The following is a 144,179-nucleotide window of genomic DNA, read 5'->3' as shown; positions in this document are numbered from 1 at the left end:
TACTCCTGCTTCTGGGAGGAGATGGCCGGCTCATAACATGATTCTGGATGGTCTGTTGCTGAGCTCTCCTCTGATTGGTTCCCCAGGATCCTGTGCTCTTCACTGACACCATGAGGAAGAACCTGGACCCTTTCAACCAGCACTCTGATGAAGAGCTCTGGAACTCTCTGCAGGAGGTCAGTAGCCCTTCTACCCCTCCTCACAACCTTGGAACAAATGTTGTCCCCATACCAGTTACATTATATACACACACACTGAAGGAAGTGTTTATGTGTTCTGTAGGAAGTGGTTCTATGTGTTGAGGGAATGGGTTCCGTGTGTTGAAGTAAGTGGTTCCGTGTGTTGGTTCTCTGTTTTCCCCGGGTGCAGGTTCAGCTGAAGTCTCTGGTGGAGGAGCTTCCCGCCAAGATGGAGACGCTACTGGCCGAGTCGGGCTCCAACTTCAGCGTGGGCCAGAGGCAGCTGGTATGTCTGGCCAGAGCCATCCTGAGGAAGAACCGCATTCTCATCATTGATGAGGCCACGGCCAACGTCGACCCCAGGTACAAGTCTGCGCTTGTAGCAGAGTGTGTTTGACCACCGGGGGTGCTGCTGTTGCTCCACCTTAGTTTCTGTTGCTCTTCAAGTCTGAGTTTTGTATTTCGCCGTCCATAGGACGGACGAGCTGATCCAGAGGACGATCCGGGAAAAGTTCAGAGATTGCACGGTGCTCACCATCGCTCACAGGCTCAACACCATCATAGACAGCGACCGCATCATGGTGAGTGACCCTCTTCTCCTCAAGTAACAACACCGTTCTACCCCTCCTCCCTGCCACCTGGAGCCTTTACTAACTCCTACCCTCGCCTTCTCCTCTCCCTCAAAACACTGCTCCTCCTTCCTTCCTAACTCTGCCACCTTCCTCCCAACTGTATCTTTCAATTCCCTGTCCTCCTAGTTCCTCCTCACTTTCTTCACCCCTCCTCCAGCCTCTCCCTACACCTTCTCGTTCCTAACTACTCTTCCCAACCTAAGTCTACTGTGCTCCCAACCTAAGTCTGCTGAGCACCCATGCTGGCTCTTGACCAGTTACCATTAGTACTAACCGTGCGGTATGGTTGGAGCTTGCAATCCTGAGGACTTTTGATTGGTGAACCGCAAACTTCTTTGGAAATCTGTTGATCAGAGATAACCTAACTCAAGAATGCCTTGTGTCAAAAGTCTGAGCTGGGTCAACAGGAGGACAAAAAATAATGGCAGCTCTGCTGTGTTCCTTACTTGTCGTTACGGAGCATCTTTTGACCTGAGAGGCCACTGTGTGTCCAGGTGCTCGACGCGGGGGAGATCCAGGCCTACGACGCGCCCTACACCCTCCTGCAAGACCCAGAGGGCATCTTCTATAAGATGGTGCAGCAGACCGGCCAGCAGGAGGCAGAGGACCTCTTGGCCTCCGCAAAGCAGGTGAGTGCTGCTGGTCCTCATTGAGACACTTATCAGACACTTCATCTCAAGACACCTGCAACTTAGGAAAATCCAAGCACACAATATAAAAAGTGCAATAACTTACCATATGTAAAGACAAATTACCAACTTTATGAAAAAATGAACAAAGTAATGCCCTGAATACTAACTCTTTCGGACATACAAGATCTCTGCTCAACAGTAAGGATTGGACTTTAATGTATTTTTGCTAAGTTATAGTTGCCAAAGTGCTATATGCAGGACACACTGAGTGACATCTTGATCGGGCTTCATTGGGAATTTTGAGGTTGAGCTTTTTAGTTAAAAGACCAAAAAAAGGACTCAGCTCTGTGCCTCACGAGTCTTCCTTCAATGTTATAATTGGTCTGGTAAATGCTACCGTAACAGTTAAAGGAAGGTGCTCCACACACTGACGGCTAACGTCATTCTTTGCCCATAAATTGTTCAAATGTTTTCATTGTACAAAGGAACATTTCAACATAAGGGCCAGTCAACGTGGCACTAGTAAAATTCAAATAACTTAATTTTTCCGTTAGGAATTATGTTCGCATGGTGCGAACTACCGCGCATTAGGGCACTGAAACCGAGAAAGACAACGTACAAGACAACAAACAAGCACACGTAAAAAGCAGCCTGTAGTGTCAAAATCTGATCTATAATATTATACAAGGTCTACTAAGAGGTTAAAAACCGACAAAAATAACTGCAGAGTTGAGTGCTCTGATTGGGTTTGGTCACACATATTGATGACAACAAGGGATTCCTTTTTACACCAGAGTGTAAAAGAAAGTAACGCTTGCATTTAAAAATCTTCCCCCCTCTTGCTCCCAGGCCTACGAGAACAAGAGTCAGCCCAGCAGCAAGCACGGCAGCACCTCCAACGTCAACCTGGTGATCCACGAGACGCCCATGTAAAACCACTCAGCCAATCTCTGCCTTCATACAAGAGTGGCGGTGCTACACTATAACAGTGCTTGCGGTAATGACGGAAGAGTTGGGCTTTGAGAACATGCAGCTTTTCTAAGCCACAAGTGGAACCAGGATGTTCTCGGGTATGGGAGTTATTTCAAACCAAGTGTTAATAGACACTGGTGTAAAAAATGAAACAAAAACCAACTACACAACCTCAAATTATTATTTACCTCATCAAGGTGTTGTTGTTACGCGAAATGGCTTCATAGCTGGCTGCTGCTTTGTTAAGTGCCTTTACCACGTTTCAAGATCAGTGAAAACTTTACTTTTCACTTAAATCTTTTCAAGGACAATTGTGCGTTTTCAGTGCCTTGCTATGGTTCTGATCTCAATCTCAGGTGAGGAAAATCTTTCATAATTTTTGGTTCAGGTTCCTAAAATAATCCTGATGAATGTATTAAATGCTAAGCCATGTCACGGTCAACTAGAACAAGCTGTACCTACCCATAAATTGGGTGTAAATGCAAGTTTAACAGCACCTCCTGTTGGCCATGATGTTGCCTGCATGTCCTTAGAGTTGGTGAAGCCTGTGTTGTCTTATTCTAAAAGCCTTTAAGCAAGCACAGCCAAAAAGTGAGATTTTCCAAGACACAATTATCGTCCTACATGCATTTCTGCAATTTGAGTGTCTGTTTGGATTGTAATTGTTATTGTACTTTTAACAAAGAGATTGAGCGAGAGAAAGTTACCCTTGAATTCTCAACAATCTATCTGTAAATGTTTTTCAGTAGCATTTTATTGTGATGTTGAGTTTCTTGAGAACTAAAATCACTAATATTTAGTTCTTATTCTTGCATCAGGGAAAAAAAAATATTCTTAAGTTTATGTAAATCGAAGTATGCTGAGACAAATGTTGAATGTAATTGAGTAATGCTCTGTTCACAACTGGTTGCAGTGTTGCCTTTCAAAACATTTATTTCAATGGAAGATGGATGACTGACAGTAACGGATCCATTGGAAATCGGCGGATATGTTTGAAAATGTCAATACTATATTTGTGGTTGGGACTGAAATCAACCATAAAAGTCATCTAACACAATTTGTTGCTTGTTTTCCTTTACTAAATTATGGATTTTTACTTCTTGATGAATTAAGCCTCAAACCTGGACTATTATGACTGTAGCTATTTATTTAAGTATCGGACCTAGAAAGTTTCTGAAGAGAAAAAAGACGTCCATCTGAGTCAATCCATCCAGGGTATTTTAAATCTTATAAATACTGTTCCACTTCTGCAGGCAAAAGCAACTGTCAGGCCACTAGAGGCTACCTAATGAAAAAATGTACTCCCTAGTGAACAAACTACCATTGGCAAACGTTTATATAAGATCAAAATGTGTCCATCTCATGACAAAAATGACAAGGATTTAATTCTTATCAGCTATATATTTTTATAGATATGAAATTATATAAATATTAAATAGGTGAAGGCTGCGTGAAGCGCTAGTTATTCGTAATTTAAACAGATTTTCTGTGTAATTTTATTTTGTTCTTTTTACCCTCTTAGTATAGGCCTACTTAGAGTTGGTCTCCTTGACTTCCTCTGGGCCCTGGGTGAAGATGTGACCCGCCAAAGGTGATGTCATCATCACAAAAGCTAGATATTTCGGACCTCGCGGAGGAATACAAAGTAAAAATATTAGCCTAGAAACCTAATGTAAAACCTAAACTGTTCTGGTATTTCTTGTTTGACCTAAATAACAAATACAATTGGAAACATGCTGGTTGAGCATCGGTTGTTTGTGTGGTTAGGAGAGTTCGCTATGGAGACTCACATTTGTTGACACAACGGTCTGTCCTATTAGAACGTTTTTAAAATTGAGAATAGACTCACTTAATGGAAAGGACACGCACGATTTGACATACAAAGGTGTCTCCTTCTACTGACTCATCTTGTCCAACTTACCCAACTCTCAGTGAATCTTTTTGAGAACGAGTAGTCTGGTTTGAGGCTCCTGCATGCAGTGTTGACAGATTGGGCGGGACCGCCTAATTGGGCTACTTTTGATCATGTTAGGCAGGAAGAATGTGGGCGAGAACATACAATTTTGGCAGATTTTGAATTATTACAATTATTTTTTACAAACAACAATCAATACCAATGGACAAGAGGTTGAGTTGACGTTTGGAGTCAACACAATAACATTAGTATTAAGGGGTGGGGGACGGGCGCCTGTCCAACAGTAATTAGGGGCGAGGGAGGGCCAGCATGCTTGTCAATCAAACCTCCGTCCCAGGTGTCGGGAGATTTGATTCATGACGTATAAGTGGACTGTACATAGTTCTTCTCAGGTTGATATACTTTAAGTTCTTGAAAGTTTTACCTGAGTGTAAGCTAAAACTCATGTATCAAAAATTGTGTGCGTGTGTGCGAGCGAATGGGTGAATGTGAGGCACTAATTGTAAAGTTCTTTGAGCAGTCGCAGGTAAGAAATGCATACAGTCTAAATACACTCTAGCATTTACTATTTCCTAGAAGTAAATACCCCAGGATATACAAAATGTGGTTTACTCAAACTATTTGTTTTGCACTGAAACTACTAGTCATCAAATATTGTAATTTGGACGACTTTAAAAAACACACACACTTGCAGTCCCAAACCTTCATCATAGCGATTGTCACTGCATAATCTATTTTCCTAAACAAACCAACAAACCAAAACCAAAAAATATAGAAAAATCTGATTGTTGTTTGATGTATCCATAAATAGAGGTGGCAGTTATGCATCCCGCCCCCCTTCTGAAGTCAAAATTGATTGAAATGCATTGAATTTCAATGTTCTTCTCTGTAGCTCGAAAAAGTCAGAGAAATGCTCCAATTCCAAATGCATGGGTTTATGGGTCCGTAGTGCTCTGTGTGCAAAAAAGCATACCTTCAACCAACTGTCAACAATACCAACATATGTGGCTGTGGAATTCACTCATGAAACAGGCAATGTTTTAACTTTGACTGTGACATTAACTATATCCTTAACATATAAGGGAGTATAGAGACTGAAGGGGATTTTGTGGCTGTCATAAAGCAGGGGTGAGCAAGATAAAGAGAGTTTCCCAGATTTAGGTGTCGACTTAGTTAGTCGACCCCTTAGTTAGTTAAGCAAAAGAAGATAATCTCAGTGCACAGAAGATGTAGATGAGTAGTACGTGTGGATGTCACTCAGAATGTAGTCCATACTTATTTCATTCATGTAGGAAAGATAATGCTTTTACTTCCTTTAAACCAGGGGTTCTCAAAGTTTTGACAGCTGAGGGCCAATTTAGGAACCCAAATTTGACTGGGGGCCGCCAAAGAAAAAATAAAACAGAAAAAAATTCAATTTGTAATAATTTTAATGACCAGGTTGCTCTCTCTACAAATCTACAATTACAAATAATTATACAATTATGTATTGGTCTGCATCCAGTCTAAACACATTTTAAATAACAAATTAGGCAAAACATGGCACTACTTCAGAAAACCTTAAGAAACATTGTAACTAACACACAATCCCTGGGGTTCTCTTCGAATTTGGGATAACAGTCCTGTGTGCATTTCAGAAACTTATTTAGAACAGTCAGTCTCATTGTGCCTTCCTTTCTTGTCAGCATGGAGCTCCTTATTCAGGAGCAATTCCAGCTACCAAATCACCACAGGGACGCACACACACACACACACACACACACACACACACACACACACACACACACACACACACACACACACACACACACACACACACACACACACACACACACACACACACACACACACACACACACACACACACACACCATCACTAATATCTACGACGGAGTATTAGGGCCACACGTGAAGAAAAAACAAGTTTTTTTGCCGGGACGAGATTAAAATCGACACGCCGACTTTGAAGTCAACATGTCGACATTGAACTTGAAATGTCGAGAATAAAGTGGAAATATCATGTCGACTTTAATCTCGACGCGTCGACTTTAAACTCGAAATGTCGAGAATAAAGTTGAAACATCATATGAACTTTAATCTCGACGTGTCCATTTTCCGTTCCTCTTTCAGCACGCAGATGCTCTGGGCATCCTCCCAAGCGTGCAGCGGATGACACAAAGTAGTCATCCGCTGTAGTAGTACGGCATTGCCATCAGTGGTTGCATTGACGGTTTTAGTCGCTATATTGTTTGGATGGAGGCCTACACCACAAACAATGACCCCAGGGTTATTGCCGACTATTTTGTGTCATCCGCTGCACGCTTGGGAGGATGCCCGGAGCGTCTGCGTGCTGACAGAAGAACGGAAAATGGACACGTCGAGATTAAAGTCGATATGATGTTTAGTTTCAACTTTATTCTCGACATTTCGATTTTAAAGTCGACGTGTCGATTTTAATCTCGTCATCGCAAAAATATTTGTGTTCTTCACGTGTGGCCCAAATGGAGTATGAATACTCCGTCGTAAATATCTCATTGCCTGTCATCAATAAGCTTGTCATTAAATCACACATTATTTGTTACTAGGTCAACATACCTTTTTTTATTGGCGTGGGATTTGTGGTGCTGTTTTCGGTTGGCCACGATTCCTCTGATGTCCGGCTCCATCTCCGTTGTTGCAATACGAAGGACATCGTGTAGATGGCCATCTGTAAGCCTGGATCTCAGCTTGGATTTGTTGATGGCCATGGTGGAGAAGGTCTTCTCACAAAGATATGTGCTCCCGAATAAAGAGACCATTCTGATGGCATGCTGGAGCAGTGCAGGGTATGTCGCTGGGGAAAGTGCTTTGTAGAACTCAATGAGATTCCTGTCACGATATGCTGCTCTGGCCTCGGAGCTCTCCTGTAGGTCGATGAGCTCAAACTGCATTTCTGTAGGCTCTTCCGCAGGGACACACGAGAAAGTATTTTGGAAGAGGTTGATTGACTTCTCGTGGTTTCTGAAGTCGGAGAAGCGGTGTTCGAATTCCTCGCTCAATTTTTTTAAGAGGTTTTGGTTGTGGTCTGAACGCAGGTGACGCAGAACGTGGCGACCATCTGTGTCTGTTTCATCTACGAGCGCATGCAGGCGGGTAAATGGGTTAGAACTCCCTGTTTGAGCTGTCCCTGCAGCAGTTCAATTTTTCTCTGGAAAGCTTTGATGTTGTCAAATAGTGTGTAAATAAGCTTCCCATGGCCCTGCAGCTTCAAATTGAGATCGCTGAGACAAGTGTTCACATCAACAAGGAGCGCTAGGTCACAGAGCCATTTAGTGCCACTTAGCTGTGTCAAATCCTGTCCTTTTGACTCCATGAACTCTCTTATTTCCTTCCTCAAGTTAAAAAAACACTTCAATGTGGCACCTCTGCTCAGCCACCTGACAGCAGAGAAGTATATGACGTCACCAAAATCTGCCTCCGATTGCTCCAAAAAAGTCTTGAATTGGCGGTGATTCAGACCTCTGGACTTAAGGAAATTAACTGTCTTCACAACAATCTCCTTGACATGTTTAATTTCAAGCGTTTGAGCTGCGAGGGCTTCTTGGTGTATTATGCAGTGATATTTGATTAGTTTCTCCCCTCCGCTGTTGGCCACTTTCTCAGAGAGCAGAGACATGGCACCTGCCTTTCTTCCGACCATTGCCGGTGCTCCATCTGTTGTGACACCGACCATAGACGGCAGCTTCACATTGTATGCTTCGAGACTACGACACACAGCATCACAAATGTTGACTCTCCTTGTTCTGTCTTTGATACTCTCCAAACTAAGCAGCTCCTCGCCTATTTCAAAGTTCTCCGTGACCGTTCGGATGAAAATCAGGCTCCAGAGCAGATCTACTGGAGGGGCATGGGTCGCCAGCGGGGGGGCACTGCCGTTTGTGAAATATTTTAACGCAGTTTATGAACCTCCAAAAAAACATTAAGTAGGCCTGGCACTGTTTATAAACCTTAGAGAACAGCCTCCACAATAATCAAAAACACCCCTGACAACATGTAACAGAACAGGACCGCTGACAGAAGGCACGCATTGTGGCAGAAAGTAGCCTATTGAACAAGCCACGCACCAGGCAGAAATGACACAATGCCATACGTATACAAGCATATTAAACACCAATAGATAGACAAAGCAAACAGTAATCAAAATTGACCTGCTTAGTAGGCCTTATAGAAATAGTCGGCCAAAGACGTTGCTAAGCAACCGAAGACTCTGGGGTTGACAAGTTACGTTGACAAAGTATCGGAAATGTCTGTGCTTTCATCCAGTGCGATGGAAAAAAAACTACCTTTCTTAGTCCCTCCATACGTTGTCCCAGTTGCTCTTGAGATTGTTTGCCAGATCTTCGATTCGTCGTGCAACTGTGTCATTCGACACAGAGAGCTTTGCTTTTTGCTCGGGGCATACAATGTCGGCCACTTTCAACATGCAGTCTCGCACAAATTCTCCGTCACTGAAGGGCTTGCTCCGGCACGCTATTTCTTGAGCTAAAACGTAACTAGCCTGTGTTACAGCTTCACCGGATTTGGTTAGATTTGTGAAAACTGACTGCTGTGCAGCGTAGCCTCTTTCAAGTTGTTCAAGCTTACCGGTGCGGTCCTCGCCGGTACATTTTTTGTAGGTTTTATGATTGGTATCATAATGGCGTTTTATGTTGAAGTCCTTCAGCACTGCATTAACCTGCTTGCAGATCAGGCACATGACTTTATCCGACCCGTGAGGTACGGCAAAGTAAGCGTGTGTCCACTTATCTTGAAACCGCCTTTTCTCATTGCCAAAATTACGTTTCTTTCTCGAGGGGCCCGGCTCCCGCTCCGACTCCCGCTCCGACTCCATTATCACAGCTGCAGTCAAGGTGTGACTGAGGCGGGAAACTCCGTAAGCATCGCAGTGGTGAAAAAAAACATTGCACCGTGGTCGTGGACCTCTGGGAGTGAGGTGAAGTGAGGTCTAAATCACGAAACTGCGGTTCATCCTTTCAAAGTAATGTACGGATTAAAACTAACAAATGTAAAAGGATTTAATTGAAAGCTAGAGAGTCGACTTTTCTCCTTATATTTATTTATTTTTGTTTAAATTAATATTGATATAATAAAAAAAATATATATAATAATTTATTTTTTACTTTTTATTTTATTTACTTATATCTGTATGTCATTGCGGGCTGCCAGGAATGATTCCGCAGGCCGCCATTGGCCCGCGGGCCGCACTTTGAGAACCCCTTGTCTATAGCATATAACTGCGTTGTCTGATTAGGCCCTATGTTTAATTCATTCAGGAGTGTCTGGATTTACTTTGGCATATTAACAATCGCCTTCCCTTGACATAAACACTAAGGCCTAGTAGGCCATAGTCCATGAGCCACAGACCCCAAAAGGGGCCAAAGCAACCCCAGTGGTGCGATGACCACCTGTAGCTCGACTTGAGATACTTGGTTTAGGTTTAACAAGCATATTATACGACTACTTGTCTGTGATATACCGTCTTTCTATTTTAGGGTTATAAAATCATCGAGGGAGAAAGCATCAGGCTAGTCATTGTTGGGGATCCTGCATATCCACTCCTTCTGTGGCTGGTTAAAGGACATCTAAGCTCAGGCTACCCCATGATTTGCTAACTCCAGAGCAGGAATCTTTCAATGTTTATCTAAGTTCGCTCCGGGTTGGGGTGGAAAATACATTTGGAATTCTAAAGGCAAGGTGGAGTGTTCTGTTAAAACGTAGTGACTTTCACTTCACATTCACACCGACTGTCATACCTGCTGTGCTTTGCACAATTTTTGCCAGCTTCAGAGGGAACATGTAAACTGGTTGGAAGAAGCTGCAACTCTAGACGGAATCTATCCTCAGCCTGCCCAGCCAGCAGATGTTAAAGAACATGGTAACCATGAAAGGGCCGTGGTTACAGGATATATGGCCACTCATTTTCCCCTTCGCAGGGGTCATCTCTATTAATTTAAACACGTATGGGGAACATACGTGTAAGGGAACATAATGGTGGAATAAATAACAATAAATAACAATATTTTCACATCAATATCTGTTCATCTTATTAATTTATTTATTCATTGATGGGGAACTTTAAGATTTTTTGTTTTTTTATGTACCCCATATCAAATTGTGTACATATATAAAAATAGATATAGATTGTATTAAATTTATAAATTTGTAAACATACTACCAAACTAGATATATAGATTGTATAGGCCTACATGTATAAATTACAAAAAAATAAATAATAATAATATATAGTCTATTAAATGGTATTTGTATCAATTGAATAGATATATAATTCTAAATATAGTATAGCAAATTGTATATCGATAGATTGTAACGTAACATATTTAAGAATTAATTTCAACATGTTCATTGTTTTTCGTTCTTTTCATGTTCCTTTGTATTTTTGCTTTGTTTGATTTTTGAAATAAATGTAATCAATCACTTTGCACATCAACAACTTGTTCTTTTACTTATATTATTAGTTCCCAGTTAATTTAGAATGCTAGCCTAGGTCATGAAGACCGTAATCTGAATCATGTGTGGCACTTTCATTTGATCTAGGCCTATCCAGTGGGTAGTTGTAGGTGTGTGGATAAGACTGGTGGGCAGAAAATGGGCTGAATTTTGGAGCCTGGTGAGTTGGTTGGGGAAGCAAAGACCTTAGGCCCTCAAATAGCTGCCCTACCCAACGCTCAGTCGAACGAGCACTTTCTTCCAAAAATGTAGACATGACCCTCTCCTCATGCTCTTCATTCAGTCTCTGTGTTCGCTCCATTCTGTCCATTGCAGCTTTTTGTTCATCAGTCCAGCTTTGGAGAAATCTGCCATAACCAGATTCCTGTTTTCCTACAAAAAGAGTGAAATAAGGTTTTGTAAATTATTATTATTGTTTTCTTTTAAATATAGGCTACCCCATGATTTGTCTATAAACAATACAGGTCTATATCAGGCATGATGTGGAAGACAATGGGACAAAGCAAGCTAATTAAAACACATAAACTATACCTTTTCTAAAAGACTTTACCCTCTACATACAGGTAGTGCATCCCAAATCTTCAATGTTAACATTCAAATTCATGTTCGGCATCACCAGACCTTTTTTAAGCGGGCCTTAATGCAAAACATGAGGACGTCCTCTCCAATGTTCGTGTGTGAGAGGATAGAGTGGGACACAGAGTGGTTTGCAAAGGGTAGCAGTGCCAGTTTGCCCTGCAGGCTTAAGCATTTTGCACATTATGTTTTGAGTCTTGGGCGGGCTATATTCTCGCCTTTCTCCTTTGTAAAACGCATTGCCTTTGGGCCGATATGAAGCTAACTATGCCTATTCCTTGATTCGGGCACTCCAAACAATACATTTTCTTCCAATGTTCGGAAGAAAATGCACCCCCAATCCACTCCATTAGCGGTCCTACATTGAGTTCAAAACCAAACATCATTGCAAAGTGTATGTGGTATACTTACGCAAGCACCACATACACACAAGTAGAGAACAGACTGCCTTCATTCAAAGACAATTTTCTAATATGGCAACCTGTGGGACAAATAAAGCTTTAGATCTATAGCCCGCCCAAGACCCAAAACATAATGTGCAAAATGCTTAAGCCTGCAGGGCAAACTGGCACTGCTACCCACTGCTACCCTTTGCAATGACGCATAATGTTTGTATAAAAAAAAAAAAGAACTTTATTTTGCTTGTAGATCCAAATAAAATAATTTAAACGTGTGTGTGTGTTTGTGAGATTGTTGGGAGGTGTGTGATTGTTGGGAGGTGTGTGTGTATGGGGTGAGATGGGACTAGGCTCGTAGCCTACTTCACACCGTTAACTTTATCGAAACCCCACATTTAACAAGCTTATTAGTTTTCTACCGAAGCAGTGGCTTACTTTTTTTTGAAGCAGGAAGGGCAACTTTGGAGGTCTCCTCTGCTATTGACTCCTGAGCGTTGCCAACAGTGTCATTGCCGTCACTATCATCATCTACCACAATACATAGGCCTACGTATTAAGAACTAACATGGAATGTATGTGATACTTGAAATAACATTAAGTAGGCTACTCTCATGTATTATCAGCCAACCTCAAACCATCGCTAAAAAGCAAGCAATAAGTCATCATGGGTACCCATGAATTTATCCTAAACCTTATAACAACGGTGACAACTTACCAGAGGATGTTACATTCACGTCCTCGTCCGTTCTAAAACCAACATCAATTCCACTTTCCTCCACATTGAATATTGGCCGTCCTCCGATGAAACTGTTAATTTTTTCATAGAATGGGAAATTGGTTGGAGCCGCACCACTCCAGTCAACTGCTTGTTAGATGCCTTCAATACCTTCCAACGGTTATTCATCTGCTCAATTGAGCGACTATAGCCCGTAAATTTTAATGCACATCTTTTAAATGGTCGCTATGTCGTACCTTTCTCTGGTCCATCCAAGACTTTCCAAGAGGACATTTGCCTCCTCGAAGGTCCAATTGCGAACTAATGGAGCTGCCATCCCTCTAAATTAAGAATTATTTTAACGGTCAGCCTGCAATAGTACTAGTAGTTAATAAACTACTACTACTACATTAATAAACCCGTTCCGCATAGAAATCTATGCGGAACAGATGTGTCCATGTTAACGTGGCTACTATATCAAACAGGCGCATATGAAGAGAGCACAGGTCCACACATGAATCTGTCAGCTTTGATTTGACATCCTGCGGTACTCTATTTGGATCTCGACGGACGAAACTTGTCAAGGTGTTTGTGTAGGTTTGGGGTTGGCAGCGCCTGGGTCACACCACCGAGCTAAAGGAACTAAAAGACCTGGTGAACGGAGTGGACTTCTCTGCAGAGAAAGATGTTACTTTCTGTGAAGGATGTGTGGAAGGCAAGCTGACTAAAAAGCCATACAAGTCGATTGGAGGAATCCGTACCAAACACAAGATGCAGCTGATTCATTGTGACGTCTGTGGTCCCATGCAGACTCTAGGTGGAGCAAAATATTTTGTGACTTTCATCGATGACTACTTCAGATGCTGCAAGGTATACTTTCTGAAACAGAAGAATGAGGTGCTAAACAAATTCAAGGAATTTGAAAAAACATTCTCAAATGAGTGTGGGCAGAGCGTCACAAGGCTGAGATCAGATAATGGTGGTGAGTACACATCAAAGGAGTTTGAAGAATATTTGAAGGCTGAAGGCATCCACCATGAAATGACTGTACCTCACTCACCACAGCAAAATGGTGTTGCAGAAAGAAAAAACAGGACATTGGATGAAGCAGCTAGAAGCATGTTGTCACATGCTAAGTTGCCAACGATGTACTGGGCAGAGGCTGTAGCCACCGCAGCTTACATACAGAACAGGCTGCCAACATCTCTTCTCAAGCAAGAGACACCCTACGAGAGATAGATTGGAAAGAAACCTGACATGAGTCACATGATGGTGTTTGGCTGTGTTGCTTATGCACATATCCGAGAGGAAGAGAGGAGAAAACTGGAAAAAAAGGCTGTGAAGCTCCGTTTCGTGGGATATGCAAACAATGCAAAGGGCTATTTGCATTGTACATGCCTGTATGATGAAGAGAAAAGGAGGATTTTAACTCGTCGTGATGTCATCTTCAATGAATCAATCTTCAACTGGAAACAGGAAGCGGAAGTACTCACCTCAGAGAGTGAGAAAACCATGAACACTGAAGAAAGTGAAACACAAGATGAAGAGGTTCCTGTCAATACCACAGTCAGAACAAGCAACAGAATCAGAAGGACTCCAAGGAGATTTGGATATGATGAGTATGCTGTTACAGTGACTGTTGATCATCATGCCAATATGTGTTGTGTGACAGAGCCAATAACACTGAAAGAAGCAATGGTGAGTCCTAATGCAAAGGAATGGCAGGAGGCGGCTGATGTGGAATATGAGTCGCTGCTGGAAAATGAGACGTGGGACTTAGTGGATTTACCAAGAGGAAGATAGGCAGTAGGATCAAGATGGGTGTTCAAAGTCAAGCATCATAGTGATGGACAAGTGGAGAGATTCAAGTGCAGACTCGTCGCCAAGGGCAACTCACAGATGTATGGTGCTGTCTATGATGAAACGTTTTCACCAGTGGTACGATTCAGCTCTATTCGTACACTACTGTCCTTTGCTATCAAAAACAATCTACATGTGCACCAAATGGACGTCGTAACTGCATTCCTTAATGGACACCAGGAAGAAGAGATCTACATGGAGCAACCAGAGGGATACATCAAACCAGAGCAGGAACACCTGGTGTGCAAACGGGAGAAGTCAATCTACGGACTGAAGCAGTCTCCTCGCTGCTGAAGCAAGGCTTTCACAGGGTCTTTGACAGAAATTGGATTCAAACAGAGCACATCAGACCCCTGTGTGTTTGTGAGAATAAGACATGAGCTTGAGATACTCGCTGTTTACGTAGATGATCTCATTCTGATAACAGAGTCGACTGAGAGCATGAACAAGCTGAAAAGAGCTCTCAGGGAGCGCTACAAGATGAAAGACATGGGTGAGCTGTCCCATATCTTGGGCTTCACTGTGGTCCAAGACAAAGAAAATAACTGTGTCTTTCTTCATCAGAAGATTCAGAAATATGGAATGGATAATGCAAATCCTGTAGCAACTCCTGCTGATGCCAACGTCAAATTGAGGAAAAGTGATGGTGTCAGTAAGCCAGTGCACCGACCTACTTATCAGTCAATGGTTGGAAGTCTGCTTTATGCTGCAATGGTCACAAGACCAGAGCTCAAGCAGTGAGTGCTGTGTCAAAGTTCAATGCAAATCCAAATGTTGCACATCTGACTGCTGTGAAGAGGATATTTCGATACTTGAAAGGGACAGTGAACCTTGCTCTAAAGTATGAGGAGTCAGACTCTGGAGCTTTGATTGGATACGCAGACGCTGACTGGGCTGGAGATCAGGATGACCGCTGCTCGACAACAGGCAACATATTCCTACAGAGTGGAGGAGCAGTGAGCTGGCTCAGTAAGCAACAGGCAACAGTTGCACTTTCAACAGGAGAACCTGAGTATGTCGCGCTTAGCCAACCCGTCCAAGAAGGTATTTGGCTGGGACGATTACTGAGTGATCTCGGAATGGAGGCTATATCCACAGTGATCCTGGAAGACAACCAAGGAGCCATCGCAATTGTGAAGAATCCTGCGGACCACTCCAGGACTAAACAAACAGACATTCGCTGCGCATCGGTGAATGGGTGCGGGATGGACAAATAGAACTACAATACTGTCCAACAAAATACATGAAAGCGGACATCTTGACCAAGCCACTGACTAAACAGAAGTTTGAATATCTCAGGGGAGAGATTGGACTTTTGGCTGTCTAAGAGTAGACTTATGAAGTGGTGTTTATGCTTGACAGGTGAACGCCGAACACTGCCTGGTCAAAGCAAGTCTGAAAACATGTAAAAAAAGAGTTTGAGAAAATGACTCCTACCAAACGTTTCAAAGACAAATTGAGCAAGAAGTCAAGTATTAAGCAAGAAAAAAGAGGAAGTCTATTGTTGTTGCTTAAAGATTTATTATTTTCTTGACATTTTGTGATAGGGTGCACAGCTCTGTAATATTATTTAAAGTGTTTTAATGCCATTGTAAAATTAAGTGGGAGTGTTGTTATACAGTAATTTTACCAATACATGGCACTGTTGCTCTTTACTACCTATGCTTGTCAAGAGAGAAGTTGCCAATAAAGCTGTGGCTATGTTGTTAACGCTGAATACGAAAGCACGCTGGATAAAAGTAGCACCCAAAGGTGGGGCAATTGTAAAAATTCATGAATTAGGCTTATTCCTCACCAGATTTACCTGGACTCAAAATTCTTTCAGAATATTAATCTCTAGAATCAGATGCATTTATAAAACCCAGGGTCTTATGCCCTAACATTTTTCACTTTTCCCATAATTTCATATTAATTCTAAAGATGATAAAAGGTTTCACAGGCTACAAAAATGATAAAAAATTCACCAAAATCACCACAAAAAAACCTTAAGACCAAGCCTAACAAAAATCATCGAACAGATTTTGTTTTTATTTAGTTCCATTTGAGAAATATTGGCCAATAAAGTCGGAGCAGTTAGCCAATTTTTCTTATATGACCCTTTTGTTATTGTATAAAAAAACATATGACTATTATTAGGTGGATACCAATACCCCCCACTACCCATAAACCCAAATTGTGGTACTGCACCCAAAGGTCCAGCTATTTAAAAAAAAAAAATGAACTAGCCTTATTTTTCCGTACCAGATTGACCTGGATTAAAAATTCTTTCATCATGTTAATCTCTAAAATCCGATGCATCTTTTTCACCCTGGTCTTCCTCTCTAGAAATGATTACTTTTCCCACAATTTCATAGAAAAGTCAAACGTCCACAGACTCAACCCCTTTTGTCTATATGACCATTTTGTTATTGTAAAACTACCACACGGCTATTATTAGGTGGATACCATTATCAGTGCAAATTTTGAGATCAGTGCTCTTTTATGAAAGCCCTTAATTCTCTTGTGAAATGTGTGCTTGGAGTTTTCTTGATGTGTGCATATCAAAATACATTTTCACCATGTGAATGAGGCTTCATGCAGTTCAGGAATGTCAGTGTCTCAACAGGATAATACCTTGTACTGGTGACCTTTTGGTTGAGAGTTCGAATCCTGAATAGAGCATTATGAATAAGCTGAACATGACATTCTGTCATTGCCACTCATTTAAGAAACACAATATTGAACAGCACCTGAAATTCATCAGGCAAACAACATTGTGACTCATTTGTTTCCAATAATCTGACTGCCAAGACAGAGTATGGCATTAGGGGAGCTTCTTCGTCAACCATTTTTCCTTCATAATTAACTCTGTCATATTTATATTTCTTCAGTTAGCGTTCTTGACTACAAAGGTTTAATTTCCCCAGAATTTCAAAGATTTTTCAAGTATATGCTTTTAAGAAAGCCCTTAATTCACTTGAGAAATTTGTGCTTGGAGCTTTCTGGATGTTGTATGCATATCAATAAACATTTTGACCATGTGAATGAGGCTGCAGTTTAGGTTTATCAGTGGCTCTATGCCTTGTACAGGTGATCCATTGGTTGAGAGCACAAGCTGAACATGACATTCGGCCATTGCTTTGCAGCTCACCTGAAAGCCGAGCCACAATATTGCATTAAGTGGAACATCTTCATCAACATCTTTCCTTCATTATTATTTGTCATATTTATAGATCTTCCATTCGTTTTTTCTTGACTTTTAATTTTGCCCAGACCCGTTAATCACCGCTTGCGGTTATATTTGTTCTTGTTTTTGCCTCTTTTTTTGCCTTTTTGGAGATAACGTGATTGCTTTTGCTGTGCATGTGCAGTTTTAAAATACTCTTTTTATTCCATGCTTATTTTGTTTGGGGTTGGAATTTTCTTTCTTGTTTCTAACAATGATTAGGCAATGGTCTAATTTATAGGCCAATTTCCCTCTGCAGTCTCTTTGATGAAAGCGTAGTTGCTAAATGCCCAAAAATAAGACTTGAGAGAACAACATGAGAACAACTTATCTCAGACCCATACAACTTTATATGTTGTTTTGTTGACCACTCTGTGTAGAAGCAGAAACTCGACAGAACTGTTGTTAGCATAGGCCTATGTTGTGCTGATGTTACCTTTAACATCGTGTGGTCTAATAAGGCAGAGACCCAAATTATTAATAATCAGGCGGGGATAAAAAATTGGTTGAATCTGTGTCATATCTGACTTCCACAACCTTTGTCAAAATTGGTGATGGTCCTAAATCCTGTCTATGGTTTAAGTAATCCAAGACTTGTCTATATGTCTATGGTCTATTTAGTTCCTGTATGTTTACACCCCTAAATATGAAGTGGTTATATGCTCGGTTTCCATTTCAATCTTTTTTGACTTACCTGAAGAAAAGCTTTGAGAACCAATTCGCCGTCACCACTGGGTGGGTCTTCTCTGCTTTCCTTTTGACTTTTTCCATGGTTGTAACTCATTTGGGACGCCAGACATTAATATCAATATGATTTTTTTCTGTTTCCCTTTGGAGCCACCGCAAGTTCGCTCGGGATGCCGGACTGTATATATACACATCACACACTCAAACAGAGACCACCGACCGGTGCATGTCACGTACACACCAGAAGTAACCTGATTGGGTTAAAGCAATGAGGGCAAGATTGCTATTGGCTTCTCCACATGGACGTCCCTTTTATTGGCTTACGTGAGTTAGCACAACGGCCTATCCCAGGCTGAGACATATTTGTATCCAAGGAGCCAGATAAGGACACATGCATGTGTTTATGAAAGTTTGGCTGTTAATGTAATAGGTTTAAATAGTTCCAAAATCGAATCGGAAAAACACCTAAAGGCGTGTGAACATGTCAATATTGGAAAATAACATTATCACAAAAAAATCTTTTTTGTGGAATAACTAGTCATTAGTCATTAGCCTGGATGACTAATAGCTGTCGTGTTGACCTTTCCTATGGAAGGCCATAAGTAAAATGAACGTCTTAGAATTGCACGTTTACACAAAATCGAATGAGATCTTGGAGAACCATAACACTAACCCTAAGGTAAAAAGAAAAAACTGAGCAATGTTATATGATGCAATATTACTTTATTGTACAAAGTATATCAATGTTCACCCACGTTTTTAATTAATTTAGAATAGCAGGAAATTAAATGAATGAGTAAGTGAATGTAAGTATTTGGCACTTGTTCTATGAGCATCCTTACCATACCAACAGCGATATTATATTGTTGTTTCTCTTTCTTCTGACAAACGCACCTATTGTAAATCACTTTGGAAAAAAGCGTCAGCTAAATGCCCTAAATGTAAATGAGTAGCCCTACAGGGAGTGACTTACAAAGCCTAAGCAAATGCTCCATCTCATGGCGCCTCAGCAAGCGGCTCGCTTGTAAGATTTTGAGCTGAAATTACTCCCAGGCCTACCAATTAGAGCTATCCCAAATGATTATTTTTCAAACGATTAATCTTGCGATTATTATTTCAACTAATCAACCAATCTAACTTGGATTTATATAGCGCCTTTCACAGTACTCAAGGTCGCCTAACAAAAAGGGCAGAGGGAAAAGGGGGGGAGGGCGGGGGTAGGGGTCAAAGGAATTTTTGAACATGGACAGGGATGGGGCAGAGCGGATGTGGAGTGGTAGGCTGTCCCAGAGTGTGGGAGCGTTGGCAGAGAATGCCCTGTCCCCAACGGTCCTTAATCTGGTGTGGGGGATGGCCAGCAGGTCCTTGTCAGAGGATTGCAGGGAGCGTAACTGAGTGTAGGGGTGGACGTGATCTGTGAGGTATTGGGGTGAGAGTCCTGGGAGAGATTTGTAGGTGAACAGGAGAATTTTGTAGGTGACGCGTGATTTGACTGGTAACCAGTGGTGCTGTTGGAGGATGGGACTGATATGCTGCCAGGCAAGGGCGTAACTTTGGTTTGAGAAGTGGAAGGGACACAATAATCCAGGGGTCTGGGGGTAATCTGGGATATAATTAAGTTGGTCAACATGATCAATTCTGCCAGAATAAATATGCCAAATCAAAATGAATCAAACTTTTAATATAATGAACATTTCTTTATTCATTCATGTATGGACAGAGGTCAGTGAACAAAAGCTACTGAGATAATAATTTTCCTCCTTTAAAGGTGATCTAACATTATCAGGCCCTGAACAGAGGGACACAATTGGTATAATTGAGTATCTCAAAACAAAAACATCTAAAAGAAAAAAAATTGTCAACAAAATACAGAATCAGCGACCATGAACTGTAAATAGAATGACCACTTTTTAAAACTGTGGAATCCAAGAGAGGAACGCCAAGTACCAAAATACAACCTAGGCCTACATATCACGTTCAAGATGAATATTGGAGAGCAAAGTGACAAAAGAGAGGGAGAGAGAGAGAGAGAGAGAGGTATAAAACTCTTTATATGTAGGCCTATTCGGCATATTGAACCGTCGGCCTTATGCGCCTCCTTTTTGAAAAGTTGGACAAACGGCCCTTCGGACCAATGGGTTCCGTTTTCGTAACATTGAACCGTCGGCATAGTTTCATTTCGATCTAATGGGAAATATTTCGGACCATTGAGACTTCGGGACAATGAGGTGTCGGAATTACGGGCAGGCCCCGATGGACCACTGCATCCGAGACCCGTCCCCGAGGAGGCCGACGGGCCACGGACAGAGCGCCGCATCCTACGAACGGGAACGCGTGAGAGAGACGGAGAGAGGACCGGTGTTTCAGTTCAAGTCGTGACCGTGTTAACTGGTGACCATCAGCCGAATGCGTCGCTTGTTGTCCTGGCTACGCCAGCTGTTGGAAATCGGGTCCAGACACGTAGCTATCCTTGCGAATGCCTCTTTGATTTGTTTTTCAATAAAATGTCACAAATATTCCCATCTCATTCGTATTTGGAGTCTAATTGGAGGAAACTTGTTGTCACTTAGAACTGTTTTAAGCTAAAATAAATGGAAAATGAATGTTTAAAATATGATACATTACGGGATTCAAACTCATACCATTGTGTGGGGAAAATGTAACAAGTTCGGATTCCATTCGGTTGTGCGGTGCCGTTGACCCACTGGGAATTATTCCGCCGTAGTAGTAAAAATCACAAATTCTCCTTAAAAACAGGAAAGGCAGCCAGATCAACTTGTGACCCTACTACCCAAGTACTTGCATGCATTGGTCGCTTTTCCAAAAATAAGACGCCTTTACATCCAGTTATTCAAAACCTAATGTTTCCCCCCCACTGCTTGGAACTAGCCAAAAACACTGTTATGCGCTCATTCTATCATTTCGGTCGCCTGATGTGGTGTATTGTTGTCCCCTTTCACTGGATGTCTCTGTAAGCAAAGCAGCGACTTTGGAAATCAATGCGTTTACATGGGACAGCTAGATCGGATTAAGCAATGCAATTGCTTGATCTTAATTGCATTAAGCAACGCAATGTGACGCAAGGCGGTATCACTTTGAGGCGTAAAGTTTATTCAGATCAACAAAGCATACATTACGGGATTCAAACTCATACCATTTTGGGGGAAAAACATTTCAAGTTGAGATTCCATTCCATTGTGCCGTAAAGCCACAGAGACTTCATCAGCTGTAGTACTAAAAACTCCAACTAGTCTTCTTCCTAAGAGCAGGAGGCAGCCAGATCAACTTTTGACCCGACTGTCCATGTTATTATTGACCATTGTATTTGTCTCGTTTCCACGTAGAAGAGGGCATTACACCAGTTATTCAAAACCTAATGTTGTGTTTCCCTCCACTGCCTACAACCAAGCCAAAAACACTGCTATGCGCTCTTTCGCTACCATTTCGGTCGCCTGATGTGGTGTAGTCTATTGCTCTGGATCGTCTCTATGCAAAGCAGCGAGCTCAGAATCAATATGACGCAAGGCAGTATCACTCTGAGACACAACGTTTATTCAGATCAACAAAGCATACCTACAGATCGTCCAAGGGATTATAGGCCTAAGGCCCCTGACTAGTTATTTCAGTAACGTAGCCTGAGCAGAAAAGTTTCACGGCTAAAATAAGAATAGGCCTACATGTATGACACAATCACTCACCAGGATTCATTAATAAAACGACATGGGAATGACACATATGCACATTTTCAGATATAGAAGCAGAGATTGTCCGAATACATTGATAAGTTACAAATCTCAACAAACAGAGGAAGACTGTGCTTTTGGAACAAACTACAGATTTCATTTATATAGCGCTTTTATGAGTGGGCACTTACAGGGCGTTTAGCAGACGGTTTTATCCAAAGCGACTTCCAATTCCAAGTACATTTGTCAGAAGAAAGAGAAACAAGAATATATCGCTGTCAGTAGCCTACAATAAGGATGTTGAGGGCACCTCTGAATGGGGGGCCGCTTTCTCCAGTTTCCCTTTCCCCACAGAAACGAGTTCTGTCAGGTCATCTGTTAAAAGATTTAGGGAAGTCAAGTATAGGGAAATGTTTTGGTAAGGTCGGTATTACCAGAACAGTCTCCTGGCCATTTCTATCCATTGCCACTTCGCTCGTCTACTTTACTGAAATAACTAGTCAGGAGCGTTAGGCCTATCATCCCTTGGACGATCTGTAGGTATGCTTTGTTGACCTATACGTAATTTTACCTGCATACAATCCAACCCTCTGACTTAGTTCTTCAGTCATCAAGTTTTTCTCCCTCAGCTCCATCAGCACATCCTGCAAGGAACTCTTTGCCCTCAATTCACGCTTCCTTGTATTATTCGTCTTTTCCCTCTGCAGTCTGATTACATTGTCCCTTGCCTTAATGTACCCCTCCTTCAGAGCAAAAGGGCGACAGAGCATAGGTGTCGTCCTAGTAAAAGGGAGGAAAAAACAACTGCTGTCTTAGGCCCGTCCACACGAAGCCGAAACAGGCGAAACCGTTACGGTTCCGATCTATCCGGTTTCGCAGTATCTCCGTAAAGACGAAGCCAAGCGAAACCGGGTAGATCTGTAGAAACGCTGTAGTACACATTCCAGGCCCATAAGGGGCGCTGCTTCTGCTACAGAAATCCTTGTTGTTGTGAGTTCTGAGACTCCGCGGGCTTAACAGTCATTGGCCAGAGGGTCGAGGGGTGGGGCGATGACGTCATGGTTTACGGTTTCAGTCGGTTTCAGGCGTCCACACGAATCCAAAACGAAACCGGGTAGATTTGAAACCACCTCTGAGGGTGGTTTCAGAAGTTTGCGGTTTCGGTCAGCGGATTCGCCGGCTTCGTGTGGACGGAAGGCCGAACCGTACAAGACCTTTGCGGTTTCGCCATGAAATCGGCTTCGTGTGGACGGGGCCTTACTCCAAGTGTTATTTCTTTTGGCTCGAAAACTCCCCATTGTATGTGAAAGTATTTATTATTTATTCTTTTAAAAACAATAATGTCACTGAACAACAAAAAGATGAATGTTGAGGAAAGTATTACCCATCTGTCTGATCCCATCTATTAAACATCTAGTAAAATTTCACCCCCAACCCCCATGTGATGGAGGAGTGCACAGTGCATGTATGGGGCGTAAATAATCTTTCAACCCTACTCACAACAAGCTGAGACTGAGGCAGAGCTGCAGGTTCAACAGGGGCATATTGAGGGATGTCAGTAGTTGATCCAGTATCCCTGTTAGGTGGTTTTCAGAAGGGAGCTGCATCCGGCTTGGGAGAGTTTCGGGAGGGCGGGGGCGGAAGTGGAATTCTAGCCACAGTGCAGAGTTTTGGTGCTTGTTCAAAGGAATGCTTTAGTGCGTGTGTGTGTGTGTGTGTGTGTGGGTGTGTGTGTGTGGTTAACAGACGGGGTTAATCAAGGCCAAGGTTGGTGTGTGGTATGACTATGGTTCCCATAAGGAAAGAAGGAATACAGAGCAATAATAAATGTATCATGTGCCTGTGGGGGCTTTCTGTCTGCACGTCTGGGGTCGAGGAAAAAAGGCCCATGCCCGTCAGAGAGACGGATGAAGTCAAGACATGAGAGGGTTTTGGGGTGAACTGGGGTTAAAAGATTTATGTGTGGGGGTCCGACTCTGGGCCCCATAAGGAGAGAAGGATTACATATAGATATTAGAAGTGCCAAGTGTCGAGCTAGCTGGTGTTGGGGGTATAAGCAGTCTGTCAGTCAGAGGGGGGGGGGGGGTGGCATCAAGACATGAGATGGCGTTGTGTTGAACAGGGGTTAAAAGGTTGGTGTGTCGGTCTAACTATGATTGCCATAAGGAGAGAAGGAATACAGAGCAATAATATAAATGCCAGATGTGGTGGAGCTAGATGGCGTTTATGAATGGGCCGTGTATAAACAGTCTGGCAGTCTGAGGGGGGTGTGTTTGGAAGGTATCAAGACATGAGATGGCATGGTGTTGAACAGGGGTTAAAAGGTTGGTGTGTGGGTCTAACTATGATTACCATAAGGAGAGAAGGAATAAAGGGCAATAATAGAAATGCCAGATGTGGTTGCGCTAGATGGCGTTTATGAATGGGGTGAGTATAAACAGTGGGTATAAAATTAGGCCTTATGGTCCATGGGGTCAGGGGTTTTGTGTATGCCGACAGCCGAGTGGGTGTGTGTACGTGTGTGTGTGTGTGCGTGTGTGTGTGTGTGTGTGTGTGTGTGTGGGTTTGGATGTATTGTAATCAAGTTTTATCTATTATATTTTTTTCTACGAATCCTCTTAATACTGTGGCAACCCGGCCCCAAACCCTCCGGCCAGGTGGCCCAAGGGAGAGGTGGTGGAGGGCGTATACCGCCGACATCCACCAGCCGGAGCCAAAGAGCCTCCATTGCGTAACGCCAATCAGCAGAATGGAGAACAAATGCGACGGAGGGTGAGGCAGAATGAATTGGGGGAAAGGAAATTTGGCTTTGACTCCCTGAAGTCATGAACCACGACATGGAGGAGAAAGGGATTGTTGACCGCGGTCGTCTCCCGCCGGAGCCTATGGACCACCGCCTTGGCTTCAGGATGCGGTGATTAGCGCTGACCGCTGCCGAGGCGGCGGGAAGCAGGGCTCAAGCGGGATACATTCGCGGCCAACAATCCCTTTCTCCTCCATGTCGTGGTTCATGTAGCCTACTTCAGGGAGTCAAAGCCAAAGTTCCTTTCCCCCAATTCATTCTCAACCATGGCTGAGAATGGCCCCCAATACGAGTCTCGTTGTAGAAATACCACAGACGAGAGTCCGACGTGTTATGCCATAACACCAACAGCAGAACGGTTATCCAAATAACAAGGAAGTGTACAACACTTGCGTTACAGACCTGGAGCTCTGCTCTATATCTAAATAATATCATATAATACATAGATATCTATATCAAATAATACATCACGGCCAAAAGCTGTGTGCGCGTCCAGACTATATAATGAATCACAAAGGACTTTGTCGGGTTCTCCGACGTCTCTGGTTCTTCCACTTCCACATCAATCTGAAGTAGACGCGGTCGAACTTGGAGATTCATAATAACCTATCGTCTGGAGGCTCACACAGCTTTTGGCCGTGATAATATATATTATATATTATATAGATATCTATGTATAATATGGGTTTCTAAGAGCCATTGCGATACATCCACCGTAAACAGAGCGCATGGTACCGTGGCTACAAGCTGCTCAGGGCCAGGTGATAATATTATATATTATATGATATAGATATCTATGTATAATATGGGTTTCTACGAGCCATTGCGATACATCCACCGTAAACAGAGCGCATGGTACTGTCAGTGGCTACAAGCTGCTCAGGGCCACACCCCCACCCCCCTCCTTGACCTGCCTTGACACGCCCACCGTATACAGAGCGCATGGTAGTGGCTACAAGCTGCTCAGGGCCACACCCCCACCCCCCTCCTTGACCTGCCTTGACACGCCCACCGAAACAGCGCGTTTGGGGGAAGCTCAATGTGCGACTGTTTCGGAGTGACTGTAACTCTGCACCACAGCTGAATTTCGGGGACGTCTTTGAATACTGTGTTTGTGGCCCACTAATACCTATATTAAAGCATCATAAAATAGAATGGCATGGGATCTTTAAGTAGTTCTGTTTATTATGTTCGCATAGGTCCAGAGCTATGCGCTGCCATGGTCTGTCGGGGAGCGGGGTAGAGATCAACGGCTCCTTCTGCTGTACTCTTCTCAACTCACAGCAGGACTGACATGACAACACCTTGTGTTTCAGTTGTGAGGAGATGCCGGGCCACCAGACAGCGGCGTTTGCCCTGTCCCGACACTTTGAGAGCCCTTGATGTCCGTCGTGGATTCTCTCAAGGATGTCTGCCCTCAGCGTCCCTGGTATCACGATGCGGCTTCCTCTCACGACCATCCCGCCATACTCTGAAAGTTCATCTCTCATAGAGAAGTACTCACGTATGTTGCTTGGTACTTGGCATGCGTGTTCTGGCCAGCCGGACCCAATGTACCTGATCACTGTCTGCAGCTTCTCATCAGCTGCAGTAGCTGCTCTGATGTTGTTCATCTTCTGTGGGGTAGCTGGCACGCTGTCCATGACTGCTGCAATGTAGCACTCAACCTCAAGAGTGTGTGTCTCTCCCGTCCTCCGCGTTGCTCAGAGGGCTCCGTGACAGTGTGTCTGCCACAACAAGGGTCTTCCCCGGCGCATACGCAGCCACTGGCTTAAAGCGCATGAGCCGCATAAGAAGTCTCTGGCACCTTAACGGAACATTGTCTTAGTCCTTACTGTTCATTAGTGGGACCAGGGGCTTGTGGTCTGTCACAAGTTCAAAACTCTCCAGGCCGTAGAGGTATTTTTCAAACCGTTCACAGGCCCAGACACTCGCCAGGCACTCTTTCTCAATCTGCGCGTATCTGGTCTCTGCGTCTGTCAGCCTCCTTGAGCAGTATGCGACTGGTTTCCAGTTTTGTCCATGGAGCTGCAACAGCACGCCACCGAGCCCATAGCTGCTTGCATCAGCTGAGACAGCGGTGGGTCTGTTGACGTCATAAAACACTAACACTGGCGATGTCTTCAGTAGCTCTTTTAGCTTCTCAAAAGCTGTGTGTTGTGCGGGACCCCAGGTCCAAGCTGTCTTGGACCGGAGCAGCTCGTACAGTGGCTGGCCCACTGTGGACAGGTTCGGCACATATTTACCGAGATAGTTCACCATGCCCAGGATACGTTTGAGCTCGTGGACGTTCTCTGGTGCAGCGAGCTCCCGGATTGCTCGCACCTTTGCTGGATCCGGCCGCACGCCTGTGGCATCGACCACCTGGCCCAGGAAGTTGAGCTGCTCTTGTCTGAGCTTACACTTTTCCTTATTGAGCTTGAGCCCAGCAGACTTGACTCTCTCCAGGACCTTCTGGAGATGGAGGTCGTGCTCTTCCATGTCCTTTCCATACACAACAATGTCATCCATGTAAACTGAGACGCCCTGTAGGCCTTGAAGTGTCTCCAACATTTTCCTTTGGAAAATTTCTGGGGCGCTCGTTATCCCGAATGGTAAGCGCCGGAAACAGTACCTGCCAAATGGCGTGATGAATGTGGTGAGTAGGCTACTCTCACTGTGCAGAGGAATCTGGAAGAACCCAGAGGCTGCATCAAGGCTGGAGAACACCGTTGCTCCACACAGCTCCGCTGTAATCTCCTCTGGTGTAGGTAAGATGAATCTCTCTCTCTTTACCTGTTCATTTAGTTTCTTAAGATCCACACATATACGAACCTTTCCGTTCTTTTAAAGCACGGGCACCATGGGGGCGCACCAATCGGTTGGCTGGGTTACCTCCTCTATGATGCCGTACTCCTCCATGCGGCGCAGCTCCTCCCTGACCTTGGACGTCAGCGGTATTGGGACCCTGCGCGCAGTCTGCACCGCGTACGGGGTGGCGTTGTCCTTGAGCTGTATCCTCACAGGCTCCGTCTTGAGCGTGCCATGCTCTCCAAAGGCACCATGGACCTCCTCGATCCGTTTCACGAGGCCCATCTCAGCTGCAGTGGATCTACTGAGTAAGTTGTTGACAGACTTTCCTCTAATAACATACACTGGGAATGAGTATGAGTTCTTCTTGTATGTGGTGTTAACTTGAAATTGTCCTTTACAGTCTAATTGACCCCCTGGGCTGGTCAAAAATACACTAGTCTGCTTCAGTTCTCTCTCTGGAATGAGCATATTGAAAGTCTCTTCACACATTACACTAGCATCAGCCCCAGTATCGATCTTAAACTTAACAGGAGTTGCACCCAGCAGAAGTTGCACTGTCCACTCATCACTCGCGTTTGCATTCACTGATCCCAGGAAGTATTCACTCTGCTCATCTGCCTCTGTTACTTCCCTCACCGCTTTGGTTTTGCACTGGCTCTGCCAATGTCCGTTCCTGCCGCATTTGTTGCAAGCTGAATTGCGAGCGGGGCATCTCTCTGGATCCTTGTGCTTTGTTTTCCCACACCGGCTGCACTTCCTCCCGTGCTCCGTCTTTCCCGCTCTCCCTGCGTTGCGCTGCCATTTTATATTCGTCTTCCGCGCGCCCCGCACCTCTTGTACGGATGCCGTGGCTGCCATGGCCTCTGCTGCCTGCGCACTGATCTGCATGTTCATTGTCTCTGACTGGCGAACAGACTGTATAGTCTGCGCCAGTGTAAGATCCGCCATGAGCTGCAATTTACGAGACTGCTCTTTATCTTGAATCCCCACCACGATTCGGTCCCGAATATTTTCATCTCTACCCTCCCCGAACTCGCAGTGTTCTGATAAATCATAGAGAGCCCTGATGAAAGTCTCTGCCGGCTCGCCAGGCCGCTGCACGCGCTGGTGGAAAACAGCACGCTCATGGATTACATTCCGCCGCGGGGAAAAGTACTCGTCGAACTTCTCCATCACTATATTGTAATTATTCTGGTGTCCTGGGTCAGTAAAAGTAAACGACTTGAAAATATTTTCCGCTTCACTCCCCATTGCGTACACCAGGGAACACACTTGTACTTCACCCGACTTCTTGTTGAGCTCCGTAGCCGTCCGATATCTCTCGAACCGCCTTTTCCAGTCGGTCCACTCCGTCGGTTTATCAAAGCTAAAACTCTCCGGTGGGTTGAACTTCGCCATGATTTACACTCTTTGCAAAACCACTGGCCACTTCTGACACCATGTAATAAAACACGGAATGTCCAGACATAGGTAAGTTGTTACTTCTGACTTTATCCAGGAGCTCTCGGGTTCATGTTCACAGCATACCGGATGAAGACTCACGTGAAAGCCCCTCCCACTGCCGTAACACCCACTAGAGTAAACATCAACAGCTACGTTACGACAGCCGTAAAGCAGAGTACCGTAAACACTCTAATACTCTGACAAAAACTAGTAGTGTACATATATTATTTCTATTTATTCTACCCTTTAAAAAACCATAACCCTTATATGCTGTTGTTTTTTTGTTTTGTTTTTTTGACTTTATGGTTTACGTAGATACTCTACCCGCAGCACCTGATTTAAAACAGTGGCCCCTTGGAGCCGACAGTGTGCAGAAAAAACTCCATAAAAGACCAAGCAGAGGACTGACTCTACCCATCTCCCCTTTGGCAAAGGGTCATCTGAAAAGGTTCTCTCAAAAGGTCTAAAAAGGGGGTAGTTCAAAAAACTTTAACTCCTGAAACTATAGACTCGATTCTCCATACAGTCATAAACCCTGAGATCCCTGCACCTGAGCAGCCGACAGAGACCGTCACAGTGCAGCCGGATGGGAGCATTCAGTATGGTAGAAAATGATGAAAAGTATATATGCCATAGAGTCTGATGACCTAGGGGATGATATTTATCATGTTGATTTTCTTTTCTATTAAACCAGACATTGATTGCTCCAATCTTGGAGACCCCCTGTCTGATGCAATTGAGAAGACCAGACTTAAATGGGACAAGATGTGTGGAGTAACAACTGATGGGGCTCTACCACAGAGAATTCAAAGCTTTCCTGTCTGATGTAGATGCTGAATACGGGGACCTACTCTACCATTCGGAAGTGCGCTGGCTTAGTCGCGGCGCGGTTTTATTCACTAAAGTAGGAAATCGACCAGTTTTTGAAAGAGAAGGACCGACTGAGCTGAATGACCCTCTTTGGTTGGCAGATCTGGCTTTTTTAGTCGATGTTACAGCCCATCTCAACACACTGAACAAGAGCCTACAAGGAAAAGACCAACTTGTGCCACAACTGTATGCGCACATGAAATTATTCTGTGTCAAGCTCCGTCTGTTTGAGACATAACTACGTAACTTCAATGTTGCGCATTTCCCCACGCTGTCAGAAATCAATACTGCTTATCTAGAGGCATATATTTCTGCTAAAAAGGAGAAATTTGTGTCTGTGATCACATCTCTCATGACAAGAGTTCAGTCGGCGTTTCCAAGATTTTTCTAACATAAAAAAAAAGAAGCTGTTCTCGACTCCCTTCCTGATGGTCGCAGAAGACGTGCAAGAGAGTCTGCAGATGGAACTGATCGAAATGCAGTGTGAGGACCATCTGAAGAATCAGCACCAGCTTCTCTCCCTACCCGACTTCTACCAGAGCTTGGAAAAGGCGAAGTTTCCTATGATGTCACGCCACGCAAAAAAAAGAATGATGAGCCTGTTCGGCTCAATATATATGTGAGCAAACATTTTCTCTTTTAACCCTGAATAAAAGCAGATTGAGAAGCAAAATGACCGACAGCCATCTCTGTGATGTCCTTCTCATCTCAACCACCAAACTTACGCCGGACCTATCCGCCATCCTTCAGTCCAAAGTGCAGCATCACTGCTCCCACTTAGTGTAACGCTGTTTCCACTATAGGTGAGTTAAATATATTACACAGCATTCATATGTTAATACAGTGTGAGACAGCGCATTAGGGCGAGAAGAAATGTGAGAAAAAGAAGATGGCAATAACACACGAATGGTACACGTCTACGTGTAATATTTAATTGATTTCTTTGCACTTAATTTGAGTTTGTATAGTAATACTGACATGTTATAATTGATTTTACTTAACAAGTATAGAAAACAATTAGACTGTTGAGGTCACTTTTTGAATGTGAAGAAGTTGTATATGTTCTGCCTTTAATACTTTCTTTTTTAAAACAATGTACCTATGTAAATACAGTTGAAAAATAATTATTTACTTCTTCCCTTTTCAGGGTGTTACAGAGACAGACAGAAAAGCCCTGATTTAACTTGTTAAAAAATACATCCATATACAAAGCTATAAAGGCATCAAGTTATTGTGGTTTCATATGGTTAAAAATGGGTTATTTTTGCCAAGTGGCCCGGCCCTTCGTAGATTTTTTTTTAACCCTGGTATATACCGTCGCGATTCCCATTGAAACGAGAGCTGTTAAATTGTGAAAAATGAATTAAACTGTAATCAGACAACGCGGTTACATGCTATCAGGGCCGGCGCTGGCTGTTTCGGTGCCCTAGGCGACTCAACATTAAATTGTGCCCTGGACAGGACTTCCGAGCGGTAAATATAAACGCATGAAAATATAAATGAATGATCTTAATTTCTTTTCTTTGGCAAGTGACCATGGTATAAGCGGTGACCATGGTATAAGAACAAGTAATAAGCATGCCATACGAATGAGAAAAAGCATAATTATTAAATTATTTGGATTAGTTTATTATGTTGGCAAGCAAGAAGTAGAATAAAGGGGTTAATCACCTCAAGGCAGGGCAATAAACAGTTTGATATAACGGCCTAGACTTCGTCTCGGGCGGTAACCTTCCACGAGCTGGAAATATCAAACTGGTTATTGCCCTGCCTTGAAGTGATGATCCTTTACCTGGTTTACAATGAACAGAAATATTATTCATGATATACTGCGATATTCTCTTGGTTGAGTTTATGGACACGATTGTAAATCAGCGGTTGGAGTTGCTTCTTGTCATGCTGCAACTCTATAGCCCATGAAAAGCCTCTAACATGATTGTAAAGACAATGTAACTGTACAGTCAAATGTGAAAAGATAAACCCTAGATTCAGTCATTCATGCTGTATAGATGATAAACCCTACATTCAGTCATTCATACTGTATCTATGATAAACCCTACATTCAGTCATTCATACTGTATAGATGATAAACCCTACATTCAGTCATTCACACTGTATAAATGATAAACCCTACATTCAGTCATTCATACTGTATAGATGCCGGTCTGAATCAAATAGGCGTTCTCCGTCACAATACTCATGGGGAACTCTTGCTGTATAGAACAAACCAAATCCATGTGCACGGATTGGGAAAACCGTGCACATGGTTTCGGAATCCGGGGAACAGTTTACAAATCAGTTTGCACGGATTCACACACTTCATGTTTCTACTATAAGACCCCACAGGGCCTCCGTAGGAAACCGATTTAATATGTGATAAAGGCACTTGACAATCAACAGCTAGCTCCTGAAGGCATTTTTATTAAATAATAACTTGATGATGTAAACAAATACATTTATTTAAAGTGAGGCACTGAAACTCTGGCATGAAGCCAGGGGAAGGGTCAGTGTTTTTTACATGACCGTCTCATGGAACACCAGGTTGCCGTTGGTGGCACTGCTGTGTTTGTTGATGGAGTGACTCCTGTTCTCGTAGGCCTGTGAGCAAGAGGGGGAGAGATTTTGAAACGTTCATCTGTAATGCCGTATCAATATTTGAGACTAAACCCACTTCAGGGCACTAAACTCTGCAGTTATTTTTGTCAATTTTGAACCTCTTAAATGGACCTCGTACAATATTGTAGATCAGGCACAGACACTTTCAATGCTTTTTACATGCACTTGTTTGTTGTCTTTTACATTGTCTGTATCACATGTCATAATGCGCTGTAACTCGTGCCATGCGAAATTGGTAGGATATGGAAAATCCTTAATAGAAACATTGGGGCTAGGTTTTGGGGGTCTGGATTCGAATCAAAACAATTCTAGATAAAAAATTGATTCTCCATTCAGTACATAGGGGATCTTATTTCCTGATCTACTCCAGGCTCAGTGTGCTATGAAAGACTGTATGGCATGAAGTGTAATTAAGATATAGATTATGTGTTATATATATTCGAAAAAATAAAATCAACTGATTGCAGTAATGTAAACACAGAACACCTAATATATACTAATGAATTAATCTAAAATCTGCCGAGTTTTATTTCTTAACAAGTAACTTAACACTTTTTGTCTTCACTCAAATTTGTATTGTGTGATTTGGTTGTCCTCACTTGCAGGTGTCTTGAGATTAAGTCTCAATGAGGACCAGCAGGACTCACCTGCTTCGCGGAGGCCAAGAGGTCCTCTGCCTCCTGCTGGCCGGTCTGCTGCACCATCTTATAGAAGATGCCCTCAGGGTCTTGCAGGAGGGTGTAGGGCGCGTCGTAGGCCTGGATCTCCCCCGCGTCGAGCACCTGGACACACAGTGGCCTCTCAGGTCAAAAGCTGCTCTGTAATGACAGGTCAGGAACACTAAAGCAGAGCTGCTGCTATGTTCTTTTTCCTTTGGTCGACCCAATGCTGACTTTTGACAAACTTAAGACTTAAGTTTGCTTGCAAGGTTGTGTCTGATCAACAGATTTCTAAAGATGTTTGCGGTTAACCAATCAAAGGTCCTCAGAATCGCTAGATTCAGCCTTAACGCATGGTTAGTACTCATGGTAACTGGTCAAGAACCGTAGCTTAAAACCAGCATGGGTGGTACAGTACAGTAGACTTAGTTTTCTGTAAGGTAAGGGGAGGAGCATTAGGAGGAGTAGTTAGGAGGAACAAACAAGAGTGAGGAGTGGTGGGAGCAGGGGTTGCTAGAGGACAAGAGGGTCACTCGCCATGATGCGGTCGCTGTCTATGATGGTGTTGAGCCTGTGAGCGATGGTGAGCACTGTGCAATCTCTGAACTTGTCCCGGATTGTCCTCTGGATCAGCTCGTCCGTCCTATGGCGGGAAATAAAAAACTCAGACTTCAAGAGCAACCGAAGCCAAGGTGGAGCAACAGCAGCACCCCCGCTGGTCAAACGCACTCTACTAAAAGCGCAGACTCCATCTGTGGGCAGTACCTGGGGTCTACGTTGGCTGTGGCCTCATCGATGATGAGAATGCGGTTCTTCCTCAGGATGGCTCTGGCCAGACATACCAGCTGCCTCTGGCCAACGCTAAAGTTGGAGCCCGACTCGGCCAGTAGCGTCTCCATCTTGGTTGGAAGCTCCTCCACTACAGACTTCAGCTGAACCTGCACCCGAAGTACACAGAGAACCCAACACAAGGAACCACTTCCTTCAACACACGGAACCACTTCCTTCAACACACAGAATTACCTCCTTCAACATACGGAACCACTTCCCTCAACACACGGAACCACTTCCTTCAACACAAGGAGCCACTCCTCATCACACGTAACCACTTTCTTCAACACACGGAACCACTTCCTTCGATAAACGGATCCAATTCCTTCATCACACGGATCTACTTCCTTCAACAAAGAACCACTACCTTCAACAAACAGACCCACTTCCTTCAATGTGTGTGTTCATAGTGTAACTTTTCTGGAGACAGGGTTTGTGTTAAGGATTTGTGCAGGGGTAGAAGGGCTACTAGCCTCTTGCAGAGAGTTCCAGAGCTCTTCATCAGAGTGCTGGCTGAAAGGGTCCAGGTTCTTCCTCATGGTGTCAGTGAAGAGCACAGGATCCTGGGGAGCCAATCAGAGGAGAGCTCAGCAACAGACCATCCAGAATCATGTTATAAGCCAACCGTCTCCTCCCAGAAGCAGGAGTAGGAGGAGTACCTGAGGAATAATGGACATCTTCTGGCGCAGGTCGTGGAGGCCGAGCTCAGAGGTCAGTATTCCATCCACGTAGATCTTCCCCTGGGGTTCTGCCAGGCGGAACAGAGCTGACACCAGGGAGCTCTTCCCAGCACCGGTCCTCCCCACCACGCCCACCTGAAGGACACACACAGCATAACCAATCACACTACAGATCTCAACCGATCATCCCTGGAAGTTGCAGAGTTGAGGCCGGCAGTCAACCAAGATGTCCCACCTTCTCCCTGGGTAGGAACGTGGCGTTCATGTTACGGAGGACCACAGGCCCATCTGCACTGTAGGAGAAGTTGACCCCGTCAAAGGTCACCAGGCCTTGGCTCGGCCAGTCAAGCGGGGGTCGCTTCTCGGTTTCCCATGGTGCTTCGCTCTCCAGCTCTGTGTACTCCATCACTCGCTCCACTGAGATCATCTTAAGAGAGAGAGTTATGTTTTAATCTGAACAAGGCCCCCAATTTTATATGTGAGGCCGGTTAGCCGTTTCAAAATCATTCGATTTATATCCACATCACAGGTTGGGTGAGTGTCATCAAGATGAATGATGGATGGATCAACCCCACTGGTCACCTATCTACTAGACCGTACCAATTGGTAGGCTCGAGTTGGATCAATCTATCATAAATCAACATTCCAATACAGGACCTCACAAACACATCTTAATTGCTTATTGACCCAAGTGGACCCCAGTCTAAGTTAGGATCCAGCTGTCCTTAGTATGTCAGAGCAGAGCTTCTGGGGGAGACGGCACAGAGCCTGGGAAAGAAACTGAGAACTGAAAGAGGCTAGAATTATGTCTTCTTTCCTCTATCATAGCTCTATCTAAGAAAACAAATTTGCGTGAGTGGATAAAGCAAAGGAGAACCTGTTAAGGAAAAGGGCGAGGGGACACAAGCACTGGAAACAGGGAGGCAGAGACGGAGCAAAAGGAAACAGGGTTTATTCGGACACGGGGTAGGTGACAAGCTGGGGAGAAGCAAGCGGTAGTCAGGCAGGTGAGGGTTAGGCAACAGGGAGTCAGTCAGGCAGGCAAGGACTCGGCGACAGGCGGGTAGTCAGGCAGGCGAGGGTTCAGCGTCAGGCAGGCAGTCAGACAGGCAAGGACTCAACGACAGGTGGGTAGTCAGGCAGGCAGGGGTTCGGCGACAGGTAGGCAGAGTGACGGACAGAGAACTAGGGAAGAGGGGAGGGGGTTATCAAGAGAACGGGAACACTGAACTGGGTCTAGAGAATGCTGGTAGGACCGATACGAACTGGGTAGTTGTAAACGACGAACTGGCGCCGGTTGTATGGAGATCCCCGGCTGAAGTAGGAAGTGGAGATTGATGATTGAAGACAGGTGTGACGGAAGTATGAGGTACAGTGACGTCAAGTGGCCACTAGATGGGGGTGTTGGACCGCGTAGCAGGACGCGGCGTGACAGGACCTCATTGTAGTGCTCCAATGACCGTTCCACACAGTGTTGATGTGAAACCTTTTTTACAGTTAACTATTGTGTGTCAACTTTGTGTACGCCAATTGCGAGCTTACAGATCCCCACAGCTACATGATTGGTCTAAACAAATATGAAGTGAAGGTTCACTCAGATATCAGCTCTCGCTCTGATGTGCGAGCCTAACAACAGACTTACCAAGTTTTCCACTTCTGCTGACTGCCGGACACCCCACTGGAACATCCCCACGATGGAGATGGCGTAGGACAAAGCCAGCCCCACATCCCCTGCACCTAGGTCTAACAGAAGAACAAAAGCATGACACGTTAAGCCACCAATCAAACATGCATTGAGAACGCTCAGGCCATTAATTTGATAGCTTTTGTGTTGAGCTACCTCAATCCCAAAAGTTTCGTCGTGAACCTGGAACAGAAGGGGTATTGAACCCAGACCCTGGCCGTTCAGAAGTTGTATTGAGCCCGGTACACAGAAAGCCGTAAAAGCAGAATTTTCTTACCATCTCGGAACGACATGCAGGCAAATGTGAGGATGATGACAAAGAAGGCGCACAACAGGTCCAGGCGCATGGCGAACCAACGTGTAGTGCACAGTAACAGGTACCAGGTCTCTGAAAGCAAAAGTAAAGTTTGTATCACTAAATTGGACTGGGCCCAGCGTTGTTATGCTTATGTTTGATTTCCAATGTGTCTAATACACGTCATTTGCACAGTACACATAGTACAGTGATCCATGGCATCAAAGAAAAGGGGCAGGGCACCTGAGTGCCGGTCCTGGTGGGCGTCAAACACGTTCTGGAAGCGCTGCTCGGCTCTGAAGGCCCTGATGGTCCACAGACCCTGTAGCGAGGAGGACAGGTGGGAGAACACGGGACTTCGAGCTGCAGGAAGGAGCACAAGGAGCAGGAAGTTGACCTCACATAGGGCAGGGAGGTAAACCCCCTCTTGGAGGATCATATCATGTGATACTTGTATGTTAAACAACGGTGGCACTAGGTCCTCAAGGGTTCCATTTTGGAATACCCGGGGCTCTAACTTCGTGTTCTCTCAACCAATCACAGCATCTTTCAAGTGACAAAATAGACTGGTTAACATGATGGACCACAGCAAAGGTCTTGTCTATTTATGTGCTAGCCTTACACCTGTGTGCTAGCTGTGGTAGTGCTGTGAAAATGAGAAGGAACTGCTGAACAACATTAGCATAAAGACATGAGCCTAAGGCCTGTTGGGGGTAATTACTGGTTCTCTCAAGTCGCTTGATGTCCCTGGAGGTCTTCAGGAAGTAGCGGCGGAGGATCACAAAGATAATGAGGAGCGGTACGACCAGGATTAAGATCCAGGGAACGACTGACGCCGCCACCGCGATCACACCGACCATATGCAGGGCAATCTGCCGGAGACAACAGAGACAATTAATTGACTACATTGAACCTTATTTACCCATCCCTATATCTTTGTACAACAAGTGAGGTTGAACACTTGATTCTGATTGCAGCACTAAATGTGTCCAAGGCAATCGGACTCTGAACAGCACCTGGCAGGCGTCCACAAAGGTCCAGGGGAGAACCAAGTCCACCTCACCGATGTCCTTGGAGAACCGGTTCAGAACCCTGCCTGAACCACAGAGAGCAAATGCAGAAAACCACGTCAGGTCCGAAACTCTCAGAGAAATGTCCAACGTCAAAAGAATTATTGTCATTCCTCCAGCCTTCTTTTTTCTCTTTATTGATGGATTTGTTTTGTATTTCACCGAAGCGAATGTGGATGGAATCACTAATATATTTCCTAATATATTTATATTTATCACCTGCATACACCTGCATACATACATAAATACATAAGGCTTAGGAAATGTATATTTAGCAGCATAATCATTATGATCAACAACGGTTTTCCATTATCAAAACCAACACGTTTAAACGTTTGATATACATCTTGACATGAATGACTCCATTCGGATTTCAATAAGAACAAACTTCTCCTACCGATGGGGTTCACGTCGAAGAAGTGCACGGGCGTGCGCAGTATAGCGTTGAACATGCGTTTGTGCAGGGTCTCCGTGCTCTTCACCAGCACATAGATGAAGAGCATTGCCCTGACGAGCCCAAAAATGAGCGTGGCTGCAGTCAGACCTGAAAACACATCAGCATAGTGTTTTGCAATGACCCCGAGACACATGTGGAGGCACGTTTTAAAAAAAGATTTGGAGGTACCGAATACATTTAATTGAAGTATTTGCTTCATCAATACAGTGTCCCTTTGATCTTCGAGGCAACTTTTTCATTGTCTTCGAAAACCTTACACTTTCTGGTCACCACTTGGGACCAAAAGACCAATTTAAGTTTCTCATGTGTAGGGAATCTTAACTTCCCTTTCCTGTGTTTTTAGGATTAGTTTTATTTATTTCATGGTCAATGTATATTTTAATGACTCCTTGTGTCTATAGAGGTGCACTGCTGTACCTAAATCAAACAGACTCATTATTAATGGCAAGAGCTACACCTGTGTTTTACCTAATTTGAAAAGGTCCCATTAATGGTTCTCCCAATGGGCGGCGTTTTCATCTTTATTCCGGGTCACTAAACCAATCTAAGTGTCTGCTAAGTGACTAACCTGATTGGTGAATGGAATGGATCGCAGCAAATGTGATGCATCTCATTAAGGCAAGCTACTTATTGACTCAAAGACAAGATGGCGTCGACGGGTGAACTACTGATGATATTCTGTGTATAAGATATCCTTTTTAGTAAACAATCCATACACTTACAAAGTTATCAATGCCTCATTTTATATGTTAAGACCCTTATTATACTACCAAAGGAGTATCGGGCTACTTCCAGCCTTGTAAGTGGTTAAAAATAGCGAATACGTTTCTACCATGAGACATGCCCCGATTTTATAGCGTTTTGGTAGAATCTGCTAAAAACAGCCAACATAAGAATGTGTCTATGTGCTGTGTTTGTGCTATGAAAACAAGTTTTTTTCCCCCTCACCTCCGTAGATTCCCAGGTAAAAGGGTATATCCAACACTTCAGTGGCGTTGTTGGTGTGATTTTGGATTGAGGTGGTGCAACCCGTCAGGTTGCTTTGCTTATCGGCCCTGATGAAAATAAGGTCACAAACTTATTTTAATGCTGACTTTCGAGACTAGATCCAGATAGATGGCTATTTACAATCCCAGTTTTTATAGATTGTGGTTAATCTTTAAGGTACTCAAGTTCTTAAATGCTATACTTTCATTCAAGTTAGCTGTCAAACCTAAAGTAAAAGGCTTGCGTGAAAACATCAATGGTTATAGATTTACCAATAAGACATCCACCAGTCCTGAAGGACGTAGGCCACCTAGGTGGGCGAAGAGCAGAAACAAAAAAAATAAACAAAGTACATCAACTGTTTTTGATTACAGAAAAATCATTTTTACCGATAATAATCACCATTGACTCACTACTCTTCTACCAGTCCCTCGATTGTGTTCATGTGTTCATGATGTGTGCAAAGAATTCACGCAAGAAACTGAAACAATTCTGAATGTGCTTTCGGCACCTAAATAAATCCTTGATCAAGACTTTTTTTGGACGCCCATTGCTTGCAAATGTATCTGCTTGCTAACAGCTGGCGGTGAGCATTTAGCTTACCTGAGCGGATATGTTTACCACAAAGAGCAACAGCAAAACAAAGACGTTAGCTCCAGCACGTATGTACTTGTAGTACATGCCCATCCCGATAGTCCCCTGCAGACGGCTCTCCTCCACAGCTGTCTGGGTGTGTTCTGCCTTTAGAGATGAAACAATAACACCTACTAATGTAGCGGCTTAGATAGTTGCCCTAATGTAGCAGAAAAAATATGTTTTAAGCAGTGTTATCAAAGACAAACCGTGTTAGCATTTGTGTAATGGACTGTGTTATCAACAAGCTATACAGTGTTAGCATGAAAGAGACAGTGTAAGCGTTAGAGACAAACAGTGTTAATATCAAGCTATACAGTGTAAGCATCAAAGAGACTGACTAAGCATCAGAGGCAGTGTTGCGACATCGAAAGCATTGGTGTCAGTGTCCCACCGGAATCTGTTCTGCTTCATCGTTGACCGTGGGTGAGGAGGTGCTGGAGACGGTTCGGCTGCGAGCCAACTCCTCCGACATCGCCTGCTGTTCCTCTTCGTCCTCTTTTTTCAGCAGAGAGGTGAAGTCCAGTCCAGACTTCTGCAGCTCTGTGTACCCCCCCTTGGCCACCACATTACCCTGAGATGGAGACATCACAGGGGTTGGCTAACGTTTCACATTTTACATACATAACACGAACAATATGACTATCTGGGTTTCAGATAAAATAACAAAATCATTCAAGTTTTTACTTTTCTTACTTTGAATGGCAACATAAAACCCAAATGCTAAATGCTAAATCTGGTGTAAAATGGATCTGGTATATGTTGAGTATGATAATGAGTTGGAGTGTTTGTTTGGGAGCAAAAAAATGCATATAGACGCATTCTTATGTTGGCTGTTTTCAGCCGTTTCTACCAAAACGCTATAAACTTGGAACAATCGGGGTACGTCTCATGGTAAAAACTAATTCGCTATTTTTAACCACTTACAAGGCTGGAAGTAGCCCGACACTTCTTTGGTAGTATAATAAGGGTCTTAACATATAAAATGAGGCATTGATAACTTTGTAAGTGTACAGATTGTTTATTAAAAAGGATATCTTATACACACAATACCATCAGTAGTTCACCCGTCGACACCATCTTGTCTTTAAGAGTCGATAAGTAGATTGGAAAACACAGAGCTTGCGTGTTGTTGAAGGAAGTCACAAGCTGTGTTTGCCAAGTTTATAGCGTTGTGATTAGACTGCTCTGTGATTCGATGGAGGAGGAGGGGCATGTACAGACCCCCTTAAGAACCAGGATCTGGTCAGCGGCTTTCAGGTACTGCAGCTGATGGGTGACCAGGATCCTGGGTTTGTCCTTTAGAATACCGCAGATACACCTGGTGAGGACACACACGCAAACAGAAATGTCTGTTAAGGCGCAAAAAGACCTTGCAAAATATAGGCTACTAGTAGAAGCAGGCTAGTGCAGAATGGGTACCTGGCAGTAATGCACAATATTTGTCAGGATCTTTGATGTTTATCCAAAGGTTGTTGAGGCAGAGAGTTGCTGCCAGATTAAGGACAACGAACATGTCCATTTGGTTACTAAAGCCTTGGTACTGCGGGATTGGATTTGCTTAAGTTCCTACCCAGGACTTTCTTCTCTCACCCCAATCCCAGCCACAAACCTATCGTCTGACAGCAAGTGAAGGATTCTTATTTTATATTGGATTATTATAAATAATAGTATCAGTGGTCACTTTTCAAACAGGTGCCTTCCGACCTCGGCGTCCACGGCACTGAGAGGGTCGTCAAGGAGATAGATGTCAGCATCCAGGTACACAGCTCTGAGAAGCACACACACACACAATACATACTGTACCATACTATATAAGTGAGGTGATACAGAAACAGATACTGTGGTACTACAGTACTACATCAGTCCACCCTGAGGTTCTACGGTACTATAAGCGGTAAAACCTGTGCTACTACAGTACTATAGCAGTCAACGCTGTCCATGGCAATGCAGTTTTTTCATTTTATTACTGTGCGTTCGCAACAAACGCGAAATTTGTCGCCTGTTCGCCTTGTCACCGAAGTTTTGTCGCGCCACAAATCATAATCTGTCGCTGTTCAAGTTTTGTCGAATTTGTCGCGCCACAACAAGATAACCACCATTGCATGTCTTTACCTTTTGTGGAAGAGGGAGAGACGTTGGAGGACCCGACGCAGTATATTCATAATATTGTAATGACCACGGAAGAGGCAGTGAATGAAGTATTGAATAGACAGAGATTTATTAGATAGGCCTACCTAATAAACCGTTGGAACACACAAGACCGGAAACATAGCAACGCCGGTAAACAAACCCAGAGAAGCCCAATCCTTACTGTGTGTTCACACCAAACGCAACGGGGCGACAGGATCCCATACAAAGTGAACGTATAGACGCGTTTCGGGCGAATCTTTCGCGACAGAAAACGGGCGACAAGTTTTGATTTGTCGGGCCACACTTTTGCCGTGCACAGGCGAGCACGTTCACGAAAATTTGTCACGTGAAAAATTTGCTTGAGTTCAATTATATTTGAACTTTGACGCGAATTTCGCGTGATGACAGCCAATCAGCGTTCAAGTGGCCACTGCGTGGCCACTGAGTCACATGTGTAACGTAACAGCCAATCAGCGTTAAACCGTCAAACTCAGTGCAGTGCAGTCCGGGGTGAACTGCAGCATGGAGGAGAAAGTGAATGTTGCCGTTTGCGACTCCCGGAGCTCTATATATAATATAATAGTATGTAATATAATATTTGTATGCATAATATCACGGCCAAAAGCTCTGTGCGCCTCCGGATGCCCGTAGCGCGGGGAGCTCTCATAGGGATTGGGCTTCTCGGGGTTTGTTTACCGGCGTTGGTATGTTTCCGGTCTTGTGTGTTCCAATGGTTTATTAGGTAGGCCTATCTAATAAATCTCTGTCTATTCAATACTTCATTCACTGCCTCTTCCGTGGTCATTACAATATTATGAATATACTGCGTCGGGTCCTCCGACGTCTCTCCCTCTTCCACAAAAGGTAAAGGCATGCAATGGTTGTTATCTTGTTGTGGGGCGACAAATTCGACAAAACTTGCGCAGCGACAGATTATGATGTGTGGCGCGACAAAACTTCGGCGACAACGCGAAAGGGCGAAAAATTTCACGTTTGGTGTGAACACAGTTATGAGAGCTCCCTGTGCTACGGCCATCCGGAGGCGCACAGAGCTTTTGGCCGTGATATTATGTATACAAATATTATATTATATACTATCATATTATATATAGAGCTCCGGGAGTCGCAAATGGCAACATTCACTTTCCCCTCCATGCTGCAGTTCAGCCGGGACTGCACTGAGTTTGACGGTTGAACGCTGATTGGCTGTTACGTTACACATGTGACTCAGTGGCCACGCTGTTGAACGCTGATTGGCTGTCATCACGTGAAATTCGAGTCAAAGTTGAAATATTTCAACTCGAGCGAATTTGTCGCGCCACAAATCTCCGTGAACACGCTTGCCTGTGCACGGCGAAAGTGTGGCGAGACAAATCCAAACTTGTTGCCGGTTTTCTCTCGCGAAAAATTCACCCGATACGCATCTATACGTTCACTTTGTATGGGATCCTGTCGCCCCGTCGCGTTTGGTGTGAACGCACAGTTAGGTGAAACGGTAAACCATGGTTAAATTATTGTCAAGGATCTAATGATAATTAAATTTGACAAGGTAATGATGACTATTATTTTTATTGTTAAAACCAGTTACCGTTCCATCCCTATTGGTAACAAATGTTTTAGTGATGCCAGGGGAGACGGTTACAGTGGTTGAAACAGCCAGGATGGTATCGTCCTTTGGCTCCACCCCCTGGGTTCACCTCTCCGGGGTTCAGCTGAGGTGAGCATCAGACTCACCTGGCCAGGTTGACACGAGCCTTCTGTCCCCCACTGAGTGTGGCTCCCCGGTCCCCGATCAGAGTCAGGTCCCCGTCTGGCAGCAGCTCCATGTCCTGGAGAAATTGGAAAAGAACTTCAGAACACAAATACACACTTCTTTCACACGGCCTCACAACATATCAGGACTTAAGAAGTCTAGCTGAACCCACGTAAAGCCTAACACACTGATACTTCAGTCCTTCTTACAGGACTGTCTAACAGTACTTTGACATGCAGAGGGAAAACTTCACTTTGAAATGTACATAATTTTATTCCGAGGGAGAATGCCAGAGGACACCCATAGAGGGTCCCAGGTCCACCCACCATAGACTCCTGTGGGAAACACTGGCAATGCAATAGTGTTGTTTGCGATGTTTATGTGCTTGGTATGCCTCGTTTAGGACTATATTTTGAAACTAGAAAATTGCATTTCCTGCAGAAAATGTGGTGACTGCTGTAGTGCAAGCCAGTGTTAGTGTTACTAGCCAGCCAATCAGGTCTGAGGAGCATGATGAAGCGCAAGAGAAGTAAGATGAGGCACTGGATGGGGCAGTGATGTAGAAGATGGACTACAGAGAGCTGACTGAACCTCATTCAGGAGATGGCATTGGGTGAGTCATGAGGTCTGGATTCATGGATCAAGGATATCCTGATACATGATCATAAATATTCAATCAAGTTTACCTTCCTACATACAAATATATATGTAATGTAAATATACGAGTTGAAGGCGGCAGTAAGTTACAACATAAGCATCATTTGGAGCAAGGAAAAGCCTGCTCTTGCCATATTATTTGTTTAATTTTTATTTACATCCAGGTAATTAGCAAAAAAAAGTGCCACAGAATACATGGAAAATTATGCAGTGTTAGGATTGGGGATTACCTAGACTGGGTAATCCTGAACAAAACCTGGTTTGGGCTCACATGGCAGTTTGGAAACTGGTTTCCCCTTTGCATGTCACCATACAGATTGTGAAAGATCCTTAGGCCGTAGTGATGAGCATTAATACCATCATCATCATATCACTGTGTGTACACAATAATAAGTCTTAAAATGATTAGAATTTAAATATCCTTGAGGGGCTGTCAACAAGTCCCAGGTTGAGCCAGGTTGTCAGGGTGTGGGCGAGACCACTCACCCTCTTGAGGGCGCAGGCTCGCAGCACCTCCTCGTACTTGGCGGGGTTTAGCTCTTTGCCGAACAGGATGTTGCTGCGGATGGTCCCGGGGAACACCCAGGGCTGCTGGCAGGCGTAGGTCAGCTGACCCTTCACCTTGAGCACCCCCTTGTCAAGGGGCAGCTCTCCCAGAATGGCACTCAGCAGGGAGGACTGAGGGAAGGAAGCAAGGACAGGTGTTTCAGTTGGAATGGTTGAACTTGACGAAAAATTGTTCTTCAATGCTGTCCACCTGCCACAGGGAATAATATACCTAACAAGCAATGGTTCTTATACCTAACCTGGGTTGTATGACCTGCCAACTGGTCAGATCTACCAGCCATTAGCAGGAGGCAGGAGTTCATTTTACGACTCTGTTCTTAAGGCTTTTGGATGGAGGACAAATTAAAAATTCCTTAATTATGAAAGAACAATGACCAGACAACACCTTTCCTTTATAAAATGCTGAGAGCGCTATAGTGCAAAGTGAGGTTGAAAAGATGGTTGCATAAAGTGACACAATTTAAAACATAACTTTGAATAGCTTAAATCAAGTGCAAAGATTTGAACAGAGGGTTATCCTTATCTTGCCCTAGGCGAGATTAGGGTTCGGCGACCCAAACATAATTTTATAATTATTATTTTATTTTAATTTTTATTCCTTTGGGGCAACCGCCTATATGGCCTATGCCTATAGCCAATTAAGCCTCAAACCATAGATGATCAGTGTTCCGAATTCCCCTACATATTTGTTTGATATTTTTTAATTCTGTCAGGCAGATAGTAATGTGCCCTTACCACTAGGTGGGTTCCTTTTCCATTTGTAAACATATATAATCAGGATAAGTAGAAGTAGCCAAACATGTGGATAAGTTTATTTCCCTTCGAGTGTGTGAGTTTATTCGCAAGTTGAAAAACAGTAGGATGACTCAAGAAAGAAGCAAGTCTCCATTGGGGAACAATTGTAGTATAAACTGGGAGCGACACACACAAACGACAAGGCTCAACAAACATAGTTCCAATCAATGAATCATTTTAGCGCCAGTAAAACAAGAAATAAGAGTTATTGGTTGAAGTAGTTGAAGTGGGAACTTCCGGTTTAGCGACTAATGGAGTGAGACGCACCTGCGGGAGCTCCTGTTAAACTCTTTTAATTGATCGTATAGGGCCTCTTTTTCCACATTTCTACTTCACAAGCTCATTGTGACTGTATTATAAGCCGTTATGCCTCCAAAACTGAAAAATACGAACAACCCGGCGCCTACACAAATGAGGCCAACCCCCCAGGCTACATCCTCCCTGGGGAGCAGTGAGGCCGCCCCGCCGCGGGCGCCCGCTAAGCCCTCCTCGCCGCTCTTCGAGATGAGGTGGTGGGCATTTTTAAGGCAGAATTTGAGGCGGCATTGAAGAATAATTTCGCTCAGATAAAGTCCGAACTACAGAGTGTGAAGGTGGAGCTAAATGCTAACATGGCGGCCATCCGATCGGAGGTGGATGTGCTAAAGGTAACTGTGACGGACATGGAGGGCTCGCTGTCGACATGCACTGACGATGTGCTTTCACTTCAAAGTAATATGGTCAAACTTTCGGCCCAACTTGTTACTTTGGACAGCAAATGTGAAGATCTGGAGGCGAGATCTCGCCGTAACAACATCAGGATACTAGGTCTACCCGAGGAGTTCGGCGCAGTTAACGCGACTACGGTATCCGCCCTGCTGAAAGACGCCCTCGCCTTTAGGTAAAGAGCCGGTGGTGGACCGGGCGCATCGATCCCAACAGCCCAAGCCGAAACCCGGTGAGCGCCCTCGTCCCATAATAGCACGTCTACACTATTATGCAGACTGTGCCGACATCCTACAACGTGCTAGAACCCAACGGCAGATCAAGGTGAAGGATTCAACCATCTCCATTTTCCCGGATTTCACTGCACGCACAGCCAAAGCCTGTGCAGCCTTCACTGACATTCGGCGCCAGCTCAGGGGCATTCCCGACATAAGATTTGGGCTGCTACACCCAGCGCGTCTCCGCATCACCAGAGGGGATGCCACAAGGGAATTTACATCACCGGAGGATGCCGCTGCTTTTGTGGAAGCACTCAAGTAAACATGGTTCTGCTACAGCATAGTTATTAAAACATTAGGTGCCATTACAGTTATGCCATTATTATTGTAATCGTAAGTATTGTTATTGAAGATTATTTTCTATATAATAATAATAATTATATTATTATTATCATTATTATTTATTTTTTATTTTTAAGTATATATATTATTGAAGCTGAAACTGTTATGGATCTACAGCATGTTCTACGAAATAACTGAGTAATATACCATTACTGTAAATTTTGTCATAAATCAAGTTGGCAAATAGTTGGCACCAATACTACTGTTGTTTTAATAAGCAGTATTAGTACAAATACTAAGTCACTACGCCTAGGCGCATGCAGATTTCTGATGGTTCGGATGGTTCTGAGCCTTGTGTTGTTTATTAATGCACGCCCTGTCTTTTGCTTTTTTTATCTTCCCATTGTTTCCGGGAGCTCCAGTTAAGTTGGAGCGAGGGTAAGATGACTGTTTGGTCCAAAGCCTGGAGTTTTTTTGTTTGGATTATGACACCTTGTGGAGTTAGCACTGATCCTATCGTTTGGGGATGGGATAGTGGTAGGTGCACTGGGGGGAGGGTGTGGGTTCTGGGGCGAGTTCGATAGGTTAGCCCTGTGTGTGTGTTTTTTTTTGTTTGTTTTTTGTCTTGTTTTTTTTTCTCTCTTCCTTTCTTTCCCCTTTCCTACCTTTCCCTCTCCTTCCCCCCTTGCCCCTGAAGTGTGGGACGGGAACCTGGTTGCCTCTTATTTTCATCCACTTTCCACATGGCTAATATTTCGGGCCCAAACGTGAGATTCATCAGTTGGAATATTAAAGGCCTAGGATGTGCTGTCAAGCGATGTAGAGTGCTCTCCCATCTGAATCGGCTGAAACCTGACATTGTGTTCTTGCAGGAAACCCACATGAGGAACAAAGATCAAGGGCCCTATTTTAACGGTCTGAAACGCAAGTGGGAAGCGCAAAGCGCAAGTAGCTTTGTGGGCGGTTCTACGGCGCTATCGCTATTTTACAGGCGGATAAATGACACTCGCGGCGCAAGTGTCAAAAGGGTTGGTCTGAAGCAGCCTAGTTACCCGTAGGTGTGGTTTGGGCGTAACGTCCAACAAACCAATGAGAGTGCCAGCTCCCATCCCCTTTAAGAGCCATGAGCGCATTTGAATCAGACAAGTTGATATTCTGACAGCGCGTCTGCAGTCTCCGATGAGACAGATGCACACACATTTCAAACTGCAAATGGCTCAGTTTATTGCCAAATAATATGGCCTAATTCACAGTTTGCGCCAGAACACGCCTCCTCCTTCAGCCGAACCGCCCCTTGGGGCGCATGATCAATCCCTAATTTACCGGCGAGTGGCGGTGGTGGGAAAAGAACGCTCTGCGCCAGTTGTAAACTAGCAACGACACATGCGCCAGTGACTAAGTCACTTGCGCCGGATGCAAGATAGGGCCCCAAGTCAGACTGAAATGTCCCTGGGTTGCTGAGGTGTTCCATTCTAGTTTCAACTCAAAGGCCAGAGGGGTGGCTCTCTTGATAGGTAAATCGGTCTCATTTACTCTGACTAATATCATTTCGGAGAGTGATGGCAGATATGATAGTTTTAGGTACTCTATTTCGAGTGCCTGTCCTGTTAGTCAATGTTTACACACCAAATTTTGATAACCCTGGTTTTTTGAACAAGCTGTTTGAAAATTTGCCCTCTCTGAGTGACTTTTTTTATTTTTGGAGGGGACTTGAACTGTGCTATTGATCCTCAACTAGACCGTTCCAAACCCGGCTCATCCCAATCACTAATGGCTAAGGCTCTTTGCAGTTTCATGTCTAGCAATGGCTATGTAGGCCCCTGGAGATTTCGGAATCCGAGCAGTAGGCAATACTCTTTTTATTCGCATGTGCACCAGACCTTCTCTCGAATAGATTATTTCTTTGTAGACGCTAAACTTATGCCAAAGGTGACAAATGCCTCGTATCACCCAATCATTGTTTCAGATCATTCACCGGTGTCCATAGACGTTCAAATCTCCTCCGGACCTCACTATCCCACCCAGTGGCGATTCAATACCTCACTTCTATCGTATGACAAATTTCATAAATTCATTGCAAGCGCAATAGATGATTATATTGCTCTTAAAGGTCCCATGACATGCTATTTTATGTATTCTTTAATATATGTATTAGTGGGCAACTAACACAGTATTCAAAGACGTACCCGAAATTCAGCCGTGGTGCAGAGTTACAGCCACGCCGAGCCAGTCGCACATTGAGCTTCCCCCAAATGCGCTGTTTTGGTGTCTCTAGCTATAATGCAAATGAGGAGGAGCGAGGCGGGTCTAGGAGGAGGGTGGGGTTGTGGCCCTGAGCAGCTTGCAGCCACGGTACCATGCGCTCTGTTTACAGTGGATGTATCGCAATGGCGAGGCGCACACAGCCTTTAGCCGTGTTCTGTAAATATTCTAGAACACACGGGAGCCCTGGAGCTCTATATCTAAATATTAACATATAGCCTACACAGATATCTATATCATATAATATATATTATCACGGCCAAAAGCTGTGTGAGCCGATATTATGAATCTCAAACGACCGCGTTGGGTTCTCCGACGTTCCTGGTTCTTCAATGTCCACATCATTGTGAAGTAGACACTGTAACGCAAGTGTTTCTTGTCGGTTCTTTGACGTGTCTTGTATTTCCACAACGAGACTGTTGTGGGGGTTATCTGAGCCATGGTTGAGAAGGAAATGGGGGAAAGGAACTTTGGCTTTGACTCGCTGAAGTACATGAACCGCGACATGCCGCCGGTTGCCGCGAGGCACCATCGCCCGGCAGCGGGCAGCCGGCAGCGTGCGGTTCAGTCGACTTCAGGTTGATGTGAAAGTGGAAGAACCAGAGACGTCACTTGTGATTCATAATATCGTCTGGAGGCGCACACAGCTTTTGGCCGTGATAATATATATTATATGATATAGATATCTATGTATTATTCTGCTTTTGTTGTTATGGCGCATAACACGTCGGACTCTCGTCTCTGGTATTTCTACAACGAGACTTGTATTGGGGGTTATCTCAGCCAAGGTTGAGAATGAATTGGGGGGAAGGAACTTTGGCTTTGACTCCCTCAAGAACATGAACCACGACATGGAGGAGAAAGGGATTGTTGGCGGCGAATGTCTCCCGCTTGAGCCCCGCTGAGGGACCACCGCCGGAGGCGGAGGTGCCTAAGCGCTGCCCGGCAACGATCCCTTTCTCCTCCTTGTTGTGGTTCATGTTCTTGAGGGAGTCAAAGCCAAAGTTCCTTCCCCCCAATTCATTCTCAACCTTGGCTGAGATAACCCCCAATACGAGTCTCGTTGTAGAAATACCAGAGACGAGAGTCCGACGTGTTATACGCCATAACACCAAAAGCAGAACGGTTATCCAAATAACAAGGAAGTGTACAACACTTGCGTTACAGTCCTGGAGCTCTATATCTAAATAATATCATATAATACATTGATATCTATATCATATAATACATATTATCACGGCCAAAAGCTGTGTGCGCCTCCAGACGATATTATGAATCACAAACAACTTTGTCGGGTTCTGCGACGTCTCTGGTTCTTCCACTTTCACATCAACCTTAAGTCGACTGAACCGCACGCTGCCGGCTGCCCGCTGCCAGGCGATGGTGCCTCGCGGCAACCGGCGGCATGTCGCAGTTCATGTACTTCAGCGAGTCAAAGCCAAAGTTCCTTTCCCCCAATTCCTTCTCAACCATGGCTCAGATAACCCCCACAACAGTCTCGTTGTGGAAATACGAGACACGTCAAAGAACCGACAAGAAACACTTGCGTTACAGTGTGTGTATTCACACACACACATGTGGCGCTCGCACGGTCGAGTCTCATGGGCGGGCCAACGTCTCTGGGCGAGAAGTTGTAAGGGGCCAGGCAGAGTAAGGGGAGGAGCTTAGATGCTTTATGACGCCCGACCGATATGGTTTTTTCAGAGCCGATACCGATACCGATATTTATGAAAATGGGAGGCCGATAACCGATATGTGCAACCGATAAATAGAAGAAAAAAATTCTCAAATAAATTAAAAATGGCACACACTGACTCGAACTTCCATTAAGTGTTTTTAATAGTAAACATTTTAAGTACAGGGAGCTGCCAGCAGCATTTGTAAAATAAAGCCGAACTTAACTTAGAATAACTTAACATAGAATAAAACTGGGAAAAAATAAATAAATCAAATAAATAATCATCAATAAAAAATGCTATGAGAAATGAGTAAAACATCACTGTAGAACTACTTTAGGCTGGTTTAATGCCCAAGCCTAATATTGCCAATTAAGTAAAAGAACATTATAGTGCAGGAAGCACAGCTGCTCGGCATGTTGCCCAGTGAGGCTTCTCCTGTTCTTCGAGTAGATCAGAGAGATCTCACTGAAGACTCTCTCACTGGGAACCGATGAGGGCGGTGCGCACAGAAACTTCCTGGCTTGTTTAGCCAGAAGCTTAAATCGTTGTTCATTCTGCTTCCACCACTGGAGTGGATCCCCCTTTCGGCGGTCAATGATTGGCTCCATGAGATACAACCTCACCTCCTCATCAAGCCCAGCATCTGAGGCCGATGCCTCTCCCGCATGTGGTCCTAGCAAAGAGCTGAAGATGGCATCTATCCGGCTGCCAGATGGTGCCTCATTTCTCCTCTGTTTTTTTCGGGCCTGTTGTTCTGCAGTGTATTCTTCTGCTTCGGCCTCTTGCGCCACATCAACCTCCTGTGCTGTTTCTTCATCATGTGCCTCCGCCGAGGCACTCTCTACTTCATCCTTGAGCCACTGCTTCGCCTTCTCTATTGTGTGGTCAGAGGAAAAGGCATTATTCTTGTAACGTGGATCTAGCAGACAGGCCAGAACAACATGCTTGGTTTCTTCAAGCTTTGCAAACCTCTTGATGAGGCTTTCCTTCATACCTTGCCGAAGAGTTTTAATCCCGGTTGTTCTGGGTCCTTCATCCTCCAGCAGCATCTTCAACACACTGACACATGGAATGATTGAGGACGCAGAGGAACTGCTGCTGCTCACCTTCAGCGTGACCTCCTCAATGGGAATCAGGGTCTCCACAAGATTAGATAACCAGGTCCCACTGGTGAGCACTTGGAGCAGCAAACCCCCCATACTCCCCAGAGTAGAGAGTTAATGCTCTTTTCTGCTCCAGTGCTCTCTGCAGCATGTGCAGTGTTGAGTTCCACCTGATTGGAACTGCTTGTATGAACTGGTGGACTGGAAGGCCAAGTTCTTGCTGAAATGTTTTCAAACGGTCCTTGGCCAGGACAGAATGATGAAAATGTGTGACACAATGCTTCACTGTAGCAATTGTGTCAATCACTGCTCTCTGACAGGACAGGCCATCATTTACAACAAGCTGCAACTGGTGAGCAGTGCAGCTGAGGTCTGGCACTTCAGCAAGCCTCATGCCTTTCATCATATTGGCACCACTGTCACGAAGGACAAGGGCTATGCGCTCTTTGTCAATGTGCCATTCCTCAATCATTTCAAGGAATTTATCCTTGATGTACTGCCCTGTATGGGATCCTTCCATGACCGTCGTGTTCAAAACAACTTGCTTCCTCTCCCACTCATTGGTAATGAAGTGGCATGTCAGGCTCATTAGGGACTCTGTTGTTCCAGACCAGCAGTCTGTGGTAAACGCCAATGGGAACCCAGCATTCTCTGGTTGGATAAGGGTTTTTATCTTTTGCACAACCTTTGCATGGATTGCAGGTATTAGGGATGCAAATTATCGAGTAATTCATTAATCGATAGTTGTTTCATCTTATCGATCGATGATCGATTAATTGATAAGCGGCAATTCTTCTGAGAAGCTGAATTTCCTTCTGAATGTGACACATTTAGGTGGTAATTCAACGAAGTCGTTTAGTTGTTGTACTTTAAAATACTTCCACATATTGTGCATTTGGCGTCTTTGTCGTCATTAACCAACTTAAAGTGGCTCCATACTGCACTCCGTTTTGCCCTCTTCATCGTGTCAGTGTCCCGCTTTTCGTTTGTCTTGTCCTGCCGTGTTCCAATACCCGTACTGTCCGTACTTACTAGCCAAAATTTGAGTACACAGTACTCCAATTCAGATCCGGCGAAAAGAAGTATACTTCAAGGACCCGGATGCCGTACTCAAAACGGGCTAATCGTGAAGTGTGGATCGAAGGACACTCCCCGTACTCAACGGCAGCCTTCTTAGCTACGTTGCAGAAGAGGCGGAGCCAGGCTGAGCCAAAGTCGGCGCATTTTCCACATAGCCTGCATTAATAGAGTCATTTTGTAGTTTTTATAGTTTTTATAGCTTTTTATAGCTACTAGGCGTAAATAGTTCACCGTTCAAAGCGGGATGTTTATTGCGGGGGAGGAGCCACGGCGGCAGTCGTGATCGTAATTTCCGGTTAGTGCACCACGGAGTACTCGATTTGGAACAGCACTCACATCTGAAAAATTAACGTAGTAGCCAGTGCGGATAGTATACTTCCTTTAAGTATACTCATGGAAGTACGGGTATTGGAACACGGCACTGCTTTACTTGTGTTCCCGCTTGTGTTCCCGCGTGTGCGTCAAGTACGTCTGGCGTCAAGTGCGCCCTCACGTGGACGGTTGGGGAATTACGGGTTAAAATGCGATTAATTGCAAGTAATTTATTTTAATCGAGTAATCTCTTATCGACAATTAATCGATAATCGATTAATTGTTTGCATCCCTAGCAGGTATCTTTTCAGTGCGGTAAAACTTCTCGCTTTTAAGTGCATATCTTGGATTAAGAGCAGCCACAAGGCGCTGAAAACCAACATCAGAGACAACGGAAAATGGCTGGTTGTCAGTAATTATCATTTCTGCAATAAGTTTATCTATTTGCTTAGACTTCTCATCTGAATTGGCCCACTGTTTTTGTCGCTGAAACAGGTCTGCCACTGTAGGCTGGTGTGATGGTGCTTTCTGAGATTCCATTTCGCGCTGCTCCTTCTTTGCCGCTTCATATAATTCTTTCTGGTGACTTCTGAGATGGGACCATAGATTAGATGTATTGGCCGTTTTAGCCACTGTAGCGCCAGTGCTGACCGAGACTTTGCATGCATTGCAAACTGCTTTACCTACACCACCTGACTGGCTGTAGTAGTCCCACACTGCACTTTTGGCTCGTGTCTTTCCTGTTGGCACATCCATCTGCATTGGAGGAAAATAATGTGACACAAGTTAAATTGGGTAGCATAAGCAGTTGCAATCTAATAGACATATTTAGAAAATAAATATTTGATACAAACTAAATCTATTTTCAGACATTGTAAAAAAACAAACAAAAATAATTGTACATATAAATTGTAAATAATTTATAGTATGTCTCTATATAAAAATAGTCAAAATCATATAGATAAGCCTGTATATTTCTGTAAATATACGGCACTAGTAGTTTACTTAAAGTAAAAAAAATGCAAACTACAGCACGTAAAACCACCTCCTGATTCAAGAGTTTATTTTACGTCTAGTGGCTGTGCTGGGCTGCTTGTCTGCCTCTGGGTGGCGAGGTGAAACGAAAGCATTTAGGTATAATGTTTTCACGTCACAAATAAATGCGAATTACAAAGAAGTATTTGGATCATTGTACCTAGCGCACATCAAATGCCAGCACTTTGAGATCACACCAGGCGTGATTAAATGGTCAAAGGGCCTGGGAACGCACAATAAAGAAACTAATAGACTGAACGTACAATGTGCCTTTTGGGCCTGAGTCGCGTAGCGTAGTGTTCATGAAGTTGTTTACCTAACACCAAGTTAGTTAGCGCAAGCCAAAATTGGCTACCAGAGATGCTGTCGTATCTCTGTAGCTACTTGCTGCTAGCTACTGCTAGCCTGTCTGTCTACCCGTAACAAGATGTTACACCAGTTTGAAACGCAGCGACTGGCCAAAACGTAATTCTATTTAACTTAATTTGAGGGACATTGCGACCAATCACCGTTGGTTCTACCGTGCTGGGTAACTTGTTAGGGAACAAGGCTCTCACCAGAGCCGTAGATGGGAATGTATATAAGGCTCTGGCTGCAGATACTCGACCCTCTATGCTGGCTCTTACTCAGGCAGGCTATAAAGTAGCTAACAGGCTATCAAGTAGCTAGCAGGCTCTAAATGGTTCGTCTCGGGAACAAACACAAACACGTTTTATTTGGTCTTCATTGACCATGGCTTTCAGTCCACCTTTCGTGTAGAACTACAGACACGTTCACGTTTCCATGTGGGGTTTTAACAATAACTGTAGTAGGACTATACACCATGTTGAGACTGCTCTATGGACAACCTTTTCAGTGAGGAGTATTCGCTGTCATTCTGTCCTTGCGTGAGCTAAGGTTTGTGTCGTTATTACACAGATCAAATGGATCGGTTTCACAAATTAATAAACACCTTGTGGTGCCGTGCTTCTGCAACGTTGGTGTGTTTGTGACATATTGCAGGGGATATTGCTTCGTATATGCTTACCTCGAAGGAAATGTGTTTTCTCTGCTTTAAGTTGTATTCGCAGCACCGTCCTTAGCACCACTTGGCCGTCTAGAAACCGCTCACGAGTCACAGGGAGCGTGAAGGCACCCCGCCCCGCTTGCAGCCTTGCGTGTTGATTGGTTGTATTCCGTGTGCCAAACAAATCAGATGCTGTGACGGGCGGGGCAACTTGGCAAGACTCATGAATTCCTAGTGGCAAGAGCGGAGGGCGCGTTCAGAACGAAACGGCTGCAAAATTGGTTGTGAAAATTATATGAACTTATCGGTGGGAATTTATGGAAAGTATGGCCGATACCGATATCCCCAAAATGTTAAATATCGGCCCGAATTATCGGTGCGGCCGATAATCGGTCGGGCCCTAGACATTCCAAATCAGCGCACTTGAGCCTCCGTTTTTTCAAAGGCGAGCAGAACAGCTAGTGCTCGTTTTACACCAAACGCAAGTTTTAGCCACTGGGGGACCATAGGCAGGCTAGGGGAACTCATATTTATGTTAGAAAACCTCATAAAGTGAGATTTTCATGTCATGGGACCTTTAACCAATCTGATTCGGAACCTATCTCCAATGCGATACTATGGGAGTCCTTAAAAGCGTATTTGCGAGGTCGGATAATTTCATACTCTGCACACATAAGGGAATTAAGGATGTTAAATATTCAGAAGCTGTCATCTTTAGAATCAGTAGACCGGCAACTCGCAACCTCCCCTTCTGACGATCTTTCAAGGAGGCGCGTGGTCTTACAAACTGAACTAGATCTCATCACAACTACCGAGGCTGAGCGCCTGTTGCTTCATTCTCGTTCCAGATACTACGAACACGGCGACAGGTCTGGTAGGTTACTAGCTCACCAATTGCGCCGCCAAGCTGCATCGCTTTTAATACCTTGCATTAAAGACGGATCGGGAGCGCTGCAGGAGGACCCAGTTGTTATTAACTCTGTTTTTCATCTTTTTATGAATCCCTGTACAGGTCTGAATTCTCATCAGATCCGACTGAAATGCACAGGTTTTTAGACGAACTTCAGTTTCCTTCCATAAACCCAGAAATGGTTGGTCAATTAGACTCTGCTCTGACCATTCAAGAATTAAACTCAGCCTTACAAAGTATGCAAAATAATAAAGCCCCGCGACTTGACGGGTTTCCGGTCGAATTTTTCAAAGCTTTTCAGGCCAAACTTACTCCATTACTCCACTCTGTCTATCTTGAATCTCTGTCACATGGCTCACTCCCTCCGACATTGAGACAGGCCTCTTTTAGTGTTCTTTTAAAAAAGGACAAAGATGCAGATTTATGTACCTCCTATAGGCCAATTTCTTTAATGAACGTCGATACAAAGATTCTTGCTAAGGCCTTGGCCCGCAGACTCGAAAAGGTCCTTCCGACAATCATTTCTAAGGAACAGACAGGTTTTATAAAGGGGCGCCAGCTCTATTATAATGTTCGCACTTTGTTAAACATAATTTACTCTAAGGAAACAAGGGCCACTCCTGAAGTGGTGATTGCGATATCGTGATCGGTTTTAGCCAAGTTCGGATTCGGTGAAAGCTTTATGTCATGGTTACGCCTTCTCTATACGCTTCCCTGTGCTAGTATTACCACTAATAACGCCCATTCCGGCTACTTTTTGCTAAATAGAGGTTGCAGACAGGGCTGTCCTCTATCCCCTCTCCTGTTTGGACTTGCAATAGAGCCCTTGTCTATCAGTCTGAAGACCTCTCTTACTTTTAATGGCATCACCAGGTCTCACACAGAGTTGAAATTATCCTTATACGCAGACGACCTGTTACTATATGTCACAGATCCAGTAGGAGCCTGCCCTTCTATTGTTTCTTTTCTGCATAGATTCGGCCGGTTTTCAGGGTATTAAGTTAATGTCGCCTAGAGTGAATGTTATCCAGTCAATAAACCAGCTATGCAGCTCTCCCAGTCAGACATTCCTTTTAAATTGAGTCCTTCGGGATTTAGGTACCTTGGGGTTAGCATAGCCAGGTCCTTCACATCTCTTTACTCTGAAAATGTATTAGCCCTTTTAGCCCAGATTAAGACAGACTTTCAAAGATGGGGTTCCCTCCCTCTCTCTTTGATTGGGAGAATAAATACAGTCAAAATGAGTGTCCTCCCAAAATGTATATTTCTTTTTCAATGCTTACCTATATTTTTGCCCAAAAGTTTTTTTTAAACGGTAGATTCGATCAATGGCATGTGGAATGGCAAAATACCTAGAGTTAGACAAAAAGTATTACAAAACTGTAAATTCTATGGCGGTCTCTCTTTGCCAAATTTTCAATTCTACTAATGGGCCGTGAACATAACTAGAATTATACTCTGGTCTAAGTCAACTGATGTACCTTGGTACCAGTTGGAAGCACGGTCATGCTCCCCAGTCTCTCTCTACGCTTTACTGACCGGCCCGGTGGCAACCAACCCCTCCGGCCTTACCTGCAACCCGGTGGTTAACGACACGCTCAAGATATTGGACTGCCCCCACAGCTTTAACCCCATTGTTAATAAACCCTGTGTTTAAACCCCCATTTACTGATCCCACTTTCTCCTTATGGCATGACAGGGGACTGAAATGTTTTGGGGATCTTTATAGGGGAGGAATTTTTTGTTCTTTCGCTAAATAATAGCTTTTACTTGACTAATTGCTAAACGCCACCTCCTTCTGAACGGGAAATCTACAATGGCTCCCTCCAGTACACAATGGATTAAAGAGGCTATGTCCTTTTTGAAAGTCGAGAAAATTAGATATTCAAGAAGGGGGAATGTGAGCAAATTCTTCAACAAGTGGCAACCGTTTATGGTAGGGGTGCAACGGATAAAAAAACTCACGGTTCGGATCGTTCCTCGGATCAAGAGTCACGGATCGGATCATTTTTCGGATCAGCAAAAAAAATAAAAAAATAGCGTTTGTGATTGCTTTAGCCCGGTCTGATTGTGGAAGAAGGGGCTGCTTAAATGCCGCGGTGATGAGCGGTTGTTGAGCCGCTTTCGGTTTCACTCCTGTCAGTGAAACACCGGGGTGATGTCGCTGTAAATGCGTGGCCATGCTCGATGTGTTTTTCTTTATGTTGGCAATAGCTATGTCAGCTACGTGTTACGTCTGTGTGGTAACCTAGGCGACAGGTTTGTGTGGCAGCGCGAGTATGGAAACAGACGTAGCACTGGAGGCAGCAGTTATCGTTACAGTAGTCACCGAAGTCTAGCCTACTTTTATTTTCCATGCCCACTGTTCTTCATGTTGTACGCTGAGGACAATAAATCACAACGAGCCATAGGACTGTTTGCTTATTGAAAAGGGAACTGTTGCGGACTTTTACCCAGAGCGTGTTAAGTAGCTCTGTCCCTGGAACTAGCAGGAATGGTTACGGCTGTGTGTGGACTGAACATGCGCAATTTTTTTTTTCATAAATCAATCCGCGGATCATGCGTGTGCCGAACCGAAATAGATGATCCGAACGGATCACGGATCAATGATGATCCGTTGCACCCCTAGTTTATGGACTTCTTTGCAACGAACCCCCCCCCCTCACTCACACACTCCATCTTATTATTTCTTTTTTCTTTTCTTTTTTTCTCTCTTTTATTATTGTTTATGTATTTCATTTGTTATGTCAGGTTGATTGTTATATATAGACTATACTAAAGTATCAAACACTGTATAGTCTATTTGGTTTTATCTCTGTAAAACTGTTAAAGCTGTATGCAAACATGTTTAATGCTGATGCCAACATACCATGTAAGTGCCTTTGCTACTTTTGTATACACTTTAATAAAAATAAATATGAAACAGAAGTAGTTGAAGTCAAAGACCATTGACTTCCATTAAAAAGTTTGACATTTTAAAAGTAGAATATTTAAAAAACAAACGAGCAGTCGAATCCAGTGAAGGCTGAACAGTATGACATTTCAATGAAATCTCTCGCTAAAGGAATGAACGAGTGGTTGAGTGACAAACTATTGGTAAGAATAAGAAAGCCTCAGAAGAACAATAGTGCAGCGCTGCATGCAGCACCTAATTAGAAATTGAATTCATAAATTCTTAAGGATAAAAGGACAAATACAGAATTTCAGAAATTCCACAAATGGCTGAATGGATGGATGAGCCCTGACCTTTCCGGCGCCCACAGGTCCAATCACCGCCACCAGCTGCCTCGACCCAAGACTCAATGAGACGTTCTGGAGGGAGGGTGGGTCTCGGTTCTGCACAGGGGAGTTAACACACAGATGCACACGCACCTGTCAGCACCTTTATTTCATAATTTAGTGATTGGATTCACTCCCGGGGCACAATGCGCAAAAGATCCCTTATAACATTTGATGTTCATTTTGTCAATGCACCAAACAACCAGATGTCTTAGAATACGGACGAGTAAATAAGCATAACTGGATAATTACGCTCTTTGAGGAATAAGTAATAAATGAGTAATAAGTACTGAGTAATAAATACTGGAGCCAGGGTTTTGTGAGGGTGTGTTGGGATAGGAGAACACTATATATTAATATATTAGTTACATTTTAGTTTTCGAAAAACATTACAAACTATCCAGGACATTTTCCATAACCGGTCTGACTATCAGAGGTTCATGTTTCATCAACCAAACTCTTAGTAGCAGTCATTCCTCAACAAATAAGTAGCATGATAGACTAATAAACAAACAGTCAGAGGAGATAGTAAAGAAAGAGGGAGGGAACAAGTGGAGGAGAGGGGTTGAAGGTTTGAAGACACAATGCTGGAACTATCATGACTAAATCCAATACTGTACCACAGTAATACACCAATCCACCCAAAGTCTATCATTTTAAATACACTGATGTTAAAATGAACGGTTGATAACATTATGAGGCAGCATTCTTTAATGCAAGTGCAAAATGGATGAAGTTGAAATTTGTAAACTGCCAAAAGCTAGAAAGAAGCCACCCCTTGCCATCATTGCGGCCACACACAAACAGATGAACCGGGCGCTTTTAGGTTTAGGTTGTGATTATGACTGATGAACATTAAATGTGTGGTGGAACTTGCCAATTTCCATGCAAGTTCTTGCCTTTTCCAGAGATTTGATGAATTTTGACCTTTTCCATGTTTTCCATGATTGGAAAGATTCCTTTTAAAATCAAGGTTTTCCAGGACCCCTTGGAACCCTGACAATACTTTCATGGCAATCGTCGCAAACAGTCAAAAGTCTATTCATTCTGAGTAAACATGTTACAAACTGATTCTCAAAATGTATTAGACGCTTGCCTCTTTCTGACACCATTTTTATTTGGAACGCTCCTTGCTAATTTCTGACCAATCAGGGTGTCTGTTCCCTGCTGGATCGTGGAACCAATCTTGCCAGTCCATCAAATAAGTTTGAAATGCAAAACTGCACAAAAATGTTTCAACTTTGAGAAGATGGCGAAACGTAGAGACTCGAGTGATGGGATGTTTTGGCAGTTTGGTTTCAAAAGCGTGCCCTTTTCTGCTCCCTCGCTCTCTTTACAGACTGGAATCTTACCCACAGCCCCTTTAACCCTTCTCTCCAGAACAACACCAGGGAACAAGACGATTTGCTGACCTTGTCCCAGTAGCAGACGAGGTCCTCGATGATTACAGAGGCATTCTTTGCCTGGGAGACCAAATCGCTGCACTTGGGCAATTCCTCCAGCATTAGGAAATTCTTCCAAAACAAACAGACAATCAGGTTCATTAATAATATAAAAGGTCCCATGGCATGTCAATTTCACTTTATGAGGTTTTGTAACATTAATATGAGTTCCCCTAGCCTGCCTATGGTCCCCCAGTGGCTAGAAATGACGTTAGGTGTAAAACGAGCACTAGGTATCCTGCTCCGCCTCTGAAAAATAAAAGCTCAGACGCTCCAATTTTCAAATATGTCGTCATAAGGGGCCAAGTTACCTCCCATTTCTCTGCCTTGCCTGCCCAGAACATTTGGCCAACCAATGAGACAATGAGCTACGACCGTGCAACGCCACATGTGTGTGTGAATATATACACACTGTAACGCAAGTGTTGTTATTTGGAGAACCGTTATTTGGAGAACCATTCTGCTGTTGGTGTAATGGTGAATAACACGCAACGTAAGCTAAGGTAAAGCTCACATTTGATGAAAAGACTAGACTTTGTAGGGTTCTCTGACGTCTCTGGTACTTCCACAATAAGACTTGTAGTAGGGTTATCTCAGCCATTGTTGAGAAGGAATTGGGGGGGAAAGGAACTTTGGCTTTGACTCCCTGAAGTCCAGATGGAAGCGCAACATGGAGGAGAAAGGGATTGTTGCCCGGGATTACCCCCCCGCTTGAGCCACGCTGCAGGGCGGCGGCGGTGGAGCCCCGCAGCGGTGGTGCCCCGCGGTGGTGTTGCTCCGGGGCGGTGGTGTTCCAGCAGCAGGGCTCCGGCGGGAGACAATCCCGGGCTAAAATCGCGGTCAAGAAACACTTTCTCCTCCATGTCGGCGGTGGAGCCGAGATAACCCCCACTATGAGTTGTGGAAGTACCGGGAGTCTGCAAGCGGCAACAATCCCGTTCTCCTCCGTGTCGCCACTCAGTCTGTACTTCAGATTGACGTGGAAGTGGAAGAACCAGAGGCGGCGGAGAACCTAACGCAGTCGTTTGAGATTCATAATATCATACGGTGGCACACTACGCTTTTGGCCGTGATAATATATATTATATTATATTATATAGATATCTATATGCATATATTATTTAGATATAGAGCTCCAGGAGTCCCGCCGGAACACCCGGAGTGTTCGGATGATATTATTAATCAGAGCCATTGCGATACATCCACGGTAAACACTAGCGCATGGTACCGTAGCTGCAAGCTGCTCAGGGCCACAACCCCACCCTCGATCTTGACACACCTCTACGAAACGGCACGTTTGTGGAAAGCTCATTGTGGGACTGGCTGAAATTCTGCACCAAGGCTGAATTTCTGGATTTTCTGGGCCCACTAACACCTATATAAAAGCATCCATAAAGTAGCATGCCAAGGGACCTTTAATAGTAATAATAATCATAGTACATCAAATTAAAATAAAAAAAAGGTAACACATTCAAAACTCACTAAAAGACTTTGTCTAAAGAGTATCGCACATCCCAACGGATAATTCAACGGTTCCCTCCCTGGACCCAAAAGCCAGGAGGATGATATATTAGAGGGCAAATCTATAGGAAAGTACATTGAGGTTAGGCAAAATGTAGGTAGAATCGTAGATTACATGTGAGCATGCTTGAAGCACCCCAAGAAATCGTCGAGAGGTGTTTAAACTCGTCAGGCTCCTAATGGCCAATCAACCTCATACCTGGTGGGGAAATACGGGCGCTAACCCTCACCTGGATCCGTTGTACGCTCACATAACTCTCAAAGAGAAGCTCGATGGCCCTGGGGAAGAAGAGGTTGACAGTGGTGGCTGTGTTACTGTACAGCGACACAGTAACAAAGACGCTGCTGGCCGTGATGGTGTTGCCCAGCTGCACGTAGATGGCGAAGGTGATGAAGATGATGACCTTGCTGGCCGAGAAGAAGGAGGCTAGGTTTAGGGCTTGCAGCATGGAGCTCTTCATCACGTTGTTGATCTCCTCCCTATGGCGGGATAGGGGGGTTTAGAGACAGCATCATGTTTTTAAATTACATTTTATTTGTTGGGCTAAATGTATGATGGAGAGACTCCAGCTTCCTAGAGTTTGTACAGTCCTAGGGCCGGTACAGTGTAGGTCTACCCATCATACATCTGGGTGGAGTACACACTGACGTGTGTCCCGATAGGACTCACTATATTGATGCACCTAGCCGTTCCAGAATCACCCCAGAATCATACTGTGAGACCATGCTGTCAACAAAGGTCACCGTACATAAATATGTGTGCCTTATATATCTTACGATAAAGTGAAATTGCTTACTTTATAAATATGTGTGTCTTATATAACTTACGATAAAGTGAAATTGCTTACTTTATAAATTCTTGTGTGCCTTATATATCTTATGATAAAATAAATTGCTTGCCTTATATCCTTTTTGTGTGCCTTATATATCTTACGAGAAAGTAAATTGCTTACTTTAGATATTCTTATGTGTTAAATTGTGTGCCTTAAAATGTCTTATCATAGAGACAACTGGTTACATTATATACCCTTTTTATGTAGTAAATTGAATGCTTAAACATATCTCCTTGTGGAGAAACATAAGAGGAATACAAAGAACGTGTGTCCCTTTAGACCCCATGATATGGGAACAATCGGCATGTGATAACATGTGCATGATTTCAAGCTTCTTCTGTTGCCCCTCGGGCAAAATAAGGGGGAAGCTGGAAACGTATAACAAAAGATATTATGTTATCAGAAGGGTTAAGCAGAGAGATCTGCAGGGAGAGCTCAGTCTGTTTTTGGGTGTTCTGCTGTTGGTGTGGTGTCGTGTGCTCTGCTCTGCTCTGCTCTTCTGCTCCAAAATACTGTGGCCTCCATAGCAATAGATTTTCATCTTAAGGACTCTGATACTGCCGCGCTCGGTTCAGACTCTTTTCTTTTTAGTGGTGATCCTCGGAAAAAACCCTTCCCCGAGACCCGCTTGGGAGCCGTTGGTGGTTTTAGTAGGAATCACCTTTAGCATTAGATTAGTCTTAAAACACCTTCCCCGAGGAACCGCTTGGGAGCCGTTGGTGGTTTTAGTAGGAATCCCCTTTAGCATTAGGTTAGTCTTAAAACCCTTTCCCCGAGAAACCCGCTCGGGAGCCGTTGGGGTTTTGAGAAGGAATTAGTTTCCCCTCCCCCTTTACAGCGCTGCCTACCCTTCCTGGGGAAAGGCGCAATTAGGATCCCCTCTTAGATTTAGCATAGTTTGGTTAAAATCCTGTCCATCTTACATCTATTTTCTTCTTCTTTTATTGTCTTTTTTTTTCAAATCTATACTCAGTTGTAAAAGTTATTGTGTTTATTGGACCTAAAAATAAATCTACCTGACTACATTTGTAGTAGGTTAACTCAATCGTTCGAGTCCTTTTCCCTGTCGACTCCTCGACACAGGCAAAGCAGAACGACGCGCTCTCCCAGCTGATCCCCTCACGGTAAGTGGCGCATAGTACAAGCAATGGTTGATTGTGACTGACGTGTATAGAGGGTGATAAGGCAGAGACATAAAAGAGGTTTTGTTAATTCCCAAGACAAAAAGATACATCATTGTTTCGTATTAACCAAGAGAGATCTTGATCCCCCTAAACGGGGGTCAGGTCTGAATTCGTATTAAAGCTTAACTGTTGTGAAGGGACTTAACAGAGTGACCTAGGTCGGGCCGGGTTAAGAACTGAGCCGAGCCGGGCCGAGCGCCTCCGTGAAACCGACGAACCACGGAAACAAGTGGGTCACGAACTAGGTTGGTCCCGGGATGGCGTGCGTGCCACACACACACACACACACACACACACACACACACCTCTGCGGAGCGGTGTGTGTCGTACGCAATAGTTCCTATAAATCACCGCGCGTGCGGTGCGAACACTCGACAACAGATACACCACAAGTGGACAAATTCACACCTGGGGGTAAGATTTGGGGCCATTTAAATTGTTGAAACCCCTCCTTACCCTCTGAAACGTGAAACCAGAGACGCAAAGGGCTTCTCCCAGGCGTACATCTTGATGATGCGCATGCCGCACACCACTTCGTTCATGGTGCGAATCCTGCTGTCGGTGAGCACTGCCATCCTGCTCCTGCAATGCATCATAGGTCAAATACTTAACGTAATGCGTATGCGGACGTAATACCCTTAAATCGATGTCATAAAAGCTCAAGGTAGGATAGGCTATTTATTTTACAAGCATAGTTGTAGGGTCAGTCAGTTGTTGAAATAAATAAAAAAGCCTTTACCTGTGGCTGTCACAGGCCTGTAATAAGTCATCCAATCATTTGATTCAGCCGAAAATGCTGAAGCTAGTTTGTTAGGCATATGTTTAGGGGAGTGGCTCAGTCTGGCAGGAGAGGATTTCAGTTGGAGAATTGCCCTCTGAAAGGTGCTCTATGATTAATGATGAAAAATAATTTAATTTACGACACAGTATTTTATTTAATAGCATCTGAAACCCTGCTGCAGATTTGAATGCATTGCATGATGTTGCTGTGTGAAGGGCATACAAGATACCTGAACATGGAGAACAGCCTCCCAAACAGGGTTTGCAGGGGCATCAGAATTATGGGGACTAGTATGCCAGCCAAACACGAGGGCCCGATTTCTGCCCACAGTAGGGCGACCACCACTGCTACCTGGATAGGCGCCACCCACAGGGCTGGCAGCCAAAGAGTAAGCTGGAGAGGAAAGGAAGAAACAAATTAGGAGCAGCCTTCTTGTTGTGATGGAGAAAAACGCTAAATAGTGAGTGAGGGAGAAGAAAGATCATAGATTATATCATAGGTTGTGACTTTTTTTGACCATAATGTCAGTTTGACATTATGGTCAAACTTGCTCTGCACGAGACGGGAGCACAGGTTAAACGGTGAAGCAACTCTCGTGCCCCATACACCGCACGATCCCGAGAGCTGCCTTTATTTAACACACACCCACAACACACAGCGCACCGCACAACCAACCAACGGACATGCAAGTCTCGGTAACGGTGGCGGCAACACTACGCACAATAAACAACACACAAACAATAAAGACCCCAAACCCGTTAAACTCCACTTAACCTAAATTGACAAAAGGCAATAAACCCCTTTTTCTCAACCGGCATCTTGAATACCCAGACTCCCCGGGGGGTAGGATTCGCCACAATATTTACCATCTGAAAATTCCGTTAGGAAACCCCGTATTTTCCAAAGTGTCGAAATGCGCATGTGCACCGTAGTTGGCCCAGCCTCAGACACCGTCTGACTTAAACCCGTGTGTCTTGCTAACAAAGATACTACTGTGAGCCTAACTCTTGACCCAAAACATTGTTGGTTGGACTAAATTGCATTGCACAGTTGATATGAAAACTTAATGCTTTATATTCATTTTACTCAGAAATCATAATGAGACAAACAATTTTAAGTTTCGTTTTTACAGTGCAGGGAATTTAGTAGATTCATGTCAATGAACAAGGAGCAGAGGCCACCAAAATATTTCACACTAGTTGCCAAGCTCACTAATTAAAATGCAAACCGGAACTTGAATAAGTGGGACTGTTCTTGGCAGGCTGTCAAGTAATGGCCGCACTATTACGAATAACATGCTGACACCTAGAGGAGAGATATAATAATAATAATAATAATAATAAATTTTATTTATACTGCACTTTATATTCAAGAATCTCAAAGTGCTTCAGAGAAAAAAATACCAAAAAAATATTAAAAAGGGGGAACCTCAAAGAAAGTTTAGCTAAATGCTCTTTTAAAGAGATGGGTTTTGAGGTTCCGTTTAAAAAGAGCTGTAGTCTGTGGAGCCCTCAGGTGGTCAGGGAGGGCGTTCCATAGTCTAGGGGCAGCAGCAGAAAAGGCCCGATCACCCATGGTGCACAGCTTCGTATGTCAGGTTTGGAGGGTGTGAGTGGATCCTGAACGGAGTGTACGTGAGTTTGTCGGGGGGGTGAGGAGTTCCTGAAGGTAGGTAGGTATATCTGTGTCTGTTGCCCAAGTGTAGAAGACACAGGGGATAGTCTACTGGGTTCGATCCCCCGATGGCTGCAGTCTACCAGTAGATTAATGTTACTGTCATGATTGATGTTTTCCAGGACCAGGTTAAGAGAGAACCTTTCCCTGGACTATATGAGCTGTGAATGCTATGTTAATTTGTCTTTAAAATGGACTGCATTCAGCAACTTTGATCAAACGTTTCGGAGATTTCACATACTTCGTCAAACTTGCCAACGTCGTTGGAGAGGAGATTGACGATCTGACCTGTGGTCGTTTTCCCTGTGGCCGAGTTGCTGAGACATAGGGCCTGGTTGGACAGAAGAACAACATTAAAACTTAAGACACTCAGGGGTCTCAACATGAATAAATAACCCAACCACGACCTTGACCCGTAAAAAAAATCTGTTTCCCTCCCTCTTCACAGTGGTTCCAGGACGTGAACTTCAAAAGCTCCAAGAATCTCCATTTCTTTCAGTCTTTATAATGACTTCTTATCTTGAGGAAATGATTCATATTGCTTAATAAAATACACCCCGTTTCAAGCAACATCCACTCCCTCCAGCCCAGTCCAATAGGCTCACCTTCTTGTAGATCATGTGACACAGGGCAACCCGTATCTTCATGCCCAGCTTCTGATAATGGAAGTAAAGGTGATGCATCACCGCGAGCAGAAGGGAGCATAGGGATATGCCGAAGGCGTAGCAGAATGCCAGTTGTAAACCATGGTTGTCGTTGGGGTCGTAAGTCTCAAAGTAGTGCAACAGGTACCCCAGCAGCACCGGCTGGACCAGCTTGGTCCCCTCCTGAGAGCAGAGAGTGGTTACGCTCAGACGATCCATTAAGTTACATTCAGCAGGCGCTGTCGCTTCAACGCAAATCTGCCGATTCTCAGTGAATGCCAATTGATTATGTGGAGGTATTAGGTTAAGGTAAATATACATATGCATTTAGGAGGAAATAAAAACACCAGAAGAGTTTTTCGATTTCATTACTAGTCATCTGCATGTAGATGGTATGCCATTAAAATTGTTTACTTGGGTTTCAATTTAATAAGTTGAATTTCACTAGACTTAAAGAGCCAGTGAACTCAAAACCATTTTTGTTCTGTTTTGAAACATTTTAATATCTCTTATATGATTGACAACAAAGTAATCTATGCCATTGTATCACTGTAACTGAAGTATGACTGTAACTTACGGAAAAAAATTAACATTCTATATTTTTTCCCGTCAACTCCAAACAGTTTGAGAGGGTTCCGCTCTGCTTCAAACACAATTTGCATTCTTTTCGTGATGTCCAAGGGCCGACCAAGGGTCACACACAGGCAACGAGGTGTGTATGGCAAGCCAATTTGACATCAATTCACTATACTGGATATGTGTGGCAGATATCTGCAATTCAGTTTTGCCTAGTCAAAAAGAACATTTTGAATATCCGCAACTACATTCTTCCCATCCACAATTGTCATTTCAGATAACCACAAGTCATTCCTCCTAGGAGAAATGATGTCACTTTTGCCATTCATTTCTATGGGGTTTCTCATTACAGATATCTACAGCTCAATTGCAGATACACAATATTTGAATTACGGATATCTGCAACTGAACTGTAGATATCTGTAATTCCAGTTTGCGATATCTACAATTTGATTATGACTAGTCACAATTCCAGTTCAAGATATCTTTAATTCATCTCAATTCAAGATATCTACATGTCCCTTTTCAGATATCTTAAATTAAGTTTTCACTAGGCAAAATGACGTTGTAGATATCTCTTATTGGAATTATGACTAGTCAAAATGACGTAGTAGATATTTCAAACTGGAGTTAGGGATAGTCATAATTTAATTGAAGATATCTTTTATGAAGTTATAGATATCTTGAAATTAATTTTGATTAGACATATCTAACATTGGGGATATCTGTAACTTTCATTCCGCCACCAAATGTGATAACAGATATCTTAAATTAGAGTTTTGACTAGGCGAAATGACGGCAGACGGAATTGTCATTTAGCCACCAGGCACAGGTGAATTGTGAATTATGATTTGAACGACAACAACCTGCTCCGCTTCCGCCTAAAGTGGGAGGCGGGCCTATAATTTGTCTTTAATTACAGATATCTACAACGTAATTTCGCCTAGTATAAACTTAATTTAAGTCATTTGAAAAGGGACTTGTAGATGGCTTATATTGAGGTGAATTAAACTGGAATTATGACTTGTCAGAATCAAATTGTAGATATTTCAAACTGGAATTACAGATATCTACAATTCAGTTGCAGATATCCGCAATTAACATAGTGGATATTTGCAATTGAATTGTAGATATCTGTAATCAGAAACCCCATAGACATGACTGGCAAACGTGACGTAATTTCTCCTCGGAGGAATGTCTTTGTGGATATCTGAAATGACAATTGTGGATAGAAAGAATGTAGTTGCGGATATCCGAAATGTTCTTTTTGACTTGGCAAAACTGAATTACAGATATCTGCAACACATCAAGTCTAGCGAATTTATGTCAAATTGGCTTGCAATATTATGACGTTTGAGATATCTTTAACTTTCATTCTGCCTAGTCAAAACTGAACAGATATCTGCAATTGCCATTTAAGATGTGTGACGAGTTGAATGTCGTTTTCAGTGCCATCTTTGCAGATATCTGTAATTCAGTTTTGCCTAGTCAAAACTGAAATACAGATATCACTATCTGTCCTTTCGACTAGTCACAATTACGTTACAGATATCTCGAATGAAAATTTCAACTATTCGAAATGTAAAAATAAACGTTTCTCAGGGTGAAATAAAACAACAAGCCAACTCTTTGGTTGAAAAATGTTGGATTAAATAAGTGATGAGTCGGCCTGCAATGCGTAAATTACCTCAATGAATGTGATGATGCTCAGCACTGCATAGAATTTGCAGTGGCAAAAGATGATGGCTTTGGATAAGCTTGGTTCTTTCAGGTCTTTGGATGCCTTCAGGCACTCTTCATCCCAGTATCTGTTAAAGAGGGTTAAATGGGCTTCATTCATCTGTGCCAGAAATTAGATCCCTCCACCCAGCTAGAATTATAACCAAGATGGCCGGCAATTAGAAACTGCCATTCTTAGCAAAAAAGCTATATGCTTACTTCAAATGTTACCTTTATTTTGATTTTTAACATGTTTGTTTGGAGCTTAAAATAAGAATAATATGAGAAGTCAATTATAAAGTGTTATTTATAGGTCCCATGGCATTAAAATGTCACTTTATGAGGTTTTCTAACATTAATATGAGTTCCCCTAGCCTGCCTATGGTCCCGCAGGGTCAGAAATGACGTTAGGTTTAAAATGAGCACTAGGATTCCTGCTCCGCCTGGGAAAAATGAAAGCTCAGACGCTCCGATTACGAATTTGGCCCCATATGTCGCCATAAGGGGCCAAGTTACCTCTCCTTTCTCTGCCTTGCCCGCCCAGAGAATTTGGCCCGCCAATGAGCTACGACCGTGCAAGCGCCACGTGTGTGTGTGTGTGTGTGTGTGTGTGTGTGTGTGTGTGTGTGTGTGTGTGTGTGTGTGTGTGTGTGTGTGTGTGTGTGTGTGTGTGTGTGTGTGTGAATACACACACTGTAACACAAGTGTTGAACACTTCTTTGTTATTTAGATAACAGTTCTGCTGTTGGTGTTATGGCGCATAACATGTCGGGTTCTCTTACGTCTCTGGTGTTTCCACAATGAGACTCGTAGTATGGGTGATCTCAGCCATGGTTGAGAAGGAATTGGGGGAAAGGAACTTTGGCTTTGACTCCCTGAAGTACGTGAACTGCGACATGGAGGAGAAAGGGATTTTTGCCCGCTATTGTCTCCGTCTAGTTGTAATTAAACCCATAGCAATAATGTGGAAACCCCCGTCGATAATGTAACAAATTTCTGAGCACAAAATATAATAACATTTTGCGTATAATTGTACAACGTATAACATTAGTTCTCCACAAATTACTCTTATAAGCAGTGCCAACATTTAAATATTTTTTAACCATTCAGCGAACAAAAGGCAACAGGCTGATTATCATTTAGGCCATGCCATTCAATGACATGCAGAACCGTCATAAACACGCCCACTGAAGTGGTGTGAAAAATATAGACGTTCTACTCCTCATTCACATATAAGGTAATTTACATTTCCTACAGAGAAAATACTACCTCAGGGGTAGTATTATTCAGGGTACAAATGTCAGGATATGTTGTTCACACATACGGCCCATCAGGAGAATATCAGGACTAACACGTGTGTCTGAAAGCAGCTGGTGTGTGAGCATTTGATTACATTATAAAATGTGTCAATTTATGTTAACAAGGTAATTATTCAATGGAAAGTGTAGTATACTATGCATGCAAATCAATTATTAAATAGCTTTTACTGTTATTCAGGGCTGAAAAGTGCATTGACATTTTAAAATGTAAGGCAAGTACTATTGGTTAGTTGAAAAATAATAATCATCATTTTGATTAAACATCTCTTCCAGTGTCCTGGCCAAGATAGGCAGCAGTAGCCTAAAGTCACAAAACATAAGAAAAATAAAACAACTAAAACAATCCACTGGCGGGAGGGGGGGATATCTATATCGCAAGACATTTGGGAGGGCTCAGGGAGGAGAGTGATATTAAAGGGATACTTCACCGGTGGAGATATGAAGGTTATATGAAGTTAATAATTCTATGTATTATAAATGTGCCTGAGAAAGTGTCTATCTGGCTCAAAAGTAAGAAATCCTCCAACTACCACAGTGCATTGCGCTCGCTGCACTGCCCGCCTGTTTCTGCTTGGAGGGGGAAGGACCCATGGTCCTAGCGCGAGTGGTAGCGCGAGCAAACTTTGTGTAAACATATCCCCGCGATACGTTGAATAGTTTAGACTTCTGCCCTCATTTTTTCAAACGCATCATTTGTATATTACTGTACAGCATAAAAACATTAGCTAATTACAGTAGCTCAGCATATCAAGTATTTCTACTCAACCTTTTCTCCCCAGTTGAAATAAGTGTTTATCTTATACAGTAGGCCTACTTTAGTATAAGGCCCCGTCCACACGAAGCCGATTTCATGGCGAAACCGCAAAGGTCTTGTACGGTTCGGCCTTCCGTCCACATGAAGCCGTTGAATCCGCTGACCGAAACCGTATACTTCTGAAACCACCCTCGGAGGTGGTTTCAAATCTACCCGGTTTCGTTTTGGATTCGTGTGGACGCCTGAAACCGACTGTAAACCATGACGTCATTGCCCCACCCCTCGACCCGCTAGCCAATGACTGTTAAACCCGCAGAGTCACAGAACTCACAACAAAAAAGATGATGGTGGACTACAGGCTTGTAATCGTTCTGCAGCAGATCATGTCCCTTGTTGGGTTGCTAAGCCATTATTTATTGAGACTGTTGACTGACTGTTTGTTTGTGTTGTTAGTGGTTCGGGGGGCAGCCTTTATGCGCATGCTCGTCTCTTCTTATTTAATTTTCTTCTGGATTTCTGTAGCAGAAGCAGCGCCCCTTATTGGCCTGGCATGTGTACTACAGCGTTTCTACAGATCAACCCGGTTTCGCTTGACTCCGTCTTTACGGAGATACTCCGAAACCGGATAGATCGAAACCGGAACGGTTTCGCCCAATTCAGCTTCGTGTGGACGGGGCCTAACGCCTCGTTTCCACATACGTATGTTTTTCGTATCCGTGCTTCCGTAAATTTACGGAAGGAGTCGCTAGTTTTTTACGTACGGACATGAATTTATTTACGGACAAAAGATGTTAGGAGGAAACCGATGGATTGCTTACTCCGGGTAGGAAATGAGTCCTTAGCGCAAGTGAAGGAGTTCAAGTACCTCGGGGTCTTGTTCGCGAGTGAGGGTACTATGGAGCGTGAGATTGGCCGGAGAATCAGAGCAGCGGAGGCGGTATTGCGTTCGCTTTACCGCACCGTTGTAACGAAAAGAGAGCTGAGCCGTAAGGCGAAGCTCTCGATCTACCGGTCGATCTTCGTTCCTATCCTCACCTATGGTCATGAGGGCTGGCTGATGACCGAAAGGACGAGATTGCGGGAACAAGTGGCCGAGATGAGTTTTTTCAGAAGGGTGGCTGGCGTCTCCCTTAGGGATAGGGTGAGAAGCTCAGCCATCCGTGAGGAACTCGGATTTGAGCCGCTGCTCCTTTACTTAAAAAGGAGTCAGCTGAGGTGGTTCGGGCATCTGGTAAGGATGCCCACTGGGCGCCTTCCTTGGGAGGTGTTTCAGGCACGTCCAGTGGGGAGGAGACCTCGGGGAAGACCCAGGACTAGGTGGAGAGATTATATCTCAACACTGGCCTGGGAACGCCTCGGGATCCCCCCGTCAGAGTTGGTCAATGTGGCCCGGGAAAGGGAAGTCTGGGGCCCCCTGCTTGAGCTGCTCCCCCCGCGACCCGACCCCGGATAAGCGGACGAAAATGAGACAAAAGATGTGGGAGCGTATGATAATGGCCGTTTTTAGGAGACCGGTACTTTGGAACATGAGGATCGACATATACAGAGATAAAAACAAAACCAACCAGGCTTGGAAAGAGATCGGTGAGGAGTTTGGCCTGCCAGGTACTTACAAATTTTGTGAAAAACATAAAAACTTTCATACGGTATCTCCGTAAAACGACGGCGAAAGTTAAATTTTTTGAACGTATATTACGGACATACCGGACAGAAATTTTACGGAGGGGAGGAGTCTCGGAGGAAAAACTGATATTACGGAGAATCACATAGGAATGAATGGACTTTCGGTCGGAGACGGTTGGATCGCATACGAGAATGTACGTATGTGGAAACGAGGCGTAACAGCACTTGGGTAAGTAAACAAATCACAACAACCAAAATGAATTTTAAGTTTTATTTATAACTATTTACAAAAATAAAACGTGCATGCTAGAGTCAAAATAGTCACAGCACATCTTGAGCATCTACTGTCTCCTGGTAGCCACGGTAATGCCCATCTTGTTCTGGGTAATTAGCTCTGATGGCCTGGACAACACAGGAAGCCGATACTGTCTAAGAAAGAATTAGAAAGAACATTAGCAAAGCAAAATAAATTATGCCTTGAGTAGCCTATACAGCATTACACAGACTTCAAGCTAAGGTAACGTAGCCTATGATCTGCCAATAAGATCGGCTACTTTCAGATAACTACATTGTCACGTTCCCCGGGACTCAAAACAATTGTAGCCAATGTGTTAGTTAAAAAAACAAACACTTACTCTACGCTCAGACGTCTGTTTCTCTCGGCGGGCTTTGGCTAGTTTCCAGTTCACTCTCTGAGTCGGGAAATATGTATTCAATACCCAACTGTTCAGATGAGATGTAAAGCCTGGGTGATAGGTTACACACATGGGCCCGTCCTCGCCAGATTCAGCCATTTAATCTAGAATAAACTGGCATTGCTGCAATTCGTTGCAGCACAGGGACTATGTTAGTGTCTAAAGCCGAACAGAGAAAACCAGCGCATTCAGGCTCCTCGGCAACAGGCAAGGCTTGTTCAGCTGCAGCAGCCTCTTCCTCTATTTGTGTCAATTCTTCCTGGCTGTATTCTGTCTCGTATTAATAGCCCTGAATGTCCGAATCCAACAATAGATTTTTAAAATCCACTTTGGCTGTTTCACATTGCAAATTTGTTCTCTAGCTAAGCGGTGAAGAAACATGGCGGACATTGTGTTTACATCTCGTATGCGAGCTCCCGCCCCCCCTCATCCTTTATTGGTGGGCTCACAAATTTGCTGAACCACTGGTTTGTAGTCAGTGGCGTAGCTTAGTTGTGCTAGGCCTCGGGGCAAGATCGCACTGGGCCCCCCACACACACACACACACACACACACACACACACACACACACACACACACACACACACACACACACACACACACACACACACACACACACACACACACACACACACAATGCATCCACTCCCCCATAGGGCCTAAGCCAACAGCCGCCACAACGAGAGAACGCTAAATCATCATCAGAACCATGGAGAGACTTAGCATCCCTAGATCACACGTCAAAATCACGGAAACATTATTAGGACCACGTACACTGTATTTGCAACACACTGCCTACTATCAAAAACAAAACATAAATACTCCATTCAGCTGACCACACAACTACATTTCCCAAACAGCACAACTATGGCCTAATCAAAATGGCCAATGGTAACATACTCCTACATGGCACAGCGGCCATAACCAATAATAAAATAACAACTGCTCTTACCCGTTCAGAAGTTAACTCTGCGTGCCTTCTGTTCAGCAAACTTGTTGATAATAGAGGTGAAATCCAATTTCCTTGCTCTTTCATTCTCGATTGAGAGTATGGCCAATACACTCAATCGCTACTGTGCCATGGCGCTCCTTAGAGAAGTCTTTATCAATTTGAGCTTGGAAAATGACCGCTCTGCCGTGGCTACTGTCACTGGTATGGTGAGGTACAGGAAAAACGCTGTGCAAACATTTCGAATTGCGCGCCAGGTCTTTCTTCTCTTTACGTTTTTTAGTACCACTTTTTAGCTTGCAAAACATTGCAATGGTATGGCGTAGCTTTTAACAATATGTTAGAGTTGGAGATACTAGCTGTGCTCGAAGTCGTTCGCTATACACTCACTCACTATTCCCTATATAGTGTTCATGATATAGTGCACTATATAGGGAACGAACAAACGAGGATTCGGACACCTGAACATTTTTAAACGTCATGTGCGTCAGTAAATGCGCCGGGTATTTGTGTGACGCAGACAGATGGGCCCACATCATGTAAACAATCCGGGCACTCACGAGGAAAGCTGTTGGATTGATGTTGAATGTTACATTTCCTTGTTCAAGTTTTTTTAAATTAATTTTGAATGTTACATTTTCTATGTTAGATTCCAAATAAATTGTTGACGTTTCTAAACGAAGACAGAGACTCCATCATTAAATGTATTCGTTTTCGCGATTAATCAGCTTCTTCTTCTCCTTCGGAAAAACACGACCGCATTGCATTGTGGTATACGGGAGTATCATGTAGGGACGTCGTATGTACACTCAAAACATCACAGTGATTGGTCAAACAGATTTCCCAGCAGGCCCTATTCTTTTGTAAATGTTTAAACTAAAAGAAAATAAATTAAATAGCCTAAGTGCGATTGTGTATACTTTTTTATTCCTGGCCAAAATATCACTACTGTAACCAAATTACATACATTAAGGCAGAGGAAGATAAAATATATAAGCCACCCTTACTGTGATGTTATGAGAGAAGAGAGTCTATATAATGCGGTCAGTTCCTTTCTACATTCACCCCAGACATCTTATGCTGCTTTCACACCGCCGCCAGCACGGCGACCGTCGGGCGGCCGCGCGGGGGCCCGACGGTCCCGTCGGGGGGGGGCCCCGACGTGCGCTAGGCGGGGCCCACGCGGCCGGGCCCCCCCGGCCCCCCAGGGCCCCGGGGCCCCGCCCCGGAAGCCCCGGCCCAAGCTACGCCCCTGTTTGTAGTCCTCTGCCCTTCTAGCAGGCAAGCAAAGTTCTCCCGAGATGACGTCAAACATGTCATTTGACGTCATCTCGGGAGAAAATTAGATCAGGAAAGCTGGGCCAAGGGAAGACTGAGGGAAAAATTACTTTTTTAATATATTACAATAGCGATTGGATAATGATAAAATGCCGGTTCTGAATGGGTGAAGTATCCCTTTAAGTTTGAGCAACAAAGTGTAAAGACATTTCGGGAGGCTCAAGGTGGAGAGTAATATTACATTTGAGCAACAAAGTGTAGTCTTCTGGTGGACTTTATAGACATAATTCACCATACTGTGTTATTGACATGTTTTCGTTCTGTGTTATGGGACACCGTCTCTTTAAGTATCACGTGACTTCTGTGTTGATATGCTGGTCGGTGCGATGTTTGAATTTAACGTTTTTTATATGACAAAATGAACGACCCGCCATTGCTTGAGAGGGGTGAGCAGTTTTCTCTTCCCTTATTTTATCGCAATTTCTACATTCTATAGACAGAACATGTTACCTGGCAGAGTTTGTCGACATGTTTAAAAACATAACGTCTTACCTGGGCGAGTGTCGCTTTGGTGTGTGCGCGTGTTTGTTCTTACCTGCGTGTGTGCCGATGGCGGAGCCGTTAAACGTCTTTACCTGTGTGTGTGTGTGTGCGCGCGTGTGTGTGTGTGCATCCGTGTATGTGTCACTGCCTTCGTGTTGACGTGTGGTGTGTGAGCGTGCTTGTGTGTGTGTGTGTGTGTGTGTGCGCATGTGTGTGCGTTTCCGTGTATGTTCGTGCGCATGTGCGTGCTTGCGTGTGTGTTCTTACCTGCACATGTGCCGATGGCGGAGCCGTTAAACATCTTCCCTGTACGTGTGTGTGTTTGTGCACGTGTGTGTGCATGTGCTTCCGTGTATGTGTCGCTGCCTTTGTGTTGACTTGCGGTGTGTGTGTGTGTAGTGTGTGCTCATGTTAGTGCGTTTCCTTGCATGTTCGTATATGTATATATATCGTGTATAGATGCGTTCGTGCTTGGCACATGCGCACTTGAGTAACTTGAGTAACTGGTGCGACAGGCCTGCTATTATAGTAGTAAGATACAGAGCTCCAGGACTCCGGAGCCCCCAGAATTCTCTAGATATTTACAGAACACAGACAAAAGCTGTGTGTGCCTCGCCATTGCGATACATCCACTGTTAACACGAGCGCATGGTACCGTGGCCGCAAGCTGCTCAGGGCCACACCCCCACCGTCCACCTTGACCTGCCTCTAAAAAATGGCACGTTTGTGGAAAGCTCATTGTGGGACTGGCTCGTAGTGGCTGTAATTCTGCACCAAGGCTGAATTTCTTGAACGACTTCAAGTGCTGTATTAGGGGCCCACTAACCTATATAAAAGCATCCATAAAGAAGCATGCCATGGGACCTTTAAGTTTTACACACATACACACAAACGCACCTTTGCAAGGTCTCCCCCAATGTTTTCGAGCGGTATTCCGGCAGCACGTTGTACAAGTCCTCTCCTTCAAGGGACCGTTTGTAACCGATACGAAACAAGGGGTTCATCCAGCTGGTGGCAGAAGAGAGTTTAGAGAGACTTAAATCATGGTAGACTATTGGCTACGCACCAACAAACATTTAGTCAGGTCAAGGCAAGACGTTCAATGGACGATATGTTATACCATGATTTATTCACACAACATAAATATCTGCATTTTGTCAAATGGTGTGGAAGTCCGATGGCACTTCCAGATTCAAAGATTTTTTTTTATCTTGATAGTGTCTCACCTTCCTAGTAAGAAACTCTAACAAATAATAATTGAGTATTGTCGAACCAAGGGAACTACTTTTCTCATTGTCTCAACACATATACTTGGCACTCTGGTCTTCAGCCAGCGCTGCATGAGCGTTTAGCTGCAGAGATGCAATTGTTTCTTTACATAAACATTAAAATAATACAATGCAATGTTGATAATATAAACTTGATGATACACAAAGAGGTAGATATCTTGAGAACCCAATTTTTGGCACTTGAACCCCCTTTTGAAAGTTCAGGGCGATTGTAATTGAATGACAAGCCAAAAAATAGCAATAGCAACTAACGGCCATTAGATAGCGCTGAAGAACATGTTTTCTGATTGAAGGCAATTTTCCTATTTCCTCTGAAACCCTCTCTAAGCTGCATTACATTGATTATAAACAACATTGTTAGTTACAAAATGGTCCCCATGCGACAAAGGGAAAGATAATACACTATAGCATAGTAGGTAAAAAAGTTATATAAGTTCATGGTCTGCGAGGATGTTTAAAAAGGTTAAAAAGATTACACGACTAACAGTTCAAACGGATTGAAAAAAAACACAATTAGGTCAAAGTTAAAATCGATCACATGTTTGAAAAGGGTTAAAACACAAAAAATTTGCTTATTGTGGACTTTATTCTTGTGTAATTTTTAAGATGTGATTGGCTGCCTTTTAATCTGCTAGCCTGAGATCGATTGCTTTTGTCTCCGCCCACGTACCTAGGGAAATCGCAGGATCTTCCTCATGAAACTAAAGTTACCGTTGAGGAATCAACACCGTATCACTCTCTCACTGATTATTTCTCCCCCTTTTCAGGAATGTTGTCGATATTAAACAGAGTAAGCTTGACTGTAATAATTTAATAACATGTCAAGAGTGTCGAGAGTGTCTGAGGGATAGCTTGAGAGTCACATTGTGGAGTATAGTAACGTGCGCGTGTGTGCAAAGTCCCGCGCAGTGACGGGACAGCTCGTAACTGTTCCGTGTGCAGCCGCCATGTTGTTATCAACTGTAAAATCCTGTGTATGCATTTTGTTATATATTTAGCATATCTACATGTGTTTCATGCACTTTAGTTGAGATTTTTGTGAAGCTTTTGAGAGTTTGCTGTTACTTTCACCGGTAATATTTGAGGAATTGAGTGTGTAGTATGTTTCAGTGAACTACAGTCAGTGTTGGGAAGGTTACTTTTAAAATGTATCCAGTTACAGAATACAGAATGAACGCTAAAAAATGTAATATGTAACGTATTCCGTTTCATCACTCAATCTGAGTATTGTATTCTGAATACTTGGATTACTTCCACATTGAATTGCATTTTATAAGTGTAGGAATGCGGCATCAAATCCTGCTTACTAAACAGGCCTATTCTGGTGTGTTCTTCTTCGGTGTTAGGCCCAAGTCTCCCTGAAAGTGAACTATTTTCTATAATTTGCTGTAGTGGAACAAAGACTATAAGGGTATGTTCATGAGAAAGATATTTGCTATTACATCTAAAAAAAATTTCACTGAGCTAAGTGCATAGGTGTTGCCTATAAAATCGCCTTAAAAGAGAGAGAGAGAGAGAGAGAGAGAGAGAGAGAGAGAGAGAGAGAGAGAGAGAGAGAGAGAGAGAGAGAGAGAGAGAGAGAGAGAGAGAGAGAGAGAGAGAGAGAGAGAGAGAGAGAGAGAGAGAGAGAGAGAGAGAGAGAGAAGATCGTTCAATCATCTGAATTTTTATGTGTGTTTTCCAGCATACGTTTTATGTGGGCGTCTGACTGTCAAATCACTGGGAGGTCTCGGTCGGCTGATTGGTTCACATCGAAGGGAGGTGGTTGCATTCACACCAACGCAAACGTACCGAACCAAGGGGACCAAACTCGTTTAGTGTGCACCAAATGCTGTCAGTGTGAAAGCACGAATAAACTGCTGAGACAGAAGTATCGTCATGTAAGCCATTGATTTCAACAATGTTGTATTCTAAATACCAACTATTTAAATTGTAGCGGAATACAGTTAGCTATAATTTGTATTCTGAATTAGTGGTGGATTTAATGATTAGTTTCCGTGACCCAGTTCGCGTGATTCAGTTCGCCAAGAGGAGTCGTTCGCGAATCGTTCGTTCGTTCGTTCAGTCGAGTTTCCGGTAGCACTAACCCCTGAGTCTGACTGAACCGTGCAATGGCGTGCATTCCATGATGCAATTTACAGCTACCGGAAACCAGGCTGAACGAAAAAACGATTTGCGAACGACTCCTCCCAGCTCAGTCGAGTTTCCGGTGAATCGATTCACCGGGAACTTGACTGAACTGGGAGGAGTCGTTCGCGAATCAGCCTAGTTTCCGGTAGTGGTGAATCGCATCATGGAATGCACGCCATTGCACGGTTCTCAGCTGAGTCAGTCAGACTCAGTGCTACTGGAAACTCGACTGAACTTGGAGGAGTCGTTCACGAATCGTTTATTCGTTCAGCCTGGTTTCCGGTAGCGGTAAATCGCATCATGGAATGCACGCCATTGCACGGTTCTCAGCTGAGTCAGTCAGAATCAGTGGAGTTAGTGCTACCGGAAACTCGTTTGTTCGTTCAGTCGAGTTTCTGGTGAATCGAATGGTGAACGAGACGAACGAGAGAAACGAACCGGTTCGGTTTGTTAGTCCTAAAGGCTCGTTCATTCGAACCGGTTCGCGAACGAACGAGCCAACACTATTCTGAATGCGTAACGCCGGTACATGTATTCCATTACTCCCCAACACTGACTACATTGTATGCTAGTTTGTTCTTGTTAGGGGGGGACCAAGCGCTGCTTGGTCCCCCCCTAACAAGAACAAACTTCTCCATTTGCAATCGAAAATGATGTCTTACCTTTATTGTTTGGGTCAGCAAAAATACACAGACCTAGAGGAAATGTGTAGTTTTGCAGAGAGGACAAGCGCTGCTTGGTCCCCTGTTGTTTCTGTAACGTTTTTTTTCCCTCAAATTCTGTAAAAGCCTATACCATAAGTCGAAAACTCTTGAAATGTTCAGGTATGGTTACAAATAACCCCACTACCCATTAACCCAAATTTGTGGTAATGCACCCAAAGGTATATAGTAAAAAACCCAAAGGCTATAGTAAAAAATCATGAATTAGACTTATTTCTCCACTTCTAGATTGACGCGGACTCAAAATTATTTCATAATATTAATCTCTAGAATCTTTAAACATCATTGAAGATTCACAGGCTACAGAAATGATCAAATATTCACAAACATTGCCGCATAAAATCTTTAAACCAAGCCTCACAAAAATCATCAAACAGAATTTGTTTTATTTAGTTCCATTTGAGAAATATTGGCCAATAAAGTTGAAGCAGTTAGCCCATTTTTCTTATATTACCGTTTTGTTATTGCATAAAAAAACATACAACCATCATCAGGGGGATACCAATACCCATAAACCCAAAATGTGGTACTTCACCCAAAGGTGGCGCTATTTGAAAGAATTATGAACTAGCCTTATTTCTCATTACCAGATTGACCTGGACTCAAAATTCTTTCATCATATCAATCTCTAAAATCAGATGCATCTTCTTCACCCTGGTCTTTTGCTATATTTTTTTACTTTTTTTTATAATTTTTTACTTTTCCCACAATTTCATAGAAAAGCCTAACGTCCACAGATCTGTACTCTTTTAAGAAAGCCTTTAATTATTTTGTGAAATGTGTGCTTGGAGTTTTCTTGATGTTGTGTGCTTATCAATAGACATTTTCACCATGTGAATGAGGCTTTGTGCAGTTCAGGAATGTCAGTGGCTCAACGGGATAATGTCTTGTACTGGTGATCCTTAGGTTGAGAGTTTGAATACCGACTAGAGCATTATGAACAAGCTGAACATTACATTCTGTCATTGCCACCCATTTAAGAAACACAACATTGGCAGCACCTGAAATTCATCAGGCAATCAACATTCCAGCTCATTAGTTTCCAAGAATCTGACTCCCAAGACACAGTATGGCATTTAAGGGGAACTTCTTTTTTAACCATTTTTCCTTCATAATTAACTGTGTCATATTTATATTTCTTCCTTTAGTATTCTTGACTACCAATGTTTAATTTCCCCAGAATTTCAAAGATTTTTTAGGTGTTTGCTTGTTGTGTGCTTATCAATAGACAATTTCACCTTGTGCCCACTCACCTGAAAGCTGAGGCACAGTATGGCATTAAGGGGAACATCTTTCCTTCATAATCATGTCATATTTATATATCTTTCATTAGTGTATTCTTGACTTTTCATTTTGCTCGGACCCCGTTAATCACCGCTTGCGGTTATATTTGTTCTGGTTTTTTGCCTCTTTTTTGCCTTTGTGGAGCTCACATGACGTGAAAAAGATCGCTTTTGCTGTGCATGTGCAGCTTTAAAATACTTAACTATTTTTATTCCATGCTTAATTTTTTTTGGGGTTGGAATTGTCTTTCGTGTTTCTAACAATGATTATCCAATGGCCTAATTTATAGGCCAATTTCCCTGTGCAGTCTCTTTGCTGAAAGCGTAGTTGCTAAATGCCCAAAATCAGAACTGATGTTAGCATGTGTTGTCCTGATGTTACCTTTAATATCGTGTGGTTTAATAAGGCAGAGACCCAATTAATTAATAATCAGGCAGAGATAAAACATCGGTTGAATCTGTGTCATATCTGACTTCCAAAACCTTTGTCAAAATGTTGTTAATTATGTTATGTTTAACATTTTGCCATATGTGGGTCGAAAAGGTTTTGTTATAACTAGTGCTGTCAGTTTAACGCGTTATTAACGGCGTTAATGCAAACCAATTTTAACAGCGTTCATTTATTTATCGCGCGATTAACGCTTTTTTGGCTTGGCAAACGTTGTAATTTTTTCACCTGCTGTCTAGCAACAATTTGTCACGTTAGAAAAACGACAACACCATACCGGATCTAACAACACCGGAAACAAAACAACAAGCACGCCGCACAAACTTGTTCGGGCAAGCAAGGATACGGGTGAAAAACTCCTTAAAAGTGTGTGTGTGTTTGCTGTCACTATGTTTGAGCCTGCATGAGAGTTCAATGTTGTCATTAGCTGTTACCTCTTTCTGACCAATTGCAGTTGAAGACCCACCTGGGCTGTACCACCTTGGGAGGTCCGCTCAGTTAGTCCCCTCTAGACAAAATCGACTTGGTTGCGACGTTGACAGTTTATAAGGGTTGCGGCTGTTGAGTGAGTGAGAGGTTGCAGGCGCACAGCTCAGGTTGCCGGACTGCGCTGAACTTTATAAACGCAATATTGTTATCCCGCAGTAATCAGCCGACAGCCCCGAAACGTTAACGGCCCACCGGGAATTCTCCCGACTCTCCTGATTACCACTCCGCCACCGTGTGTGTGTGTGTGTGTTTGTGTGTGTGTGTGTTTGTGTGTGGGCGTTATTCGACAGCCTGGTAATTAGGGCTGTAACGATACGCGTATCGAAACCGAAATCGCGACACTCAAAGCCACGAACCTTTCTAGCGGTGTGAGAGGCAGAAGTGCGATACGCCCTTTCTAACTCTCCGGTCAAAATGTCTGATTGAAATGTGCTAATAATATGTCTAAATAATAGTCTTCTGACACCGCTCCTCTTATCGATGCCGCAAGTCTGCGACGAGATACCCACTCTGTGATGACAGCTCTCCGTGGCTACGGTGGATTGCATTTCTCCACAGCCGTCGAAGTCCTCACATGCGATATGAACGACATTTATCCAAAGTGGGCCAAGCGCGAAAGAAATAGCCTGTCTCTATTGTTTTGTGTGATTTGACCGGCAGTTGGTCTGCTTATAGGTCGGAATGAAGCGGCAACCGATTATTGACAGGATGGGTAATTTATTCTACCGGACTCGTTAGTTTCTTCACTAGACACTCACGCTACCGCTCGCTCTCCTCGCTCGTCCACTCACTCGCTGGGCCCTATCTTGCATCCGGCGCAAGTGACTTAGTCACTGGCGCATATGTCGTTGCTAGTTTACAACTGGCGCAGAGCGTTCTTTTCCCACCACCGCCACTCGCCGGTAAATTAGGGATTGATCATGCGCCCCAAGGGGCGGTTCGGCGGAAGGAGGAGGCGTGTTCTGGCGCAAACTGTATTTTGCCGTTTCTGAATACCATTGCGCTACTGACCAGGAAATACCTGGTTTAAAGTCAGTGGCGCGTTGTTCAGATGCTATTTTAAGGGCGCATGCATACATGCGCATGCGATGCATACGGATTGCTTGTGCACCTCGCGCATAAACTTTGCTTCTCTCATCTACACGGACAGCAGTTCCCATTTTTGCAAACCATACATCATTACAAGGAAAATTAAAGATTACCACACAAGGAAAATCATTGTGGTGTCCATAAATATAAAATAAATAGGCATAAATCTAGCGTACACATTTACCCAAATTATTCACGCGAATTGTATCAGGCGTAATGACGGATCAAATTAACCTGGTTGACCAATAGTGGCAAGAGACACATGTATATAAGGACATCTTTCAAAGTGGGTTGTCCGTCAAGAATCAGGAACTACAATTCTGAAGACTGCGAAATCACCTTCTGTAAGTCCATTTAAAACCTTACTCTGCAACTTACCAGTTAAGTTGAGATTGCTCATAATTTTTCTATTGCACAGTGGAATGGAATACGTCTTGGGACAGAGGATCAGACGCCGGGGGGAGAGGGTCTACCGGCCCAGACACACCTATCTCTCCCTGAGTGAGGTGGAATGCAGGCGTAAGCTACGCCTGACCTCGTCAGGCTGTCACAGATATCTGCCATCTCCTGGCAGATGAGCTGGGGACAGGTGCACGCTGTCCCTATGCCCTCCCCGTTGAAGTGAAAGTTACAGCGGCACTGCATTTCTATGCATCTGGGTCGTTCCAGCATCCCCTTAGTTCTATTGGGTGCATTTCGCAATCGGCAATAAGTTCGGCTATACATGCAGTTACGTCAGGTCTAGTCCGACATGCTGGGGAATACATAAAATTCCCCGTTACACCTGACAGCCAGGAAAGAACAAAGCAGGAGTTTTGGACCAAGTATGGGTTCCCTGTCGTCCTTGGTGCTATAGACTGCACCCATGTGCTCGACTTGCCCCATCAGTAAACTCGCACTCGTATACATAAAAATTATGTATACGCACTCGTATACATAAACCGGAACGGAACTCATTCGATTAATATCCAAGTCATTTCCGATGCTGAATAAATCATGTCTTTGCTAATTACCCTGGCTCAAGCCATGACTCTTTCATATTGGCAAACTCGACCATTCCTGCTATATTCGAGGGGAATCCTCCCTTGGATGGGTGGCTGTTAGGGGACAACGGCTATCTGTTGAAGTCATGGCTCATGACCCCATTTCTTATGCCAGCAACAGTGCGCGAAATTGTATTCAACAGGAAACACACACAAACACGCAGTGTAATTGAACGTACATTCGGAATACTGAAAATGCGCTGCAGGTGTTTGGATAGGTCAGGTGGTACTTTACAGTATGGTCCTCAAAAAGTCGCAGCATTCTTTGTGGCATGTTGTGTTTTACACAACATTGCCATGAATCATGGATGTGTCGATAACATTAATGAGGATAGATTAGAGGGGCCCTATTTTAACGGTCTGAAACGCAAGTGGGAAGCGCAAAGCGCAAGTAGCTTTGTGGGCGGTTCTACGGCGCTATCGCTATTTTACAGGCGGATAAATGACACTTGCGTCGCGGCGCAAGTGTCAAAAGGGTTGGTCTGAAGCAGCCTAATTACCCGTAGGTGTGGTTTGGGCGTAACGTCCAACAAACCAATGAGAGTGCCAGCTCCCATCCCCTTTAAGAGCCAGGAGCGCATTTGAATCGGACGAGTCGATATTTTGACAGCGCGTCTGCAGTCTCCGATGAGACAGATGCACATGAATTTCAAACTGCAAATGGCTCAGTTTATTGCCAAATAATATGGCCTAATTCACACATGGAATAAGGGGTTTTCTTCCACAACTTCAGAAATACTGAGTCCTCAAATAAATTTCGCCAAAGAAAACTTAAATAATATAACATATGATATGCGGTAACTGTGGTTCTATTTAATGATATACGCAATAGGCCTACATTATAAACATTGTTTCTTATCAGTATTGTATGCTATCCTAATATGCATGTGTCTCCGCGGTAATAGACATTGCCATTGATTGTATTATGCGTTACGTGTTTAGTTTGCGTGTGTTTAAACAGAGCACACGCGCGCGCCCGCATTCATTCATTCTTTTTAACACTCACTCGCGGTAAAACAATGTTTTTCACGATCAAATACTCATCAATCCTAAAAGTTATGGGCATGTAGGCCTATACGATGTCTGTGTCAAGAAAATATGTGTTTGCTGTACGGTGTTTGCAGATGCAGTGATTTAAAAGTAGCCTACAACTTATTACCGCTGCATCAGCTGTTCTTTCCCAAATAATTTACCAAGAATGTGCGGCTAGGTAGATGAGAGAAGCAAAGTGTATGCGCGAGGTGCACAAGCCATCCGTATGCATCGCATGCGCATGTAGGCTATGCATCCGCCCTTAAAATAGCATCTGAACAACGCGCCACTGACTTTAAACCAGGTATTTCCTGGTCAGTAGCGCAATGGTATTCAGCAACGGCAAAATAGCGTTTGCGCCAGAACACGCCTCCTCCTTCCGCCGAACCGCCCCTTGGGGCGCATGATCAATCCCTAATTTACCGGCGAGTGGCGCTGGTGGGAAAAGAACGCTCTGCGCCAGTTGTAAACTAGCAACGACACATGCGCCAGTGACTAAGTCACTTGCGCCGGATGCAAGATAGGGCCCGGGACTTAAGGAGACGTGATGCTGAACTGCATGTGCCGATGCCATTACGTCCAAATGCCTCAGCAGCACGGGAGAGGAGAGCTCATCTGTCAGAGGAGCTGCATCGTATATAGTGAGGTAGGTAGGCCTATAAGCAAACTGACATCTCTGCTCTATTGTTTAGCTACATTGTACAATTAATACCATGCATTCATAACCTTGTGATTCAGAGAAAGTGAGCCCAAAACATCGGAAAGTATAGTATGTCCTTGAGACATTTTTTATTCGACTTGTCCAAATGTTCATAGGCGTAAATGAAGAAAAATAATACAAAACGAAAAATAAAAAGTTGTAAAGATTTGAAGGAGATTTAGCCGGAAAATTATTATTTTCTCCCTCCTCTGGACATCATCTGTTGTGAACCTTTCTTGGCGTGCGCCTGGCAAATCCGCCATCATAATAGCAATCCGCCATGGAACAAGCGCCGATCGCTCTTAAAGGGGATGCGAGAAAACACTCTGATTGGTTCATTGCACGTTACGCCCAAACCACACCTACGGGTAATTAGGCTGCTTCAGACCAACCCTTTTGACACTTGCGCCGCGGCGGAAGTGTAATTTATCCGCCTGTAAAATAGCGATAGCGCCGTAGAACCGCCCACAAAGCTACTTGCGCTTTGCGCTTCCCACTTGCGTTTCAGACCGTTAAAATAGGGCCAGCTGAGTCACTCACACACGCACACTGCCATTCTCGCGCACACACATACGCTACTCGTAACACTATGCCTTGTTATTGCCACGTTCATGTTAGACGTTCATGTTTTCTCCCATCTATTTGAAAGTTAGGCTATTAAACATGTTGCATTCTATACGGCCAGATTATGTCATTATTTAAGCTACATAGCCTAATAAGATGCGCTATAGGATATTTGACCAAACCACCAAACTAGTTGAGGGTTTTTGCCTATCTGCAAGCATCCTCCAACTGCAATCTTTGGTTATTTATTTATTAATTTAGCTATACTTTAGTAGTATTCTTTCTGTTCAAATCAGTTCAGTGTTCCAAATTATTTGTTATTAAATGTTCAATTAAGTTAATTGTTATATAAGTGTTAAATAAAATCCTTTTTAAATTTAAAAAAATCGTGGGATGTATCGAACCGTGGGTCAAAAATCGTGATACAAACCGAATCTTGAGTTGGTGTATCGTTACAGCCATACTGGTAATATGTATAGGCCTACGTACGTTAGGAATATTGATACTGGTTTCAATAATAAATGTTATTATTTCCCATCTTTGCAAGGGTTTTGTTCGAAAGTTCAGTGATTGAAACAAATAAAAGCCTGGGCTATTGAAGTTTTATGGCAGGCCTACCACTGTCATGCACCTACCCAATGTCAAGTGGTTGAATTCACATATATACAAGTCCAAGACTTGTGTATATAAGGCCTAAGTAGTCCAAGATGTGTTAGTCTATTGTCTATTTAAGTCCTGTATGTTTACACCCCTAAATACTTTCTATTTTCTCACAATTGAACAGGCATGATCAACACTTCGTAACATTATGAAGGGGTTATATGTTCGGTTTCCATTTCAATCTTTATTGACTTACCTGAAGAAAAGCTTTGAGAACCAATTTGCCGTCACCACTGGGTTGGTCTTCTCTGTTTTCCTCTTGACTTTTTCCATGGTTGTAACTCATTCGGGACGTCAGACACTAAAAACAATATACGTTTTTTCTGTTTCCCTTTGGAGCCACCGCAAGTTCGCTCGGGATGCCGGACTCTATATATACATCACACACTCAAACACAGACCACAGACCGGTGCATGTCACGTACACACCAGAAGTAACCTGATTGGGTTAAAGCAATGAGGGCAAGATCGCTATTGGCTTCTCCCGCATGGACGTCCCTTTGTTGGCTTATGTGGATGAGCACATAAGCCTATCTATCTACATGCAACTGTTCATGAAACAATGAATTGAAAATTGAAATGGAAAAACCCCTAAAGGCATCAGAACATGTGTCAATATTGGAAAATAACATTATCACAAAAATGTAACAGATGAAGATTAACCAACTAGCAAAATGTAAACCTGTCAACTCTAAAAAGGTTAAAAATGTTATCTAAAGATACATTTGCTATGCAGTGGGTTGTAGGCAAGGCAAGGCAAGGCAACTTTATTTATATAGCACTTTTCATACACAAGGCAGACTCAAAGTGCTTCACATATAAACATTGTTATACATTAAAATAAAATAATAGATAAGTAAAAGAAAACATAAAGTTAAAAAGGCTTTTTAGTAAAGTGAGAAAATTAAATTGAAAGTTAAAAAGGCATTTTAGTAAAATATAGCTAAAGTATTTAAGATTTAGCAGAAAGCTAAAGCAAACATAAAAGTCTTCAATCTTGTTTTGAAGGTGCTCAGAGTTGGGGCAAGTCTTAAATCCTCAGGGAGTTTATTCCAGCTATTTGTTGCATAGTAACTAAATCCTGCTTTCCCATGTTTCGTGTTTACTCGGGGGATAATTAACAGATTGGTCTCAGAAGATCTTAGTGTTCTAGAAGGCTTATGTACTGGAAGCTTATCAGTTAAATATTTTGGGCCTAAACCATGTAGGGATTTATAGGTTAGCAACATGATTTTAAAATCAATTCTCTGACCTACAGGAAGCCAATGTAACGATTTAAGAATTGGTGTAATATGTTCAAATTTTTTGGTCTTTGTTAATACTCTAGCAGCAGCATTCTGAACAAGCTGAAGCTTCCTTAGAGTTTGTTTTGGGAGACCTGTAAGGAGACCATTGCAGTAATCAAGCTTACTAGTGATAAAGGCATGTACAAGTTTTTGTAAGTCTTCTGTGGACATGAGCCCTCTAAGTCTTGCTACATTTTTAAGGTGATAATATGCAGATTTTGTAACTGATTTGATGTGACTTTCGAAATGTAAATCAGAATCCATGATAACCCCTAGGTTTCTGGCTTTGATTGAGGTTTTCAGGGACAGAGAGTGAAGGTGTTGGGTTACTTTAAGCCTTTCCGTTTTAGCACCAAATACAATTATCTCTGTTTTATCCTCATTTAGCTGAAGGAAATTTCGGCACATCCAGCCTTTCACTTGCTCAATGCACTGGCACAGCAGATCTATGGGCCGATAGTCATTTGGTGATAGCGATACATAGATTTGCGTGTCATCAGCATAGCAATGATGGTCAATATTGTTATTATGCATGATTTGCCCTCGTGGGAGCATGTAGATGTTGAATAAAGAGGGTCCTAAGATCGAACCTTGTGGGACTCCACACATCACGTTGGTTGATTCTGATACAAAGTCGCCGATGGAAACAAAGTAGTTCCTATTTTGTAGGTAGGATCTGAACCAATTTAAGACTGTGCCTGAAAGCCCCACCCAGTTTTCTAACCTGTCCAAAAGTATTGTATGGTCTACAGTGTCGAATGCAGCACTGAGGTCTAGTAGCATTAGTATTGAGGTTTTGCCAGAGTCTGTGTTAAGACGGATGTCGTTTACAACTTTAATGAGGGCGGTCTCAGTGCTGTGCAGGGGTCGAAATCCTGATTGGAAGGTGTCATAACAACCAGTTGATGTCAGGAAGTGATTAAGTTGCTGGAGGACAACTTTCTCAATGATTTTACTTATGAAGGGCAGATTTGATATTGGTCTGTAGTTGTTAATAATAGAGGTATCTAGGCTCCGCTTTTTTAAAAGGGGTTTAATAACTGCAGTTTTCAGGGCTTTTGGGAAGTTGCCTGACTGGAGAGAGTTGTTAACTATCTGCAATATGTCTATTGCTAGGCAGTCAAAAACATTCTTAAAGAGGTTGGTAGGTAAAGAATCAAGGCAACAGGTGGATGGCTTTAGTTGTGTAACAGTTTCCACAAGAGTTTTAGAGTCAATAACATTAAAGCATGCCATCCCTGCCACGTTACTTTTGCCTGAACAGGGTGGTAGTCCAACATTTTTGTTTGAAGTGGAGATATTGATGGCGCGTCTGATGCCTTCAATTTTATCAGTATAAAAAGCTGCAAACTCATTGCATTTCTGCGTGGAATGGAGATCAGGTGGAATTTGTGTTGGGGGGTTGGTCAGTCTGTCAACAGTGCAAATAGGGTTTTTGCATTGTTATTATTGGATTTAATGATATTGGAGAAAAATGTTTCTCTAGCACTTTTTAAGTCTGAATTGTAGGCACGGAGGCTCTCTTTGTAGATATCATGGTGAATATGAAGTTTTGTTTTACGCCAGATGCGTTCAACCTTCCTGCATTCTTTTTTCTGTGCTGTTACAGAGGCAGCTTTTCTCCAGGGTGCCTTTTGCTTTCCAGAAATCGTTTTAACCTTATAAGGTGCAATGACATCCATGATTTTCAAAATTTTCAAATTAAAGTTTTCTACAAGATCATCAGCAGAACATGGGTTGAGAGGTGGTAGTAAGGAGATGGCCTTTCTAAAAAGTACATACGATTCTTCATTGATATACCGTTTTTTGACAGTATTTGATTTTGTCTGTATGTCGGAAATAAAAGATATATTAAAGAAAACACAAAAGTGGTCAGACAAGGAAGGATCAGTCACAGAGAGATCAGAAACATTGAGGCCCTTTGTGATAACCAGGTCTAGAGTGTGGCCCTTACAATGAGTAGTCTCTTTCACATGTTGGGACAGTTCAAATGTGTCCAAAATGGTAAAAAGTTTTTTTGCACACTTGTCATTCAAATCATCAGTATGAAAATTGAAGTCACCAGTTATAACTAGACAGTCAAAGTCTGTGGAGATGCTAGACAATAATTCTGTGAATTCATCGAAAAAATTTGCAGAGTATGTGGGTGGCCTGTAAATAATTAATAGGAGAACTCTGGGGGAGCATTTCAATACAGCACAAAGGTATTCGAATGATGGAAAATCACCAAATAACATCTGTTTCCCCTGAAAATCATTTTTAAATATAACAGCAACTCCTCCACCTCTTTTTCCAGATCTACATGCATCAAAAAAGTTATAGTTGGGAGGAGCTGTCTCTATCAGAACGGTTGCACTGTTATTTTGTTCCAGCCATGTTTCAGTTAAAAACATAAAATCCAGTTTAGAGGTGGTAATAAAATCATTAACTAAAAATGATTTGTTATTAAGAGACCTAACATTAAGTAGACCCATCCTGATGGTGTTGTTGATAGGCTTTAAGGTTGTTTTTGGTTTGGAGGAAATATGTATGAGATTTGTGAGGTTAGCAGTGTGTCTAAGTTTCCCTTTGTTTACTCTCTTAGTGGTTACAGCAGGAATGCAAAAGTTGCCATGTTTTGACATAGGCAACCTTGTATGTACATTTTAGAATGCAATATTGCAATCTTGTTTATCTTGCACAAAGAAATAAAACTAGGAATAAAACTAAAACTCAGTCGGCGATCTGAATGGAAGACCCCACGTGAAGAACCTTGAGAGCATTCCACCTTTTGTGGAACAACTGTAAAGAACGGAAGACAGACTAATAGCTGTCGTGTTGACCTTTCCTATGGAAGGCCATAAGCAAAATTAACGTCTTAGAATCGCGCGATTACACAAAATCTAGATGTAGCTAATAAAATCTTGGAGAACACTAACCCTAACCCTAAGACAAAATGAAAAAACTGAGCACTGTTATATGATGCAATATTACTTTATTGCACACAGAATAATAATGTTCACCCACGTTTTAATTACTTGAGAATAGCAGGAAATTAAATGAATGAGTAAGTGAATGTAAGTGCTTGGCACTTGTTCTATGAGCATCCTTACCGTACAAACAACGATATATTGTTGTTTTTCTTTCTTCCGACAAACCTCTTGTAAATCACTTCGGATAAAAGCGTCTGCTAAATGCCCTAAATGTAAATGAGTAGCCTTACAGAAAGTGAGTCACAAAGCTTAAGCAATTGCTCCATCTCAGGGTGCCTCGCTTGACAAATTTTTAACTGAAATTCCCCTAAACCCTCTAGGCCTAAACCCTACCAATTAGAGCTGTCCTAAACGATTATTTTTCAGGTTAGGGTCAAAAGACTTGGTGAAAAGGAATAATTTAAGGTGCTTTTGAACATGGGCAGGGATGGGACAGAGCAGATGTGGAGTGGTAGGCTGTCCCAGAGTATGGGAGTATTGGCAGAGAATGCCCTGTCCCCAAAGGTCCTTAATCTGGTGCGGGGGATGGCCAGCAGATCCTTCTGAGAGGACTGCAGGGTGCGTGACTGTAGTGAGTGAGTGTAGCGGTGGAGGAGATCTGTGAGGTATTGGGGTGAGAGTCCTAGGAGAGATTTGTAGGTGAGCAGGACAATTTTGTAGGTGATGCGTGATTTGACTGGTAACCAGTGGTGCTAATGGAGGATGGGAGGGATATGCTGCCAGGGCTTTGTGTGGGCTAGAACCCTGGCAGCTGAATTCTGGGCATATTGGAGTCTGCCGAAGGCCTTGGTGGGTAGTTCAGGCAGGACACCGTTGCAGTAGTCCAGACGGGAGGTGATGGCGTGGATGAGTGTCTAAGTTACTGAATGTGTGAGTGAAGGCTGGAGTTGTGAGATGTTTCTGAGGTGGATTTGGTGAGGTTCTTGATGTGGGACTGAAGGAGAGTGGAGACCAGGATGACGCCCAGGTTGCGCACCTCATGAGATGGCGAAATGGAGCAGCTGTCACACCAAAATTGTACCGCCTACGTAATCTGCGTTCGAAAATTCCAAACCTGCCTGGCAACAGACGATGGCGTTGAACGTTGCCTGGCAACGGACAATGGCGTCGAACGTTGCCTGGCAACGGACGATCGCGTCGAATGATGACGTTGGAAGGTTCATGAACATTCGCGCTCATTCATTGAGCGTCACAAGTCGAAATAACATTCAACAGATACTTATTTTACAAATTACATTTATTAGTGTTGCTAAATTTATATTTGTATTGCATTTAATTGTTTAATCGCATTTATCTAGTAAACTGAATGTTTTAACACAAGCTAGATAGACTATGATACACTTTAAAAACGACTAGCTAAATTCAATACAATACAAATCTAAAGTAAAAATAAGTGTTATCTGTATTATGTTATTTCGTCTTTGGCATCATGAGCGCAAATGTTTTTTGAAACCTGCCTGGCAACGGACAATCGGGTTGAACGATGACGTCATGTTTCGAGGCGGTTCAATTTTCGCCCCCGGTACAATTTTGGTGTGACACAGCCATCCACAACCAGGTCCAGGTCTCCGGCGCCTTCCTGTGCAGTGGTGTAGGGGCCACAACGAAGAGCTCTGTCTTGTTACTGTTTAGTTTGAGTAGGTTTTGGTCATCCATGATTTGAGTTCCTGTAGGCAGTTGACAAGTTCTCATCTCTATCACCCACTTCCACCCGCTGAACACCAAAAAACTGTAAAAAAAACAACCTTTGTGTGCTGCATTTAGTTAATAAAGCATAATGGCACAACTCAGTGGAACCAACTGAATGATCTCATGTGTTCAGCCCATGATCCTACCCTTCAGATTAAATACTCCAAGCATAGCAGCTGTTTGGCTAGAGCCAAGCTCTGTTGGTTATCCTATCTGCACACCTGGAATATCCTTCCAGCCCTTTGGACCCCAGCAGGTCCCCCCCCCCACCTCGCTTTTTCTGGGATTATACATTTAATACACCGGCAGCACCAAGGTAATTGCTGTCTATTGCAGGGCTTTCTAAACACCCGTAGTTGAAACCGTAGCAAACTGAAATGTTAAACATAATTGAACTCTCCATGGCAATGTCTAGTCATCATTTGTAGTATAGTTGCTAAAACCCCTTTCACACATAGTTCCCGGGTAATTAAATGAATAACAATTTTGAATTCCAAATTGTATGATGAATACATTAATACATTGCTGTCAAAATTAAAACTTTTGGGAGACTTTAAGTTTATTAGCAAAACAATGGATATACACCATTTTAATACAAATAACAGATGGTACTGACTTAAATATATACAACATCACAAAAAGAGGAAGACATAAAAATCAGAATAAATAAATAACGATAAAATTTAAAATAGATCTAAAAATGAACATATAATAAAGTATAACAATTAGACAACTAGTATAAAAATCAAAAAAATACAATTTCTCAATTCAATGTCTTTTTATATACACAACAAACCTAAAGGCAGTCCTTTTAAATGTACTATAAATGACTATAGTTATGTGCAACACACTTTAATAAAGGGTGCTACATTTTCGGCTGGCTGAAACACTGCTATTGGTCAGCTCAAAATGTCCATATTAATGGCCGCCACAAACTGTCACAAAACCGTAACAAGGAATAGTTGTATTCTCTGGTTTAGCTTCTCACCAGGTCCTTTGTCTGGTTTCTAGTGTTATGGAGGATGGCTTTTTGTTCTTTGGGTACGAGTGCTGGGATGAGGGCAGTGGATTTGCTTTAACGTGACTCTACAGCTCAGCCTCAAGGATTTAGGATCTGAGGAAACAGTGGTAAAATGATATTGCTGGTTGTAATTAGTTTAAGGAATTGAGAAGATACAGAAAAAGTGCCTCACAGAGATTGATGGAAAATCTAGAAAGGTTCATACATTTTCTAAGCTGGTGCCGATAAGATTCCAGAGTTGTAAAGGTAGAGAGCGGAAAAAAGAGTGGACGAGAGCCTGATTTTGAAAATAAACAACCAAAAACAGGCTCCGAAAATATCACTCTCACTAATAGTTGTTTGAAGGCCATTTCTGAAGAATTAAGGTATTTTACTTCAGACGCATATCAAAAAAAAAAAAAATGCAGACAGAATCTGCTGCGAAATGAATTTGCGAATACTAACAAACCATCATGACACACATTCTCCAAGAACAACATATCTTTTATTTTTGATCGTCTATGTTATCCATGTGGATACTTTATTTTATTTATCATCTTGTCTATGTTGTATGTGTATGCTGTGTGTGACGTTTTCAAGCTACTGTAACTTTGATTTCCCCTGGAGATCAGTAAAGTATACATCTATCTATCTATCTAACAAATACAAAAGGGTTCCTACGGATTTCGTAAGGACCCCAAATGATAGTGACTCAGGGTCCGGTCAGAGAGCCACGTTGCATTGAGGTGTGGCTTACCTTTTGGGAACAAAGAGAACCAGTGGAATCATTCCTGCAGGCACAGACGTTAGGCCGGACACAGCGACTCCCGTACAGGCAGACGTGTTGACAGTGAGCTGGAAGACCAAGTAAAGGACCAGGATGTAAAGGACAATTTTTATTAGATATTTATAAATATTTCAGAAAGGTTAGACTGAAGCACTCTTTAGTTCAGCAGTCAATCCTCGAACTGAATCAGGCACCTAATCCCAGATCAAATGCACGCTGATGGGCCTTAAAAGTTGTCGTCATTGTTATGATGAATGTATGTATTTTTATTTTAGGGTCCTGTCTTGATGTCCTGTTTTTGATGTCCTGTCCTGATGTCTTGTCTGTGAGGTTTGTAAATAGAGCTGATGGGATGCAAGACACATTTCTGACTTGCTCTCTGACAATAAAGTACTATCGTATCATATCATATATTCTGTATATATATAAAGCATCCATTTTATTCCAAATAAGTGTTTAGCAGTTGGACTGTGGGGCTGGGTGGGGCTGCACACCTGTTGCAGATCAAGTAATCAGTGCGCACAGGTTCAACCAGCCATCTCCACCCACCTGACGCCTGATGTCCGCCGGGGACGCGCCGCGGAATGGCTGCGCCAAGGTCACCGCTGCTGATCGCTGCCGCGGCGCGTACGTCCCCGGTGGAAATCAGGCGTGAGTGTGTGTGGAGATCTCCTGCATGGCAGTGGAGCGCCATTGTCATGTTCATTTACTGCAACTTTTACAATAAACCAGACTTCAACACCACCACCCTGCGTCGTTGTCTGAAGGAGCCCATTAAAAGTCACCCAGGTGCCGTGTAGCATGGACCTTGTTACAGCCATCATGCCGGGTTATCAAAGTTTCTGGCTCATGATGATACATAGAGAAGGATGCATTAAAAGAGAGAATACTTACGAATTTGACACAACCTGCCTTGCCATCCGGGTAAACAGAGGCAGGTGTTGGAACCCACACATTCCCCTCCATTAAAACACTTCTGGAGACAAGTAGCTGGACAGAGCACAAAGATAATACAGTTTAATCCAACTTGTATCAAATATAACTGCTATCCAATTACTACTTATCTTGTCTAATAAGCCTCTTGCACGGTGCCCTGCTGCATACTGAAAGTGTAGCAAGGGGTGTATATACATTTCCATGTGACATATTTAAAGTACCTGGTCAGCCAAATCCAAAAGGGGGTTATTTGTTCATAAAGCGAAAGTTGAAATTGCTATAAGTAAACTATGTAATGATAACGACATTTGGGGCATTCGTACTGAGAATTTTCTAATCCGATAACTAGAAAAAGTGAAGACATGTGAATATATGTTTTTTTAATCGACTCTCTTATATCACAGTGTGTTGAATACTCTATCCTAATTGATCAATAAAGTTCAAAGGGTGTGTGTTGTTTTTCAATAACGACACCTCACAACAGGTTCAAATAAACGTGCTAACAATCAAAACATTAACACCAACGGTCAAATACAACGTTTGACCAGATGTTTTCCTTGACATGACACGTACTGCGGCAGAGGAACATTCGAATTTCAATAGAAGTTACTAATATAACTGTGTTATAAGTCATATAAACCACTCAGGTGTGTCCCGTCAGAACTTAAAGTCTGACAGGGATGGTAATGCATTCGTGTTGAGGCCAAAGCATCACCGCTGTGGTTTAGCTTCGGGGTTCATTCCTTTCATACACTGTGCGGGCTAAACTGGTTAGACTCTTTGAGTTTCCAGAACTACTTACGTTTATCACATCTCCTGCCCCTCCAGCCTGACGGACAGTCACACACACCTGGACCCACGCACCTGCCACCGTTCATACACATGGGTTCACACACACCTACAGTGAGGGAGAGATTAAAACGTTGTTTATGTTTGCCGACCTGGTTCTCTGCACAGAACTAACAACGATTAACACATTATTTGGTAGAGTCGGAGAATGCAGAGAAGAAGGGGATGAAAAACATTGAGGCACTAATCCAAGGCCTTTTACACAAACATCGCCGGTCAACTGTGTTGCTCATAGCTGGAAAAGGGATGATAAAGACAAGGATGTGGTGGTACAGTAGATGGAGCGAGCTAGAGGGGGGTGTAGCGAGGGAGGGGACGGACTCACTTTTGTCGCAGTGCTTCCCGGTGTAGCCATCTGGACAGGAGCACATGTTGTTCCTCATGCACACACCGCCATTCTTACAGGGGGGAATGCACACCGCTAAGGATGAAGGAGGGTCGTGATTAAAGGTGATGGAGGCAAGACAAGCCAATGTGTGTCAGATCTAACAATTGTTAAGTTAAAAAACTAATTTTATGTAATATATATATATATATGCTATGGCATACGAGATGCATTGAATATATGTCAGGGCTGAAGATTCTACTTGTGCCACTGGTGCCACAAACATTTTCAGTTGTGGACTCACTAACAAATGTTATTTCTATGAATATAGAAATAAAACCACTAGAAGGATCAATGACCTGGTGACCAATGACCACCAGTGACCACCAAGTCAGGGGCATTTTGGCCAAGACAACATAACTTTGACCAAACTTAACATGCCGTGGTCCCACTTGTGCATCATTTGAATGATAAATATGAGGTGTGGTGTGAGAGCATGCCAAGAGGGTCATTTGCGTCAGTCTCACATGTGTGTGTCAGTGACACACTGGGTGTATCATTGTAATGTTTGGTGTAATGGTGTGTTCCTGAATCCTTGGACGCCAGCCTTCCAAGTTGCACTTTTGACGTCATATCCGGTCTCGGAGCATTTAAAGCGTTCCTGTTCGTTTGTGATTGTGTCATGAAATTGGCTAGTCGTTTTTTATTGTTAGCTACATTAGCCTCTTTAGCAAACCAGCCCGAAAACAAAAAACAGAACCTTACATTGTATTGCACGCACACCAAGACAATGCAATGCATTAATTGGTGACCAGAATAAAGTAGCAATGTAATCAAGTGTGTAAGAGAAATCAACATTAAAATGACCAATGTGGTACAAACACAAAGAAAATAAATCTCTTCACAGGCACAGCCATTTTGTTGAGAGCGTCATCACTGCTCTCGGTCTACTCTCAGAATTCCGAAAGATGAAGACAAAAAGGAGGCGTGCCTCCAAGAAATGCCGCAAGAAAGTTGGGAGATCTTCGACTTTCGACTCGGAAGTCTGGCATCCAAAAATTGAGAAACACACCATAAGCCTAAGGGTTACCATGTTCACACTGCAATCCGTAGAATCCATGGGGACAGTTGCATGTGTCCAGTCCAACACAAGTTCCTCCATTCAGGCACACAGGTGAGCAGAGTGCTGTAAACACATCAAAACATCAGTACACACGCACACACACACACACACACACACACACACACACACACACACACACACACACACACACACACACACACACACACACACACACACACACACACACACACACACACACACACACACAAAGAGTAACAGGGGAGTTTGAAACACAGATACATGACCACACCACTTGCAAACACAGAGGGCACATTAAATAGGATGTACACAAACACAAAACACATTCAGGCAATGCAATTAAACACACAAACACACCTGTCTCACAGGAGGGTCCAGTCCAGCCCGGTTGGCACGTGCACTCGTCTGGCGATACGCAATGGCCCCCGTTATGACAGTGACGATTACACACCACTGTGGACCACAAACATCAACATCAATAATGGCTAAAGACTTGCTACCATGACTGCTGCTATTTGTGAAGGAAATGCAACAACTTGATACAAAATCTGCACATTTACTCAGACATAGTAGCCCCGGTTTCTCTGTGAAATGGTTGTATTGGGTATGAAATCAACTTTTTATGAAAATAAACAGGAAATTAAAAATGATACACAGGCCGATGTTTCTCTGGGGCGGCTCCAGACTTACTGGTCTCACATCGTGGCCCAACAAAGCCATACAGACAGGAGCAGGTCTGCAGTCCCACACAGGTACCGGCGTTCTGGCAAGGGGAACTGCACAAAGCTGTGAAGATAAACAGTGACGCATTTTATATTCCACCAATATATACAGTGACACATAGAAGGAACATTTTCACTGTGGCTGCGGGGACATTTGTGGTTCTCAGTAAGCTTCTTACGAGGATAACTCACCAAATGAATAATGAATACACTATAACCAATGGTAATACATATACCACTCATTAAACTTAAATTAGCATGAACTCAAAAAATAGATTATTTGTGTACGTTGCTGCCGATAGCAGGGAGATAATTAATAAGGCTTAAAAAGACGTATGAATGATGCATGACCATATTTCCTTGGATCAGTGTAGTAACCGACACGAAGTTGCCGGAACCCATTTTTATCTGAAATGCCCCTCTGGCATTAGACACTGTCTGACACTCTCTGATGGCTGGCCTGTAAATTGCTGTGAAGCAACGAAGTTGTAGGTGTAACATGTTTTATATTCTGTTGCACACATCACATCTGTGACTTATGCATAATTGTGATGAATAGCCTTTCATACCCTAAAGAAGTTAGGGAAAATAAGTAATGGGGTGAGTTTAACGAAAAATAATCCAAGAAATAATCCCATGTAAAATTTGAAAAGATGTTTCAATTATAAAAATTGAATAGGCGATGGGCGACAAAATGTTGACGCGTGAATGTGCATTTGACGCAAGTAAAATGCCATTATCCATTACCTCTTTCACATGCATCGCCGTGGTAACCCGGTGGACAGGCACACACCCCTGGCGCCACGCACTCGCCTCCGTTCTGACACTCGGGCAGACATATGGCTGAAAGGAAAAAGAGCTAAATTAAACCTTTTCAGAGTCGTTTTTACATTAGAGTTCACTGAAAGCATGAACCAAAGGTAACTGCAGTAAAAAGGCATCCAATAAAGCAAGGATATTTCCCTTTATTCCCTTTATTAAAGGTGCTGCAGTAAAGCTTTAAGAACTTTGTGAGGCGTAATTTTTTTGAAATGGCATAGCAATCTGTAAACTATTATGGAGTGAAATGTGCTCAGAGGACATTGGTTTGGAGTTGACTGCATATGACCCAATGTGACAAATTATTTCCGACCGGTGCATATCTTCCCTGAGTCATTCGGGATTCATGCCTGCCAGGCAATCAGAGGTGTGTTGTTTTGGTTGATTGGCTTCAAAACTTGGCTCTGTTTTGCTTTGTTCTCCTCCTTCTCTCTTTACAGTTCTTGAATTGACAGTAGCTTTTAAAGAATCACGGAAGAGTAAAGAAGAGCCTTTTCACTCACCAGTCTGACAGCTCGGCCCAGCGTAGCCCTGTTTACAGCGACATGAGTTGGGAGCGGCACACTCCATGTTCCCGCCACACGTGTGCCTGCAGAATGCTGTAGTGACAGACAGGGGACGCCAAACAACAGTTAATCCCATCTGCTTTCTCTAACCAACACAGCTGCCGCCCCCCATGTTAAATATGTGGAGTGTGATACCTCTATCAAATCATTGTTTTCACCATTTATACTGCAAAAAATAAATATAAATATGAAATTTGTGGGTTTATTTTCTGTGGTACGATGTGGTACTCTTTTCCATTGGAAGATATATTGGCCTGTACATCTTGTGTATGCATGTTCATGTGAAACTGACTTAAAGAATTTGACCAGTTTGCTAAGACCCCAGGTTAATTGTTGACATTGTGTAAGTCATGAGGTAAATCATTCATGATTTTAGTTAAACTCATCCCCTCTCGCAGTGTACGCGCAATCCAAAATTGGCAAGCCATTAGTTGGCAAGCAATTGACAAGCCAGTTTTATTCTAAAGTGTAGTAGCCTCCGTAACTGCAATTTTTTATTATCCAACACAAGTAAGCGCATACGAATTGCCCTGGCTAGGTGCCCGCAAGCTTAAAAAATCCACATGCGTGAGTGAAGATACTGGCTGTGTTTTACGCAGATCCTTCAGAATCCTGATGGCAGAGCAACACTTCAATATTACATAGATACATTTATTTTTTCGACTGCCTCGGCTTCTTCATTTCGTATGGCTCCTCAATCTATCCCTCTCAGCCTGTCTGAACTCAATTTCTTCTGCAGACTACTCTGCAGAAGTTTTTGCCAGGATGGTGGACTGCGTCCTCTAAATGCTCCTCTTTCATAAAACTCGTCGTGTCTGATACACATATTGGCAGTTCAAATGCACTTACATTTGTTGGAAAGACCAGAGACACAGCTATGGCAGCTGCTGAACACTTGTTAGGAATAGAATGGATGTCAACGGCTCGTCAACTGCGAGCCAATGTCGGAGCACGCCTACACAAAGAGAGGGGGTGAGTCGCCAAAAATCATGGCTCGATTCGATTTTTGACGACTTGGAAATCATCTCGACACAGATGTCAACGTATAACCTGTGGCCCTAGCAACCGGCCGAATCCTTGTACGAATGCTGCTCAGTATCTGTTGAGTCCAACCTGACTTCCACACGTGCACATTTTGATGAAATGAATTGGACATGAAATGGAAAGGGGTGATTCCGTACCCCTGCATGTCCGCCCGTCTCCAATGTATCCCACGGGGCACGTCCCGCATCGGAGACCCCCTTCTCTGGTCGGCTCGCAGGGCACCCCGGGGTGACAGGACAGGTCACCACACGAAGACGTCTGGGCCGCCGCCCCTCGGGCCGCCGCGCCCCTCGGCACTGACTTAGCGGCCGAGGTGGTGACGCTGGATCTGTGGACCAGCCGGAGGGGGGGGTCCCGGGCTCTAACCCCGCCCTCTGGCACCTCGATGAGGCCGGCGGTGAGCACGAGATCCTCAGGGTGCAAACGCTCGTCCCCGTCCGCCGAAGACTCTGAGGAGTCCGGGAGGGCGAAGGACAGCACCGCTGGGAGGACAGCCGTCAGCGGGGCCACAGGCCGGGGAGGGGCCCAGGGTTGGGCTGGGGTGGGAGCCTTGTGGTAGATCTGGGGGCCGGGCTGGATGGTCCACCTGGACTGGGCGGTCCCCCCGGGCTGAGGAGCCAATGGGGTTGTCCTGGAGACGGCGGCCGTTACAGGAAGCTTTGGAAAAAGAGAGATACAAAAGGTAAGGTATTTATGTGTACTAGGCAACTATATGAACTATACAAATGAACACAAAATACGTATTTCAGGAAAATCGTTGGATCTCAAAATGTGGCGCGTATAATTTTTTTTACCTATCTAGGTTTTCTTTGTAACCATCATGTTTTTAACTCTAACGTCTGTTTAAAACAGATTTAATTGATGGATCATTTTGGTAATACATACGATTATGCCGACCAATTTCAAAATTTCAATGGAGCTCAATGGGTATGTTTTGAAGGTAAATCAAAGTAGCCTAGTTAGGAAAGGCAACCTTATTTCCCATACGCGCACCGCACTTCTCATACGCGAGGCAAACGATAATACAACATCCACATCGTGCTCACATACAACGTCATACAATAAAATAAAATATTAAAATAGATAAGAATGGATAAGTAGTAGTAGTTAGGTGCATCACTCCTTGTTCCCTTATACAAAACATAAAATTCCAGTGAAACCTTTCCTCTAATGTGTTGCTTCACCTTCTTCCAGGGCGTACCCTTGACTCCCCAGAACAATTTTGCTCACCGCAAGGGCTGCCTGAGACTGCTTCTGGACCACCTGCCCTGGGACCACCCGCCCCGGGACCACCTGCCCTGGGGCCCTTCGCCCGCTCCCCACGTTGGCAGTGCTCCCCATTCTGGGGTCCTGGTGCGTCCACTGACCGCCTACATCCAGCAAGGACCGGACCGCGTGCCTCGGAGCTGCTGCGGCGGGGGGGGTGATGGCCTCCCTCCTTCCCATGCCTCCCCCGGCTCTGGTGACAGGCGAGGACAGGTGTTTGATGCTGTGCCGGGGGGGAAGCTGAGGCATGTGGAGCTGGAAGGAGTGCGCGTTGGGGTTGTGGGGCGATCGACCGGCCGGAGAGAGCCGCGGGAGGGTGGAGGCTGAGGGAGGACGCAGAGGGGTGAGGAGAGACGAGGTCTGTGCAATTATTTGAATTTTTATCACAATTTCAATTTTTGGGGCAAACGATCTCCGAACTAAAATAATCAAATCTAAACTAAATATAAATATATATTTTTAGATTTTTGATTTTAATCGATTTTTTTATTCAATGTTTTATATAAATCGCAGCTGAAGACATATTTGTACATTATTTTCGATTTCAACATTTTCAATTTTTTTCAATCTGCAATTTCAGAGTTCTCAGTTACAAAGTGTTTTTTTTGGAGAGAAATTCTGAATAAATGCATCATGTTTTCAAACTCAAAAAATATTATTATATGCATAATCGTGATTTCAATATTGACCAAAATAATTGTGACTATCATTCTTTCAATAATCGAGCAGCCTTAGGAGGGACACCACGTGATAGGGCATCGGTCATTAACTAACTTTTATTATTTGACAGACAGATTTAGTTACTTACAGACAGAGAAATGGTTTATGGGAATGTTCAGGATATCGTTAAAGTGTGCAAAAGGCAAATGTACAACAGGCCCTCCCAAACAAACACCCTCACCTGCTTTGGCGTTCTTGGTGCAGACGCGACCGTTGCCGTGGAGACCGGGCGGGCAGCGGCCACAGACGAAGCCGACGTGGGGCCGCCGGCGGTTCACACACAGCACCCCCGGGAAGCAGGGGCGACTGGCGCAGGTCGAGGACACGTCGGAGGCAGGACGCCGCACTGGAAACAGCCCCGCGACATGACACATGATTGACAACTACTCATTTACATGTAGGGTTTTTTTCTGACGCTTTTATCCAAAGCGGTGGCTAGTGCCACTACCACTCGAACATTTGTTACTTATTCCTGTTACTTATTTTACTTATTTTTACTTTTGATTGTATTTTTACTGCTTTGTGTGTTGAGGTAGTAAGCATAATAATTTCATGCTTGTTTATTTGTACAATAAGAATGTAATAAAAGTAACTCTGATTCTGAACCATTCATTCAAACATTAACAAAGGCGGTGGAGTCAACCACGCAGGGTGACAGCAGCCAGCTCGTCAGGAGCAGTTAGGGTGACTCGCACTGGTACACCTCGACACTCAACTAGGAGGAGCCGGGAATCGAACTAGCAACCTTCCAGTTACCACCAGCCAATCCGCGATCTACCTCCTGAGCTACTGTCACCCTCTAGTCCTACTTTAATCTTTGACGTTCTTTTCTTTAATTAAGTCTATTATTAGCTGGTTGATATGCGTTATGGTTCACATATTTGGCTAGGTTGGTTGGTCCCATACGGGGAACTCCCTCGTCATGTATATTGACTGCTACTCTAGCAGATCACCAGAAGACACTCTTACAGATGCTACCGTAGTAGCAGCAGTAGATCATTGTGTGCTAGATCATCATGACTTCACCTGTCATCCAAATAGAAGGCCCCTCATGTGCATCAGTAAATGTGCCAGTCCTGCCCAAAATAAGTTTGCAAATAAGGATAAACCTGCCAATATGGATAAACCTGCAGAAATAAAACGAAACATGGAGCGTTTGGTTTGAGCTCATGCCCTCTATTCAGCACACAACTAACAATGATATTGCATCGTTTATATACTATTAGTTATGTGTGTGTGTGTGTGTGTGTGTGTCTATGTTGTCTGCTTGAGTGTATCATCTCACCAGCAGCCGTTCTCTCCTCCTTGGAAGGCAAAACCGTATTAGCGGCCTTCACAACCGCCTCACTTTTGATAGACTGCCCAGGTTTGACTCTGTCCAGGCCTGCCGTGCTTCTCGCTACATACTTGGGCGTGACTTGCCCCTTATGGGACGGGTTTGAGATATTCCCCAGACTCTTCTTCAGAGTTTCAACCTTCTTTGGGTCGACCACGACAACCGGAACGATCCCGGAAGGGCTGGTCTTGCTCAGAGGACGGTCCGTCGTACGACCCGGGATTGCCTCAGCAGGGAAAACCCTGGTTCGCGACGGGAACGGGTTTCTTCCAGGAATCTCTCTGGTTGCGTCTGCTTTGGCTTGTGAGGGCCAAACTCCAGATGCGTCAGGAAGAATTCCCGGCCTAGTTTTGGATGGATACGGGATAACATCTGGTCGCTTGTAGACAGTGAAACGAGGAGCAGATGTGACACTGATAGGGGCCGCTGTATGGGTGTGTGTGCATGTGGAGAGAGAGAGCGAGAGAGAGAAAGAGAGAGAGAGAGAGAGAGAGAGAGCGAGAGAGAGAGAGCGCGAGAGAGAAAGAGAGAGAGAGAGAATGTTAACATATTCCAATATCTTTATAAGAGATTCTCGAGCGAACAATTTACATGCTTCACCTCAATCCTTGATTGACCTTCCCTGAAGGCCTGCACTTAAGTCAAATCAAAACATGACTATTAAACATGCTTACCTAAGTTAGCTAACTAAAGTCACCTCTTACTAAATCAATTTGTGATTCAGGATCAACAAAAAAACTAAATCGGTCTGTAATTAATCAACCACAGTGTATCCATTTACCGTTAAATGTATCTATGAAAACCAAATGGTTTAAAGCCTAAGTTTAAAATGCATGACTATAGTATAATATTAGATGTAATGTTTTATTATAATACAACATCAGATTTGGTGATCCAGGTTAATAAAGTGGTCTGATTTGTGCCAAAAAACAACAAAGAGTTTTGTAGCTGATCTAGCTGGCTAGTTGTCGTTTCCCAGGCAACTTTTCTGAACATGGCCTATCCAGTTGAACTAGGGGAACTCCTTACCCAATGAAAGTACCATAAGTCTCTCCCACGTTACTACTGCATTGTTGCTACAAAATACACAATATAGACTCATTTTAACACCACTACTATAACTACAAACAGGTACCATGAGGATGAATAAAATACATATCATATGTCAGTGTGGCAGAATGACATGGCCTACTACTGCATTGTGCTGTTGGCGGGGTAGCAGCAGTTCGATGTTTGTGTTAGAGCTTTAGTGGGACAGATTGACCACTCGAGGGGGGGGGGGGGGGCGAGGTATCAGCAGATGTACTGCCAGTGGAGGTTAAGCTAACAGCTAGCCTAGTGTGAAACACTGGTTGACAGCAGGCGCAGACAAAAGCAAACACACCCGTCACAGCCAGACACCTCCGTCTAACCTCTCTCTCTCCTGCTCTCTCTCCTAGTCTCTGATTTGTCTGTGCTCAACACGTGTATGAAGCCCTGATTTAATTGTTTCATTCTTTAAATCTGAGGGAATCTGAATGTATGCAGAATATGCTTGATTATTATTAATTATTATTTATTTTCGATTGTTCATTGCACAAACAAAAAACAGAGTACCATGAGAACCCATAAATACAGGAGGGTACAATGACTATCTGATAGATGTAATTAGTAATTATTGACCAACTTTAACTCTCATAATAAGAACAAACCTAAACCTGATCGACATTATTGGCAATATGTTGGTCCTAAATTTCACCACCTAGTTATTTTGAGAGTGCTATGGACTGGTCATTTCCCAATGTATATAATGTATGTGCTCAAATATAGATTCAACGGTTAAGTTATCGTGACAGAATCTCTCTCTCTCTCTCTCTCTCTCTCTCTCTCTCTCTCTCTCTCTCTCTCTCTCTCTCTCTCTCTCTCTCTCTCTCTCTCTCTCTCTCTCTCTCTCTCTCTCTCTCTCTACGTGTTTGACACTAAGAAACACATTCTTCTGTGTGTTCTGTGTGATCTGCATTTGTGTATCTGTGTATGTGTTTTTGTGTGTGTGTGTGTGTGGGGGGGAGCATATCCCTCCATCTGGTTTCCAGTGCAGGGAGTCATGTTATCATGTTAAATGTATTCATACTAACTATTAACCCTTTAGTTTTGCTTAGGCTTAACACATTTATTTTGGCATTAATGGTGGAAGTGGATGTGGTTAGAATTATTGATATATCATGCTATACATGATTGAAATGCGAAGAGAGAATATTGGTTTTGCGTTTGCTGCGCAAATTGATGATTGACCTGATTGGGATTTCTGACCTTTCCCAGCTCTTTCTTTTGTGATCAATCATGGCATCACATGCATGATTGGCTCTCTTCTGCCCTCACTCTTTACAACTCTCCAATCTTACATACAGCACCATTTATTGTATATATCTAAATGAAAACATGCAAACCTTTAGTCAGAGTTTCCTATGTTCTCTGACAAACTAGGCGATTGCCCGTAGCATATGAGCCCATTGTGATGCAAAGCATCACAGATGCTCTGGCTGAGCATCACATGACTCAGGAAAGTCGGTAGAAGTTTACATGCGTCCATCTGAGGACTTTGAATTGTGATAAAGGCCTTTAAAAACAAAGTTGACGAATATCTTGCTAACACCTAAACGGGATTGGAGTGAAGTAACCCTGAATGCGTCTGGTGGTTAAAATAAAAACATATGTGTAAATATATTCATAGTGTTGTGCACACAACAAATGGCTTGGCGTGTGTAGTAAACTCACCAGTACATGCAGTTCCATTTCCCAGCATGCCCTTGGGGCACGGAGCACAGCTGTAGGAGCCATAGCTGTTGACACACATGACCCCGGTGAAGCAGGGAGTCCTTTCACACTCATTCACGTCCTCCGCGCAGTGTGAACCTACACAAACAAGGAAACACAGGGCATGTTAGCCAAAGATAAAACCATAAACCTCCAGGACATCAACTGTGGGGGTAAACACTGGCTACAGCAATAGCCCTTCTGATTGGCTAGAAATGGATCCGGTTGAGGTCACCTTGATCGCTTACCTGCTTTGACCAATGATGGATAGTGACAACACCAGGTACTAACTGTATCCAGAGTGTGATACCAGTGTTCAGTGAAGTGTTGGTATGTATAACTGTTTTTGTTCTCCTTATAATTACCTCTTTACGAACATTAAAAAATGTGATCTCCTTCTATGGCTCGGGTGTATCATTATTTAGGATAGTTTATGTTGTAAATAAGTGTCTGGCCAATATAATCAACTTTTTAAATTTCTAGTTTAATACCAATCAATCTAAATGCATGTATGCCTGGTATAATCTATTCTCACAATCAACCCCCAGTAAACCTGGTACGCCCTTTGTTCAGTTTTACAACTCAAACAGCTAACATTCTTGGGCTTTTATGGGATGCTTTACATGCAAATTGACAGGTGTATCTGTTTAACTATCACTGTTTTGAGGTGAAAACGTTGTCAATGGGTAGGCATGGCCAGTGGGGGATTGTTGCTTTGCAAAGCAACCCTTTTGGCATCGGGTTTCCAGTATTATGGGATGCCCTCTCCCTCTCCCTAACTCACCCGTCATTCCTGGAGGGCATTCGCATCGGTAGCCGCTCATCTTGTTGACGCACGTGCCCGGGCCGCACGGGCCTGACCGGCACCGGTCCATGATGTCGGCGCAGAGGTCGCCATGGGAACCCTCGGGGCACACACACAGGTAGCGCCCGCTTCCGGCGGGAAAGCTGACGTCCGTGATACAAGTGCCGCCGTTTTGACACCCGCACGGCGCAACGTGGATCTGGGGAGTGAGACACGTGCAGTGGTTAAGTGTGAAGGTCTGATTGGCTAGCGTATAAAGGCGAGTTGGCTACATGGCTACTACCTAGAGAACGTTCTGCTGCTCCCGATGGACAGTTCACTACTGATTGGTGGTCACTTATTCGTAAGTTTCCTTTGGGTAGCAAATATACAAATGGTACTGCTCCTCTCCTCCACCTCCTCATCCACTTCTTCTCCTCCATCCTCCTCCTCCTCCACCTCCTCCTCCTCCTCCTCCTCTCCTTCATCCTCCTCCTCTCCTTCATCCTCCTCCACTTCCTCCTCCATCCTTCTCCACTCCTCATCCACTTCCTCCCCTCCATCCTTCCCCTCCTCAGCCTTCTCCTAGACTTCCCCCTCCTCCTCCTCCTCCTCCTCCTCCTCCTGCTACTCCTCCTCCTTACCTCCACCTCGTGGCTGCTCTGGGCGCTGCACTCGTCCGACAGCGTGAAGCGGACCATCCGCCGCCTGCCGCCCTCCTCCTCCTCCTCTTCCTCCTCCTCCTCCTCCTCGTGGGGAGACACGCTCCAGATGAGGAGGCCTGCCGGGGAGACGCTGGCCCCCGCGGGGCCCCCCTCCAGCTGGAAGAGGAGCGCCGAGCCTTCTGGGTCGGAGGCGGCCAACTGGAAGACAAAGCTCTCCCCGGCGAAGGTCTGGAGGCCAGCCTGCGGACGGTGGAAGGCGGGGGGCTGGTTGACTGGAGAGAGAGAGAGAGAGAGAGAGAGAGAGAGAGAGAGAGAGAGAGAGAGAGAGAGAGAGAGAGAGAGAGAGAGAGATTTCTTACTTAGATTTCTTATTTCTTACGATATGAAAGTATGAAATGACTGAAGTTCTCTAAGTCCAAAAATGTAAAAGTACTGGCAACCACACAGGTTTACACTTCCACCTCATCATGCCAGGAACCACAGCTGGATACAAAGAAATCACATTGGTAAAGGAAATTGAAAAGACTGGCGGAAATGTCCTTTTTATGCACTCCAGAGGAGTATTAAAAAAGCTGGTGTTTACTACAAAAGACAGAAGAGCAGCATGGAACATGAACTTCTGCATTAGAATGTTCCTCTGAAATTACTTCATCTCTCTTGTGTGTGTGTGTGTGTGTGTGTGTGTGTGTGTGTGTGTGTGTGTGTGTGTGTGTGTGTGTGTGTGTGTGTGTGTGTGTGTGTGTGTGTGTGTGTGTGTGTGTGTGTGTGTGTGTGTCTCTTTCAAGGTTTAAACAACCGTAAAAGATATGTTGGGAATTCGGTGCCTTGTAATTGGACACTTATCCCCTTTGATGCTGCAAAAGGGGGGAAGGGAGAACGAAGCTACACCAAAAAACAGTGTTATTGTTGTTAAAACACAACTAATGACCACACCACCCACACTTAGTGCTAAGTACTTTAGCAAAACTACATTAACTGTGCAACCAAGTAGGACCAAACTTCAAAGATATGCATGCAAACAAAATGAACGCACACTATCATATTTGCCTGCATCGCAGCAGTCAATCATTTATTATTTTCTTAAACTTGGTAGCTGTTCGATTAGAAACCCTTTTGATACCCTTTCTACAGCATCTATTACTACAGTAGGGACATTTGTAGCGACTGATAATACCCTATCGTCAACTGGAATTCACTTAATTCATTTGTAATTTATTGATGGCCAGATGCAGTAATTATGTCTTTGTTTCCACTTAAATTCATAATTAACTCATAACGGTCCAATGCTGCATCCTTGTTTCCACTTTAATCTAAGTATGATTTAACCGGCTGCCATTTTAATCCTCCCTGCTCAGACGGGGGAGTCCAGGTTCCTGAACAGATGGAGAACCACCAGACCACCCATCTCTAGAGCACCCCAGCTCCCCGGCGGTCTGCCTTTTAAAAGCTCCAGATGCACTGACACTTTACAAGAGACGTGCCACCAAAAGCAAGGCACAATGACACTTTGAATCCCTGTACGGAAGCGAGCGCTTTCGGAGAGCGCATTCAGACGGGGCGCGGGGTTTGGAAGATCACATGCATGTGTGTTGGTTTTTTATGTGTATGATTGACCTGCTTGTTAAAATGTGGACAGACTAAATACGCTTCACGTGTTTAGGTGCAGTGAGGCCACATATTCACACAACATATTCACATTAACATGACACAATAAAATTACGACTAAGACAGCCGAACAGAAGAAGTCCCCCTATTCATCAGGCCTGCCAGGACTTTCCTGATATTCTGTGTGGCTGTAGATATTTTGCGTGACTGTATATTATCCATGCAAGTCATGTGTAATTTGTCAAGTAAGAATGAAACAATACATTTTGATAGAACCATAGACAAGACATTACATGCAGGGATTGCGCTGAGAAGTGCACAGATCGGTTGAATTTGCAGCAATATTCCTTGGCCGGGCCGAGGAGCTGTGGAGCGAGATGATAAGGATCACTGGACACAAACAATCTGCCCTGACTAGTGGAGTGGAGCCAGGCACGTGCAAATGAGCTGTTTTTTTCAACAGGTCTGACCTAGCCCCTCACCCCCCGAGAACTCAGCAGACTGGGTCTCGTTCCACCATGGACCCAGAACCGCCCATTGACACTGCAGACATTCTCATTACGGAAACCCCCCCCCCCCCCCCCCCCCCCTCCCAACACAGTTATCTCAACGACATCTTGACGACCCCCTTTCCCTCCTTTTCCCCAGCCCGTTCATCACATCCAGCCACTGGGGACAGGAGCTGTCCTAGTGCCGATCCAACAAAGCCATGGGTCCAGACAGCACCCACCCAGGATGCTTAAGGCGTGTGCCGGCACAGCTTGCAGTGTTACAGGACCTCTTCAACCTCTCCCTAAATGCTTGGTTATGGTTATACATTGACGCAACGCAAGGAGGTTTAGGGCCCATAACGTCCTTGCGAACCCTCCTTGCGTCCACCGCAAGGGCCGGACGTGCGCCTCCCAAAAATTGTAACCTTCCGTCGAGGCGATGACTCTTCGACTGCGTTGAAGAGTCTGCCTGGTCATTGCGTTTTGTCGATGAGGAACCATAACTGAGCCTTAAGGCTCAAGAAGGTCCCCCATCCGTGGAAGACCTCCTGCGTTGCGCCCTCATGCGGATGCTCCAGTAATCTCAATGGTGATCATTGTAGACGACGGCATCGTGTACCTGCTGCACACAGGGTTCACTCACACCTAGATAGGGCAGACTGCATATTGAGTTAGGTTTATTTTACTTGGTCTAGGGTCTGGGGAGGACAACCTCCAGCTCAACATCGCCAAGACCAAGGAGCATGTGGTGGACTCCCTACAGAGCAGAAAAAAGCCAAACCCATGTTACTATCCAGGGGGAGGAGGTCGAGATGGTGGTCTATGATAAAATGGGGTAGATGGGAAGCATCTGATGCCTGTTTCCTAACTGCCACCCCCTACAAGCTTCCTTCCACACGTGGTATAACCCTGCGTTCACACCAAAAGATGCAAAAAGTTGACGCGCGTCGTGATCCCATTCAAAGTGAATGTAGAGACGCGTTGCTGCTTTGCTGCCGCAGCATTTGCTGCTGAGAAACGGGCAGCAAAACTTGATTTGCGGCGCGTCAAAATCTGATTTGCGGCGCGGCATGCCCGTGCCTGCTGCCGGGCACGGGCGAAGGGCGCGTTCACGTATTTTGCGGCGCGTCAAATGCTGCTCGAGTTGAAATAATTCAACTTTTGACACGCGTCAAAAGTTTGACGCGCCGCAAAACTTGATTTGACGCGCCGCAAAACTCAGGCGTCAACGCGTTCGGGCAGCAAATGCATCTTTTGGTGTGAACGCAGGGTAAGTATTATACCCTGTACATAGTTGGTATTTAGTTATCTACGGTGAACACTTTAAATAGCCAAATTCCTACACTTTAAACAATGCATATTTTGCTATAGTCATTTTTACGTTAACATGAAGTTTATAATTTGTGTATTGTATTTTACTCTTTGTATTTTATTGTATCCTTATTGTTGCCTATATTCCTGCCGCTGTTACCACCCACATTTTTCCACCTAAGGATTAAATAAGGTTGTATCTTAAGTTATCTTAACTTAATGCACCATCGCTTGCAATCCATTGCGAGCAGGGTTGTCAGTTATCGTTAGCGCAAAATTGCGCTAAATGTGGCCATGGTGAAACGGCAAATTCTTGGGAATGACTTTAGAAACTGGCTTGAGAAAAGGCTGAGGAGTGTGAGATTGCGTTCCAACCTTGGTTAAACGACCAGGAGAACTTGGAGGAGCCCGGGTCACATAGGAGACAGGGGCTGCTGGGGTTGGAGTCGCCGTCTCCAAAACACATGCCGTCTATGTTGCACGTCCTCTCCTAGACCACACACACACAGACACACAGACAGAGAGAGAAAGGCATAAATACCCAGCAAACAGATACTCTTCCAGGGAGAGAGCAGAGATAGGTGTTATGAGAATAAACAGAAAGTTAACATCACGAGTCATAACGTTCAACATTTTAAAGCAGCTCTCTGGAATGCCGTTAATATTTTATTATTTATTCTCCCTCCTCTAAGGTTTTTTCTGATCCAGCTGGGTCTCCCTGCGGTCGCCAGATAACACACAGGAAATGAACAACCAGTTAACCCTGTCCAGTCTGCACTTATTAAATTACAGTTCCACTTCGGCACGCAAAGTTGTATAGCCCAGGTGTATTTGCGTGTGGGACACTGCAAGGTCTGCATGTAAGCAAGCTTGTGTGTTAGCCATGGTCGTGTGTTTGAAATGAAAGGTGTGACGCTGTGTGTGTGTGTGTGTGTGTGTGTGTGTGTGTGTGTGTGTGTGTGTGTGTGTGTGTGTGTGTGTGTGTGTGTGTGTGTGTGTGTGTGTGTGTGTGTGTGGTGTGTGTGTGTGTTCGTGTATTGGGCCTATGGGAAAGCATTAACACAGAGACTGTGTATTTAATGAATCCTTGGTCTCCGATTTGTCATTCTAGCTGATGTGGGACCAAATAATTTGAAGCATGATATCATTAGGCCTTCTGCGGTCCAACGTGTGCTTTAAGCCGCCCTGGCTAGCCATGTTGTAGCCATTCTGAAGCCCTGACTAAGTAGCAATGTGCACTTATGAAGCCCTTGCGTTAAATTTTTAAAGCCTGCGCTGTAACAATTCATTATTAATGTCCACAGTATCAACACAGTTGATAGATATTTAAAAGGTTCTCTTTTACAACCACGTCTACAAATAAACGTTTACACTATTCACAACAATCTGCCAAACCCATCTCCCGATTCACTCATCTATTGAAACAAGAATGTAATCTCCTGGGTTTTGGTAGGCTTGGGGATTTTTGGTCTGTAGGAAACCAACATCAGCTGATGAGCCTACGTCAGGGGAGTAATATAATTCAGTGAACTAATGTGTTCAGCTTGTATTGCCTTACTACAACAAATGAGTACAAAAGTCTTCCCTCTAAACTGTTTTTGGTGATGGAAAATGTTAGCATAGGTTGGACCACCCCCCATTTAGCCTTGAGTACAATATGAATCCAGCTAGCAATAAAATGATTATGTTTTGTTTTTGGCTCCACTACAAATATTTAACATAATTTGCGCTCTGTGTTCCTAAGGCCTTGGACGTTTTTTGGATGCGTTTGTTTGACCGGTGAGTGGAAGAGTTTACCTTTAACTTACAGAGTCCAGACGGTGAGGCCTCACACTGTTGGCACATGCCGTCGTAGATGGTCAGCACTTTGCCCTCGCTGTACTGAGAGCCATCGTTGGTCACCTGGTTCAGGGAACAAATATCGACACTATGATACGATGTAGGATGATGAGATTAAACTCATTGGCAGAGTGGCATCCAAACCCTTCACAATCTCCTACACAGTCTGCGATCAATCAAGTCCTCCGGGGGTTCTACAACCAAACAAGTGATTTGACATGGTCTTAAAGGTGACATATTATACTACCAGGTGTGAGTGTGTCGATACAAGCCGATACAAGGCTTGTATCGGCCGATACAAGCCGTTTCGAAAATCTGCCTCTTCTGACGCCACAAGTGGGCGTGTCCACCTAGATGTATGACGGATAGATGAGCAATGTTTGCTACAGTCCACTGGGTAGGCTGGTAGACTGATCTATCCAGCGTACATTTAGGCGTACACAACAACTTGTGATGTCAGAGGAGGCAGATTTTCAAAACAGCTTGTATTGGCTAATCACACTCACACATGCTGGTACCTTAAAAGGACAAATTGCTGTGACTCATCTTCAATACCATCACTTATCACACAAGATCCTGTCCCTGTCTTCAACAGAAACACAGGGAAACTAGTTGTTTTCATCATAAATTTCACCATTTAATCCCAGATATTGACATCCATGTTGATATACGTGAAACACAATCAACATTCAACACTTTGACTAAAACATGGAATATATGCTCATTTGTGCCCTATTTCTGCATGAGTGTCTTGGTGGGTGTGCAATTCGCCGAGAGAGAAAGAAAGTATTTTGTTCAAATCGCTTGTAGCAGAGTAAACATTGAACTGCGGCCATGTTTTGATAGAGAACGTAATACTAACGCCTTGCAAATCTCAAATCTCCCTCAGCGTCTATCCACACATGTTCAACACAAGCGGCCTTGAACCAAATCTTAAATAATTTAAGCTAACCATATATGCGCCATATGTACGGCTTTAGAAGCGATAAGTCAAACTCACATTGGTATGGCCCCTAAAAAAGCAAAGATGCCATCCAGATGTCAAGGCTCACCTTAAAATAATGCCAACCTGGATTGTTGTCGGCGTGGACGCCACATATTTGAGCCCCGGTTCAAAAAGTAATCTGGGAATATGAGCAATTTCCGATACCACAACGTTTCCTGACAAGAAGGGGATTAAAGGCTAGTGCGTAGGGTTGAACGATTTGGGGAAATAATGTAATTGCGATTATTTCCACCATGTATGCAATTTTTTATGACCAACATTGGAGGCAGTAAGCATATAAAACTGCTCTTTCCTTTAGGCCGGGCCTATGTATGGAGATGAATGATGCATGAATTGATATTATAAAATCTTTAAACAACAATTGAATTGTAAAAGAAAATGACCGGATCTTCAATCAGTAACAGCAACAAATCTCAAAACAAATCGCAGCCTTTGTGATTTGGTTTGAATTCGATGAATCGTTCAGCCCTACTAGCGTCTTACCCTCGATTTCCATCGGGTTTAGGGCTTGTCATAGATGGACACAGACGTGGAAGAGAAAGTTGTTATTACGAAGTATTGGTTTACTTGGATCATGTCATTGTTTTTGCTTGGTGAAACAGTGCAGGCATTGGGGCTTAGTTGACACATTGTTAGGGGGATCCAATACAACAACGTTTCCTGACAAGTTTGGGATTAGAGGCTAGTGCTAGTTACCCTCATTTCCCAGCGGGCGTAGGGCTTGTCCTCCATCATGAAGTCCTCGCTGAGGACGGCCGTGCTGCTCAGGGACGGGACCACGCAGTCCAGGGCCTTGGAGCTCAGGAACTTGGCTTTGGTGCGCTGGTTCTCCCCCGGAATCCACGCACCGTTCATGTACTGTAACGAGGAGCCGATGAAGTCAGATCGTGGAAGAGAAGGTTGATATTTAACAATTATTCGCCGAAGAGGTGAATAATTGTTTTAGTATTCTACATATACGACCCATATTCTACATAAACAAACAAGATAACAATTTTTGCTGGCATTTATTTGTTTTTATTAGCAGTTTGTTAGCAATCACACGTGTTTTTGCGATGAAAACAATATTGTGAGTTTGAGATCTCAATCATGGGATATTGCCCAATATCCCGAGATAGCGAACCAATCAAATTTCACCATTTAGGAGGTTCACGTGTAGCATATACTAAAACACAGTATTGGCTAACGTGGATTATGTCATTGTTTGTGCTTGGTGGAACAGAGCAGGCCGTGCGGCTTAGTTGATGCATTGACAGGGGGATATGTGTCATGGATATGGGTGAGATGCTGAAACTGAAACTGGTCTTCACAAGCCCTTCAGGTTGACCTTGGACCTTGCTATATCTCACCTCGAGTCTGGTGGCGTGACAGCTGATGTCGGGGGAGTCGATAAAACCCAGTCCGAAGACCCGTATGCTGCGGCAGTCGAATAACCGGATGTCACACAGGCCGCTGCTCTCCAAGTCTGTGACCTCCACCGGCTGGCCTATCATAAGACGGATCACTGTTATCTCATATGCATTCTCTCACCCAATCCGAAGACAGCGGATTGGGTGAGAGACTGCAGTCAACAAACCAAAAAGTTGCTTAACAAGTACAAAAGTCAGGCATGTATGGCACTGTGAATATGAAGGTGAATTCTTTTTTGTAACTCTTCATGTAATATGCATAAAATAAACAGGAATTCATTATAACAATAATAACAATTATAAAAAATAATACTTAAAATAAGATTCTGAGGGACCTACGAAAAACGAATAAATAAAACATAATGTAAAATTGTATAAGCAAGTGCTTCAACCTACACCTTTCAATCAGTTCTCTTACTAAGAAATGTCAATGTATAAATTTAGATTACAACTTTGTCATTTTTTTTCTAGTGTTTTCTAAACTTATGTATGCATGTGATGTTGTGAAACTATGCGATCAAAATAAACTAAACTAAAGTAAACTGTACTAAAGTCACTCTATGGAGGACTCACTGATGGCCAGGCTGCAGTCATAGAAGCTGTGACTCGCAAAGCAATGGCAGCCCCACGTGGTGCAGCGTCCGTTGCCGCTGCAGAAGTTGGGGCAGCGCAGAGCCGTGACCACACCGCCGGAGGCCCCCGGTGGGGCCGACAGCTCCAGCGCCCGCAGGGTCCGGTTCCCCAGCAGCCTCCGCTCGCACTCGTTCTCCAGGTACGGCACCAGCGCCTCGTCCCAGCTCAGGTCGTCCTTCAGCTGCAGGTCCAGGATGCACAGATCCACCGCCTCGTCCAAGCGGCGGCCAAGAAGGTCGCGGCACACCGCCCCCACCGAGGAGTTGGCCAGCGCCGTCTGGCACACCTCCAGGGCCTTGGCCGAGGTCAGGCCGCTGGGCGTGGGCCAGCTGGGCCACACAGCCGGCCGGGCCTCCGTCTGGTGGTCCTCGGGGAAGAAGTACGCCAGGCCCTGGGTCAGGCTCTGGGCCATGAAGACCGGCTGGAACTCGTACAGGCTCTGCCTCCGCTGCCGTCCCACCGACAGCAGGTGGTCCTCCCTGAACTCCCCGTCCAGTGGGTCGTCTTCCTCCTGCGGGCGAGGGTGCGGACGGCGTCTCTCCAGCGGGTGTTGGCGGTCCGAGGCCGACATGTCCAGGATGCTGTCGTCCTGCCGGGAGCTCTGGATGTACTCCAGGGTGGTGTCCATGGAGGGGAACAGGGAGGTGTAGTCCACGTCGTCGTGGGCCGAGCAGTCGGAGTGGGGAGAGGAGGCGACAGGGTCCTTGGTCCCCCCCCCACCAAACAACTGGGAGCCGACGGCGGTGTATCCTCGGTGACAGCGGCAGAAAGGTCTCCTGGATGCCTGCCTCGTCACCGTGGGCAGCTTGTCAAACATACTCTCCCCCGGACCCAACCTGCCGGGGGAATACAGAGGGTTAAAACACCTCAGACGACCTGCCCCTTCTTAAGGATATTTAGATCATTCCATAACATCTTCCTGGTAACAAAAGGGCGTGACCCTGACTGACCTCCAGCTTTCGATGAAGCGGCCCAGCTCCTCGCTAGGGTAGGGGACGCCCTCGGAGCTGTGGAGGTCGTTGTGGATGTTGCGGTCGAAGGTTCCGCAGAGGCCCTCCGTGTGGCCGTAGTCGAGGCCGGGCGCTCTGATGCTCAGGCTCATCCCCCAGTCGCTGACGTCGGCCCTAACAGAGGCCCCGGAGGGAAAGATCAACTACGAGAGGAGAGGCACAGTCGGCAGCTAATTAACAGCTGATTAGAGGTTGTCATTCAGAAAATAGATCAACGAGCAACCTGGAACTGTCTTGAATCATAAACAAAGCATCACCATCACAAACGTCTCAAAGTCATTCTAGTGCAACAACAACTACTAGAATTATTTCATTACATATTCGTCTGTGCGTATTTAAGTTCCACATTTAATATCTGTGTTTGCTGAGTTTTTAATCTGGCATAAACAATTTGATTAACCCCTCACTGCGTGACTCTGGTGTTCCAGCCCTTTCTGGATTGCGTTGAGCAACATTTGGTAATGGTTTTGTATCTGATGTAGAAATGTTTGTTCTATTTTAGTAAAATACATGTTTTGTACAGTACGTCATCCTTTTCTTTCCAAATCTATTGAGGTTTCATCCATCTAACTCTGCAGGTGTCCATGCTGGACTACAGCTGCTGTGAGTGTTATGGACATGTTAGGGTAAATATGTTCCGAGTATTGTAGTGTCAACTTTATAGACCCAGCAGTAGCAAACCCATCAAACCCATAAGATTCCCACTGTCACTGTTTTAAACATTATAAGAACAACACAGGCTGCCCCCGCCACATCACATTACATCACATCCTCCTTCTGCATCACTTCCTGCGGCATCACTTCCTGTTGAACAGGACACACCGGGGACATGGTTCAGATACCTACGGTGACCTTCTTCCCCTGGTGGGCCTCCAGGATCCTGAGGCGGCGCCTCTGGCCGGGCCCCTCCCCAAGGGTCTTGACGGTTAGCTGGGGCCGCGTCTCCAGCGGCTGCCCGTTGCACATGTCGAAGACCGCCACCTCGTTCTCCTCGCGCACCGCCACGCCGCACGTGCACGCCACGGCGTAGTGCCGGCTACCGCAGTCCCACTGGCGAGCGTGCACCTCGAACTTCCTGCTCAGGCTGCGGTACAACAGGAAGGTTCCGGTCTGCTGGTTCTCGTAGCGCCTTTGATGCCAAACAGGGACGCACAGAGGGTGTTCTTCAGCGCTGGTTTCGCATTGCTTTATGTACTCAAAACATGGTAAGAAAAATGTAAGTCGGTAATACAAATATTCCTTGTCTCCGCCGTCAAAAAAACTCCCTTTAGCAGTCATTGACATTCATTTATTTATAGGTTGCCTTCTTAATGTTTTCATCAGGCACGTGTAAAAAGTCACAGTTTGTTTTTTTAACGGTAGAAATTTGCACACATGAAAAAAAGTCTGACATTAGACACAGCAGCAACCCCTCCCGGATCTGGCCTCAGTCCCAGGATTATTTTAAAGTAAACTCTAAGAACCGTCCATAGCGGCACCACACAGCACCACTGTATCTCCAAACCTGTTGTACAGCTTTTGGCCACGAGTGCTCCCTTAATGAAGTGCGAACGACAAACAGGTTGAGGTCAATTACCTGCCGTCTAGCGTAATGATGTGCGGATCGGTCAGGGAGTAGCAGATGGAGGTGGGGAGGTCCTGAACTGTGACCTGAGGGGAATGAGTGGGGTGGAGGTTAAGGGAACAAAAGATCACTCCGACCCGGGCCCCCACTGACTTCACTCGTACTCCTTTGAAGTTTTCACTGAACACAGATGGAAGGCCAGATAGCTTCGTGATGGAGACAGCGTGTCTGCGGAAGACTGACAGCCGCACTTATGGAAGCTAATCACCAATTCTCAAGGGAACAACGAGGGGACTTCCAAGCCACTTGCTGCAGACAAAAGGCAGCATAAAATGTAACACTTATATCGGCATTATCTGCTATTAGAGCCGGATGTTTCCTACTTTTTTTACTCTTTTCCTCCATGGATTTCTGTTTCTTATTTTCATGATCACTAACATTTTAGTTTATGTGTGGTCTAGTTTGTTTGGTTTTTTCATCATTGTAGATGATTAGAAAGTGAATTTGTAGATTTCTAACCATAATAATTGGATTATTGTAAATAATTAGATCAAGGGCAGAGTTGTATCAAAGCTTATCAATGCTATGCATTAATCTGATGTCGCCAATACTTGGTGATTAGGAGATTTCTTTGATATTTCACTTCTATATTCACAACCAGATATCAAAGTAGTATTTTGAAAACTTTTGCAAATAATCGGTCTACCTGGATTAAAGTGAGGAACAAACTGTGTCATATCGCTGTGTGCTGTACGTTTTATTGTCCAGTATTTCCACTATATGGCAGGCGGCAGAGCACTATAGGTCAGACCGAGTCTAGCTGCGCCGAGTATGTTGCAGCCAAGCCTATCATTCTCCAATTAAAGCTCAACGGTTGGAAATACGACTTAAAACGCTGTAATTCTTAAGTACCGGTACTAATAAAAGGAGTATACAAACGTTTTTTTAACGGCAGGGTATTGTGTTACCTTTCTAGTACCACTTTATCGTTCAACTCTAGCCCAAACCAGGGATTGTTAGCCTGTCCAATACAGTGCTGCACTGAAGTAGACTGATCACCAAATTATACAACTCCCCTGCTGGATGGAGGTCTTAGCTTTACTGACATTTAAGTTCTTAGCTGTGGTGAAGTTTCAGTATCAGTTTCAGGATGTTTATGAAGGTGTCCTACATCCTTTTGGTATCGTGAGAACACTACTCTATTGCTGGTCTATTGGTCTATTTTATACATTTCTTACCCCCATGCGGAAGAATTAGTGTCACAAGCATATGGCCTGTTAAGCCCTTTGAAAATGTACCTGTGGTTAAGGGATTATATCAATAAAATTGAATTGAATTGAATTACTACTAATGTAATCTAATGTAATGTCATGTACTCTCATCTCAATCCCAAACCAACCGACGGTCTCCCACTCACTCTCAAGGGGGGCGAGACGTAGTTCCTCCAGAGCCGCGGGGCCCCCGGCGCAGGGCCGGCGCTGACCAGGCTGGGCCGGTTCCCGTCACGCGTGAAGTCGGTGACGGCGGTGAGGGTGAAGGAGGCGCGGCCGCCGCAGCCCGCATCCGTGCACGAGGACGGCGTGAGGGCCAGCTGGCAGGTGGAGAGGGCCACGTTGGGGGCCTCGTGGTCCCGGCTGTCTGTTTGCATGGCGACAGGGAGGAGGATAACGAGGTTGTTAACGGGTGTCAGCTGGAGCAAACGGTGTAAACACAGTGTCTTGAAGCTGCTGTGCTAGCATTGATGGGTTGGCTACTTGGCTCGTTGGCACGCCAAGGCGAGTTGAAACACGAGAAGGGGGAATCGACAGGTGATGCGTTTATGTGTTTTTTTCCTTGACTTGTTGTGCTCCTTGAATGAGTGTGTCTGTGTGTGCGTGTAGGCTGAGTGAGGGTCTGGGATCTTTGCTTAATTCTGGTCTAAAGAGGTGCAATTTCTGATTCAGATGTACTTTTAGCAGTGCACGTCAGTTACCAGTCCCTGGAAAAGAACAATGAGAACATAACAACAACAACAACAACAACAACAACAACAACAACAACAACAACAACAACAACAAACACAAGGAGATTTTTATTTATTTTTTTACCAAGAATTTGACCAAGCAATATCGAAACATTTAACTCAGAATGTATATTTCTCTATTTAAACTCCCTCCCTTTCTCCCACCTCTCGCTGCTAATCCCATGAAACTGAAATTCGTACTCCTCCCTCCAAAGCATGCTGGGAAATCCCGCCATTCTCGCTTATCTCTACCATTTGACGCACCCAATGTGAGACTGACCTGGGTCCAGAACACTGAGGACCAGAGGGAGGCCACACCGGTGGCCCGGCTGCAGGCGTGGACACGGGATCGGGACGGTGCTGTGGATGCTGACCTGGTGCTCCTTGCTGTTCTCCGCTATGTGCAGCGTCTCCACGGAAAACTACCGACAGAGATCGCAGCGGATAGATCACGTTAGTCCAATCGTTTAAAAGTGACATAATATACCACCAGGTGTGAGTGTGATTGAAGCTACAAGCCGTTTTGAAAATCTGCCTCTTCTGACATCACAAGTAGGCGTGTCGACTTAGATGTGTGCTGATTGATCTGTTGAACAGCCTACTTAGTGGACTGTAGCAAACATTGCTCATCTATCCGTCATGCAACTAGTTGGACACGCCCACTTGTGATGTCAGAAGAGGCAGATTTTCAAAACGGCTTGTAACGGCTAATCACACTCACGTGGTATAATATGTCACATTAAAGGTCCAGTGTGTCGAATTGAGTAGCATCTAAAGTTTGTGTACTTTCCAATATTTATTCAAGGTTATAGGTCACAGTGGGTTTTTAGTCACCTACAAACAGCCACTCTTTGATATGGTGTATTCTGTTATTTTGCACTGTAAACTATTGGAGAGGGTTTGCGATAAACTCTTTGTCTTTGATGTATTTTTGTTGCTTTCTCTGCTCTTTTGTTAATTACCTTAATTAGCATTTATCCTAAAGTTTATGTGAAAGCATGTTTATGACTTAATTCTTAAGCCTTGAGTACTCAGTTTCTGAAGTACTCAGTTGAGTACTTCAGTTTCAACGTACTACCTCTAAGACTTGGTTCTTCCTTCAAGTTCAAAGTGTTTACCTGAATGTTCATTCTCAGGGTTCTCATAAAGGGACAGAATACGATTTTACTTCTTCTTAACATTATATGCAAATATAAACCCTAATCATTCATATCTTGGTCAGGAACAGCAGAACTGTTAAACAGCTTATTCTTTTTGGTGGTTTATTTTTACCTTTAATCCAGCGTAGAAGCTCTCGCTCTCCTTCGGCGTGGATCTACTGTGGCTGTAGTTCGCTCTGAACGTAGAAACACTACAGGAGAACTATGAGGGGGGGGGGGAAACGGATGTTACTCACTTTATTACCCAATTACATGTTCAGATTTGCCCCCATGCAGACATTACCGTTCCCTTATGGCATGCAACACACTTTCTTTGTACAACCCCACAACACATACACACAACCCCTCCCCCGTCACAGAAGTCAGCGCGACCCACCACTAAATTGACTTCTCCCCCCCCCCCCCTGTCCCTGACATGGGTCTGTTAGGAATTACCGTTTCCCCCAGTCTGAAGTGCAGACCATCCATCTCCACCAGGGAGGAGGTCTTCATGGTGGACTCCTGCCTGATCTCTGCCTTCATGCTGTGGCCGATGTGCCGCGCCCACACCACCTGGTAGCCCAGGTCCTGGCTGGACGGCGGCCCCAGGAAGGAGCACCTCAGGTGGACACTGCTGCCCACCAGCTCTGGGGTGATGGTGGGTCTGGAGGTCAGGGCTGGAATGCTGGCTGATTTTGAGGCATGGTGGAAAAAGTAATTTGTTTAAGTTCAGTGGGGTTTTTTTGGGCTTTATTGTGGTTTGTGTGACAATTTTTTCAATATAACTCTATTAGCCAATGATCATTAAATTAAGGCTATGAATTATGACACCATCCCAGTTTTATTTTCAGGAAACATATTATTAGTCGTTGGAGTCCTTATAATAATGAGTTGATGTTATTACACATTCTTCTTTATATTAAATCACTGAACATTGGAGCATTGGTTTATATTGTCACCTTTACATCTCCCGTTGACCTCAACTTCACCGGGTAGACACAGTTTTGGACCAAAGTCTGGTGCAACTACAAGAAAAGAAATATTTTATTTCTGTAAATTGCAATGGTTTACTATGGAAAAAAACAAATTCGAACAGTTTATTTTATCAATCCATATCAAACTACGGAATTAAATCTGTGATATTGTCAGTCAATAAAAGTGCCTCAATCATCTTCACCATGCATTAAGTAGACTGCCTCATTTAAATATGACTGTTTTTCATAATTAATGTTATTTTTAAATCAACACAGTATATAAATTGATACTCAAAAATAAAATACAAATACAAAAAATACAAAACCACTCCCTAAGGGATATCATAGGGACTGGTTAAGTTGCAATGAGTGCATTACTTGCATTATTGCATGTGTTATTCAGTTAAAAAATATATAATAATAATAATAATAATATCACATTTCGGCAACAGTTTGAGGAACCAGGAACTATTTTAATGTTTCACCGCTCTGATTGTTTGTATACATATCTCCCTACCAGCCCCGAAAATAATGAATTTATAAGCGCTCTTCTACTAACTGAAAGTAACACCAGTAATTGTCCGACCATTGACAATTTGGTCGGACAAGTGTATAATGACCATCCACTCACCTTTTGCGCAGTAGCCCATGCATCCCTGGGTGGGCTGCAGGTAGTAGATGAAGTAGTCCCCGCAGTTGCGCACCGTGATGGGGATGCGGAAGAGGCAGCAGTCCTTGGTGCCGCCAAGGAAGAACTGCCACGTGGCGCAGGCTGACAGCTGCCTCACCTCGCCAGGCCTGGGCAGGGGCCCGTCTTTCAGGGACAGCCACACAGGCGCCTGGGTACCACACCGGTTCATCTGGGGTGGGAATGCAAACTGGTGTCATTAACAGCGTTTAGCAATGTTATGTGTAACAAGCACCTTTGCCCAAAGGGGTCAAATAAGGGTCTGAGGGCACACTCAACCTTGGTTGCGTTTCCCACATAAGGAATGGTTAGGATGTTTGGTTGCTGTTCACAGTTTAGATAGGGCTATCATTTTGGGACCATATAAAACGGTGGTGCGTTAAGTTGTCTTTAGCAGTAGCTAAACTAAAAACAAGCACCTGACACATACAGGAAGGATAAGAGAAAATAAGATGATGGTTTAATAGAAGTACCTGTGTAAAGTGAGGCGAACTACTTAAGTGTCTATTGAAAGGAAATTTCTGTACTGGAAGCCCTGTAATTTGGACAGTAAAGAACCCCCCTACACAGTGCAGCCTGGTCAGGTACTGCTGTAGCACATGAGCACTATATTGTTAACCTGCCCTTAAATTAATTCTCTTCTTCTCCAAATCAGCTTTGCGTTTTATTGTTTCCATCACAAAACAAAGCTGGTTCTTGTTTATGTCTTACTTATATTCGTTGCTTCTAAGTTAATCCTAATAATTGTTTGTTTTACGTTTCGTGTCTTGTTGGCATGAGCCAATCGAGATTGAGCAAATTTGAAACGCAGAAGGAAAAGCGGCCATTGTTGTACTTCTGGCTTGCGACTAGGTCTTCACATAGCATGGCAGGTGGTGATTATTTTGTCCCCTTACCTCCACGCAGCTGGTGGGCATCTCTGCCGGTTTGTTGTTGACACTGAAGCGGTACCACCCGGCCTCTAGCGAGTGGTCGCAGATGAGGTCCTGGATGGCCGTGTTCTGGATCTCAGTGGAGTCAAAGTCCACACTACGGTACGGGTTCCTCAGGGTCCAGTGGCCACCGGGATAGCACTCTGGCGCTTTAAAGACATCGGAAGTGAGTGAGGAGGTAAGTGGACAGCAGTTGTGCTATTTTACGTTGCATTATCGGGATTAAGTAGTCGTGCATGCACTACTACCATCTAAACATTTTGCACCATTACAATATATCATACAATATACTTTTTGCTGCTATTACTGACAGTTTTTTGCACCACTACAATTTATATATTACAATTTATATATTTTGCACTACTAAAATATATCATACAATATATTGCTGCTACTTCTGACTATTTTTTGCACTCTTATATTTTATTCTTTATTTTTTAGATTAGTAAATGTCTTTATCTGTTGTGCACTTTATTGTTTACCTGTCTTTATCTGTTGTGCCTGTGTACTTTATGCACTTGTTTCGATTCCTTTGTACGTTTGTTAAATGTGAAGAAATTGAGAATAAAGCTTTGGGTTTGATTATATGATACCTGATTTGGTGACTTCATCACGACTTAATACTGAACTATATGGGTCAGAAGTGGACCAGTTCAAAACAAACCCAAATCATAGTTTCCCAGTGGGCGAGCATGAGCTTAACCACACTAAATATTTGTTGAACTCTTGTATTCACTGCAATATTCAATTATCAAACAATTATCTTTCCAGTCCCAAATTAAGTTTTTCTTAATCATTGCATTTTTATATTCATTCATTCATCCATCCATCATGAAAACCATCCATCGTCCACTGATTCTACTGTTCATTCTGCAAGCAAATAATGGCCCTAGTCCCAGTCAGCACATGTTTGATACAACAATGAGTTGAGCGTTGACTGAGAACAGGGCAACAGGAGGGAAATGGTCCAGAGTAGACATAGGACTAACATGTCAACCGGAAGAAGAGCAGTGGGCTGGATGGTTTATTTCATGGCCAGTTGTTATCTAAATGACTTACAATAACACAGATCGCTCTCTTCCTCCTCGCCTCCCCATGCACCATGGGAGAGGACCTGGAAGCCAATGGCCCATGACACTAGTATGGGGAACTATAGTTTAATGCTGGAGCAGGATACAAAGAAAGGACCATAGGAATTTCTACACTGATATAACCCCTCAAAATAAAACATCAGTAATACAAAAAAAAAGTCCAAAGACCCGACAGGCTTCTACCTCCCTTGTCATTACAAGGTAGGATTTATTTTTCCAACAATTACAAGAGAAAATCATCAAACTTCCAACTCAATTAAACTGACCTCTTGGAGCATTTGAGGTAGCAAGCCTTAATATACCAAGGGTTGAAATATACCGGGAACAGCAAGCATGGCTGGTATGGATAGTGTCTGAAGACCACCACAACCTTGAAAGGACCGGTAGCGAGTCACAGTGTCAGTGACCCCGAGCTTAAACAAAGCACTTGAAGAGCAAATGCCTCTTGTTTACGTCTTTGGTTTGTCTGTGCGTACACCTTGCCTGGGAGCTGGGCCTGCAACAGCTGAGGTCAGGGGTTACCCAAACAAGCCAGACTAGACTAAACTCGACCAGACTTTTGCTGTAGTCTGCACTGCTCCAGTCAGCAACGGTGTGTGTGTGTGTGTGTGTGTGTGTGTGTGTGTGTGTGTGTGTGTGTGTGTGTGTGTGTGTGTGTGTGTGTGTGTGTGTTTGTGTGTGCGTTTCGAGGACAGAGGTTGAAGGAGTGTACATAGAAAAAAAGAGGGAAGTTAGCTTAAAGGATTTAACCCCCACCCGTCCCATAGGGGGGTAAATCCTGGAAGTCCCGAAGGCACTCGCCAGATGTCTTTGAGTCACCCCGTCTCGTTTGTGTTCAGTAAACAGTATTTAGGGAGAGCAGGGTGTTAACACAACAGTGGCTGGGGGTCCATGGCCCAGGGGGGCTGTCGCTCACCCGCCAAATGGAAGCCAGTGGCTGTCAGGCCTTCAAGACCATCCTAGTCAGAAACACTGGCTCACACAACAATTCATGTTGCAACCATTCTTGTGTATTTTGTTTTTGTTATCTATGTTATTTTTTGTTGTGTTATTGAGTTCAGTGTCCGAACAGACCTTCACCTACCAAATGAGTTACAAATTGGCAGAAAACGAACCAACAAGAAAGGTACCCAAGTGCCAGATTGTTTTAGACTGTGATTTATCGCCAGCTCTACGACCTTATTTTACTTTCGTCACCCGTGACTCGGAAGTGGAGAGCCCCCTGAAAGCATGAGGTCAAGAGTTACTAACCTACGAAATGTCGCAACACACTGTGTGTTGTTATTTGTCACATGATTAGAGCTAAAATAAATTGCTACAGTACTTTAACAACTCATCCAACAATATTTTAATAACTGTTTTCTGTTTTCCTGATCATTTGTGACCGCTCCAGTGTCCACATTAGACTTCAAGTCATAGTAGGGAATGCTCAATCGATCAAGAGAAATATATAAGAGTTGCTTTTCAGATCTGAACAACAATGGCAGGATGAGACAGACTGCATTCGATTTTATACCATGCAAACCAATCATATGAGAACATGTAAACTAATACAATTAATAAATGAACATACACCAATAGACAATACTTGATAGCCTTGATTTTAAGTAAGTTAAAACCAGGGACCACACTGTTGAGATGTCAAGATGAACGTCAATGTACAGAGCCAGTGAACCCGCTGTTTAAGATGGAATTCGAAAATGATGTGTTTTACTTAAGAACGTGTTTGGGAGAGTTTTATAAATAAGGGGGGCGTGTAATCCCCGTGGTTACGACCTACGCCAACTTTTTTATACTTTTATAGTAGGCTAGTGTTTGAGCGCTGTAATGAGCGACGTTGGACATGAAACACGCACTATAGCGGTGTCCGGGAAGTATAACCCTCACTCGGACATTATATAAAAAGCTGGCCAGACGGAGATTCACACGTCCACACACCGCGCCGCCGGTGTCCCGTGGTCGACGTCACGATGCCTCGGAAAAGGTAGTCTGACGTCACGAACAGAACGCACCTGCGTTCAGCAGAGCGGACCGTTCACGTAGTGTTTTGCGGAGAATTGCAAAAACATAGGATTTTAGACTTACTTCAGTAACAGTGATACCATTGCATAGATTACTTTGTTGAAGATAAGACCAGGTTTAATGCAGACAAATTTAAAAAAATGAGTTTGGGTTCACTGGCTCTTTAACATCCATATTTCATCTTCGTTTTTCTTTGTAGACTTCTATAGGGTTTGTTTTACATTTAGAGTGGTTGTTTTGCCTATTCATTGATCGTAACGTTGGGAAACAGTTATCATGGTTGATAAAGTAAAGCGATCAACATGCCTGTCTGACAAAATGCGTGCGTCAACGTCAAATGTCAGGTGGTCGTTTGCAAAGCGCGAACATATCTGCAAGGAATAGAGTCAAGTAAATATTCACCACTCACCACGTTGGCTCAGCACCACCACCATGCATTGCAGCGCAACTCGTATATAACCCGGGAAGGACAGCCGCACCACGGGGTAAAACGCGCTCTCCATTGTAGCCTTCTTTCAAATTCCTCTAAACAGAGACGCGACCACCTCACTCAGTCGTCTGGTCCCATTAATGGTCGTGTGTGGTGAACGCCGGTAAAGCCACGAGTGTGTCTTCCGATTTCAGCTCGGAGTGCACGAGGAGGAGAGAAGAGGCACTCGCATTGTTTGGAGTACAACGTTTTTTAGACAAGAAGTCAGAAGTTGCAGAGAAAAGGGGAGGTAGCAGTCTGTCTCCCCTGTAGGTGGGCCCGCTTGTCCGAGGGGCACCGAATATAGCCCTTCCCCAGTGGCCAAAACGTCAAATGAAACGTATATGTATGACACATGTATCAGAGTTGTTAAGTTGCATTGCGTGCATTAGTTGCATTATTGCAAGTGTTATAAAATTAGATTTTTTTTTTTTTTTTTCACATTTTGGCAACAGATTGATGCCAGGAACTAATTTAAAGTTCCTCAACTCTGATTGTACGTAGGCCTATACAGTTTAAGTACCGAACGCACCCCAGGAAACTATGTGCAAACTTTGCCACCATAATAATGTACAAAATTTTGGGCCGATTATGACTTGAAGTGTTCAGCAAACAAGTTTTAATAGTTGAAACCCCAACAAAGCCCGTCCCATTCACCGATTCATCCCATTAATCGTCAAGTTCCTTTTGTGTCAAACCACATGACTAGAACCGTTTAGTGAATGAAGCCATTTGACCAAGGGGGACAGTGTATAACCCTGCGAGGCTGACACGAGGAAGGTCGGATCTCTTTGAGTGTAGGGTAAATATCAGGTGCTGCTGCCTGGAAGCTTAGGAGACCAAAGGAGAGACATACCTTTCCACTTAATAAAAGGGCCTATGACATCCCACAGGTGTTTGCTTCTTGCCTCTCATTCAAGCTGTTGTGAGAACCTAATAGACCTCTAGTTTCCAGACTTTCCCCAGGAAGAACACCAATACCCAATTGTTTCAAGAACACATTTGTGTTCTTGAACACAACAAAACAAAATTCTCCCTGAAATGAGAGAGTTAAGTCTTACAGTTTTGTATCTTGCTGAGAACAACGGCAAAATATAGGACTTTTTTATAATTCCATCGTTTGGCACATCAGCATCAGTTCGGCAAAGGCCCACGACTCAAATATAATTGTGCTCTTTTTAAGGCCCTAGCTCTTGATTTTATGTCTGTTTTGTATTCATCAAGGTAAGTTTCACAGCTAAACACAACACAATGTTTTTGTGTTGTGAGACTTTTTGCTGTTACAGTTGATAGTTTCATTGTTGTTGTCGAATACACACATTGTGACTTGTTTGTTTCAGAAGTCTGTCAACACATCTGTACCGACATCTGTTTTGCAGACTTGACCAGAGTTTAGAGTTTACCTAGTGAGTTAGAAATGGGCTGATTCCGTTCTACTTGGATGTAAGTCGGTTCTTGAACATGTGTGTAGATAGTGGAAACTAATCTCATGGTCTAATCCGTGTATTGCCTAAGGGCACGACAGTGAGACGTAAGAGGCCTCTCCCCTCTTATGTTTTACTGTTCCTCCCTTTTACTTTTGTCCTAGGCTTTTCCCATCCATCCCTACATTTGTCTCGCTAAAGACAGCCCACTCGTTTGTCCAGTTCTCTATAAACCAGCAATGACTCCAAACAGTGCAGTTAGGAGGTAAGTATTATCGTCATGCATGTAATATCCTCCTAACATGTGTCACATGGAAACACTTGCTGCAGTGGCTACTATAGCAAAGGCTAATGCCATAGTTAAGGCAAAAGCAAAGGAAAGTGAATGGCCATAACTAGTCTACAGCTACGTTTGGGGCCAGATCTCTAGCTAGGGCTCGAGTTGGAGCTAAGGCTCGAGCACTAGCAAAGGTTGAACTACAGCTGAGGCTAAAGCCATTGCTAAAGCTATGCCCCCCCCCCCCCAACCTTCCCCTCCCCTTCAGGAGAGAAGGCATTATCAGCTCCTCTCTTTGATGTGGGAGCCCTGAGAGATGACAGAAGGGGTATGTAGAGCCGTCCTGAGTGCTTCCAGATGTCAGACATGCTTCTCAGCAACAGCAAGAGTAGAGGGAAGATTTGTGGCATGTCAACAACAGCCGTAACATATTGTTACCACATTGATTGGACAAGGAGTCATTCTGGCATCTATTGCTATTTGTGTCAGGATGTAATTAACAAATGTTGAGATTAACATTTCAGTTTTTTGATGTGGAGATGATTGCAACACTTAACACATGTGCTTACATGCGTTTATTGAAAGAGTTACAAACTAATTAATAAATGATGCCATCAGGATTTTGTTTATTCTTTAGAAATGTCAATGTTTAACATTTGGATGGCAATTCTATAATCATTTATATTTAAAGTAATGTAGATAATATACAAAGTACTGCTAAAGTACTATGACACATAACACAGCGGGCATTGCCATACAATTGCACAATTATTGACGTTTCTTGGAGATTATAAAAAAAATAGGCTCACACTGACATAATGCAGGCATGCACATACATGATGGTCACTGAATGAAAAAGGAGTAATTTGTTAAACAAAACGTTTCATCAAAGGCCTCTTTCTCTTTTAAAACAGAATGAGACAGATTTTGGTTCGGCGGGCAGTGAAGCAAATAAACTGCTTTGTAGATGTTTCAAAGGATTGAACCCACTTATCACAGAAGGATGGTGACTGACAGGACTGGACTACATGGAATCCACAGTTTAATTTAACACCGGTAACACCATAACATCTGTAACGCTTCTTTAACTGGAACTAAATTAGCCTCACTTGGTTTGTTGATTGTTTAACGTGATTATTTTTGGCACAAGGTGAGTGGTATTGAGTGGTATAGAATTTAGGTTTTCTGTAATGTCATGAGCCTTGAGGGCCATCTACTGGTTAATTGAATGAAAATATTATTAGGTCTCAGTAACAGGTATATTGTATTCTGATTCAATGTTGCCGAAGCTGACTGCAACAAGGTCCATTGCTACACGCCTACTAGGTTGCTGACACACTCCACCTAGGTGACTTTTACAGATGGCTGTTGACCTTTGCACATTGATGAATAAATTTGCAACAGGTGTGCAGCCTCACCAAACCCCAGCCTAAATTATCATCCACACACACTTCAGAGTGACCTATCAAACATTTAATTTAAAGCGGCTGAGCCAGGCTTTCAAATCTCTCAATTGGCTTAGCAAGCATTATTCATAAAGAACATGCAATTTTTTTTTCCAAAAACCAAGATATAAACAATGCAGGGGCCTCATTACAGAAAATTCCTAACTCTGAAATCCTATCCTATCTTAAGATAGGAAGGCATTTAGAGGTTTTGGTATTACAGAAGGAGGTTTCCTTACTTAACTTAGGACGAAATCCTATCTTATCTTAAGTTAGGAAATTAAGCCATTACAGAACTATCCTAAGTTAGGAATTTCCTATGTTAGAATCCCTAAGTTAGGTGGCCATGCACCCTGCCCTAAATTCAAAATAACTGTCATTAGCTGGAAAAAATGGCAGCAGACGAGGAACATCACCACAGAAATGTAATGGCTGAAAGGCTACCGAGCCCGCATAAGTACTAAAGTAATGAATTACTTTACTACTTTATTACTCCTCTTCTTGTTCTCTGTAGGCTATGCCCCAATACCCGCCATGACCGTAGTACTAGTGCTACTAGCTTGCCGTTATTAACAAAAATCCTTTATCAACAGTCTCTGTTAACGTTAAAAGTGACTTGTTCTATTCATCTCATGCACATTCTGGGTGCACAAACAGACAAAAGCTGACGATTGCTGATCGAAAAAATCTGATTGAAAGAACAGTTAGGATTACCTTAGTTAAGATAAGATAGGAGGCCAAAGATAAGATAGGAAATGGGTTAGGGACTGCTTCTGTTATAGGAAGTTAGGATTTTTTCCTATCTTTGAGTCCCTAACTTACGTTAGAATAAGAAGTTAGGATTTTTTCTGTAATGAGGACCCAGGGTGCATAATTAACTGGACAGAGATGAGAGACAACGACAAATTGTTTTCAAAGGACCAACCAAGGATAATCGCCATAACACAATAATATCGTAGAGATGTCACCTGCAGGTACCATTTTTTTTCTGTAATCATGCTGGGGTGGGCGATTGTCTGATAAAATTACGTAAATTCAGTTTTTTACAAATTCTCAGGTAAAATTTTGAAATACTTGCGGTTTTTGGGTGTAATTATGAGGTTCGAGATTAACTTGCCGTACATAGTGCCATCCTTAGCATCGCTCATTTTATTAAAGGTAGGAATACACGTGAAATACACGTTGAGGGAATAATAGGCAGATGAAAAAGTTACAACTGACAACTGTTGTTCAGGTTAACCTTTCAGATGACTTGAGGATTGTGTGCAAATCATTAGCAAGCCTGCATAAGAGTCACTACGTTCATTTATATCTGTTTATTTGTATCTAACCCTAACCCTATTTTCTTTACTCTGTTCACAATACCATTAAAAAAGCATTATTTGTATGTGTGTATGTAAGATGGTAACAACTCTTTTTGTGCACACAAAGTTCGACTTGGTAGTAATATTAACGAGTTTTCATTAGATGATACGATTTGTCCAGGCAGAGCTGTGTGTCCTCCCCTTCTCTCTGTCAATCCATCACAGTATTTGTACGTGATGGACACCTAATCTCAAGGGCTCCTCTCCCACGACGGGAACAACTTGTCACTCATTCCAGCGATGCCCCAAGATGGTTTATCGCTTGCTCTACAACTATCCCAAAGAGTTTTACATCAAATTCTGATTCTGAATTTATGTCACTCAGATCATGCTAGTTTGAGTGGCAGCTTCAGGTGCCACTAATGTCGTTATTTATGCCGTCATCTTTCAGCTCTGAAAACAACAAAAAGTTGTTAAGTTTAATTATTTGGTTTACACACATTTCAGCCAAATTTGGTTCCATGTTTCATCAACCTGGTACTTGGACCTGTTCAATAGTAATTATGCGGTAATAAGTCGTTTACTCAATTCACTATGCTTTTTAGTAGGTACGGCCATTTATTACATCATGTCCTTCCATCTCCCATCCTGATGTCTACATATGTCTACAATGTCCTACCATATTTATTATTATTATTTAGTATTATGTAATTAGTTGAGATTTTATACAGATGTTATTAGTATAAATGATGCTCATTAAGGACGTATGTTTCAGCTTGAAACAGGGTTTGAGTGAATTTAATGATTAGGTCAGATTGTCATACTTCATTGATCTTTATACACTTTGCTCTGGCTGGCTGCAGTTTGTCTATTCTCACGCTTCCTTCACTCTTTCAATCTGGCTGGCTACTTTACCCACTTTGAGTTATTCCAGATGCAATTGCCAGACGTTCAAGATGTTTCTGTCTTTTCAATTCTGACAACCGGCTCAACTTTGAACCTAAGTGCACCTGTATTTCTGCGGCACGACCCCAACCTGCAATTGTTGAAACAAGACTACAAAATTACACCCATCAGCAAAAACAACATTGTCGACCTTGTGTTGAACTCTTTACAACATTCTTAATGTCTATAGGCTCCTAATAAATTAACACACGTGTGGTGGGGAAAATGACCTGTGAGGGTTGGATTTATCTTGTAGAGGGCAGTATGTGTATCTTATGAGATAATCAGTACAGTCAACACAATCATTATATTACAATGTAATGCAAGTTAAAGTATGAGAATAACTGCTCACTAAAAAGTTATTTTGATTTTTTTAGAAGAATGAGAGACATGAGAAGCTGAAAGGGAGTTTTTTTTATTTATCTATATTTTTACGTGGACAGAGCACAATAAATAGGAATGCCAACAGAGTTATCCAGCTAGCTAGCTAGTTAGCTAAGAATGAAGGAACATTTGAGAATAAGATAAGAATAGTTGAAGAACATAATGATGATCATTAACATGAACTTGTGGAGTTATGTAAATGATTAGACAAGAGACGGAGATGGGTCGAGTCAGCTTTACTCTCCACTTCAAAAACAAACGAGTGTTACTCGCACATGAGTTGAAATCGAAACTCCGTTAACCGGAACTGTTTACCTTAAAGGTACAGTCCCTTGGTGAATGTCTCACACAGCAATTGTGGGTCACCACACAGGCCCCCCCAGAATTCACCCAAACCAACAGGTCCAGACCGAACAGGTAAAACACAGAGAACATCGGACACCCACTAGCGTTAAACAGAATACACTAGTACAAAACAGTCCCTAGAAAAATCAACGCCTAGGGGGGCGGACCAGGCGGCCAGAACGGCTGCGTCTAACGGGAGAAGGGCAAGAGGCAGGAGCAGGTGTCGAGGCCGCCGCAGGATTAGGGGTCGAGGCTGCCGCAGGCGGGCGCCCCCGCCGCGGGGGCTGAGCCAGCTGGAGCGGTTCGCCAACATCCACATGAGCAGGCTTGAGCCGGTCTATATCCACCCGCTCAGGCCTGCCCCCCATATCCACAACAAATTTCTTAGGCCCACCCTCCAAGACGCGGAAGGGCCCATCGTAGGGGGGCCGCAGCGGGGTACGGTGGCCATCGTGGCGGATGAAGACGTACTTGGCCGACGGTAAATCCCTGGGAACGTAGGACCGGGGGAGGCCATGGCGAGACGTCGGAACGGGAATGAAAGCGTCCGCAATGTCCCGGGACGCAGCACGATGGGAGGCAGCCGACCACGGGGCCGTGGCGTCCGGAAGAAACTCCCCAGGGACGCGCAGGGGCTGGCCGTACACCAGCTCTGCCGACGAGGCCTGAAGATCGTCCTTGGGGGCGGAGCGAAGGCCCAGCATAACCCATGGGAGGCGGTCAGCCCAGTCGCCGCCCGTAAGGCTGGCCCTGAGCGCGGCCTTCATGTCCCGATGAAACCGCTCGCAAAGCCCATTGCTCTGTGGGTTATAGGCTGTGGTGCGGTGGACCTTCACCCCCAGGACCCCGGCGACCGCAGTCCAAAGCTCCGACGTGAACTGCGGCCCCCGGTCTGAGGAAATGTCTGACGGTGTGCCGAAACGGGCCACCCAAGCCATAACGAACGCCCGGCCCACCTCAGCTGCTGTAGTGGAGGACAGGGGAACCACTTCTGGCCACCTGGTGGTCCGGTCCACCATGGTGAGGAGGTAGGTGTAACCACGGGAGGGTGAAAGCGGGCCCACCAGGTCCACATTCACGTGGTCGAAACGCCTCTCCGGCGCTTTGAAGAGTGCCAAGGGGGCTTTGGTATGCCGAGTCACCTTCACATGCTGGCACGCCACACAGACAGCAGCTCATGCTCGTCAGGCCCGGCCAGACGAACTTGGCCCCCACGAGTTGGCAGAGGCCTTCACCCCTGGGTGGGAAAGGCTGTGGATCGTGTCGAAAACCTTACGCCTCCAGCCAGCAGGCACCATGGGGCGCGGTTGGCCAGTAGAGACGTCGCAGAGGAGCGCAGTGTTGGCCGTGCCAAACACCACGTCCTCCATGAGGAGTGCCGTGGGGGCTGTCCTGTAGGCCTGCACCTCAGAGTCAATAGCCTGATCCCCAGCCATAGCTGCGTAGTCGAGGCCCAAGTGGACGGAACCAATAACCACCCGAGAGAGGCAGTCGGCTACAAAATTGTCTTTGCCGGCCACATGCTGAACGTCAGTGGTGTACTCCGAGATGGCGGAGAGCTGACGCTGCTGTCGACCAGACCATGGCTCCGAAGACTTGGCCATGGCGAACGTCAGCGGCTTGTGGTCAACAAAAGCCGTGAACCGACGGCCCTCCAACAGGAAGCGGAAATGACGGGTGGCGAGGAAAAGAGCCAGGAGCTCCCTGTCGAAAGCGCTGTATTTCCTCTCGTTGTCGCGGAGCTTCCTGCTGAAAAAGGCGAGCAGTTGCCAGGCTCCGCCCACCCACTGCTCACACACAGCCCCCACGGCGTAATCAGAGGCGTCCGTAGTAAGAGCAACAGGGGCGGTCGGAGACGGGTGCGCCAGCAGAGCAGCGTTGGCCAACGCGGTTTTGGCAGCATCGAAGGCAGCCGTCATTTCCGTGGACCAATCCAACACGTCTGCAGGCTTCCTGCCCCGCAAGGCGTTGTACAAGGGTCGCATGAGCTGGGCCGCATGGGGAAGGAAACGGTTATAGAAGTTCACCATGCCCAGGAACTCCTGCAGGGACTTCACAGTGCGCGGACGTGGGAAACTGGCGATGGCGTCCACCTTGGCCGGGAGGGGAACCGCCCCCTGCGGAGTGACGTGGTGGCCGAGGAAGGTGATGGATGACCGGCCAAACTCGCACTTGGCCGGGTTGACAATGAGACCATGCTCACTGAGCCGACCGAACAGCTGCCGTAGATGCGTCAGGTGGTCGTCCGCGGACGCACTGGCAATGAGGATGTCATCCAGATAGACGAACAGGAACGGCATGTCCAGCAGCACAGAATCCATGAGGCGCTGGAACGTCTGCGCTGCACCCTTGAGGCCGAAAGGCATCCTCAGGAATTCAAAAAGTCCAAAGGGCGTGATGACCGCCGTCTTGGGGACATCCTGCGGGCGGACGGGCACCTGATGGTAACCGCGTACCAGGTCCACCTTTGAAAAGACGGCGGCGCCAGCCAGGTGGGCGGTGAAATCCTGAATGTGCGGTACCGGGTACCGGTCAGGGGTGGTGGCGTTATTCAAGCGACGGAAATCACCACACGGACGCCAACCGCCATCAGCCTTGGTCACCATGTGCAGGGGGGAGGCCCACGGACTTTTGGAACGGCGTACGATGCCGAGGCGCTCCATGGTGGCGAACTCCTCCCTGGCGATCGCAAGCTTGGCAGAGTCCAGGCGGCGGGCCCGTGCATAGACCGGGGGGCCAACCGTGGTGATGTAGTGCTCCACACCATGCTTAGCCACAGCCGATGAAAACGTTGGCGTGGTGATGTCAGGAAACTCAGCCAGCAGGCGTTGATACAGGTCCCCGGTGGCAAACGTGTTCGCAAGACAAAGCCCCCCCACCCCCCCCAGCGTGCAGGGTAACGAAGCAAAGGAGAGGGCGTCGATCAGGCGGCAGTTGGTAACATCCACCAGCAGCCTGTATGCGCAGAGGAAATCCGCCCCCAGGAGTGGCGTAGACACGGCAGCCATGACGAAATCCCAACCAAAACGCCGGCCGCCGAAACACACATCCACATACCTCGTGCCGTAGGTACGAATGGGTGTGCCGTTGGCGGCGTCCATCAGGGGGCCATGGCCGCCAGCCATAGTGTCCACAGGCGTTGCCGGCAGGATGCTGCGCTGAGCCCCAGAATCGACCAGCAGCCGCCGGCCGGACAAGGTGTCAGTGACGAACAACAGCCTGCAGTCCCGACCAGCGCTCACAGCTGTTAATGAGCGCTGGCCCGGGCTTTTCCCGGGGCCCCAAAACTGCAAGGCTGGCGACACTGCTTGGCTTTGGCCCCGAACCTGGTGTGGTAGTAACAACACCCGTCGTCATGCTGTCGGCGGGCGGTCACAGCGGCTGCGGTGTCCGGGTCGTACCCCTGCGGCAGAAACGGGGCCGATGTGTGCTGGGGGGGCAACAGCGCATGAACAAACTGCTGCCTGTTGGCGAGGAAAATCCTGTCGGCCTCTACAGCCACCGCCCGGTAGTCCTTGGAGGCAAAGAGGGGTGAGCTGGCCAGTGCGGTGCGCACGGGTGCTGGAAGCTGCCGCAGGAAGATGTGGGCGAAAAGGAAGGAGGGATCCGCCGAGCCCTTCACTGCCAGCATCCTCTCCATCAACTCGGACGGCTTGCCGTCGCCCAGGCCGTTCAGGGAAAGCAGGCGGTCCGCCTTCTCCAGCTCCGACAGTTCAAAAAGGTTCACGAGAAACGCCTTGAGCGCGTCGTACTTGCCGACAGCTGGAGGAGCCTCCAACCGCGCCATACACCTGGCCGTCGTCGAGGCATCTAAGGCTGCTACCACGGGGAAATACTTAGTCACGTCCTGTGTTATTCCTCTCAGCTGGAACTGGGCTTCGATATGCTGGAACCACGACCGTGGGTTGTTCTGCCAGAAGTCCGGTAACTTGACGGTGGCAGCATAGATAGCGCCGACGTTAGCCGCGTCGATAGCCGCACCGCCAGCGGCGGCCGGCACCGCGGCGGGCGCGTTGTTATCACCGTCGATGTGAAACATTTTACAGTCGTATCCAACTCGCGTCGGGGGTCACCAATTGTGGAGTTATGTAAATGATGAGACAAGAGACGGAGATGGGTCGAGTCAGCTTTACTCTCCACTTCAAAAACAAACGAGTGTTACTCGCACATGAGTTCAAATCGAAACTCTGTTAACCGGAACTGTTTACCTTAAAGGTACAGTCCCTTGGTGAATGTCTCACACAGCAATTGTGGGTCACCACAAACTCATGCTGTGTAGCGGTTGCAGCATCACAAGGGGATGTAAGAGTGTAATAGTGATGGAATCATTGTGCTGTGTAAAGGTTGCAGGACCAAAAGGTGGAGCAAGAGTGTAAGCTCCGTCATAGGAAGAGTTAGAGAGTGTGATAAGTGTATTGTGATCATTGTGATTTCAGTTAGCCTAGCATTATTGAACCTTTCCTCGTCTGTATTTATTTGAGTAGTTTGATTAAAAAAGTATAGTAAAAAAGTACATTTTTTTTTATTATTTGAAGAGTGTGGGTTGAAAATATGATTACATCTGGCACATCTGAAGATTTTCTCCCCCAGTACACAGTGTAAACTTTACTGCCAACAATATATTCCCAGATGTTACCCTTTCCTGTGAAATGCTATTATTTGGTGCTATTATGGAAATTTTGAAAATATTGATTAATTATTTCTTATAAATGTAATTCTGTTATGGTCAAATTTCACACACCAATTAAAATTAACACAAAAAAAACACATTCCATGAATGGGAAGGAGCAATGTGAAATTGTCTACAACTAAAAAGCTATTCAAACCATTGTAGGTAACTTTTCCCAAACCTCTTGATTGTTCTTTTATTTTTATCTGTCCTCATTCTATGATTTCATTTTGTATAATTCAACCGATAAATTTGAAATTATGTCAATTTTATTTTGCGTTTCTATCATGTGAATTTTTATTGTACAAAGAATGAAAAACAAAAAATACTTAGGATCGGGTTGCATTGTAACTTTAACACTTTGCTGCCACCTACAGGCGGTTTGAGAGTGGATGATAAATATGTGTGTGGCCGAATAACTATAATTCTACACGTTATAAATAATTCGTTGAATTGGCCAAGGTAATAATTGAAGTGCTATTTAAGTATATTTTAAGTGTTTAAAAAAGACCATCCCAAAGAGTGTTTGCTCACACTAACAAGCTCACGTCCACCCATATTTATCAATATAAATCCTAATTCGTATGATTGTATGAAAATAATTTTCGGTCATGTTGAAATTGTTTGTTTGTAATTGATATTATATGAATATTTAGGCCTGTTGGATGTTTTTAACAACCTTTTAAATTGACCTCCCATCATTCTCCCTGATGGACGTGTGCGGGGTATGGTATGAGAATAATGATTATTCATTAAAAGGTGCACTTTAGATTTGGTATAGTTTAATGTTAGGGTTATACAAGGCTTTTCCTTGCATAGAACAGGTCCATTTTGGATCCCACGAATCGACCCAAAGTCGACATCGGTGACATACATCGGATCGAAGCTGACTGGATGCATAATGTTTTTGGGGTATGGCCTCCACCTGTTATTTACTGCATAGTATTTTATCTGTGTCGAATTATTAACAAAACATCACACAATATTCGATGAGAGCTCAGATCATGAAAGCTGATACTTCAAATATATTTGAAGTTGGGTTCAGCAAAAAACCAACTGGTTCAATTTTAAGGTCAGGCAAAGGTTAGCGTTTAAACCAGCCAGCCAGCATAACCATTCAGTCAATCATCCAGTAGGTCAGACAGCGCCGGAGACAGAGGTTTATGAAAAATGAACTATAACAGAAGGGTTCGGAGCCTCAACTCTTTAATTAGCACACAAATCCCTGATTTCCCGTAGTCGTCTTTGGCCTATTTATAGCACTGCATTCCTCTGAAGAAACAAAATCATCTCTTTGAGGAAATACAATGCTGTGAAGTTACGGGTGTGGACGGACTCTGGCTGACCACAACCATTCTACTCTGGGGTTTGGCTAGACCGCTGTTTTACGCTGTTATATATAATTAATATTTTTTCCCGTTATACAAAATGTCTTTTTTTATCATTCCATTCAGTGGTAGGGTGGGTGAGAGTGATTTTAAAGACAACATATCATAAGTTTTAAATGTGAAGTTGAGACTTCTACAACACCTTTACCAAAAAAATTCAAAAATAATTTGTGTGTAGACCAGGAAGAAATGAAGCATGTTTTCCTCTTTCTTTTGACACACGCACACATGTCTGTGAAAACTCAACTGACTACAAACAATTATAGCTGGCTTGTTTGTCTAACATTGTTTATACTCTAATCACAGGACTGCAGCAGAAAATAGGTTCCACTCATGCATGGGTGCAGTGTGTGTGGATGAAAGCATCAGTTTGACACACAAGGTTGCCGGTTCAAAAACTCTGACATTCTGCAGGAATTCAAGTCCAGTTTGTCATTATGAAACCCATTATTACATAAACAGTCTTGGAGGCCTTCAAAGTCCAGTGTGAGTCAGACAATACTTTGACAGCACCCAATAACCTTGGACCCATAAAACGGGCAAGGCCATTTTTCATAACTCAGTGGGAAATTAAATGTCTTAAAGGGGCATTAAAACACTGCCATTTACTGATAGACGTTAGAAGTCCTGTTTTATATGTGAAATATCTGTTTCCGCAGTTTTTTTTTTATAAAGGTTGGTTCATTGACGATATTTTTCCGAAAGGCATCCATGAAGAACGCAAATCCCCAGACCAATCATGTCAATGGTCTAACCTTTCAACAATTCTTTTAAACAGTAATTTTGGTTCTCTTCACAGCATGTGTATGAAGCAGTATCTTGTCTTAGGAAATTGCCCAGTCGGACATGTCCCCTTTAAGAGCAAAAGGGATCGAACACGCAGATCCGAAATACATTTGGAAGGGAATGATTATTCATAGAAATGTTCGCAAATTAGAGTGAAAAAGAAAAAAAAGTGGAATGAAGGACACAGAGTGAAGTGTTTCTTTGACAATGAAATTGTAAGCTGGTGTGTCCAACGCTAGCCTGAGCTAAAATGTTTCGTTTTTTATTTCTAAGTTATGGTCCAATTTGCGATTTCACTCTTCCACATAATTTCAAAAGGAGGGGAACATCTGTATGAAGGTTCTAGACTATATCCTACAAAAGTTATCTCTTACTGTAATTCAAACTGAGGTTAAGTCCTGCACACAACATGCAGGTATTGAATCCATGTAGTGCAATCAACCAAGTCAGATTCATGCAAGAAGTTGAATGGACAAAACATTGGCTGTGTTTTTAACTCATCGTTGTTATTTGAGTTTATTGAGGTTGTTCATAATGTCAAACCCCTAAAAACCATTACTCGGTTAAAGTGGCAACCTCATGCAACTTTAACCGACTTTCGCTGAGTTCGGAGCGTCATTCATGCATTAAAATCCATTGATTGATGCTGCGGCAATGAATTGACAGTAATTTAAGTGTTTTTTTATGATGCCTTTAGTTTTTTATGCACTTCATATTCCCACCGAAGCAAATCAATGATTATCTCATGATCGCCTGATGCACAAT

At 44.0% G+C, this 144,179-nt stretch overlaps 3 protein-coding genes across 4 annotated transcripts in view; 1 reads left to right on the top strand and 2 right to left on the bottom strand.

The window, feature by feature from the left end:
- The window catches only part of LOC130381493 (ATP-binding cassette sub-family C member 4-like), a 25,615-nt gene extending 22,002 nt beyond the window's left edge, over positions 1 to 3,613 (top strand). For both annotated transcript variants that reach the window (XM_056589131.1, XM_056589130.1), the window contains exons 27-31: positions 87 to 176; positions 370 to 542; positions 655 to 760; positions 1,306 to 1,440; positions 2,293 to 3,613. In XM_056589131.1, coding sequence (XP_056445106.1) covers positions 87 to 176; positions 370 to 542; positions 655 to 760; positions 1,306 to 1,440; positions 2,293 to 2,376 — 588 coding nt within the window. In that variant the 3' untranslated portion in view covers positions 2,377 to 3,613. The remainder of the gene's footprint in view (positions 1 to 86; positions 177 to 369; positions 543 to 654; positions 761 to 1,305; positions 1,441 to 2,292) is intronic.
- A 28,625-nt stretch (positions 3,614 to 32,238) lies between these two features.
- Positions 32,239 to 89,191, bottom strand: LOC130380844 (ATP-binding cassette sub-family C member 4-like). The gene is made up of 31 exons (XM_056588208.1): positions 88,799 to 89,191; positions 78,051 to 78,161; positions 69,961 to 70,081; positions 67,659 to 67,880; positions 67,295 to 67,384; positions 65,609 to 65,772; positions 65,055 to 65,180; positions 62,812 to 63,061; positions 61,031 to 61,132; positions 59,586 to 59,675; positions 44,812 to 45,003; positions 43,650 to 43,744; positions 41,467 to 41,553; positions 41,007 to 41,103; positions 40,177 to 40,356; positions 39,753 to 39,890; positions 39,422 to 39,459; positions 39,111 to 39,217; positions 38,103 to 38,249; positions 37,652 to 37,731; positions 37,357 to 37,507; positions 36,879 to 36,998; positions 36,618 to 36,728; positions 36,299 to 36,399; positions 34,892 to 35,083; positions 34,636 to 34,791; positions 34,450 to 34,539; positions 33,911 to 34,083; positions 33,683 to 33,788; positions 33,134 to 33,268; positions 32,239 to 32,468 (listed from the first exon to the last, which is right to left on the bottom strand). The coding sequence occupies exons 1-31, from the start codon at positions 88,873 to 88,875 to the stop codon at positions 32,385 to 32,387; spliced, it is 3,933 nt and encodes a 1,310-aa protein (XP_056444183.1). The 5' UTR covers positions 88,876 to 89,191; the 3' UTR covers positions 32,239 to 32,384.
- A 5,908-nt stretch (positions 89,192 to 95,099) lies between these two features.
- Positions 95,100 to 130,687, bottom strand: si:ch211-246m6.5 (von Willebrand factor D and EGF domain-containing protein). Its single transcript, XM_056589163.1, has 34 exons — positions 130,388 to 130,687; positions 126,830 to 127,014; positions 125,877 to 126,105; positions 125,231 to 125,296; positions 124,728 to 124,960; positions 124,405 to 124,494; positions 123,413 to 123,554; positions 122,548 to 122,768; positions 121,143 to 121,216; positions 120,413 to 120,695; positions 119,507 to 119,709; positions 118,497 to 119,392; positions 117,864 to 118,000; positions 117,211 to 117,372; positions 115,467 to 115,571; positions 114,045 to 114,159; positions 110,242 to 110,534; positions 109,598 to 109,817; positions 108,775 to 108,912; positions 105,970 to 106,446; positions 104,866 to 105,030; positions 103,929 to 104,287; positions 102,836 to 103,355; positions 101,592 to 101,687; positions 101,017 to 101,112; positions 100,238 to 100,333; positions 99,905 to 100,000; positions 99,536 to 99,631; positions 98,446 to 98,541; positions 98,074 to 98,169; positions 97,230 to 97,325; positions 96,885 to 97,007; positions 96,306 to 96,403; positions 95,100 to 95,662 (listed from the first exon to the last, which is right to left on the bottom strand). The coding sequence occupies exons 1-34, from the start codon at positions 130,479 to 130,481 to the stop codon at positions 95,648 to 95,650; spliced, it is 6,411 nt and encodes a 2,136-aa protein (XP_056445138.1). The 5' UTR covers positions 130,482 to 130,687; the 3' UTR covers positions 95,100 to 95,647.
- Between the last annotated feature and the right edge of the window lie 13,492 nt (positions 130,688 to 144,179).

The sequence above is a fragment of the Gadus chalcogrammus genome, chromosome 4 (genome assembly GCF_026213295.1).
Source record: "Gadus chalcogrammus isolate NIFS_2021 chromosome 4, NIFS_Gcha_1.0, whole genome shotgun sequence".
Taxonomy (NCBI): Eukaryota; Metazoa; Chordata; class Actinopteri; order Gadiformes; family Gadidae; genus Gadus; species Gadus chalcogrammus.
This window is presented reverse-complemented; position numbering and strand designations above follow the sequence as displayed.

Bases quoted from the DNA above. Each gene is read 5' to 3' on its own strand.
- si:ch211-246m6.5 (XM_056589163.1), bottom strand. From the start codon at position 130,481: ATGGAGAGCGCGTTTTACCCCGTGGTGCGGCTGTCCTTCCCGGGTTAT. The intron at 127,015-130,387 runs GTGAGTGGTGAA...ATGTCTTTAAAG, and splicing joins GGTGGTGCTGAGCCAACGTG to CGCCAGAGTGCTATCCCGGT. The intron at 97,008-97,229 runs GTAAGTATTCTC...ACTGCCATGCAG, and splicing joins AGGCAGGTTGTGTCAAATTC to GAGATCTCCACACACACTCA.
- LOC130380844 (XM_056588208.1), bottom strand. From the start codon at position 88,875: ATGGAAAAAGTCAAGAGGAAAACAGAGAAGACCAACCCAGTGGTGACG. The intron at 61,133-62,811 runs GTGAGGGTTAGC...TTGTTTTGGAAG, and splicing joins TGAGCGTACAACGGATCCAG to AATTTCCTAATGCTGGAGGA. The intron at 39,460-39,752 runs GTAAGCTAAATG...TCGCCCACCTAG, and splicing joins TGGTAAACATATCCGCTCAG to GTGGCCTACGTCCTTCAGGA.